The sequence below is a fragment of the Eschrichtius robustus genome, chromosome 15 (genome assembly GCF_028021215.1).
Source record: "Eschrichtius robustus isolate mEscRob2 chromosome 15, mEscRob2.pri, whole genome shotgun sequence".
In the NCBI taxonomy this organism is placed as follows: Eukaryota; Metazoa; Chordata; class Mammalia; order Artiodactyla; family Eschrichtiidae; genus Eschrichtius; species Eschrichtius robustus.
In genome coordinates this window covers 83,726,078-83,850,023 of record NC_090838.1, presented here as the reverse complement: position 1 = coordinate 83,850,023, position 123,946 = coordinate 83,726,078, and the positions used below count along the sequence as shown (strand labels likewise).

The 123,946-nt window shown below is 45.6% G+C and overlaps 2 protein-coding genes, 1 non-coding gene and 2 pseudogenes across 4 annotated transcripts; 3 read left to right on the top strand and 2 right to left on the bottom strand.

The window, feature by feature from the left end:
- The first annotated feature begins 15,132 nt into the window (after window positions 1-15,132).
- Window positions 15,133-20,007, top strand: CHCHD5 (coiled-coil-helix-coiled-coil-helix domain containing 5). Its single transcript, XM_068564969.1, has 4 exons — window positions 15,133-15,410; window positions 16,612-16,752; window positions 16,848-17,013; window positions 19,833-20,007. Coding segments are annotated over exons 1-4 (333 nt in total). The 5' UTR covers window positions 15,133-15,408; the 3' UTR covers window positions 19,857-20,007.
- A 3,586-nt stretch (window positions 20,008-23,593) lies between these two features.
- LOC137777714 (axin interactor, dorsalization-associated protein pseudogene) lies at window positions 23,594-24,560 on the top strand (annotated as a pseudogene).
- A 16,718-nt stretch (window positions 24,561-41,278) lies between these two features.
- Window positions 41,279-42,147, bottom strand: LOC137777732 (large ribosomal subunit protein eL21-like; annotated as a pseudogene).
- A 15,529-nt stretch (window positions 42,148-57,676) lies between these two features.
- On the bottom strand, window positions 57,677-57,748 carry TRNAA-CGC (transfer RNA alanine (anticodon CGC)). Its single transcript has one exon. It is a non-coding gene; the product is annotated as a tRNA-Ala (tRNA).
- A 13,336-nt stretch (window positions 57,749-71,084) lies between these two features.
- SLC20A1 (solute carrier family 20 member 1) lies at window positions 71,085-86,842 on the top strand. Of its 2 annotated transcripts, none has more exons than XM_068564291.1 (11): window positions 71,085-71,246; window positions 71,779-72,394; window positions 72,554-72,694; window positions 72,887-72,972; window positions 78,450-78,546; window positions 80,999-81,118; window positions 82,652-82,924; window positions 83,047-83,605; window positions 84,202-84,387; window positions 84,935-85,019; window positions 85,864-86,842. In XM_068564291.1, the coding sequence occupies exons 2-11, from the start codon at window positions 72,049-72,051 to the stop codon at window positions 86,023-86,025; spliced, it is 2,055 nt and encodes a 684-aa protein (XP_068420392.1). In that variant the 5' UTR covers window positions 71,085-71,246; window positions 71,779-72,048; the 3' UTR covers window positions 86,026-86,842. The 2 variants fall into 2 exon arrangements, with proteins under 2 accessions (XP_068420392.1, XP_068420391.1); XM_068564290.1 differs by having other exon boundaries at window positions 71,085-71,320.
- The last annotated feature ends 37,104 nt before the right edge of the window (window positions 86,843-123,946 follow it).

The following is a 123,946-nucleotide window of genomic DNA, read 5'->3' as shown; positions in this document are numbered from 1 at the left end:
CGTGAGCCACAGTTACTGAGCCTGCGCGTCTGGAGCCTGTGCTCCACAACAAGAGAGGCCGCAATAATGAGAGGCCCGCGCACCGCGATGAAGAGTGGCCCCTGCTCGCCGCAACTAGAGAAAGCCCGCGCACAGAAACGAAGACCCAACACAGCCATAAATAAATAAATAAATAAATATTTAAAAAAACAAAAAACTGAATGGTATGTGCAACATGTCTATGAGTGAATGGCTGCTAAAACAGAAAAATACAACTCAAGACTGAATTCTATATGTGACTAGAACAAAATGTATCTACAAAGAGCTATACTCAACACGGAATGATATTAAGTGTATCTATGAATGGACAGTTTGTATAAAAAATTATCTACTCAAAGGAAATACCTGAACATAAGAATGAATGGTATTTTTTAGAATAAACTATTGTAGAATGGGAAAAACTATACACGCAATTATATGCTGTGTACCTCTGAATGGAATGTCGGCAGAACAATAATATATTAACATAAGACATTTCCATATACATAATGGAATTATACTTTTATATCTCCCTGAATGAAGTTTATGAATCCAAATGAACGTAACTACTGAAAGGAAGGATTTATACACAAAAGAGAATGATGCAAAATATGTCTATACGTGGAATGTTTGTTGGTAGAAAACAGAAACCAAAGGTGTCTACAGAAAGAAAACACGTATATACGATGCATATTGTGAATCCCTGGAATAAAGTGTGGTTAGAATGGAAAGGAATATATCTACTCAAAGAAAAGTGGTGTACACAACACTGAATGATTGATAGGTTACTTATCTCTGAGTTGAATGTTGGTGTAACAACAACGAGTATCTAATGAGAATGAGTGATGTTTTTATCTATAAATGAAGTGTTTGTGAACACAAATGATGTATCTGGAGTATGAGAATATAAGCAATTGTACCTATTAAAAGGAAGGATTTAGAAGGATGTAGAAATGAGCCTGAAAGGTTTTCCCCTGTGAATGGATTGCTGGCAGAACAAATGGGTATCTGCTGAAACAAACTGCCATATGCAGCACTGAATGATGATTTGTATCTCTGTGAATGGAGTGTTGGTGAACCCAAATGAATGTATTTACTCAAGTAAGAATGGTATATACGAGATCTGTGTGTGTGTGTGTGTGTGAAATTCATATGTGTAAATATATATAGGTCTATAATCTCAATAAATGAAGAATAGGAGAACAAGCAAAAAATCTAAAAGGAAGAATATACTCAAAAGATTGAATTAATATGTTATGCAACTCTATGAAAAGCATAGAAAACTCTCTTCAGTGGGAAGATAGAGCTAAACGTAAAACTGAATCAGTTACTTATGACCATGAATAAAGTGCTGCATAATTACAGAATTTATTATGAGTACCTTAAATGAAAGAAGTAAATACACAATTGAATGACAGATTTTGGTGCCTGGCAGTACCCATCCCTGGGTCCTGCTAGAAGTCAGACCTCCAGGCTCAGCCCACTTGGAGACAAAGACAAATCTATGGGGTAGATTCACAGCACTCAATCCCTCTGGCAGTCAAGATACGAGCTTTCTTTTATCTACGTTCCTAATGAGAAGCCACTTGTGACTCCTTCCCATCTGTCTCGTGGTAAAAGAGGCCACATCACAGGATTGCAATGATGTGTCTACTAGCCGAGGAGGGCCAAGGACTGCCGGCAACCACCAGGAGCTGGAAACAGGCCTGGAACAGATTCTCCCAGTCTCCTGAAGGAATCAACCTGCCAGCACCTTGATTCTGGACTTCTGGCCTGAACTGTGAGAGAACACATTTCTGCCTACCTACTTTGTGGTAGACTGTTCCAACAACCTCAGGAAACTTACCCAGCCGAAGCGCAGTGCCTGGTGGAGCACACCGTTGAATAGCATGGGCTCTCAATGTGAAATTTAGGTACCTCCATTGGGATCAGTGAGGGGCAGGTGAAGGGGCCCAGACTGGCTGTCAGAGAACCAAACAACCTAATTAACCCTTCCCATGCTTCCTTCTTCCTTCCCACGAGGTGCCAAGTTCTGTTTGAAACATCAAATGCACTTTAAAGGCAAAGCAGAGGAAATTCCCTGGCGGTCCATGGTTAGGACTCTGCACTTTAACCAGCAAGGGCCCAGGTTCAATCCCTGGTTAGGGAACTAAGATCTTGCAAGCCTTGCAGCATGGCCAAAAAAAAAAAAAAGGGCGATGCCCTGCATCTGTGACCAGTTTCTGTGTGCCTCCTTTGGCCTCCTTTTGGCCCACAGCTCTGGAGGACCTGGAGAAAGGAGTTGGGCGCTGGGACCCATTCATCAGCTGCAGCTTGTGAAACTGCACCTCTTCTAAGCCTCGCACCCCGTGAACCTGCAGCGGGTAAGGAAGGCTCGGGCAGTGCTGAGGAGGGGGCCAGGCCCACGGGAGCCCCAGCAGCTCCCAGCCCAGTGCATGAGGAAAGGAGTTGCCCTGGGTGGGTGGCCAAGGTCTTGTCTAAGACTGGTCCCCAGAAGGGAGCTGCTCCCCTGCTCCCAGGGGGCAGAAGAGTCCGAGTCCGGCCTCACGAGGGCACCGCGTCCTCCTTTCACCTGCAGCGTGCCTGCCATCGCTCAGGAAGGCTGTTCCTGTAGCTTCTCTAGGACACAGCCACAGCTTCCACCTCTTCCCCAAATCCTCCCCTGCCCAGCACCTTAATACAGGCCTGAGAGCACGGCACAAACCTACAGGTATACCCTCCTCCAGGCCTCCCGGCCCTGCCTAGACTAGCAAACGGCTGGAATCCAGAAGCTGGAGTCGAGGATGGAATTTTTTTTTTTGTCTGCATCGGCTCTTCGTTGTGGCATGCGGGATCTTTCTGTTGCGGCGCTCGGGCTTCTCTCTTGTTGTGGCGTGCGGGTTTTTCTCTCTCTTGTTGTGGAGCACGGGCTCCAGGGTGCGTAGGCTCTATGGTTTGTGGCACACGGGCTCTAGTTGACGTGTGTGGGCTCAGTAGTTGCGGCGCGCAGGCTTAGTCGCCCCGCGGCATGTGGGATCTTAGTTCCCTGACCAGGAATCGAACCCACGTCCCCTGCATTGGAAGGTGGATTCTTTACGAATGGGCCACCAGGGAAGTCCCCACTGAGGATGGAATTTATCACAGCTCCGATTTTTAAACTAAAGGGCCTATGATGGAGAAAAGGGGGCAAGAGACCCCCTCAGAGTATGTGGTTTCCTCTAACAATTTCCTGTGCCACTATTTCCACAGGAGGGGAGGCCCTGAAGGTCTACGTCACTGAGAAAAGGTGGAAGGTGGCTGGCAGGGCATACCCACTCACCGCTGTCCTCACACCGGGAGACTTTACATGTGCTGGGCTCCTCAGGATTTGCCTCCCCTCCAACATGCCCTACAACCTCAGATCAGGAGTGGGGAGCTTCCAGAAAAGATAGAAGGAAGCCCAAGAGTTGAGGGTGGTGGGCGAAGCCACCCGAGAGGAGAGGAGCCCATGGGACCAAGAGACCCTCTCCTGGTCTACAGAGCCTTCTTGTAACACCCCGTCAGGAAACCACCTGTACACCCAGGCACCATCACAGGCTGCCTCGCAGCCCCTTCAAGGGATCGAGGGTCAGCACTCACTTTGCTGCCAGGTCGGAGATCATCTGGTCAAAGTCATGTCTGTGCTGCCATCCGTGACGGCCCTCAGTCTGGCCAGGGATCGAAGCCCTGAACTAAAACTCTCTCCGGGTCAGTCTACAAGTGCATCCTCCCATCCACCACCCTGCACCCACCCCATCACACAACCCTGCCCCTCACCAACTCTGACACGCCCTCCCTGGAGGGCGCTATGCTCCGTGAAATAAGCTAGACGCAGGAAGACAAACACTGCATGATCTACTTGATATGTGGAATCTAAACAAGTCAAACTTCCCTGGTGGCGCAGTGGTTAGGAATCCGCCTGCCAATGCAGGGGACGCGGGTTCAAGCCCTGGTCCTGGAGGATCCCACATGCCGTGGAGCAACTAAGCCCACGTGCCACAACTGCTGAAGCCCGTGTGCCCAGAGCCTATGCTCTGCAACAAGAGAGGCCACTGCAGTGAGAGGCCCGCGCACCACAATGAAGAGTGGCCCCCACTCGCTGCAACTAAAGAAAGCTGGCACGCAGCAACAAAGACCCAACGCAGCCAAAAATAAATGAATAAATAAATTAATAAAAACAAACAAGCTCTGTGGAGCTAAAACATAATTTAAATAAATAAATAAATAAAATTAAAAAGTCAAACTCATAGGAGCAGAGTAGCCAGGCCCAGGGAGTGGGGGAAATGGGGAGATGTTGGTCAAAGGGCACAAACTCGGTTATAGGATGAATAAGTCCTAGAGACCTAATGTACAGCATGGTGACCACAGTTAGCAATAATGTATGATGTACTTGAAATCTGCTAAGAGAGTGGATCTCAAATGTTCTCATCACACACACACAATGGTAACTATGTGAGGTTGATAGGGATAGAGAAGGATAATTAAATGGTTAACTTAGAAATCCCATTAGGGGATTAAAGATAGAAAGGGAACTTTAAGAGAGTCTGGGAGACTGTTGTAAGCTAATGATACTCAAGAAAAGGATCCAGTAATCTAGCAACAATCGACTCTACCTTGAAGGAACACCAGGCGCATTCAAGTGCCAGGCACACTCAAGCCACAAATCCTGATAGTTAAAACACAAGACAATAGGGAACTCCCTGGCGGTCCAGTGGTTAGGGCTCTGCACTTTCACTGCCGAGGGCCTGGGTTCAATGCCTGGTCAGAGAGCTAGGATCCCACAAGCCATGTGGCGTGGCCAAAAAAACAAAAAAAACCCCACAAGACTATAGATATGGGGTCTATGTCTTGTTACATGAAGTTGGGGAGTTAATGGTCCTCAAAAAGTATCATTTCTGCATGTAGCCAAGACAGGACTTTGTATAGGTGAAAGGGTGAAGAAACTAAGTTAAAGGGGACCTTATACCGAAACCTGAGATTAATTACCATATTTTAGTATATGTCACCCCCCTAATATACATAGGATTTAAATAGCACCATGACGGTCTCCGACCATATAGGGTTAACGGAGGAACTAATGATGTAAGCCTTGATGTCCACCCAAGAATGAGGAAAAAGGTGTTCTTCTCCCCTCCCCACTTTTTCTTTGATTATAAAAATGGAGCCCTCTTTGCTCTCGGGGCTGCGCTCCCTTGCCCGCCCGCTTGTCTCTCTCACAACTGTCCTATGCTAATAAACTCACTCTTTGAATGCCACTTTACCTCACGCTGAATCCTTTCTGCATCAAAACAAAAGAACCTGAGCTTCAGTAAGTCCTGACACCAGGTGAGCAGTTTCAATGAAAAGACAGTGGGCTCGAGTCCCCTCCTAAGTAAGGGGTCATGGGTTCAAGTCCCAATCTGAGTTCTGGCTGGGTTCAAGTTCCATCCGAGAATGAGTGCGGTTTCAAGGTGATGGATACGTTAATCAGCTTAACTGTGGTAATCATTTCACAATCTATACGTATATTGAAACATCACATTGCACACCGTGCAAATATAATTTTCATTTGTCATACATACCTCATTAAACCTGGGGGGAGAGGGGAACAATAAAACAAAACCCTGATGTACCCTGACCCCTTCCCTCTTTCCCTGGCCAGTCCCCTTCCAGACAACCTGCTCCCCTGTCCTGTTCCTTTCACCACACCCTTCTCCCTTCCTGCTGAAATGCGCAAATCTCACATAAAATCAAACAGCTGATTCTTCATCTCCCTCTCAATCTCCCCCAATTCTCAGTGCTATCCTCAGCTAAGCGTCAGGAAAAAAGCAATCATTAACCCTGCTCAGAGGGGCTTGCATTTTTGAATAGGTACTTTTTAACCTAAATGAATCTTTTTTAAAAATAAATTTATTTTTGGCTACGTTGGGTCCTCATTGCTGCGCGTGGGCTTTCTCTAATTGCGGCGAGCAGGGGCTACTCTTCGTTGCGGTGGCTTCTGTTGTTGTGGAGCACGGGCTCTAGGCGCGCAGGCTTCAGTAGTTGCATCACACGGGCTCAGTAGTTGTGGTGCACCAGCTTAGCTGCTCCACGGCATGTGGGATCTTCCCAGACCAGGGCTCGAACCCGTGTCCCCTGCATTGGCAGGCAGATTCCTACCCACTGCGCCACCAGGGAAGCCCAACCTAAATGAATCTTTAACTCAAGGGGGAGTTGTATTTTTGTATATCTGTTTTTGAGTGTTTCTGCTTCTAGGATACTCCTCGAGGGCAGCAATACTAGGACCTCCATTCTAGATGAACTGGCCTAAAGGAGGGGCTTCCTTTCTGCCTCTCTGGCTTCTCACTGAAACCTCAAACACTATTATGGGTAGACTTACCTTGGGAAGCTCACTAAAAACAGAATCCAGGGCCCCACTCACCATCTCACTCAGTGTATAAGCCAGAGTCCTTATAATTGCCTGTAAGGCCTCACCCATCCAGCCTCCTGCTGCTGCCCTATCTCCCTCATCATTCGCCACATGGCTTCCTCTACTCCAGCTAAACTGGCCTGTCCTCGTGTTCCTTGAATGTATCCTGCATGTTCCCACCTCAGGTAAGGGCCTTTGCATTGGCTGTTCTCTCTGCCTGGGACACTTGTCCCTGCGGCTCCCTCCCTCACCCTCTTAGGCCTTTGCTCAATGGTACCCTCTCAGGGAGGTCTTCTAAAGTTCTGCACCCAATTCCAAAGGGTGCAGTGTTCCCCACCACCAAGCAATTCTCCAGATACCAGCTGGGCGTCCTATAATTCAACTGAATTCTGATCCTATTGTTACCAAGCTCGGTTCATTTCCCCAACACGCAGCAAGCCAAGCACTGAGATGCCGAGGTTTGCAGCAAAGAGTTTACTCACAAGGCAGCCAAGCAAGGAGATGGCAGAACAAGTCTCAGATCTGCCTCCCCAAAGGGATACTTATGGGATAAAGAAGCAGGGTGGGACTCCCCTGGTGGCGCAGTGGTTAAGAATCCGCCTGCCAATGCAGGGGACACGGGTTCAATCCCTGGTCCGGGAAGATCCCACATGCCATGGAGCAACTAAGCCCATGTGCCACAACTACTGAACTTGTGCTCTAGAGCCTGCGAGCCACAACAACTGAGCCCATGTGCTGCAACTACTGAGGCCCGTGCACCTAGAGCCCGTGCTCTGCAACAAGAGAAGCCACCGCAATGAGAAGCCCGTGCACTGCAACAATGAGTAGCCCCCGCTCGCCACAACTAGAGAAAGCCCGCGTGCACAGCAAAGACCCAACGCAGCCAAAAATAAATAAAATAAAATAAATAAAATTTTTTTTTTAAAAAAGGGGTTTCCCTGGTGGTGCAGTGGTTGAGAATCCGCCTGCTAATGCAGGGGACACGGGTTCGAGCCCTGGTCCGGGAAGATCCCACACGCCACGGAGCAACTAAGCCCGTGCACCACAACTACTGAGCCTGCGCAACTGGAGCCCACGCTCTACAACGAGAGAAGCCACTACAGTGAGAAGCCTGCACACCGCAACAAAGAGTAGCCCCCGCTCGCTGCAACTAGAGAAAGCCCGTGCGCAGCAACAAAGACCCAACACAGCCAAAAATAACTAACTAACTAAATTAATTTAAAAAAAAGAAAAGAAGCAGGGTGGCCTTAGTTAGGCATGGGGAAGGGGTGGCTGCAGGTAGGGAAAAGTGAGGTGTTCTGCTCAGGCATATCTGAATTACATGCTTCTTCATGAGATGCGTGTTCAGAAGTTAGTTCAGATCATTAGCATGATCTGAGGGTAGAGTTTCCAGAGCTCTGATATCAAAAATTCATTCATCCGACACTTGTGCAGGCCCAATTTTAGGGTCAGTGGTCTCAACCAGTCTTAATGAAATTGAGCAGAGCCCTGCAGGGCCGTCCCAGTTGCAGGCCCCTCGATGTTCCCCCACCTCCGTCTTAGTTTCTCAAGTTTCAGAAAAGAGACTCAAGCAATTAATCATTTAAGAAAGGGCAAAAGCAGGGGAATTCCCCGGCAGTCCAGTGGTTGGGACTCGTGCCATGGCCTGGGTTTGATCCCTGGTCAGGGAACTAAGATCCCACAAGCCGCGCAGTGCAGCAAACAAACAAACAAACAAAAAAGAAGGGGCAAAAGCAGGAACTAAAAGTTCCATCAGAAGGAAGTCACACACCCTGCAGCCCTCAACCCAAATTTTGAATATAAAAACTTTCCCCCCCCAAACCATTGGGGAGTTAGGGGTTTTTGAGCACAAGGCACCGTGCTCCTTGCTTGGCCCTGCAATAAACCTTTCTTTGCTCCAAACTTCAATGTTTCGGTTCCTTTAGCCTCACTGTGCGTTGGGCACGCAAACTTTTTAAAATTTATTTATTTAATTTATTTTTGGCTATGTTGGGTCTCTTGCTGCACGCAGAATTTCTCTAGTTGTGGTGAGCGGGGGCTACTCTTCGTTGCGGTGCGCGGGCTTCTCGTTGCGGTGGCTTCTCTTGTTGAGGAGCACGGGCTCTAGGCACAGGGGCTTCAGTAGTTGTGGCGCACGGGCTTCAGCAGTTGTGGCTCGCGGGCTCCAGCAGTTGTGGCTCGCGGGCTCCAGCAGTTGTGGCTCACGGGCTCTAGAGCACAGGCTCAGTAGTTGTGGCACACGGGCTTAGTTGCTCTGCAGCATGTGGGATCTTCCCGGACCAGGGCTCGAACCTGTGTCCCCTGCATTGGCCGGCAGATTCTTAACCACTGCGCCACCAGGGAAGCCCCACGCAAACTTTTTTAACAAGCTGTTCCCTTACCTGCTGTTCTGTAAGACAAGCTCAAGAATTTCTGTTAGTCACCAGTTTCTGTTAACCCACTGGGGCAGAGTTTCCCTATCTACTGAGAGATGGCATCAGATTCCACAGCTTAAGGGCTCAGTCCTACAAGACTGCCTTCCCTTGCCCCCCGTACGCACACACACTTCAGAGGGCAATCCTGAGTCCAGGTCGTCACCTGTGCTTCTGACCAACTGGCTACAGATTGGAGGTTCCAACAGTCCCCTCCTTTTGATCAATTAAGTTGCTAGAGTGGCTCGCAGAACTCAGAAAAAAACATTTTACTTGCTATATGACCAAGGATATAACTGAGGATATAACTCAGAACAGCCAGATGGAAGAGGTGCACAGGGCAAGGTATGGGGAAAGGGCTTGAATGAAGCTTCCAAGTTCTGCAACAGGCCACTCTCCCGCATCTGCACGTGTTCATCAACCTGGAAGTTCTCCAAACCCCTTCCTTCTGGGTTTTTATGAAGGCTTCATTACATAGGCATGAGTAATTAAATCACTGGCCATATATAACTGATTAAACCTCTGGCCCCTTCCCTCTCCCCAGAAGTCAGGAGGATGAGACTGAAAGCTCCAACCATCTAATCACAGGGTTGTTTCTCCTAGCAACCAGCCCCCATCCTTAGGTGTGGCCCCAAAGTCACCTCATTAACATAACAAAAGACACCTTTGTTGCTCTCATTTCGTAGGAAATTCCAAGGATTTCAGGCGCTCTGTGCTGAACAGTGGATGAAGACCAAATATATGTTTATTATAATCATATCATCACACCTTCCCTGGACATTCTACCGAGAAAGTTGTCACCCTCTCAACACTTCCCACTCCCTTCCCAGTTTGATCATCCTCTTTAGCATTCATCACTCATTTCATATATGCTTTTCTTTTTATTTTTTTTTATAACTTTGGCAGCAGTGTGGTGGATTGAGTTATGCAGAGAGTGAGAGAGAGACAAGTTAATCAGTTATTTTGATTTCAAACTGAGAAATGATGTTTTTTATTTTATTTTATTTATTTATTTATGGCTGTGTTGGGTCTTCATTTCCGTGCGAGGGCTTTCTCTAGTTGTGGCAAGCGGGGGCCACTCTTCATCGCGGTGCGCGGGCCTCTCACTGTCGCGGCCTCTCTTGTTGCGGAGCACAGGCTCCAGATGCGCAGGCTCAGTAATTGTGGCTCACGGGCCCAGCCGCTCCACGGCATGTGGGATCTTCCCAGACCAGGGCTCGAACCCGTGTCCCCTGCATTGGCAGGCAGACTCTCAACCACTGCGCCACCAGGGAAGCCCAGTATATGCTTTTCTTATTTACTGTGATGACTGTTTCTCCCACTAGAATGTTAAGTTCCACTCTGGTACTGTTGAAATAAAACTTTACAGGCTCAAGATAGAGCCAATCCAGCCCTGGGTGCCAGGCCTGCAAACCGAAACTTAGGTAACTTTCATATCCCTGTAATGCTGCACTTGACCAGAAGCACAGTATGTCCAGTTAGCCAATCCCCAAATGCCAAGCCAACTCTGGGCTTATTTCCTTCTTCCTTCTCACCTCAAACAAGGTTGAATATGTGGCCCGAGCCTATCAGATATTTTCTGTTTCTCTCTTCCTTGTTCTTTATTCTTCATCCTATAAAAAGCCTCCTGCCTTCCACCCCATTTTGTGGTTCTCTGGAGACTGTCTGCTTCACGAAGTGTTAAAATTTGTATCACCTGAATTGTCTTCTTTAACTTTTTATCAGTATAAATTTTTGTCTGTTTTATTCACTGCTGTCTCCCCAGCTGGTAGAACAGTTCCTGGCACATATATGGCACTTAATAAGTATCATATTAGTGTGTGAAATAAAATTCATATTTATGACAAGAAAAAAAAATTTTTTTTTGGCTGTGTTGGGTCTTTGCTGCTGTGCACGGGCTTTCTCTAGTTGCGGTGAGTGGGGGCTACTCTTCATTGTGGTGCGCGGGCTTCTCATTGCGGTGGCTTCTCGTCACAGAGCACAGGCTCTAGGCATGCGGGCTTCAGTAGCTGCAGCATGTGGGCTCAGTAGTTGTGGCATGTGGGCCCTAGAGCATGCGGGCTTCAGTAGTTGTGGCCTGTGGGCTCAGTAGTTGTGGCTCATGGGCTTAGTTGCTCCGCGACATGTGGGATCTTCCTGGACCAGGAATAGAACCCAGGTCCCCTGCATTGGAAGGCGGATTCTAACCACTGCACCACCAGGGAAGCCCAAGAAAAATGTGAACATAAAAATTCTTCTCTGCCCTTTGGTCTTCCCTCTCCCCACCGCACTGTGCATTGTGTATCTGCATTATGCATTGACCAAACCTCCCCGCTCAGCAGAAATACCTACTCAACCATAAACAGCAACATTCTCCTAGCATAAATAGACAACTCCTTAAAAAATTACATTCCTTCTTGATCTTATAAAGGGTCACATGACCCACTGTGATGGTGCTCAAATCTGGAATCATGTAAACTGTCAATAATACATCATTTAATATACAGCCCTCTGTCTCAAAAAACTTATATAAACTGTGTCTTGACTTCTAAAGGGTGGAACAGTTCTCAGAACTTTCTGAGATGCTCCTCCCAGGTTATTATCCTCAAATTTGGCTCGAATAAAATTTTCCAGGGACTTCCCTGGTGGCACAGTGGGTAAGACTCCACGCTCCCAACGCAGGGGGCCCGGGTTTGATACCTGGTCAGGGAACTAGATCCCTCCTGCATGCCGCAACTAAGAGTTCACATGCCACAACTAAGGAGCCCGCCTGCTGCAACTAAGACCTGGCACAACCTAAATAAATAAATAAATATTTTTTAAGAATAAAATAAAAATTTCCAATTCTCTCTTAGATCAACTGATCAGTTTTTCGTCAACAGTGAATAACTGGATCTCATGTTACTGTCAACAAAAAATTAATCAGTGGTCAATCTAAGACATGGAAAATTTTACTCAAGCCAACCTGAGGCTTATAACCCAGGAGACAGTCTTTCAGGAAGTTCTGAGGATTGTTCTGCTTGTTAGAGGTCAAGGCACAGTTATATAAGTTTTTTGAGACAAAGGCTTATGCATCAAAGTAACATATTGACAGTTTACACAGTCCAACAAGGAGAGTAGCGGGTCATCGTGATTGCTTACAGGATTGAGAAACGAATGTTATCTCCTAGGAGTTACTCTGCTGGTGCCAGGAGGAAATCGCTTTTTTTTAATCTTTGTCAAGTAGGCATTTCTGTGTCTTCTTAGGGGATCTAGTTGATGTATAATGCAGAGGCCCAATGCACAATAAAAGGGAGGGGGTAGTGGCTCAAATGGGCAGAGAGAGAATTTTGTTTTCCTTTTTTTCTTTTGAGAATTTTATGTTTAAATATTTTCTTGTCCTGCCTTAAAAACAATGTTATTTCATCATTATCCTCATGCAATCCTATGAGCACGCTGTTTCATTCATTCCACTACTACTCTGCCAGGCCCCATGCTGTGGGGTAGCCAGCAGTGACCATGCTACAGATACAAAGCCCCTTCTCTCATGGGCTTCACAGGGCTTTGAAGTAGGCAGAAAATAAGCCAACGCATATATACAGTAATAATTGTAACAAGTAATAAACAGAACCAAAATTAAAACAGAGTCGGGAGGTCAGAAGGGGGCGCACTCACACCCTAACACATAACTGAACCCAACAGGAAGAGACTCTTCTTCCCTAGCAAGAACTCAGCCGACGAGACTGTCAGGACTTCGCCAATAAAAAGCCGCTAAACTTCAAACTCCCAATCCCTCCAATGGACTCTTTGTTTACTACAGTCCTCCCAATTTCCTTTTCCCCTCTTTAAAAGAGCTCTCCTCTCCTTGCTATGCTGGGACCTGCACCTGGATTGCTATGGTTGCAGACCTGTTAACTGTTATTTCTTTACTGATCTCGAATAAACCCACTTTTGCTGGAGAGACAACCGGCAGCCTATTTGTTTTAGGTCAACATGACAAACTCTGATAAGGCTAGAAAGAAAATACAAAGTGCTCCATACCAGGTGCTTTGCATATGTCATCTCAGTTTCTACTCACAAGGAAATCCTGAAACATCTGTTACAAAGAAACTGGAACACAGAGAGAAGTACTCTGTCCGAGCTCTCAGGTTCAAACCCAGATCTGCTTCACTCCAAACGCTAGGGTCACTTGGGTCTCCCTTACCTTTGATTCCTAGAGAGGAAGTTAGTTACACTCTTGAGCCACAGGCCAAAAGGCAACTAGAAGTTTGGAGGCATGAGTGTCAGACGTTTGAAACCCTTCCCTGGAGGAAGCATATTACCTGGATTTTGGGATAAGACTCAGGGGGAGGGCATAGGACAGGTTAAGATTTCACTCTCCCAGGAAGGGAAAACCTGAGAATTTAGTCTACATTTGAAGCCAAAGAGAAGAGACGCTGACGCTGTTCCCTTCCTCTCTTCCAGGCTCCATGCTAAAACGCTCACATACTCTATGTCTTATGTGGAGAATTTCACTGCTATCATCCCCATTTTACAGACGAGCACACTTGCAACCAAGCAGGACCCTTTGGGGCCCTCCCAGAACACACCTCCTCCCCATGTCCTCTGCCTACCTTCTGTCTGTAGAAAAACTTTAGCCTCCTGGGCCTTCCCCGAGTACCAAAGAGTAAATTTAATCAGAGAAGTGAGAAAATGCAGAAAGGAAAACACTCAAACAAGACAAAATAATAATAGTTTAGCCATTAAAGTCAAGGCCCTTTAGTTCCTCCTCAGGGGCTACAGATAGTATACTGAGCCGTGTTCTTCGAGCTGTTTTGCACATACGGAAACCCTCACCAGATGGAGGCACGTAGACCCCAGACTGGTTGGAACCAGAAAGCTGACGATGCTGACTCCCACCAACCAATGAGAAGAATGTCTGGAGCTGATCACACACCCCACAACCCTGCTCCCTCACCCTGTCTTTAAAAACCTTTCCCTGGGAACTCCCTGGTGGTCCAGTTGTTAGGACTTGGGCTTTCACTGCCCTGGGCCCAGGTTCAATCCCTGGTCAGGGAACTAAGACCCCTCAAGCTGTGTGTCGTGGCCAAAACAAATAAATAAAAAAATAAAAGAATGACATAGCCGTTGCAGGTATGACAAAAACTGGCTAGAACAGATTAGGCCCAAGATGGAGGAAGATTCAACTTGCAAGAGAACTTGAACCTCATTATACACAAGCATATGCAAACAACACGCCCACAGGTGCCAGGACAGTTCTGAGGCTGACCACAGGAGGCCAAAAAGTGGGCAGGGACCCAATTCCTGGAAATCCCCGCCCCTTCCCCTAAATAGTTAGGATGCTCCTCCCACTTGCCTAAGAAATTACCCAGCTGATAAAAACTAACCACCCCATATTTCCGGGCCACTCTCCCCTTTTGAGATGGATTGCATTCTGCTTATGGAGTGTATCTCTCTAAATAAATCCACTTCTTTCCTATCACTTTGAGTCTCACTGAATTCTTTCGGCAACCAGACAGAAAAAACCTGAGCTTCCTTAAGTCCTGAGACCAGGTGTGCGATCTCCATTAAAAGACAGTGGGTTCGAGTCCCAGCCCACGGGGTCCAGTCCCATCTGAGCTGTGCTGTTTCAGTTCGGTTAACATACGGAGACTCCAAGCAATTGTCACTTGCTCACAAATGGCTCTTGTTCCTCTAAGCCACTATGATTAACTACATTTTATGTTCATTTTGGCTCACCCTGGGTCTGGAAAAACCTCTGCACACAAGACAGCAGGACTGACGCTCAGTTCTCTGACCAAGGGATATCACACGGAGCCTCATACCTGAAGACAGCCGAGGAGGTGGAAACGTTGTCATATGATGAAGAATTACAGAGAACTAACTTCCCCAAGGTGGCAGGGAGCCAAGACTAAAACTCACGTCCGTCCTGGCTTCATAATTTATGCCAAGGGGTAGGGGACACGGTCTGGGTAACCCAGGCTGAGTAGACGAGAGGTCCAGGCCTCCTTCTCCTGCTCCCGGGGTGACCCCCTTCCCGCCCGCTCCGCCTCGCGTACAACCAGCGTCCCCAGAGGCTAGTGAGCGCACGCGCAGAGCAGAACGTGCAGAGGGGCATCAGGTGTCAGGTTCCGTGTCCGGGCGCCCAGCAGCCCGTAGCCACAGCGCCCAACCAAGCCGCGAACGGCAGCATGTCGAGGGGTCGCAGCAGCGGCGGCCGCTGGCCACCAGCTCCAGTAAGGCGGCTAAAGGCGCGTGCGGTTGCGGCCAAGTACAAGAGCGGCGCACACCGGCGCCGGACTCCCCTTAAAGCGGAGGTACCGCGATTCTTCCCAGTACTTCCGGTGAATTCCCGGGCCGCCAGGGCCAGCCGGAAATGGAAGGGGACAAAGTACCGAGCCGGCTGGGGCCGGAAAGTGGCTACGCAAGGCGCCACCATTAGAGGTCGGGGCCGGAAGGAGAGGCAGGGCGCCGCCATGACGGGTTGGGCCTAAAGGGAACGGGGCTGCCTGTCTGCTCTGCGACCGGGAAAATACGAGGCAACGAAGGCTGGGCTGGGCGCCGCCATGACAACCGGATACCGGAAAAGGCGGGGCTATCCTCCCTCATTGATCCTCCTCCGGCATCGGCCTCAAGATGTGAGTAGCGGGAGCCCCTACCCCGTACCTGCCCCCGTATTCTTTCTCTTCCCCAGTGATCTGGACTTAGGCCAGGACTCCGGGAAGAAGGATTGGCCTCTCTGTTCCCTGGAGATCCGAGCCTTAGGATTCAGCGCTGTCCTTCACGAGCCCCAGTTCTCCGCGTGTTCAGGCCCCGCCCTCTGAGCGTTTAGGCTCCGCCCCTCTTTCGGGTGATAAGGAAGGACTTTCAGGTCCAGTCTCTCAACACCCGAAGCCTTGCCCCCCAAAACCCCGGGTCTCGTCCCTGACCCTGCAACCCTACGACTCCAGACTTCTCCCAGGACCTCTAGGACTCCTAGAGCCGTCCTTTTAGAGCTCCAGGTTCCTCCCCCTGGATCATCTGACTTTACCTTTTGAAACTTCCGGGTCTGTCGAGTATCTCAGACCTCACCTATAGGGCCCACAGACTTGTTCTTAGACACCACTGATCTCACGTTGGGGTTCCAGACCTTGTTCCCAAGAACTTCAAGAGCTTATCTGTAGGACCCTCCAGATTTACCCCAGAGCCCCAACCTCACCCAGGGCTTCCAGATCATGCCCCTAGGACCCTGAGACCCACCCCAGGACCCCCAAACCTGCCCCAGGGCCTCAAGTCTCACTTTCAGTACCCCTGTCTTCAGGTCTCATCTCTAAGACCCTCTGGTCAAGAGACCCTTCCCCAGGACCCAAGACCTCACCCCTTGGACCTCTAACCCTCATTTTTAGGGCCTTCGAACTCATTTAGGGCTTCCAGGTTCTCTCGGAAAACTCTAGGTGTTACTTCTAAGGCCCTAAGCCTTCTCTGCATGATTCCCAAGCCTAAACTGGGGGATGCCCTGAGTCCCAGACCCTTCTTCCAGGACCTCCACAGCCTGCCTTGGAATAATCAGACCTTTTTTTCAGGACCTCCACTATCTCCCCAGAAGCTTCCAGCCTGCTCCACAACCCCCAAGGCTCATGCCTTACCTCTCTACCTCCCTGGCCTTATCCCAGGACCCTTCAGACTCTGAGATTTGCCCAAGACCCCATAGATATACTGTATATCTGTTTAGGTACTGTATACATTAAAAGTATATATACTGTATACTCACTCTGGGGTGAGTCTACACCCCAGACTCGGATCAGAACTCCCTTTCTTGCCTACTGCCTGGAATTATCCTCAGACTGTCACGTCCCACAGGCAGGCAGCCCTGGAGATCACTGCTCGCTACTGTGGCCGGGAGCTGGAGCAATATGGCCAGTGTGTGGCAGCCAAGCCTGAGTCATGGCAACAAGACTGTCACCACCTTAAGATGAGCATTGCTCAGTGCACGTCCGCCCAGTGAGTGTGGGCTACGGGGCAGGTTGCGGGGGGGGGGGGGGAGGTGGGCAGTGGGGTGGAAGTCTCCCTGGGCCTGAAATGCCCTGCCCCTGCAGCCCAGTCATCCGGCAGATCCGCCAGGCCTGTGCGGAGCCTTTTGAGGCCTTTGAGGAATGTCTTAGACAGAACGAGGCAGCCGTGGGCAACTGCGCAGAACATGTGCGCCGCTTCCTGCAGTGTGCTGAGCAGGTGCAGCTGACACACACACCCTCTACCGCAGAGGTAAGACAGCGGCTCAGCATCTCATCCCACCCCTTCATCTTTCTAGCTGCTCAGAGTAAAGACCTTGGGGTCAGCCTCAGCCCCACGCAGACCTTTACCATGCATCCCGCTTCCAGAACATCAGAACGTGTTCCCCTCTTACCCATTCCATAGTCCCTGCTTTAGTCCAGCCATCTCCTCCACCCCTCCACAGCCAAGATACCTGCCCCAGCCTTCTCCCTGGTCTCCCTGAATCCCCTCTTACCTTGCCTCCGTGCGGTGGCCAGAGAGAACATTTAGGAACTGAAAACTAGTCACATTACACCTTTGCTTAAAGCTCTTCAGTGACTTCTCATCCACACTGAGAACAAAATCCCAGGTTCCTGCTGGTTCTCTGTGTTCTTCCCCAGGCTGACCTGATCCACCTCCTCCCTTACCCACTCTCCCTTTCTCTTCCTCACTGCCTCTCAGCTGTATGGGCAATGGGGGTAAGGATGGGGCAAAAAAGTCTTAACTGTTTTTAATGTATACAGTACCTAAACAGATATACAGTATATCTATGGTATTAAAATGTCATGGATGGGTGCAATTTTTTAAAAATGTCTAAAAAGACTCCTTGTGGGGGCAAAAGGTTGAGAAACGCTGGTTTAGGTGTTTACTGTCTCCCCCACTGGCCTGCAAGCTCCAAAGGCAAAAGACACATCTTTCACCAGCTCCCTCTCAAGCCCCTCTCATTTGCCCCTCTCTCGGTTCCTGGGGCCCCATCTTCTCTATTCGCACCCAGAAGAGAAGCCTTCTCTTGGACCTCCATGCTGTCTGTCTTGGACCTCCATGCTGTCTGTCTTACCTCAGTCAGTCCATTCTCCGTGAAGGTCCCAGAGTGATCCCAAAGGAGCTCTTGACTGCGTACTGCTTCATGGCTCGCGTTGACCAGGCCAAGTCTGCACTCCGGCACAGCCTCTCGGGCCCTGCAGGATATGGCCTCTGGCCCTACCTCTACCCGACATCCACCTCAAGCTCTGTGTTTCGTGCCCCAGTGAACATGCAATTACTCGAATGCCGGTCTCTCCTGCTGCCAGGCTTTTATCTCACTGTTTCCCTCTGCCGGGACTGCCCTTCCTATTCCATCTGGCTAATTCTTATTCCAGCTTCGATGTCACCTCCCTCAGAAAATCCCGTCATGGCCCATCCCCATCCTCCAAGATGCCTGTGCTCCCTTCACTATGGCTTATATTTTACTGCCTTGTAACTGCTTCCCTCCCATCGCCTGTTTCAGAGGCGTTCTTGGCTAAAGACTGGGGAAATGCCCTTCTACCAGGCTCTGTAGACATTGGGTTTTTTTTTTTTTTAATAAGGCACAGATAAGTGAAAGGTTCAGGTTCCAAGAGCAGACACCAGTGAGATGGACTTTCAGAAAATATTCAGTAATGATTGCATACTGTTCACACTAGTTTATTAATTCTGTTTTGGTGATACTTCTTGCAAGTTTTTTGAGCATCTGAACAAAGACCCCACCTTCCTATCTTAGGGCCAGTTGCTCCCTCCCTCCTGGAATGAGCAACCAAGGCTCTCCCTGGTCTTCCTGGGGTCACCCCTGTCGTGCCCCCCGCTACTCTCTGTCTCCCCGCTGGTAGCCAAAGGAGCTTTTAAAAAGGGAAATTGGGTCACATCTGTCCCCTTCAAAGCCTGTGGTTTTCCAGTGCGCTCGGAGTCATTAAGCCCACACCCGGCTCCTCCTCACTGTGCGCTCCTTCCCGGTGACGGCATCCCAGCCGCAGCTTTCCCTCTCTGACTGGGGGCAGTGAGATTCAGGCCTCCTCTCTTCTCTAGTCTCCACGATAGCAAGCACACAGGCTCATCTCATAAAACATGGTATAAAGACGTCTCACGTTGACGCAGCTGACAGCGTGAAGTGCTGCTCGTACCTCCCTCTCCGCACACCTCTGCTCTGTACCCTGATGTAGTTTTCTTCATAGGATTCACCCGCTGACACATTTTTGTTCACTGGTTGTCTGTCCCTCCCTAGAGTCAGAGATGTGTGTCTGCTGCATCCACTGCCAGGAAATTCTAAGAATTTTTCACATGATCTGAATTTTTAAATTGTCATCAATTTGTTCTTAATATCCTCATATTATCTTAAGGTCGGTCAAACCTGTAACAAAGGCCCCTTTTTCATTTCTCTCTTTTTTTCTTTTGGCTGAGCCATGTGGCTTGTGGGATCTTAGTTCCCACCTGGGCCCTCGGGAGTGAGCGTGTGGAGTCCTAACCACTGGACCGCCAGGGAATTCCCCCCTTTTTCATTTCTTTTTTTAATTTATCTTATTTATTTATTTATTTTTGGCTGCGTTGGCTTTTTTTTTTTGCTGCGCCCGGGCTTTCTCTAGTTGTGGCGAGCGGGGGCTACTCTTCCTTGTGGTGGGCGGGCTTCTCATTGCGGTGGCTTCTCTTGTTGCGGAGCGCAGGCTCTAGGCACGTGAGCTTCAGTAGTTGTGTCACACAGGCTCAGTAGTTGTGGCACACGGGCTTAGTTGCTCCTTGGCAGGTGGGATCTTCCCGGACCAGGGCTCGAACCCGTGTGCCCTGCATTAGCAGGCGGATTCTTAACCACTGCGCCACCAGGGAAGCCCCCCTTTTTCATTTCTGACATGGGTTATTTGTGTCTTCTTCCTTTTTTCCTTGGTGAGTCTTGACAGGAGTTTATCAATATTATTAATCTTTTCACAGAATCTGCTTTTGGCTTTGTTGGTGCTCTTTATTTCATATATTTGTTTTTAATTTTTCTTGTGTGTGCCAGGCACACAAGAGGTGCTAGTAGATGTCGATGTGGCTTTTTTCTGCAGGCACAGCCACTTCCTGCCTCCTGAGGACCCTTCAGACCGTAGGAGAACTGGACATGAGTGACTGCACTTGATGCCTCCACCCCTGAAGAATGGCCAGGTGGCGTCCTGAGGGCTGTGGACATGGGCCTGGCTTCCCTGGACATCAAGACTCACAATAAATAAAGACTATACCAGGCTTTGGTTCCTGCCTTCAGCACCTGCGGGGCCCTGTTCCCCAGCTTCACCTAGTGTGCCAAGGAGGGGCCTGGGGCATGGGGCAAGCTGCTCTGTCTGTTCACCAGGGTTAAGGCGACCCCTCTTCCCCCCTCAGCTCTGCCAACATCAATCTCCTGTCTCCTGCCGCACGGATACGGAGAAGGGCTCCTTCTCACTTTAACTCTAGCATTTACAAGTCTTCATTGAGTGTTTCCTGGAGGCTTAGGGGGCAATAAGTAACACACCTCCTTCCCTCTTGAGTTCAGAACCAGTTGAGCAATAGACATGGGCATGAGGCAATGCAGGTGAAAACACTGGCTTTTGTGTGGAAAAGAGCTGCATTGACGGATGTGGCTTAGAGTTTGCTGCACTGGACTTCTCTTCTGTCTTGGTTTGCATCCTTCCAGAGTCCAACCCGGAGAATTTGAGTACAGGTAGTATCTGGGGGCATGATTCCAGGAACACTCGTAGGGAAGTGGAGAGGTGTGACAGAGAGGAAGGCAGCCAGTAAAAGGTGCATTACCAAGCCGGTCACTGCTGTGGGCAACTGAGGCTCAGTCCCACCTGGGACTTCTGGGAGACGGCACAGAACATACCTCAGTTCTCCCATCCCAGGGGCAAGGAAGTTGGGGTGTATGTACACCAACTCCCCATCTGACATTGAGGGATGTTTTCATGGGCATTGACTGCCCTATGCGTGGTCGAGTGCCCTTCTGCCACCAAGAGAGGGCCCTGAGCAGAGAGCAGTGGGAAGTCAAGTGAGCAGCCTTCAGCACACAGGAGAGAGTGCTGAGTGGATCGGGTAGGTACCAGCAGTGGCTGCTGCAGCTTCTTAATGTTTCTCTGCAGGATTACAGGCTCCGTGGGCATAGCTGGTAGATCTGTCTTCCTGCAGGGGCAGGTCCTAAAGGGCAGAGGGTAGACAGGCAAGTATGCAGAGAGAGAGAGCCCAGAGCCTGCACCCAGCTTCACCATTCAGATAAGTTGCTCTGCCCTGGAGCGTAATCCAGACTTACAGAAACTGGAAGTGACTGGTCAGCGCCGACCGGACTGGCCATTTGAAATCTAAGGCTTGTGCTCTGGCTTGGAAAAATGAGCTGGGAGTCTCTCCTGGGGATTTGACACCTAAAACAAAGGAAGTTGTTGGTTGGCCTAGCAGCCAGGGTGGGAGTCCTATGCAGTCAGGGTTGCAGGGGCCCTTGGATGCCATGTGGCCCAAACAAGAAAACCCAGGTTGTGGAGAGAGGATTGTCATCAGTTCTTGTGGTCCCTGGAAGGGCTGCTTGGGTCCTGGTGGCTTTCTGTTCCCAGCTCCAGTTTCCTTGGGCTGTGGATTGAGCCCTCAGACTTCTGTGTATGTTTTCAGCCAACCTGGCTTTGAGTAAGCTAGGGTGGGGTTCTCTCCATGTGACTGAAAGAAGTGATAAGAGCAGACAAAATGGAGGTGGAGACTACGTTTTAGAACATCTGTAACAGGCCTGTCTTCCACTAGGCTAGACTAGCTTCCTTATATGGTGGGTCTCAGGGGTCCACGAGAGCAAAAATGGAAACAACGTCACTGCATTTACCACATTCTACTAGTTGAAGTAAGTCATGAGGCCAACCCAGATTAAAGGCCCTGGAGACTCTGCCTCTTTTTTGGCAGGGAAGGGACTCCACCTCTTGATGGCGTTTGCCTGCAAAGAATTTTTGCCCATATTTGCCCATAAAAACTTCATAGTTTCTATTCTTGCGTCTGTTAGGGTAAAATGTATTTTTCTAAGAATTTTTCACATGATCTGAATTTTTAAATTGTCATCAATTTGTTCTTAATATCCTCATATTATCTCAAGGTCTGTCAAACCTGTAACAAAGGCCCATTTTTCATTTCTCTTTTTCTTTTGGCTGAGCCATGTGGCTTGTGGGATCTTAGTTCCCACCTGGGCCCTCGGCAGTGAGCGTGTGGAGTCCTAACCACTGGACTGCCAGGGAATTTCCCCCTTTTTCATTTCTGACATTGGTTATTTGTGTCTTCTTCCTTTTTTGCTTGATGAGTCTTGACAGGAGTTTATCAATATTACTAATCTTTTCACAGAATCTGCTTTTGGCTTTGTTGGTGCTATTTCCTATATTTGTTTTTAATTTAAATCTCTTCTTTATTATTACCTTCTTTTCTTGGATTTAATTTTCTGTTTTCTACCTTTTTGAATGTTTAGCTCACTGACTTTCAGCCTTTTCCCTTTTCTAATATATGCACTTTTTCCCCAAAGCATGGCTGTTTTGCTTTTTTCATTGATCTCAGATTATTTAGATGTTTAAAACTGTATTTTTAAATTTCTAAACATATGGGGATTTTTCTAGTTATCTTGCCTAATTGCAATTGGGTTGAGAACATATTTTATATGATTTCATTCTTTTGAAATCCGTTGAGACTTTCTGGCTTGGCATATGGTCAGTTTTTGTTAATGTGCCATATGTGCTTGAATCCTTGGCTCATGATGCATTATCTTAGCTTGGATTCCCCCAGAAACAGACTTTGAGACAAGGGTTTGGGAGATGATCCCAGAAAGCACTGGTAGAGCTGCGGGAAGTGAGGCAGGGAAGGGAAGGCAGCACATCAGAGGTGCATTTGCAAACAAGGTATCACTGTGGGCTACAGCTTCATTCTCTGGGCAACTCTGGGAAGCAGTGGAAATAGGCTTCCCACTCTCGTGGTGAGGGCATTTGTACACCCTTCATTTGGTTGAGGGCTACTTAAGGGGATGGGTTTTTTGTTTTTTGTGGGGTCTTTTGTTTTTTTTAGTTTGGCCTGTGGGAGTTTGGTTCCCTGACCAGGGATCGAACCCGTGCCCCCTGCAGTGGAAGCGCACAGTGTTAACCGCTGGACCGCCAGGGGAGTCCCAAGGGGATGGATTTTTAATTCCCTGCCACTTCCCGCTTGCCACACACTAGGCAGAGTGGGCTCTGGTGGAGAGGAAGCTCTCCAGCAAAGATCAGCTGCCTTGCCTGCTTCACCCACTGGGTTCACGTCTGTGGCCGCCGCCTGTGGCCACAGCTGCCATTGCTGCCCTCTGTCACGGCTGCCTCAGCAGCAGACAGCGTCATCCTGACCACCTTTGCTGCCTGTAGCTATTGATGGCCATCACCACATCCCACCGTAGCCACCATTGGTGGAGGTATTGAAATAACAAGAATGCCTTCAAAATGCTTGACTCCATTCGCAAAGAATGGCTACATTCAACCCAGGAGGCCGATGAGAAGTGGTGGGCATGAAGGCGGGGGAAGCATTGGGAAGAGTGTGGGGAGGGACAGACAGCAGTGTTGGGGGGACGTGTGTGGGTGCTGAAGGGGTTGAGTGAGCTGATGACGTCAGGATTCTGAGGAGGCAGAATTCCAGTCAAGGCTTCGGAGCCGCAAAGTTCGGCTCTGGCGGCAAAGGGGCTTGGGCGGCTCCTTGGCGGGTGGTAGCGGTGGCCTAGCGGTTCCTCCTGGCCCTGTGATTGTCGGGGCCAGGTCCGGGGAGGATGGCGCCCTAGAGCCCAGCCTCGCTGGGGTAGGGGCGGGAGGGGACGGGGTGGGGACCGGCCATGTCGGAGGTGACCCAAAGTCTGCTGCAGCGCTGGGGTGCCAGCTTTAGGAGAGGCTCCGACTTCGACTCTTGGGGCCAGCTGGTGGAGGCGATAGAGGAGTATCAGATATTAGCAAAACACCTACAAAAAGAGGCCCAAGCTCAGCACGGTAATTCTGAATTCACCGAAGAACAAAAGAGAACCATGGGCAAAATGGCAACATGTTTGGAATTACGAAGTGCAGCTTTACAATCCACACGGTCCCAAGAAGAATTTAAACTGGAGGGTCTGAAGAAGCTAGAACCAATCCTAAAGAATATTCTTACATATAATAAAGAATTCCCATTTGATGTTCAGCCTGTCCCCTTAAGAAGAATTTTAGCACCTGGTGAAGAAGAGAATTTGGAATTTGAAGAAGATGAAGAAGAGGGTGGTGCTAGAGCACGGTCTCCTGATGCCTTTCCTGCTAGAGTTCCCCATACTTTATTACCAAGGTTGCCATCAGAACCAGGAGTGACGTTACTCACTATCAGAATTGAGAAAATTGGCCTGAAAGATGCTGGGCAATGCATTGATCCCTATATTACAGTTAGTGTAAAAGATCTGAATGGCATAGATTTAACTCCTGTGCAAGATACTCTGGTGGCTTCAAGAGAAGAAGATATGTATGTTCATTTTAATGTGGACATGGAGCTCCAGAAGCATGTTGAAAAATTAACCAAAGGTGCAGCTATTTTCTTTGAATTCAAACACTACAAGCCTAAAAAAAGGTTTACCAGCACCAAGTGTTTTGCTTTCATGGAGATGGATGAAATTAAACCTGGGCCAATTGTAATAGAACTATACAAGAAACCCACTGACTTTAAAAGAAAGAAATTGCAATTGCTGACCAAGAAACCACTTTATCTTCATCTGCATCAAACTTTGCACAAGGAATGATCGTGACATGAATACCCTGGAACTTCAGTGAATCTTACCACTCAGTAGAAACCATCCTAGCTCTGTGTAGCCTGTTCACCCTTCAACAGGCAGGAAGCAAGCTGTACCCAGGCCAGCAGGCCAGACTGAGTCCATTACAAAGCTGTAGCACAGAATTCAAAGTCCAGCACGTCACTGATGTAAAAGACTCCTTTGGATACAGGCTTATTGTAGATCTTGAAACGTTTTCACTTTTCTATTAATTGTGCAATGAATAGCCTCTTTTCTAATGTGCCACTACTCCTGCCCTGCTTCCTGGAATGACACTGTTGTGGGTGGAATGTGCTCACCTTCACACTTAATTCAGCAATAAGAGTGCTAGGGTTTGCACACCTGTCCACTTCTGCTCCAACACGCTCTTCGGTTTTTCGAGTTAATGTCAAACTTTGGGTTGATGTGGGTAGGATAGTATGAAACTGCCTTTGAGAGGAATTGGACCAATTATGCTGCCCAAGGTCAGTCTGGAAATTTATAGGCTGCTCCTTGGAGACGGCCTTGATTCACCCTGATCTCATGGTTCTCCTGCTTAGAAATAGTGTGCCTTGGCCAAATCAGTATCCCATATGGGCGTGTTCGCAGGTTGTAGCTGTGATTTTTCCAGATGACCAGATTGTTTTTCTGAAAGTGAGCATATTTTTAGTCATGTTGATTAGCTTCTTTCTACATCACATCGTACGTACATCATTCTTTCTGATAGTGATTCTGGGGTTAATGATGGAACCATCTCAGAATAATTACGAATTCTTGGTGGGTTTATAATGTCTTCTAAATCATGTAATCTAAAAATAATTTGAGTCAGATGCTGACAAGATACCGCAGGGATAACTGCTGTTTTTCTGACAACTGATTGTGAAACCTTAAAACCCGCCTACCTCTTCTTATAGTGGTGAGTATGCAAATCTGGAGATATTCTATTTTTTTTTTTATATAGGTAGATAGGATTGCCATTTATTTCCTATGTAGATATACTGCCATTAATCCATATGGAAATATGCAGGTCATTAGCTTTTTTTAATTTGACTATTTACATTCTTTCGACTTAATAATGGGGCATAAGTAAAACTTTCATAGTACACACGAGGTGGATATTTGATACACAGAACATGAAGATTGGGGGGGGCATTCTGTGGGTTAGATGTGGGGCCCACATATTTAATATTCACTATTTTAAATGACCAATGCTAGCATGAGGGGAACGCAGTGCCAGTACTTGGCCTATTTTTAAACTAGTGTAATAAGCCTAGTCATACCGTCCAGTATGTTTGCTTTTTAAAGTAAGTAACCACAGTTAAGTTCTAGCCCTTGCACTTCAAGAGATCTAGTCTCCACTTTCAGTTGTCTGTTAGGTCAGTTCTGTTTACTACGATGGATGTTAAAAAACTATATGAGCCTGAAGAATTCTCAACCAAATTTAGTCTTGCCTCTCTCTTGATTAGTTTAATTCCAAAATGATTCCATCCACAGTAGCTTGAGGGGATGAAGAATTTGCCTTAATAAATTACTTTGTTGTTCACTCAACTCTTAGACTGTGAGTTGCCAGCCCACCTGCTGACCCCCGGACTGTAAGCTCCTCAGGGGGTAAGAACCATATGTTCGCCATGTCACGTACATTTTCTGAGGTGCTTGGCAGCGCTCTGTACCTTGTGGAGTACTTGGTACCTTCTGTTTGATGTTGCTGACAAGACCTAAAACTAATCCCTTAAAAAACCTACCATTAAAATGTAGCAAAACTGGAAGAAAAAAAAAAAAAAAAGCCAGTCAAAGGTGTGTGGAGGTGAGGAGGGGGGGTATGTGAACCAGAAAGCAGAGTCTTCGAGGGTCATCATTTTCACCTTTGATGGTTGAACTGAGGATTTTGTGCTTATCACTGAACATACTGACTTGGATGATAAAGATAATCACTATATTAATGGTAATAAATATTTCAGTCAGCACTTACCTTCAAAGGGTAAGCACCTCATTTATACCATCAGAAACTTTCAGGCAGAATGTGTGCAAATAGAAGCCAGATCTCTAAAGAAATTAATAATCTTGAAAGAAAGTAAGCTAGCTTTTACCATAAAGTGTGCTGCTTTTCAAAAGTCCTGCTGCCACACCCTAGACCAATTAAATCAGAATCTCCTGGGGTAAGACCCAGCATGGGTATTTTTTCTTAAATACCGATTTTAGGGGGCTTCCCTGGTGGTGCAGTGGTTGAGAATCTGCTTGCTAATGCAGGGGACACGGGTTCAAACCCTGGTCTGGGAAGATCCCACATGCCGCAGAGCAACTAGGCCCGTGAGCCACAACTACTGAGCCTGCGCGTCTGGAGCCTGTGCTCCGCAACAAGAGAGGCCACGATAGTGAGAGGCCTGCGCACCGCGATGAACAGCGGCCCCCGCTTGCCGCAACTAGAGAAAGCCCTCGCACAGAAACGAAGACCCAACACAGCCAAAAATAAATAAAAAAAATAAATAAATTTAAAATACTGATTTTTAATTTTATTTCAATATGCAACCAAGAACCACTGCCCTGGCGGAATTCCTCATTTTTGGTTGACTGCGATTTGTAATATTAACTTGTTTGGAAATAAAGTTCTGAAAGTTGTTGACCCTATTTCTGAAGCCCCTGATGATCTAGAATTTACAGAGTCTGGGAGCCTACGAGTGTCACAGTAGTATTTCTTTCTAACCCAATGAATATTTACCAGTGAGGTGGTGACATACGAAACAAGGTCAGATCCAAGTAATTTACATCCTTTCCTCCTTCTCTGATGGGCCAGAAATTATGGGATGCAAGGTGTGTCAGTTCAACTGGACAGAAGGAAAGGGTGTCACTCTAAAAAGCATTAAGCAGCAAAAATGTCAAGGACATGGACAAGTTTGTGCAATAAGGGGACCTGCCCTCCTGAGTCTTCCAAGGCCAGAGGCCTGGACACTGCTGCTGGGACTGTGCTGGCTGCGGAGCATGTCCAAAGTCAAATCTCTTACTTCCCAGGAGAAGACATTGAAGATAACACGGTGACCTCGATACAGCAGTGTGAGGTGCTGGCGAGAAAAAGGAGGGAAATGCAGATCGGAAAAATGGAGAAAGAGAACAACTCCAAAGATTCTGTACCCAGCAAATAAAATTTATTTTATTTAGTTATTTATTTTTTGGCTGCAGTGGGTCTTCGTTGCTGCCCACAGGCTTTCTCTAGTTGTGGTGAGCAGGGGCTACTCTTCATTGAGGTTCTGAGGCTTCTCATTGCAGTGGCTTCTCTTGTTGCGGAGCACGGGCTCTAGGCGTGTGGGCTTGTAGCACACGGGCTTCAGTAGTTGTGGCACATGGGCTTCAGTAGTTGTGGCACACGGGCTCAGTAGTTGTGGCTCGTGGGCTCTAGAGCGCAGGCTTAGTAGTTGTGGCACATGGGTTTAGTTGCTCCGTGGCACGTGGCATCTTCCCAGACCAGGGCTCGAACCCGTGTCCCCTGCATTGGCAGGTGGATTCTTAACCCCTGCGCCACCAGGGAAGTCCCAACATTTCTATTTTGATGTCTTGAAACATCTCAATATTACCGTGTTCAGAGCTGAGCTTCTGATTCTCCTCCTAAAACTGTTCCACCCCTGCCTTCCCTAACTCAGGCAGATCCCTTCTGCCCGCTGCTCAGGCCAAAGACCTTGGGAGCCTCCTTAACCCCGCTTTTCTTTCACACCCAATATCCAGTGCATTTGGAAATCCCATTGGCTCCTTCTTCAAAATATATCCACAATCCCTCTACCTCTCAGTACCTCCTGTTACCAAATCCAGCAGGAACCACCATCCCTCACACCTGGGTTTCTGCACAGCCTCGTCCCTGCTCTCCAAGCTTCTCCTTCCTCCCACCCTGAGTGTGTTCTCAATTCAAAAGCTAGAGGGATCCTTTTAAATATGTAAGTCAGAATATCTGTCACTCCTCCATCTGAAACTGTGCAAAGGTATATCATCTCAGAGCAAAAGCCAAAGTCCGTAGGGTAGCCTGTGACGCCCTGCGCCCTTTGGGCACCCTCCTCCTCATTCCTTCTGACCTCATTTCCTTCCAAGTTCCCAGCCACGTGGTCTCATTCCTGCTCTTCGAACACTCCAGGAGTGGCCCTGCCTCAGGGCCTCTGCTTAATTCTGCTGGGAACCTTCTTCTCCCAGAGAAACATGTGACTGTCACCTCTAAGTCTTTTCTCAAATGTCACCTTCCTGCCACCCTACTTAGCACAGATACCTACCTCTTGCCCTGGGCTTCGGATAACCTGCTCTTTTCCTTTTATCACCTCTTCGCCTACCTTATTTATTAGTATTATTGCTTCCGGTCTGTCTCTCCCACTCGAATAGGCAGGAATCTTTGTCTCATCTGTTCATTGGTATAACCAAAGCCTTGAGGATAGTGTCTGATAGGTGCTCAATAAATATTTTATTTTTTAATTTTATTTTATTTTTGGCCGTGCTGCGTGGCCTGCGGGATCCTAATTCCCCCACCAGGGATCGAACCAGTGCCCCCTGCAGTGGAAGCTCAGAGCCTTAACCACTGGACCAGCAGGATCTCCCTCCATATATATTTTAGAATGAACGAAGGAGGTGATCACCATTCTCTCTTCAGGTCACAGCCTGGGAAGTGTGGCTGGAGCTGTCGTGGTGAGGTCCGGGGCCCCGGAGTGGTGGTGAAATGGTGGGCTGAGGCCTCAGGGCCCAGGGGTTCACCGTTGCGCCCCCTCACCTCTGCCCTAAGTGGCTCTAGCCTGTTTATCAAGGTTGCATCATCATCTGGGGAAGAAGTTTCACTGGAAATGCAAGTATCATCTTATTTTGAAAGACAGCCAGATCCCTCCAAGTTGCTCAGATCTGTAGGCAGGCTGTGCTAAATCAGGTGGTAGGGAATGCCCTCTGAGAAGATGACATTTGAGCAAAGACTTGCTACCAGGTCCAGGGCATGGGATCGAATCTCAGTGCAGAGAGAGGGGAGGGGGCAGCAACGAGGTATGGTAAAAATTTGTTTCTCCGCTCAACCTAGTAATGCTCTAGGGCTCAGAGACCTCCACGTGACCTTCTGCACACGTCAAGCAGATGAAGGAAGAGAGAGAGCTTGAGGATCATGGAGAGGTTTTTTAGGGGCCAGTTCTGGAAGTGCTGGTGTACATCACTACTGCCACCACCCAGAACTCAGCCCCACCTCACGGCAAGGGATGCTGAGAGATGTAGCCTACTTGTGTGCTCCGGAGGCAAAGCAAGTAAGCTCTCAGCACTGTCTTTGCCACATAGGTACCCTGCATAATCCGGGGACAATACTCAGGGCTGTAGAATAAGTAGAGTACCAGGCACACACTGGTGTGGATGGGAGAGGTGTGTGGCCTGGAACAGCCTTTCTGGAAGGCAACGTGGAAGAATCTTGTTCCCTTTGTAGGAATTTATGCTACAGAATCATGAGTGTACAGATGTAAGTGTACAAGAATGCATCCAGCAATGCAGTTCACAGTAATAAAAATTGGAAACATTGAACAAAAAATGGGATGCAGATCATTTAAAAACAAAGACAGGGACTTCGTCGGCAGTCCAGTGGTTAAGACTCTGCACTTCCATTGCAGGGGGCATGGGTTTGATCCCTGGTTGGGGAACTCACATCCCACATGCCACGTGGCATGGCCAAAAACAAATAAACAAACAAAGACAGATCTTCTTATATTGTCATCTGAACAGATGTCCAACAAAATGCAAATTGTACTGTAATTATAGTGTGGTCTCAGGAAGAATATTTATACATTAATTTTTAAAATACATAGTATTTGCACATGGTACAAAGATTCGAAAGGTAGAAAAGGCTATCCACTGAAAAATCTCCCTGTCACCCCTGCCCCGGGTCATCAAGTTCATCTCCTTACAGGCAACCTATGCTACCAGTTTCTTGTATATCTTTCTAGGAGCATTTTATGTATACACCAGCAAAGGCATACATATGTGGGCACATTCCCACACATATGTATGTGTATCTTGATCCTCCTTTTTTATGCAAATGCTAACTTACGATACATATATTTTTTTCAAAACAATATTTTACTGAAGTATAGACTTACAATGTTGTATTAGTTTCAGGTGTACAGCAAAGTGATTCAGTTATATAAGAGTATTTCAGATTCTTTTCCATTTCAGGTATTACAAGATACTGAATATAGTTCCCAGTGCCACACAGTAGGTCCTTGTTGTTTATCCATTATATACATAGTAGTGTGTGTATGTTAATCCCAAACTCTTAGTTTATCCCTTCCCCCAACTTTCCCTTTGGTAACCATAAATTGGTTTTCTATGTCTGTGAGTCTATTTCTGTTTTGTAAATAAGTTCATTTGTATCATTTTTTTTAGATTCCACATATAAGTGATATGTGATATTTGTCTTTCTCTGTCTGAGTTACTTCACTTAGTATGATCATCTCTAGGTCTTTTTTCACCTAAAAATTTAACTTCGTGATCATTCCATTATGAGTACCTAAATAATTCTCTCGTTCTTTTTATGGCTACATAATATTTCCTTTTATGGATATAAAAAATGAGTTATATTTAAAATTAAGTGTTTCCAGCCCATATATACATAGAACTATATGCAAAATATCCTCAAACTCTTCACAGCTCTTGCTAAGGCCGCAGTGACCTCCACATGCAGTGAGCACTTTTCAGTCCTCCTCTTGGCCGCTCTTGACGGGTTGCCTTCTGACAAAGACTCTCTGCTTGATCAAACTTGAGTCAGTTTCCCCCAGGCCTTCTTTTTGATTAGGTCTCAACCTTGGCTGCCATCCTGTGTCTGGCCTGCCCAACCCAGTCTCAGCAAAGAATCCTGCTAAGTTGGTTTAGGAAGAATTCCCTCATCTTTGACATCTGATCAAGTTCCTCATGCCCCACCTTTGACGTCTAAGTCCTTCACCTGCCTTAGCAAGAATTCTGTTAGGTTAGTTTTGCAAGAATTCCTTGAAGTCACCTCTTAGTCAGTTTCCATCCACTGAGCCCTTCACGCTGCCCTTGGCTCTAAATCCCCCTTGTCCTTGTTGTATTCAGTGTTGAGTCAGATATCTCTGCCCTATTGCAGTACTCCTATGGCAACAGTCCTGAGGAAAGCCTTTTTGTTTACCATTTTAACAAGTGTCAGTATTAACCTTTAACCTTGCTCTTTTAACCATTCCCTGAAACTCGTCTTCCCTTGTCTTTCTGTACACACTTTGCAGGCCTCCTCCTGCCTCTCTGGCCATCCCTCCACCCACTCCCACCCCTGGCAGTATTCTTCAAGGCTTGAACCAGGCCTCTTCTATTCTCTACTCTCTGCAGTGATATAATTCCTTATAGAGAATTGCAAACAATTCGTTGGGTCACAGATGGTTTCCTTCAGCCCGGGCCTCTGCCACAGGCTTCCCCTGGCTACATGGATTTTTCTCAGATTTTCCAAGGGAACACTCACCATCCAGAACTAAAGGCATCATCTTCCCAAACTTGTCTGTCATTTCCTTTGGCCCCCTCGCTCCTTCTCACGGCCATGTCATTGCACCTGGGCCTGGAGGGCTCTTGCTCGCCACGGCCAGTGTGCTTAGTTAATTCCTTCTCATCATTCAGACCTGAGCTCAGCCCAGAGTCCCTTAGAGAGTCTGCTCTGTCCCTGCCCTCCTCAGAGGCCAGATTCCACTTCTGTATATTTTCACAGCAGTGCCATAAGCATCTCACTTATGGCCCCACTTGAAAGAGGGAACCTCAGGCCGATCCACATGGAGAGACAGTCTGCAGAATGAGTGTCTTGGACTCTTCAAAGACATCAGTGTCGGGCTTCCCTGGTGGCGCAGTGGTTGAGAATCCGCCTGCCAATGCAGGGGGCACGGGTTCGAGCCCTGGTCTGGGAAGATCCCACATGCCGCGGAGCAACTAAGCCCGTGAGCCACAACTACTGAGCCTGCGCGTCTGGAGCCTGTGCTCTGCAACGGGAGAGGCCGCCGCGACAGTGAGAGGCCCGCGCACCGCGATGAAGAGTGGCCCCCGCTCGCCGCAACTGGAGAAAGCCCTCGCACAGAAATGAAGACCCAACACAGCCAAAAATAAATTAATTAATTAATTAAAAAAAAAAATCAGTGTCATGAAAGACAGAAAAAGTCCAGGGACTGGTGCTAAAGAGACATTACTTGGGCCATCCATCTCTAAGCCATTATTGGGATAATTGGGGATATTTGAATATGTACTGTATATTAGACAATAAATGTTAAGTGCCTTGGGTTTGATAATGGTATTGAGTTAATATATGAGAATTATAGGGAATTCCCTGGCAGTCCAGCGGTTAGGACTCCGAGCTCTCACTGCCTTGGGCCCGGGTTTGATCCCTGGTTGGGGAACTAGGATCCCACAAGCCGTGTAGTGTGGCCAAAAAAAAAAAAAAAATTGCTTAATATATGAGAATTATATAATATACGAGAATTCTTTAGGAGATACACGTTAAAGTGTCTAGGGGTGAAGTCTCATAATAAATGAAACTTATTCTCAAACAGTTCAGAAAAGAAATGTGAGTGTATATATGTATATACCTATAACTATAGATATTACATATACATCTATACCTATCATTCACATATGTATATTTATACATATGTACACATATATATATAAACATATATCTATATCTATCTATCTAGAGAGAACAAATGTGTCAAAAGGTTAATAATTGATACATCAAGGTAAGGGATATACTGTATTATTTTTGCAACATTTTGTAGGTTTGACGTTTTCCAAAATAAAAAATTGGAGGAAAATCAGTGAACATGTAAAGTATAAAAAGCTTTAGGGAAGAACTTCTTGATAACAGTCATTCAGGCCATGTTGTCATCCTTTTGTTTTCATCTACAGTCCAAAAAGATTGACTTTTCTGGGCTTCCCTGGTGACGCAGTGGTTAAGAATCCGCCTGCCAATGCAGGGGACACAGGTTCGATCCCTGGTCCGGGAAGATCCCACATGCCGCGGAGCAACTAAGCCCATGCGCCACAACTACTGAGCCTGCGCTCTAGAGCCCGCAAGCCACAACTACTGAAGCCTGCGAGCCACAACTACTGAAGCCCATGCACCTAGAGCCCGTGCTCTGCAACAACAGAAGCCACCGCAATGAGAAGCCCACGCACGGCAATGAAGAGTAGCCCTCCTTGCTCGCTGCAACTAGAGAAATCCTGCGTGCAGCAACAAAGACCTAACGTGGCCAAAAATAAATAAATTTTAAAAAAAAGATTGACTTTTCTAAAAAAAAAAATCTGAGACACAACTTAATGATTTAAAGTACAATCCAGTTGATAACACCGTAACTTAAACAGCTCAAGATCATAGAGATATAGTTTATTCTTTCTAGTTCTGAAGTTGGACACAGACTGTGCATGGGTTTATTCTATTATATTTTAAATAACAAAATAAATAAAGCAGGCCATGCATAGAATAGTGATGACAGTATTATGGAAAAAAGATTTTGCTTGGTCCAAGTCTGAGCTCTTGAGGTACAAAAAGCAGAAAGGAGGAATAAATAAAATTAAAATCTGATGTTAATGAAACAGGAAATAAAAAAGCAAAAAAAAAAAAAAAGGCTTAAAAGGATGAATTCCAAGTTGCTTCTTCAGGAGCCTGACTAAGGAAAAAGAAAGTAAAAAGTTAAAAACGATGCATTAGAAATTAGAAAGGGGGGCTTCCCTGGTGGCACAGTGGTTGAGAGTCTGCCTGCCAATGCAGGGGACACGGGTTCGAGCCTTGGTCTGGGAGGATCCCACATGCCGCGGAGCAACTAGGCCCATGAGCCACAATTACTGAGCCTGCGCGTCTGGAGCCTGTGCTCCGCGACAAGAGAGGCCGCGATGATGAGAGGCCCGTGCACCGCGATGAAGAGTGGTCCCCACTTGCCGCAATTGGAGAAAGCCCTCGTGCAGAAATGAAGACCCAGCACAGCCATAAATAAATAAATAAATAAACCCAAAAAGTTAAAAAAAAAAAAAATTAGAAAGGAAATGTAACCAGAAATTGTCTGGAAACTACTGTGTGCCACTCTATTACAAAAATTTCCTGGGCTTCCCTGGTTGCACAGTGGTTAAGAATCCGCCTGCCAATGCAGGCGACATGGGTTCGAGCCCTGGTTGGGGAACTAAGATCCTGCATACCAAAAAGTAAAACAAAACAAAACAAACACCCGTATACCCTTTACTCAGATTTACTTATTGCTAACATTTTGCCTCATTTGCTTTATTGCTTGTTTTCTATCTCTCTCTCTCTCTCTCTATGTTCTTAACTTTTTTTTTCCCTGAACAATTTGAGAATAAGTTGCAAACATCATGGCCTTTAACTCCTGGTGTAATACAAAGCGCACTGGTGAGGGAGCTTCTGGTAGCAATGAGAAATTCAGTGGTGGGGTCCTCCATAGGCTGGGGTGATGGTAAGGCATGGTACCACTGAACTGGACTGTCTTGTGTTACTGGGAATAACAGGATTCTGAAAAAGCAGAGGCAGGTGGGGTTACTTAACTGTCAGAAATGTGGACATAATTACTGGAATGGGCAGCAAGCTTGAGGTAGCAACCAGGGATCTTGATACACAGAGATCTGTGGCAATGACTAATGATCCATAGTGTCTTTGGGAAAGAGATATGACGGCATCTGAATAGAGTATTGTTTGGTTGTATAACCAGAAAACATGGAGAGCTGGGGAGCTGAAGCCTGATGGCCTTCACTACAGTGGAAAATCACAAGTTCTCACCCAGTTTCTAGATCTGAGTCAGTTCTCAGACTGACAGATGGGCAGTCCAGTTCCCTGTGGGGAAGGACTTGGAAAGGCCACTGCAAATATGCACAATATTCCTCTAGTTCCTCCTTAAAGGGACTCATGGCCATTTTCTAGAGAAACTGTCCACTACAGAAAAGGGAATTCCTAGATTTCTCGAGGGCTGTGAAATACTGGGTTCTGAGGTGACACCAATACCAGGGGATCTGAAATGCCATTGTGGTTCCCCTGGCTGGAATGAGGCTGAGAGATGAAAGGTAATAAACGAAATCCTGACTCATGTTTGTCTCACTGTGGGTCTAGTGGGCCCACAGATCCATCCTGCTGTTACATCTCCTAACTGTAATGGATTAAGAGCTAGCAGAACTCACATACTGGTTCCCTCACCAATTATGTTAGGGAAAGCCTAGGGTGTAGTGACAAGACAGTACATAAAGAATAATATCCTATCAGGGGTGGAATTGCAGAGATTAGCACCTATATCAGACTAAAAGATGCAGGACTCCCTATCATATACCTATTTGGTTCTCATGAATATAAAAAAACAGATAGATTATGGTGGATGGCTGTGGATTTCCATCCACTTAACCAAGTGATAGTGCCAATTGTAGTTGCTGAGCTGGATCTTTTCTTTTTTTATTTATTTATTTGGCTGCGCTGGGTCTTAGCTGCGGCAATGCGGGGTCTTTAGTTGTGTCATGTGAACTCTTAGTTGCAGCATGTGGGATCTAGTTCCCTGACTAGGGATCGAACCCAGGCCACCTGCATTGGGAGCGCAGAGTCTTAGCCACTGGACCACCAGGGAAGTCCCACTGAGCTGGATCTTTACCTGAACAGATCCATACAGGTTTTGGCACTTGGTATGAAGCTATTGATCTGGTAAATGCATTCTTTTCAATCTCCATCATTAAAAAGGCTCAAAGACATTTTGTTTATATGTGGGAAGGCCAGCAGAATACATTGACTGTCTTGCCCCAGTGCTATATTAACTCTCCTGCTTTCTGTTACAATATTATCCACAGAGACCTTGATCATCTTGATATTCTACAGAACATGATACTAACTGAACTTTGTTGAACAAAATATGGTTAAGTATTCTGGATGCCCAGATGCCAACTAGTGGGAAAAAAAAGACTCCCTCAGAATTCAAAGTCTTTGTCACGTTGGTGAAATCTTTAGAGGTCCACTGGTTTGGGACAAGATGCTGCACCTTCTGTACCCCCTATCACTATGAAAGGGGCAAATAGTATAAAACAGAAAATAGTATTTTTTGGAGCTCTTTGGATTTGAGGCATTATACACCACGTTGGCAATACGGCACTGATTCATTTATTGCCTAGTTCAAATAATGTCCAGAGCAAGAGGAGATTTGCAGTAGAGCCAGAACATTGGGCAAATTGCCTGCTCCTTGGCCACTGCAACTTAGCAGGACCTGTGGTGCCCAGGTATCCTTGATAGGTAAAGATGCCATGCAGAGTCTCAGGAAGGTCCAGTAGGAAGTCTACAGCACAGACCTCTAGGGATCTGGAATGAGGTTCTACCCTCTGTAACAAAGAACTATTTGCCATTCATTTGAGAAGCAGCTCCTGTAATGCCGCTGAGCCCTAAAAGGGACTTTGAAATCGATCATGGGGCATCCGATGACTTTGCACCTGGAGCTGCCTTTCAAGTTGCAGCAACAGTTCATCATATAAGGGAAATGAACAGGTCCAGAGAACACAAGTAAGTTAAATGGATAAATGGTCCAGATCCCTATGTCATCCACCTCTGTTGCACTGACACCATTCTCTCAGCTCATGCATATAACCTCAGGGGATCTGTATGATCCACTGACGAAAGAAAATCTTGGGCCTTCTTAGTGTGAGCTGAAATGGACAGCTACCACATTACAGCTCTACTCAAGGTGGCCTTAAAAATAGCAAAGAGGGGCTTCCCTCGTGGCGCAGTGGTTGAGAATCTGCCTGCTGATGCAGGGGACATGGGTTCGAGCCCTGGTCTGGGAGGATCCCACATGCCGCGAAGCAACTAGGCCCGTGAGCCACAATTACTGAGCCTGCGCGTCTGGAGCCTGTGCTCTGCAACAAGAGAGGCCGCGATAATGAGAGGCCCGCGCATCGCGATGAAGAGTGGCCCCCACTTGCCGCAACTAGAGAAAGCCCTCGCACAGAAACGAAGACCCAACACAGCCATAAATAAATAAATAAATAAATAAATAAATAAATCCAAAGTTTAAAAAAAAAAGATAACTTCCATCTCGCTTACACCTTTGAACTTCTTTAAAAAAAAAAAAAAAAGGGCTTCCCTGGTGGCGCAGTGGCTGAGAGTCTGCCTGCCAATGCGGGGGACACGGGTTCGAGCCCTGGTCTGGGAAGATCCCACATGCCGCGGAGCAACTGGGCCCGTGAGCCACAATTACTGAGCCTGCGCGTCTGGAGCCTGAGCTCCGCAACAAGAGAGGCCGCGATAGTGAGAGGCCCGCCGCGCACCGCAATGAAGAGTGGCCCCCGCTTGCCACAACTGGAGAAAGTCCTCGCACAGAAACAGAGACCCAACACAGCCATAAATAAAATTAATTAATTAATTTAAAAAAAAAAAAAAAAAAAAGCAATGAGGAGAAATCTTCCTAGCAATCAGAGCTGTGAGTAGTGTATATTGACTGAAAAACAACAAAAACCAAAACATACAACCTGAAATTATGTTTTATTCGGGGGCCATACTGAGGACTATAACACAGGAGACAGCCTCTCAGATAGCTCTGAGCAACTGTTCCAATGAGGTAAGAGAGGAGCCAGGATATTTAGGAGTTTTTGTTGGAGAAAAAAAAAAAGAAAACCAAACCCATGTAGCTGAACATCAAAAAATTACTGCTAATCACAAAAAAACAGACAACTTAATGAATTTAGTGCTTTTCTATGTATGGGAAGATGCAAGAGTCTGCATCATTGAAATCATTCGTTTGATATGCATCTTAACTATCTAAAGCCAGTGTCTATTCTTCTCCATCCTGAAGAATTCCCCTCAGGGAGCACTGTGCAGAGGGTGATGGCCTGATGGCAGGCAACGTTCTTAGTTTACTGGAATGGAAGGAAACAAGTTTTGTCCACATATACTTTGTATTTCAAGAGAAGAGGTCTGAAGTAGGTATGTGTATGGACTCCTGAGCTGTGATGAGTAGTTTGTCTAGTAGGTCAGGGACCTAGAAGGAGTAAGATGGGAAGATTAGAGACAAAGGGGTCTGAGGAGGAGGATGAACCTGTGTGCATGAGCACAAGATGTGTGTATCTTTGTGTTTCAAGTCAGGGCCCACCAAAAGCATCCACATCAGAAGATGCACTCAGCAGCCGTGTGGACAGGATGACATATCTGGTGGATATCAGCTAGGCTCTGTCTCTTATAACTCCATTGCTTGTGTGATGGACGGCATGGGCTCCGTCTGTCCAAGGCTGATCTAACTTAACATTTACCATGTCACCAACTGTGCCACGTGGTACCATCCCTTGGAGGAAAACAGCCAGCCTCTTGGTGGCAAATTGATTACATCTGATCTCTTCTATTCTGGAGGGGACAGTGATTCATTCTTACTAAAGTTTATGCCTAACTCCACACGTGGTTGTAATTCACTGCCTGAAGTGTCTCTGCCAGCACCACTGTGAAGGCTCACTGAATGCCTGATTTTCCTTGAGTTTGAATGACACATAACCATGGGTACCTAATAACGGAATCCACTAGTTCTACCATATACCAGACCATCCAAAAGTAGTCAGCCAGGTAAATGTTTGGAATGCCCCATTGAAACCTCAGCCCTGGCACCATCTTGGGAACAACATTCAGGGATAGGACATTCTTCTTCCTCCGGGGATGCAGTCTATGCATTGTACCAATAACCAGAATATACAGGTTCTGGAATCAAGGGGTAGAATGAAGAGTGCCTTTTCTCACATTGACTCGCAATGAGTAGGTTGCCAACTTGCAACTTGAGGCTCTACTGGATCCAAGGGCCTGGTTCACGGAAAATGAATGCTTGTTCCAGCGGATGAAGTAAGGTTTCAGCTTCTTTGGATTTCTTTTGTCCTTTTTGCAACTTCTTAAGTAGGATACTTACATGGATCTTTAATCTTCAGCCTTTATTTCTCTCTAACACGAGCATTTAAGGCTATAAATATCTAAAGAGTGTTTGTGATATGGTAGTATATTGTCATTATTTTTCATTTCTGCATACTAAGTGATTTCCACAAGAGTTTCTTCTTTAACACATCAGTTATTTAGAAGTTATTTCATGAGTTTCCAAATATGGTATTTTTCTGATTTTCTTTTGGTTAATTCTTTTCTTTTCTCTTCTTTATTAAGAAAGAAGTCTACTTTCTTTAATGTTGTACAGAAAGTATGTGTAGAACCAAAAATAAACATTATCACATTTGTTTACACCACAATCTAGTTTTTCATATTAACTTTACTATTCAAACAACAGAAAGTAGGTGGTAATTTAGGGATTGGGAAAGAGATAAAACCAAAAAGACTTTTCTAGCATGTTTATTCTACACTGTGTATAGCTGTGCTCACAAAGACAGCATCTCCTTTTTTTTTAATTTTTTTTTTTATTGGAGTATAGTTGATTTACAATGTTGTGTTAGTTTCTGCTGTACAGCAAAGTGAATCAGTTATACATATACATATATCTACTCTTCTTTAGATTCTTTTCCCATATAGGTTATTACAGAGTATTGAGAAGAGTGCCCTAAGGAGCCCACCTGCCACAACTAAGACCCAGTGCAAACAAACAAACAAACAAATAAATAAATAAATATATAAGTTCCCTGTGCTATACAGTAGGTCCTTATTAGTTATCTTTTTTTGTTTTGGCTGCTTTGGGTCTTCGTTGTGGTGTGTAGGCTTCTCATTGTGGTGGCTTGTCCTGTTGCAGAGCACAGGCTCTAGGTGTGTGGGTTTCAGTAGTTGTGGCGCACGGGCTCAGTAGTTGTGGCACACAGGCTTAGTTGCTCTGCGGCATGTGGGATCTTCCCGGACCAGGGATCAAACCCGTGTCCCCTGCGTTGGCAGGTGGATTCTTAACCACTGCGCCACCAGGGAAACCCAGTTATCTATTTTATATATAATAATGTGTATATGTCAATCTCAATCTCCCAGTTTATCCCTCCCCACCAAGACGGCTTCTCTTACTTTTCTGCTGCGCAGGAATTCAGTTGTGTATAAAATTGAACCTGCTCAAAAGCTGGGGGAGGCTAGATATGATGGGTCCATATCTGGGTGTATCGTTATACAGGTCAAACAGTGGTGCAGCTACCAGCTCGTAATTTTTAGGGACTGCAAACAAGGCTTTCTCTTGAAGTTGAACCAAAATCAACTTCTTATGTTCCTTAGGTTTTGTAATATGTGCAGGAATCTATGGATACTGAGGAGGCTCAGAATTTGGTCTCCACCAGTTACTAGTGCGGTCATCAATGTCCCCGTCTTGCAGGGCTTCGTCTTGACGACCCAATAGCTCTGTCATTAAGCATTTTTGTCCGTCGACTTCATCTTCTCCTGGGTTAAGCTACCACCAGGTAATTTGAAGAAAGTTGTTCCCAGCTGTAGCAGCAACACACAGGGGTAGCTGGTGCTCAGGGACAGTCAAAACCCCTTCTACAGTCCTCCTCTTGCCAATTTTATCAAGTTCCTCCCTCATGCGCTGAAATCTGGCTGCAACAGAGCTGTACTTCTTCTTTTTTAATTATTATTATTTTATTTTATAAGTAATATCTGGCTGTTTATTAACCAATGGAGTATATTGCACAACAAACTACCTCACATCTTTCAGGAAGCAAAACCACTACATTTGAAAAGTAAAGAAGTCACCCACTGAATTTGAATACAATTAAAATGTGCTTGAAATATTTCTTTGGGGGAGGGGACACGACATTTCCAGTCAATTAAGAGAAGCATTGTAGAGTCCAAGTCTTTTACTTTCTTTACACCCATCATGCCATGAATTCATAGGGAATGGGCTCCAACAGTTCAGACTCATTTTCATTGGTTCTCACGAAGTGTGCTTCTCTGGGCGGAGCAGGCTGGCGCTTCAGGTGACCCCAAGTACTCTTCTCTTTGGCTTCCTTCTTTTTTCTGATCATTTTCCTTCACACATTTCAGGAAGCAATCTCGGCTCTTAGCGTGCTTAATATGCTTGATAGGCACATTACTTCTCTTGGCAAGAATCTTGCCCTTGTTCGTGTACAACGATGCCAACAGCATGCTGGTTAACACTGTAGACTCTTCCAGTTTTGCCATGGTAACACTTGTGGGATATTCCTTTTTGAACAGTGCCCAGTCCCTTGATGTCGACATCACCTTTCTTTTTTTTTTTTTAATTTATTTTATTTAATTATTTTTGGCTGCGTTGGGTCTTCGTTGCTGCACAGGGGCTTTCTCTAGTTGCGGTGAGTGGGGGCTACTCTTCGTTGCACTGCATGGGCTTCTCATTGTGGTGGCTTCCTTTGTTGCGGACCGCGGGCTCTAGGCACGCGGGCTTTAGCAGTTGTGGCGCACGGGCTCAGTAGTTGTGGCTCGCGGGATCTAGAGCGCAGGCTCAGTAGTTGTGGCGCACGGGCTTAGTTGCTCCGCGGCATGTGGGATCTTCCCAGACCAGGGCTCGAACCTGTGTCCCCTGCATTGGCAGGCGGATTCTTAACCACTGCACCACCAGGGAAGTCCCGACATCACCTTTCTTGTAGATTTGCATGTATGTGGCCAAAGGAACAACTAACTCCATGTTTTCTAAAAGGCCTAGAGAACATGTAGCGGGTGCTCCTCCTCTTTCCCTTTGTGTTGGTCATTTTGGCGAATTACTGGAAGATGGTGGTTCCGACCAAAAGGCCTGAGCTATCCTTCTCATAAAGGGGCTCTTTTGTACCAAAATGTAATTGGTGAGAGGGTACAGGTTGATGGTGTGCTCTAGGGTGAGGGGCTTGGTCTGCTGGATGTACTTGTTGCTGACCTGGTTGACCCCCCCTCCGCCCCCCCCGCCCCCCCGGGGCCAGCGGGTCTGCGAGTGATTTGTGGCACCACGGAAATGCTGGTGAGCTCGGGCACTGGAGGCAAGGGGAAAGGGAGAGGCTGGGAGATGTTCCCTGTGCTGGCAGAGGTTATCTGCATTCCACTGAACAGCCGCCGCCCTTCACTAACAGGAGAGCGCAAGAGCTGGTTAATACTTTCTAATTTAATTGAATCAGAGAGTGAATCAGTCTTTTGAGATCTCAAAAGATCTGATGGGGCTTCCCTGGTGGCGCAGTGGTTGAGAGTCTGCCTGCCAATGCAGGGGACATGGGTTCGAGCCCTGGTCTGGGAAGATCCCACATGCCGCGGAGCAACTGGGCCCGTGAGCCACAACTACTGAGCCTGCGCGTCTGGAGCCTGTGCTCTGCAACAAGAGAGGCCACGATAGTGAGTGGCCCGCGCACCGCGATGAAGAGTGGCCCCCGCTTGCCGCAACTAGAGAAAGGCCTCGCACAGAAACGAAGACCCAACACAGCCAAAAATAAATAAATTAATAAAAAAAAAATAAACAAAAGAAAAAAAAAAAAAAGATCTGATGAAAATAACCTTGTGGGATCTTTTTTCATAAAAGTTCCCTATGAGATTCACTGTTGTTCTATTTTTGCCCAAAAGTTAAGCTTCTTGGTTGCAGAGATTAGTCAATAGAGTAACGTCTTGATCTGAATATTGCAGAAAGTAATGTGTAAAATACCCCATAGAGGGAATTCCCTGGAAGTCCAATGGTTAGGACTCCCGCTTTCACTGCCCAGGGCATGGGTTCAATCCCTGGTCGGGGAACTAAGATCTCACAAGCCACGCAGGGCAGCCAAATTAAAAAAAAAAAAAAATCCATGGAGAGTAGCATTGTGAATTTCTCTTTGTAGTTCCGTCCATTTTCATTTATATACAGTATTTTGACTATTTAGTTAGGTTCACACAAGCTTGTATTTGTTTTATGTTCCTGGCGTAATAAACCTTTTATCATAATGGAGTGATCCTCTTTATCTCTAGTAATGCTTTTTGCATTAAATTCTATTTTGCCTGATAATAACATGGCTACATCTGCTTTCTTTCCCTTAGCTTGTCTAAATACAAGTATATCCTTTTGCATTCCTCTACTTTAGATCTTTCTGAAAATTAAACCTTTAGATATTTCTTGTCGGCAATATAACGCTGTATTTTCTATAATCCATTCTGACAATCTGTTTTTTGTTTGTTTGTTTTTTGGCCGAGTGGCTTGTGGGATCTTAGTTGCCTAACCAGGGATCGAACCCGGTCCCTGCAGTGACAGCACTGAGCCCTAACCACTGGACCGCCAGGGAGTTCCCTCTTTGTCCTTTTTAAATTAATATTTTTAGTTATTTGTATTTTATATACTCTTTTACAATTTATATGGTAATCAGCGCTCTCTTTGGATTATTTTGTCCATCTTATTTTGGGCTTTATATTGCTTTCTTTTCTATTTTTATTCCTCTCTGGCTTTTTTGGGATCAATTAAATATTTTTTCTAATTACTTTCTTAATTTTTACAAGTATGGGACATATTTTTAGCTTAATAATTTTTACCCTGATATTTTGACATTCATATTTAACTTAGTAAAATCTAAAATGAATAGCTTTACGGTCCTCCAAACCACACAAGGATATTTGAATATATGAACCTCACTTCCTCTCCCTCTTATGTGTTCATCTTGCTGTTTTAAGCCCAGCGGGCAGTATTTTTGTTTTACACTGTCAGTGTTCTTCATTCTTTCCTGCATCTCCGATCTTTTTTCTGGATTGCTTTCCTTCTGTCCAAAGTACATTCTTTAGACTTTCCTGAAGTTCTGTTGGGGGCACACCCTCTGCAGTCCTTCCTCCGTGTCCTTGGGGGACTGGTTCTAGGAGCCCCTGGGGATGCTCAAGTCCCTTATATAAAATGGTGTAGTACAGTGAATACAGTTGACTCCGTATGGGCAGACTTAACTGCCGATCAAAGTACTTGTGCACAAACGACAGAGAAAGAGAATACACAGTAAGGGGAGACCTTAGGTTGTTAAATAACCAGAGACTTTCCTGCTTATTATAACTCATGACCCGACTGCCTGAAAGATTACTCACGCCTGAAAATGAGCAAGAAGCTGCCTCCAGGAAGAAAGGTTAAAATATTCTTTAGAGGAAATTGGACAGCTCTGAAGCATCTGCCTGTGTCTGCTGGACTCACAGTAATGCCTCAGGGCAGGTTAAATGTGGGAGGCACAGGCTGAGCCTCAGAGGCTGAGGGTCAAGGACGCCTGGAATGCTGGCGGTGGTGGGAGGGGAGCTTAAGGGCTAACAGGTGGGGAGACAGGAAAAGGCTGGAGGTCCCAGCTTAATTTTAGGCTGGAAGGAACAGGTTCCCTGTTTAGAAAGGCTGGGGAGGAAGTTTTACATTATAAATGCAAATATCTACAGGATGTGATCAGGCCCCAGGGCAGGAGAGAAAGCTGGGTCTTGGGAGATAGACTGAAAGGCCTGCAGAATTAACCCCTTTCATTGTTGTCACGGTCTCTTGCCCAGTCCGTCCTGAGGGAGGAGAAGGGGTACCAGAAGTGAACACAAATCCCCAGAGTTTGCGTTCCAAAAGGGTTGCATGTGAATGCAGTTCCTTGTAAACACTTTTGGTTGTTCTACCCTTCCTCGTGACAATGCATGATATTTTTTTTTAACCAACCTAACCCTGATGTGCTCTCAGGGACCCTAATTCCACCCCAAGCCCTCTTTGACCAGAACCAGAAGGTGGGAGATTTATGCCTTGGGGCAAGACTACCAATGGCTCTGATAAGGATGCAAATAGAGCAATTTGCCAGGTCACTGACCCATACTGCATACCTGATATGCTGTTCATCTGCCTAAGGAAGACACCTGGGTACCTCTTCGTGCGAGGCAGCTGTAAACACTGGGGCTGTTCTTTGGCTGCCTTTGCGGTTGTCCACCGTCTTCTGCTAGGATACATCTGGTTTGTGCTTGAAGTGGATGTGATTAAAGAGGGGTCTGAGAGGCACCTCCACTTCTGCATTCCTTCATCTTTATGGGTGGCACAACTCCCTTCCCCCCCAGGATGTGGGATTATTTGTGAGTTATGATTTTGGTCAGGGGAAGCAGGTTCAGAGATTTCCACTTGACCTTGCCCACTGCCATAGCTCTTCCCCACAGGCTAAGGACCGTGTAGGGGTTCTTCCAACTGTCAAGCATGTCCATTGCAATTCTGTATTTGTGGATTGGGGAAATGACCATCAGGTGGATCCATGGACATTGTAGACTCACTAAGGAGGCCTGGTCCAGGACTCCATTATTACCTGGCCCCTGTAATGATGACGTTTCAAGCCTCGGGATTTTTTTTTTTTTTTGGCTGCAACTCGAGGCTTGTGGGATCTTAGTTCCCCAACCAGGGATTGAACCTGGGCCCATGGCAGTGAAAGCGCCAAGTCCTAATGATTGGACCACCAGGGAACTCCTAAACCTCGGGATTTCTTTCTTTCTTTCTTTCTTTTATAGTTTAGTGTTTTATTTTGAAATTTTTTTAAGTACAAAAAAACCAGAATAAGGCAATGAATACCTATATATGTTTCATCTAGATTCAATAATTGTTAACATTTTACGCATATAATTTTCCATAAATATGCACATATTAATGTAATCATGACTTTTTCAGAACCATTTGAGAGTGAGTGGATGATATCGTGAATCATCACTCCTGAATACTTCAGTATATGTATAGTAAGAACAAAGACATTCTCCTAGATAACCACAATACAATCGTAAAATCCCAAACCTCAGGATTTCAGTGTTAACTTAGATCCTGTATCCAACGGTCCTTGAAATAGCTGGTTATGCCCCTATCCTCAGCTTCTAGTGACTTAAGCACATGACCCCCAGGTCCCTTTGGAGAAGGACCAGGGGATCAGTACTAGATGTATTTGCCATGATACTGTAGGATCCTTCCATAAGCAGTCCGGCCTCCTTTTCAATCAAAGATCTGAAAACTGGGCAGGAGATCACATTTTCTTATTGGGACAGCTGCTTTGAGCCTTTATCATCTACCCTGATTCCCTTTAGTTGTGCAAAGTAGGCTCTATCCTGCCCTGTGGGAATACTATGCTCTATTACCATCTCTGCAATTCTCTCTGGGAAGAGACTCCTCTGGCTGCCATGTATTATGTCTGTTCTTGTCATGTGTTTCAGTCACCTCACCACCTTGCTTCTGGCAGTGGAGTGTTGTCACCTGGCCTCTATTTCAGGATTCCATCATCCCCACTAGCAGAGAAGCGCAGTTCCGTCTATAACAGCATCTCCCACTACCAGCCCCCGCCTAGAGAAGGCAGCCACTTCTGAGCTACTCCCCGATGCTGGTGGCCCTTCTCACTAGCGCATCCTTTTCGCTTGGGTAAATAGGATGTTCTCCAGGTCCTCCTGTGGGTTTTCTGTCCTCAGTAGTATATCTACTCCAGTATGCCCACTTCTCTGAGCCTTTGAGCCCTTCACCTGTTATTTGCCATGGGGGTTCTGGCAGTTCTATTTCACTTACTGGGAGCCATGGCTTTTCTAAGCTTCCACGAACCAATGAAATAGAGTGTCAGCACCCTCTCCAGCTCCTTGCTAGGGTGGTAAGTTCTGTACCATACGGCAGTGCTCCCAAATCAATGAGCTCTTCTTTATCCAGCTTTATGTTTTGTCACACCTGATGCAGCACAAGACGAATCCAGTCCCGTGTCTGTTTCCCAGCTCCTGCTGGACACTTTGGCCATGACCTGCAGTTCCTTTGGTGGGTAATTCCTTCCCCCCTCTGCAGGCCCAGTATTTTCTTGTCAAGTGGCAAGCCGTCCCTAAGCAGCTGTGAAGTATCAGGCCTGGCTTAAAGAACAAGCCACTAATAAGGGCCTACGGTATAGCACAGGGAAGTCTACTCAAGACTCTGTAATAACCTATACGGGAAAAGAATCTAAAAAAGGGGGGATATATGTATATGCATAACTGATTCACTTTGCTGTGCAGCAGAAACTAACACAACATTGTAAACGTTAGCCACAAGGTGTATCTGGGATCCCACTTGACCCTCTGTGAGATGGCCTCTGGCCAATAAGAATTTAAAAAAAGAAAGAACGAGCCCATTTTCAGATTAGGCAGCTTATTACTCACACAGAGAGTGAAAGTGAAAAGTCAGAGGTGCCAGATCCTTGTGATCCTGGTGCAGGGCGACACCAAGACACAAGGGGTCCAGCATGGTACCACGGATGATGTCTGGTGCCCAGGCTGTGACGCAGCTAAACAGCTTAGAGCTGGCAGCCGCGCTCTAAGCGGGAGGAGGGGTGGCAGGCAGAATTCCAAGGTGGCGCCCAAGAGTCCACCCCCTGCTGTACATGCCTTCCCTGTGTAACTCCCTCCCCTTGAGTGTGGGTGCCCTCTCTCCTGGCAGAAGCGCTGTGGGCGGAGTAGGCAATTCCATAGGATGTCTGTGTTGACTTCCCTTAATTCCCCACCACCGCTGGCCTGGGACACTGACCAGACAGGTAAGGTAAATGCAGATGCTGTAGAAATCACTAGCCCTGCATCTTTCAAATCTTTACGGAACTAATTTCTGCAATGTCCTCCGGGGCACAGAATTGTTCTTAGGTTATTATCTTGGCTGTAGGAGGCCCTTTCCAGGACTCCAACTGGCCATTCCTGCCATAATAGACATTATTCCTCTGGTAAGGGAAGCAAGACTGGCAAAATAGCCACAAGGTGTGATTGGGATCTCACTTGACCTTCTGTGAGATGGACTCTGGCCAAGACTTATCTTCCTCCTGACCTCCCTAAGCCTCTCTGTCCAAAGAATCCTAGTACTCCAGGGATTAGGCTCAGATAAGCACCATTATCTACAAATGTAGCTTTCAGTAAAATGAGCACAGACTGAGATTAAAGAATCCAATTCCAGATCCTCTCACTTGCTAGGTGTATACCAGGCAAGATCCTTAAGCCTCCTGAGCCTGTTTGCTCATCTGTAAATTAAATCCAAAAATATTCTTCTGATAGTTTCTTGTTTGTGCTGCTGTGATAAAATTACCTACCAAGTGCTTTCCACACTGCCTAGAATACAGCCTAACGACCATCAATACCATTCGATTCTTCTTCTGGAAAGTGTAAAGAGGAATAGAAATGTATATTACATTTATTTGTATTTTAACAACCCACATTGTCAGTTTTTAATTATTCCTCATTTATTTCCAACTTCTGTTGTTTTTTAATAACATAGAATTTAGGGATAGGAATTTAGGACTAGGTCACCCATCAAGTTGAAGGAATATTCTTACATGACAGATTGGATAGATTAAGTCCTCGAGAATCACATGAATTGATCCTTATTTTCAAATAATTGAGCTATAAGATTTATCTTTTACTTCTATGTTTATGATTCAAAACTTTTATAGATTATACTCCATTTAAAGTAGATTTATCTTTTACTTGTTAATATATAATCTCTATCCCTAGCCTAGGATTTAATTTGGAAAAGATTTTTTAAAAAATGCAGAACTCTAGAAAATGTGTGCTTATGACCATAGCTGTTAGGAATGTGAATTGGTAAAGCATTTCTGTAGAGCAGATGTTATGGCTATTTAAAACAGATTTCAGAGGGAATTCCCTGGTGGTCCGGTGGTTAGGACTCCGGGCTCTCACTGCTGAGGACCTGGGTTCAGTCCCTGGACGGGTAACTAAGATCCCACAAGCCGTGTGATGTGGCCAAAAAACAAAACAAAACAACAACAACAAAAACCCCACAGATTTCGGGACTGCAACTTTAGAGTAAATGATCCAGTGGGACTGGGGGAGGGGGCTGAAGAATCTGCATTCCTGACAAGTTCCCAGATGATGCTGGTCCTGAAGCTGCTGGACCATAGACCACACTTTGAGAACTACTGATGTAGAGAATTCTGGTAACATTTACTTAAAGCCAGAAAAATATTCATAAACTGTGACCCAGGATAAATGAAGATGAGCAGCCCCCAGCCTGCTTTGGAGGCTCTCCAGCTGACCCCCCAAGACCTGCTACAGCCCCACCTGGTCATGCAGGGCACACCCCCCAGCACCGAGGAGTGTGGCGAAGGCATGACCCGCCCAGGGCAGCCCCAGGTTCTCAGGGTGTGGCCGGGGCAGCAGAGGGGAAGGGCAGTCAGGACCACATCCCAGCTCTCTGACCCTGCTTACGTTTTTTCTATTGCACTTATCAACATATAACATATCATAGATTTGACTGGTTTATTGCATTTGTTGCCTGATCCCTTCACCTCTCATCAGAATGCAAGTTCCCTACAGCAAGAATTTTTGTATACTTTGGGCAACAACAGTGTTTGGATCATACCAGGTACTCAGTAAATGTTGACTGACTATACCCATATGTCTGTATGTTCATAGTACTATTTCTATAAGGGTGCACAAGAAAATGGCAGCAGGCTTTCTGTGGGCAAGGGACATGGGGAAAGGAGTGGCAGTGAGCACAACTTTCTACTGACTCTGTTCAGTCCTTTGAATTTTTCCTACCAATTGTTAAAAACAAGATGACAGGGGCTTCCCTGGCGGCACAGTGGTTAAGAATCTGCCTGCCAATGCAGGGGACACGGGTTCAAGCCCTGGTCCGGGAAGATCCCACATGCCGCGGAGCAACTAAGCCCGTGCGCCACAACTACTGAGCCTGCGAGCCACAACTACTGAGCCCACATGCCACAACTACTGAAGCCCACGTGCCTAGAGCCCGTGCTCCCCAACAAGAGAAGCCACTGCAATGAGAAGCCCACACACCACAATGAAGACCCAACGCAGCCAAAAATAAATAAATAAAATAAATTAAAAACAAACAAACAAGATGACATGCCCAAGATGGAGTTGCTCATGCTAAACCCTACGTCACCATACTGAAACTTATACTTTTGGCTCTCCCTGAAGTGGAATCTTAGCCCAGCCAATCAGGAATTGCCTGCCCAGCACTAGGGAGGTCAGCTGCCTAGTAGACCTCTGCCAACCCCTAAAGGGAAGTAACCTTGCAATAACCAATCTACTTTTTTGCCCGATATAACTTCTTGTTCCTGCTCCTTTGTGCCTATACAAGTTTTTCATTTTGTACAGCTACTTGGGGCTCCTTTCTATCTGCCAGATTGGGTGCTGCCTGATTTGAATCGATTTTTGCTCAAATAAATTCTTAAAAATTGTAATACGCCTCAGTTTATTTTTTAACACCACATGTCACCTAGCTTAGAAAAAAGTTAGATCCCTATTATTGATTAGGAAGAACAAGTTGTAAGAGAAATAGGCATAATAGGAAAAAACTTAAGAAACACACTCACACACACACTCACACACACACACACACACACACACACACACTCTTAAGTATGGTTTGGTTAGTTAACACCTGAGACAGGCTTGAAGAAAAGTTCAGTGTTCACTGATCATACTCTTCAGTGGCCTGGACCTGAGGCCCTACCCCAGGCCCTCTCCCAGGTTCACTCCAGGGGGTCCCACAGGTCCTTTCCAGCCCTTTCTCCAGGCCCACATTATTTGCAAGTGTCAAGTAACAACAGTTAATAATTAATGAGGGAAAGAGAACCCGGCCTGGGGCTGCTTCGGGAAAAAGAGAAAATCTCTAAGTCCAAGGAACTATAGGCCAGATGAGAACCCCGGTGTCCAAAAGAGACACAGAAGGAAACATTTAAAGAGAGAGAGAAAGGGGAGAAGCTGTGAACGAGATCCGACGTGATTTGTAAGCATCTCCGCTGGGAACCGGGAGCTGGGTTGAGGGGTTAGAAGAGACAAGCCTCCAGGATCCCGAAGGAAGAAGGCCAGGTTGGATCTCCAGTAGAAGCAGTTGGAACTGGGAGAGCCAGGGAGAAGGACCTACTAGAGACAGGAATTTCCAAAAAGAGGGACAATAAACTGGAACTGTTCTCCCGAACAAAGCCAGGAGCGGTTTCTACCTTGGGTAACTGCTGAGCTAGTTATTTATTCCATTAATATTTATTGGGCACATCATTGGGTCAGACCCTAGGTCAGAAAAATCATTCTCATTAAATGCAGAAGACTTAAGAGACCTGAGACTGTCTACTGGAGACTTTGTAGGAGGCACTGATACTTTCCCCAGCCTTCCTGGGAAGGTGGCAGAAAAGCGGAAGACCTTTCCCACCTCCCAGAGGCGGGGACTCCAGGAGAGGGGTGCCTCCTTCCCTTGGGAAGCAGCTTCTGTGCTTGCCCAGCAGAGGGCAGCCGGAGCCTGGGCACCAGGATCCCAGCCACCTGCTCAGGAAACCGGACAGATGGGTACCTATCCCTCACTGCCCACTGCAGTTTGGGCGTGATGCCCACTTGCTGGCGGCGGTGGCAGCCCTAGAGAAACAGGATGCACCAGGAGGCTGTAAAAAAATGCTGTTTTGAATTCTCTCTAAGCTGTGTCGCTTCTGCCTGGCGTATGCTCAGCCCTGGCGCCCTGCCATGCTCGCCCTCTCTAGCATGCTGGGGCGAAGGATCATTTCCTTCTCATCCCAGGGCAGCCTGCTTGCCCCGTTTCTACTCACTATTCAAAAATCTGTTTTTTCCAGGGCATAGAATCCTAGAGCCCCAGAGCTGGAAAAAAAAAACAAACCTCGGGGGGCTGCTTGTCCAGGAGTTGCCATTTCAAATAACTTCAGAGGCAGGCGGTGAGCCTCAATTTGTGATGCCGATTTAGGGCGAGAGACGGTGGGGAATTACAGTGGCGATGGTGAACCGGAAGCCCAGCCTTGTGTAAAAGCACCTCCGTTCACTTGTTTTTCTAATTGGGAAAAAATAAAACACGGCCCTGGGCTGAGTTGGGGTCCTGACTGCCAGGTCTACCCCTTCATCTTACAGTGAGAAACTAAGGGGCGCAAAGGGCGGGGGGAACTACTTGCCCGGGATAGGGCCCGATTCCCTTTCTCACCCGAATCCCGTCTCTTTCGTGTTGTTTGTCCCTTGGAGGCACAGGGTCAATATCAAGCTCCAGTAGTTGGGGATGACTTGGGCTTCCAGCTTGCCCTGCCCCGCGGCTGCTGATTAGTCTTGGATTGCTTCATTTCCTTCCTTGGCCAACGATCCCCTGTTTGGAGCAAGCAGTCTCGCCGGGAATACAGGGCACTCCTTTTCCTCGCGGTGAGTCACAGCCTCGGAGCTGACTTGCAGACAGCCTGACTCCGAGTGAGGATCCTCTCCTCCTACTGCTTTTTCCAATGAAAACCTCCAGCTGTGGCGTTCGCTTCCTCTGGCCATCTCCCCCTGGCTGTGCACTTTTATTTACTCCGGTTTTACTCCTTGACATGAGGTCCTACGGTTTTCTAAAAATCCAATCTTATATTTTTTTATTCAGGCAACCTGGCATTGCTGCCCTCTCAGGAGAATCGGCAGGCCACGGTGGGCTCGGTGGGGATGCTTCATTAGGGCACAAAACTTTCGCTTCAGCCTCCGAGTAGCAGGAACTCCCAAGTAGCAGGAATGGGGCTGTGGCCCCATTATCAGCCGTAGAGATACCTTTGGGAGCTGGGGCAAGGATTTACGCCAGCTCTTTCTCACCATGACTAATCCCTTGAGGATTAGCACCAACTGACCCCATTGTCATGGAGCTCCTGCTTGCAACATCTCCCAAACTGAAGTGCAAAGATGACTAGGGTCCTGAGAATCTGGTCTCAAAAGAACATGGTCTTAAGAATATCATTTGAGTGGAGGAAATAACCTTCACTCAAATAACTTTCAATAACCTATTTATTCAAGGAAAAAGAACCAGAAAAAGGAACAAACAAACAAAAAAACCCTAATGAGATTAGTTACCTGCACAGTGGGAACAGGATTGAAAGAATAAAGGAAATGAGGGGAATGACACTTCTCTGAAATAGCTTTTTGTTCTGACTTGCCTTTGGAACCATTGTAACATTTCAAATTTCAAAAATAAATAAAAATATAATAAAACTCCCAAAGATGGGGAAAACCCTAAAATTAGATATAGAAATAAGCAAATAAAAAAGAATGTCCTTCGACTTCTGTCTTACCAATTTCTAGTAAATAATAGATCCCTGTGCTGTGTGTTAAACATTTTCCTATAGTTTCATTTAACTTCTGCGACATCTCTAAATTGTAGGTACTATTACTATCCTAGTTTTACAAGAGAGGAAGTTATAGCCCAGCGGCATTAAGGCAGCTCCCAAGGTCCCAGAGACTTGAACTCATATTTTGTATCATATTTGCGTTAGATCAATCCTGAGATCCTATTATGTACTCAGCTCCGTGCCAGGCACAGAAGTATGAGTTAGTGTCTCTGGGTTCCAGGAATCTACAGTCTCAGTGATAAACACTTAACACGATGAGGCTATAAAAATAGGGAAATGAATGAGTCCCTTATTCATAACAATTTAAAAGGATAAAGATTTTAGGAATTCTAAGTCCTCCCTGTGGGTTGGCAACCTGGAGGCGATGAGATTTGAACCACATCTTGTAGGTAGGATTCAGGTAGGTGTAGTACATGGGCAAAGGAATTCCAGGCAGCAGAGCACACTGGTAGCAGAGGTGTAGAGAGGGGCTTGGTGTGTGGAGAGCCAAGGAGACGAGCCTTTGCAGAAGAATGGACAACACAGAAGGACACATTATAACTCTCTTGGGTACATCTTAAAAAGAGTTCAGGGACTTCCCTGGCCATCTAGTGGTTAAGACTCCGTGCTTCCACTGCAGGGGCCGCGGGTTCAATGCCTGGTCAGGGAACTAAGATCCTGCATGCCAAGCGGTGCAGCCAAAAAATAAATAAATAAATAAATAAAAGAGTTCAAAGTCAAGGTGAATATCATGGAAAGAAAGCAGATTCCCAGCCTCTAAAAGTTAGCCCTCTGCATTGTTAATCAACTATACTCCAAGGGAAAAAAAAAAAAGTTAGCCCTTTGGTTAGCTGCATGTCGATATTTGCCTAGTTGCTTTCCAATTACTGGGCTCAGAGAGATTACTAGGAAAAGGCAGACACTATATTCAGACAAAAACTGTTTTTGCATAAAGGGGAAATAAAATCTTAGCTCTTTTGGTTGCTTTTGCTTTTCTCTTCCATTTCTACTTTTACAAGCAGAAAGAGAGGTCACTCCCTGTTTGCTGAGCTGCAAATCAGACCGTCAGCCCTGCTGTGTCTTTCTCAGCCAGCTTGCAGGCAGCCCTCGAGGTGTGTAAGGAGAGGTATCAGGGGAAGGCACTGGTGCTCAGCAGGGATAATGAGAGGAAAGCAGGCTGGTAATGAGCCTGGTGGGCAGACACCAACACTGGGTCTAGCTGGACAGCAAGGCAGAAACGTGAAGAAAAGCAAAATATGGATATTCCTATCAGACTTATGAACAGTTCACTGTATTTCTAAGTTTGCATCAGGACCAACGTTCAAACCTGAAGAATCCTTGAACCAGGGACAAACGCAACATCTGGTTCTCAAGTTGCTGCCTGCCCTCCCCCAACCCCGCCCCGGCCCCTGCCCCATGTCATCCCCTTTTTGAAACAATAGGAATAATCCCACATCTCCCCCAGGGGAACATCCTCAGCTGGCCGCTTCTGATCTTTCCATTCCTGCCTGGCACCATTGCCCCTGCGTCCTTCCCCAGCACCTGCTGAGAAGCCCCTGGCCCCGGGGTGGCCACACCAACCCCTGCAGCTCTGTATTCACACCCTAACGCCCAGTTGGGAGCACTGGGACCCTGGGCAAGGCGGTGGCTCGCCAGGCGCTGGGCACACCCCTCTGTCAGTGTGGTTTTTCACATCCTGTCCTAGTGGTGTGTTTGTCTTTTCACCCCCGTATCCAGAGCTTAAGTGCAGGAACCAAGACTTGCTTTTTTCTCTACCCTAGAACAAGATACAGTTTTTGAGAGTATTTGTTTAATAGCTGATGGATGTTTTCCCTTAAAGCAATGTTTCTTAAAACCACAACCTCAGTAAGAAATATTTTTTACATTATGATCCAATTTACACACTCATCCACACATGTATATAACTGAAACAAGAGTTTCAAGAAATAATACTTACTATGTTAGATGCGTTCTGTTATTTTCTCTTTTATTTCGTTTTATTCCTAAATGCTTTGTTGGGACTTGGCAGGTGGAAAGCCACTGTCCGAAAGCATGAAAGGAGAAGAGCTTCCCTTCCAGCCAGGATCAGATTAGGATTAAAGTGTAAACAAATGAGGGCCTCAGCCAGCTCTGATGTGCAGACAAGGGTCTTGGCCTCATTATGAAGCAGAGGCCCAGGTAGGGTTAGTGGATACATGCTGGACGTCACACTCTGGGCAGTACCTAAGCCTGGGCGTGCCCTTTGCAGCTTTCTCCTTCAGTCTTTTCTATCTTTCCTTCATTCCTTTAACAGGGCCACCTCCACCTCACAAAGACTTCCTCTCATGCGGCTTGGGGCATCACCTATATTTTGTGCATACCTTTGTGATTGGTCTTATCACACTGGCCTGTGATGCAATTCCTCTTCAGGCGGCTGGCTGCTCACCTGAGTGCCTGGAGGGCTCCTGGCCTGGGAAAGCCACCCAACAGGACTGCCTTGTGTGAATGAGGAGAGATGAAGGACTGCTCTCAGGGAGTCCGCAGGTGTCACCTCTTCCTCATGGTTGCTGGGTCGGGAGTGGCCGAAGGCTCCGAGCTGCCGCAGGAACGGCAGGCCAGGGCAGGCTGCTATGAGCAGGGTGGCAGGAGCTGCCCAGGGGCAGTGGCTGGAGTTCAACAGTGAATTTCCAAAACTCGGTTATCTCTTCACTTTGTCCAGAGACCTCACGACTGAAGAAATCAAGACGATAAATCTGGGCTTAGGGTGAACTTTGGTGCTGAGGCAGGCTCTGAGGACTGGGGTTCCTGGAGCCCTGATTACAATGGCGGGTGACCACCGACTCAGGGCCTGGCACTGAGAGTCTGAATGTGACCCAGGTCACTCGCTGCTGGTAAAGTCAACCCCGGGGCCTTGGAGCTTCCTCTGCTCTCTTGCTGTGCCTCGCTCTGAGCAGATGATGAGTATAAAACTGTGTGGGAGGGCAGTCAGTGCAGTGTCTCCACCTCCCATGCCAATGTACCAATATTCCGGGTAGAAAGTGTTTTTGGAACGGTCAGGAATGACCCAGATCATGAAACATAAATAGTACATACATCACATTATGTCGGAAAATGTAAGTCACGGTTCTGCTGGTCCTGTGCTGGTGGTAACCACACATCTTCCGCGCAGAAAGAAACAACAAACACAGAGCTCCGCTCCGTAGAGGGTTCGCCACCTCAGGAAGGAACCGGGGTGAGAACATCCCAGAACATTCCAGCTGGCTGCTGCCTGTGTCTGGGCCCCAATCGCTTTGTGTCTCTGCTCTTTCAGTGCCTTTTAGGAGGAGAGCATCGCGCCGTCTGCCAAGGGGGATGAAGTTCAGTTTTTTTTAAAATGAATTTCAGCAACAGGATAGATTAAAAACAGACACAGAACTAATGACTGTTCCTCTTAACTGTTTACCTGGCTCCGTCCTCTCGTTGTTGCCTTGTTTGTCACACAAAAAAGAGGCCCTGGCCCTTGTTCCTCAGGAGCTCATGGCATTCGTTTAAGACAGGTAAAGTGGGAAGGCCTCCAGGGGAGGAGCACAGAGGGGTCTCAGCCCTGCGGTTTCCGGAAGTGACTGACACCTTCTGAGCCCCAGTTTCTTCTCGTCCTTGGAATTAGGATGACTGTCCTGCACCCAGGCCTGCTGGGAGGAGGGAAACGAGGGGATATAGGTGGCAGCAGCTGAGGTTTGTGAGAAGTCGGTAACTTTCTCGGGTGACGTTGGAGCCCGTTGCCTTCCGAGCGCGGAAGGAAGGTGGTAGTGAAGAGCCACACTGGGCCGACTGGATTTTTCCCATGGTGAATCAGTGGAAAAGAGAGCTGGATGGACAGAGAAGGGCCTCGGCCAGCCAGAACCGTCCGGAGTGTGTCCTGGCATTGGTCGTGCGGGGAGCCTTCGTGAAAGTCATGGCCTAACAGATTAGTCTGGGCACCTGTGTAGCTCGGTTGGAAGTGGGGTGAGGCTGCGGGCTGGGGAGTAGGGGCGGGTGGCTGCACTGAGGGAGGAGAGAGTGAGGGGAGGGGCAGGTGTGAGAGGGTGGCCACGGGAGGACTCAAAACTGGGCTTCCCTGTGCTCTTTGTCAGCCCCCTCCCCCCTCCCACCCCCAAGTCTTGCTCTCTGTGTTTGCCTTTCTCCTCCAGGTCCTTCTTTTTTTAACTATTCATTTATTTATTTATTTGGCTGCACCGGGTCTTAGTTGCGGCATGCAGGATCTTTAGTTGCGGCATGCAGGATCTTTTAGTTGCGGCATGCGGGATCTAGTTCCCTGCCCAGGGATCGAACCCAGCCCCCTGCATTGCGAGCGCAGAGTCTTAACCACTGGACCACCAGGGAAGTCCTCCTCCGGGTCCTTCTGTCTCCACGCCACCCCTACTCCCCACATCCGCCCTGTGTGTCCTTCTGCCGCCCAGGTCAGTGCGTACGTGAGGCTCAGCCAATGCTTCAGACAACGCAGCTGCTGCCCAGTGGGTGCTCCCTGGGTGCAGGGGGGTCAGGCTGGCTCTGACTGGGTCATGAGCGGGAGGGGCATGCCACCCTTTCTTTAGTCTGTGAGTGAGAAAAGCTCGTGCTGGTTACACCTCACAGGAAGCTCGAGCCAAAGGGTAGCACCTGACATCAGGTGCGGCACAGCTGGGTGGGTGAGAAGGGGAGGTGACACCTCTGGGGTGCTGAGGCCGGTGGCTCCTTCCACTCAGGGCCAAGGAAATCAGGTCACCCTGCCCCTCTTCCCTCTGCTAGATGCTGAGGCACCGACTGCTGCCTCTGGGGCATCAAAGACATACTCACGGACTAGCTGGCCAGGGCAAGGCACCTGGGTGAGGGTCTCAAACTGGTGGCCCACAGGGCCATCCCCCCTGCAGATGGCTTCTGTTTGGCCCACACAGGCCCTCTCACTCTATTACACATCTCCCTTGTCCCCTCTCTGCCTCCTGTATTTGCCTTCCTTGTCTCGCCCCTGAGCTTATGAATTTACCAACCCCACCCTAAGAAACACAAAGATGCTCCAGGAGCTTCTGACATGGCTGGGAAAATAAGACAAACATACAGGCCAAGAGGACTGAGCGTGCCAGACCCAGTGTGTGGGACAGACATCCTATTTTTGGAGTTTAGACGAGAGATCTCCCACGGAGGTCATGATAGAGGAATGTACAGAGGTGAGTTGCACACTGAGCCTCCCCGGAAGAGGAATGTTGGGATGGAGGCTAGGGAGGAATGTTCCAGGAAGGGGAAGGCCAGGAGGGGACCGCCTGGAGAAGTTTCACCTGGCTGGGCTTCATTCCACACGCAGCAGGGGGCACCTCTGAGGTGTTTGCATAAGGGAGCAATGAGGAAGGCACAGAACAATCCAGGGAAGGTAGCAGGGGCACGGATGGGGGTGGGAGCCGGAAAGAGGTACCAATTTGGGAGGAAGTTTGAAGGATGTAAAGACTGGGCAGTGTGGAAGCTGAAGGATCCAAGGACACTAAGCTTGAAGCTTCAGAGCAGCACAGAGACAAAGCTCTTGAATCATGGAGATGGGGAAGTCGTGAGAAGGCAGCTGCCTGGGGTGGGGCGAGAAGTTGAGAAATTTTGGTTGAAATGTGTTACATTTGATGGATGAAATAGGTAGCAGGCATTTAGAACTGTGGACCCAGAGATGGAGGTGGTGATTTAGGGCGGCAGTGGATTAGAGCAAGAATCCCAAGGGAGATGTGGAGGTGGGGGGTGGGGGGAGGAAAAAAAAGGGAAGAGAGAGAGAGAGGCATTGGGGAAGAAGACGGGCGTGGAATCGGAAAGGGAGAGCACACAGATGTCAGCAGAGAGGACAACCTTAAGAAAGAGGTCCACTGACATCATCAAGTGCAGAGGATTCAGGAAAATCAGAGCAGAGCAAAGGCTGGGGTTTGGAGCCAGGGAGTGGCAGAGGTTTTGGCAGGTGTGGAGAAGACGGCCATGTATTTCAGAGAGAGACAGCCACGGGTGGAGAAGAGGCTCCTCATCTCAAGGAGCGCGTGGTAGATACAAGTGATGTCACCGATACCGACACCAGGTTGTGGTGAAGGAAGGTACAGCATTCATCTGCAGGGCGCCAGTACCCGGGTGGCAGGGGGAGCGGGGTGGGGGGTGGGGTTGTGGCGGTGGAGGTCTTAGTTGGGGCAGAAAACTTTAAGATAGTGTCACATTGTGATGTATATCCCTTGAAGACTCTGGGATGTAGGGCTAGGACTGGGATATAGAACCAGGACTCTGTTTTTTCGCTGAACTATTGTCATTACTTTTCTTGTTTAACTGCTTTTCCTTTGTTTCTGCATTCCCTCACTTCCCTGCTGAGTAACTCCTTGTTCCTGCTCTGGAACTCAGGGAAGTTCTAGGAGACTAAAGCCTTTTTCTACAAACAAGAAAGGGGGGACACGGAGGGGCTTTTGTATCTGGGAGGGCCCCGTAGGGTCCTGCTTGGTTTCAGTGACAGTAAGAACAAAAGGAGATTCCTGGAAGTTTGAAGGCAGAAGGAGATAGTGGTGAGAAAAGTACTGAATCTGCTACGGAGAGATGATAAAATGAAGAAAGGGCTCAGACGTGGTGGAGGCGGTGGATGGAGATGCTAAGCTTGGATTTCACAACAGGCTGCACGCCCTCACCCCTCATCTCGGGCCCGCTCCTGGGTCCCCCCACTGTCTGTGCTCCTCACTTTTGGGCTAGGGCAGCAGAGGGAAGTCGGGTGGCTGGCCAGGGGAGGCACTTTTGGGGACAGGCGAGGGTGTTCTCAGCTCAGCATTGGGACCCAGAGCACCAGCATCAATTCCTTTTCCCTCTTGCCCTGGATTCCACTCTCCTTTCTCTAGCAGAGGCCCCCATTAGAACTGGTAGCTGTTGTCCAGAGGGTTGGAAACGTCCGTGAAGCCCTCTGATTGGCCCCCGTTTTAGGCTCCCCAGGCACAAGCAGACAGACAGGAAGTAGAAGTGGGTAACCACGAGGAAGTGGGGGCGGGGTGAGGCCGGGGTTAATCATCAGAGTTCTTGGCAGCAAGTTCTCAGCCAGCCTTTGCTGAGGTGGCGAGTAACTACAGATTTAAAGTCCTCTCAGTGGCAGAGCGTGTCTCTTCAGGATCTGGTTACCCACGCTGGCCCCCTAACGAGCACCAGGCCAACAGGCCCTGTGGATATAGGAACATCAACAAGCAAGGAGGTGACTTCCAGGATGACCTCACTGGAAAAGCAAACATACACCCCCAGGGGGGAAGGAGGTGCATGACCACAGCTGGGCTGGGAAGGCTGCTCTAGAGAGTGCAGGGCAGGAAGGGAAGACGGACGGAGGAAGGAGAGTGGTCTTGGTCTACACTGCGAGGCACTGTGTGAAGGGGAAGACAGATTTGTGCAGGAAGGACAAGTAAAGAGCTGGAAGGAGAAAAAAAAAAAGCCTACTGCTGGGGATGAGGGTCCAAAGGTCTCATTCTGAAAGAAGTTCTGACTGTGGGTAAAATGTTATCGAACAGTACGGCACGCTACAGAGAAACTGTTCTTGAACAGAAGAGTTGATTGATGAGGCCAACTTCATTGTCTTCTTATTTTAAGAAACTGCCACGGCGACCCCAACCTTCAGTAGCCACCACGCTGATCAGTCAGCAGCCCCCAACATCAAGGCAAGGCCCTCTACCAGCAAAAAGATTATGACTTGCTGAAGGGTCAGATGATGGTTAGAATTTTTTAGCAATAAAGTATTTTTTAAATTAAAGTATGTACATTGTTTTTTAGACACAGTGCTATGGCACACTTAATGGACTACAGTATAGCGTAAATATAACTTCTATGTGCACTGGGAACCGCCCCCCCCAATCCCCCCAAAAAAGGTCTCATTCTGACAGAGAGTTCAGAGATGCTAAAGAGGGAGGTTGATATTGATGAAGGAGACGTAGGTGGGCCATTAGGCCACTGACCACGTGTGACCTGAAGGAGATCTAAAACATCCTGAGCCTTGAAACTGGCATTTTCTCTTATAGGCTTACAGGTGGGCACCTAACTCGTCATTTGGCAATACCCTATAAATGAGAACATTCACATAGCCTATGATCCAGCTACGCCACTCATGCTAGGACACACATGCACGGACACATACACCTTATGATGGACTATTATGCAGATTTTAAGAGAAAAGAATCAGGGAGCTCTACATGCAAAGGTATCTAAAAATGTTAAGTGAAAACAACCAGTTGTATAACTGCGTGGTAGGATTTCACTTGATTAAAAAAAGAAACATGGTATGTATTTTTTTTTTTTAAATGGGTTTGTTTTTTTTTTTTAAATTAATTTATTTATTTTATTTATTTTTTATTTTTGGCTGTGTTGGGTCTTTGTTTCTGTGCGAGGGCTTTCTCTAGTTGTGGCGAGCGGGGGCCACTCTTCATCGCCGTGCGCGGGCCTCTCATTATCACGGCCTCTCTTGTTGCGGAGCACAGGCTCCAGACACGCAGGCTCAGTAGCTGTGGCTCACGGGCCTAGTCGCTCGGCGGCACGTGGGATCTTCCCAGACCAGGGCTCGAACCCGTATCCCCTGCTTTGGCAGGCAGACTCTCAACCACTGCGCCACCAGGGAAGCCCGGTATGTATTTTGTATTATAGAAAAACATAAATACTTTCTATGTGTGTATCACAGGAATTTTTTAAGAAACCACTTTGTTGAAGTATGATTGACATACAAAAATCTGTACATATTTAATTATATTAAATGATGTCATGAGTTCACAAGGAACTGTTAATAGCAGTTATTTTGGGGGTTAGATTAGAAAATTGGGGTTCTAAGTAGGGGCACTTTTAACTTGAAACTTCTGTATGGTGTATATTTTTTTAATTTAATTTTTAAAAATTAAAAAAAATTTATTTTATATTGAAATATAGTCTATTAACAATGTTGTATTGGTACAGCAAAGTGATTCAGTTATACATATATGTGTATCTATTCTTTTTCAAGTTCTTTTCCCATTTAGGTTATTACAGAATATTGAGTAGAGTTCCCTGTGCTATACAGTAGGTCCTTGTTGGTTATCTATTTTAAATATAGCAATGTGTGTATGTCAATCCCAACCTCCCAATCTATCCCTTCACCCCATCCTTCCCCCTTGGTAACCATAAGTTCATCTCTAAGTCTGTGAGTCTGTTTCTGTTTTGTAAATAAGTTTATTTGTACCACTTTTTCTTTTTTAGATTCCGAATATAAGTGAAATCATATATCTGTCTTTCTCTGTCTGACTTCTCTTAGTATGATAATCTCAGGTATCCATGTTGCTGCAAATGGCATTATTTCATTCTTTTTAGTGGCTGAGTAATATCCTATTGTATACATGTACCACATCTTCTTTATCTATTCATCTGTCATGGACATTTAAGCTGCTTCCATGTCTTGGCTGTTGTAAACAGTGCTTCAATGAACATTGGGGTGCATGTATCCTTTCGAACCATGGTTTTCTCTGGATATATGCCTAGGAGTGGGATTGCTGGATCATACGGTAGCTCTATTTTTAGTTTGTTAAGGAACCTCCATACTGTTCTCCATAGTGGCTGCACCAATTTACACTCCCACCATGTATGGTGTATGGTGTAGTTTTTAACATCTGCCCGTATTATTTAGCTTGATCGTTTTTTTAGTGACCACAGTTTGTGAACTAAATAGTCAGAATGCAAATCTGATAAATACGAATATGAATTCTTTTTTTTTAGCTGCGTTGGGTCTTCATTGCTACGTGGGGGCTTTCTCTAGTTGCGGCGAGCTGGGGCTACTCTTCGTTGTGGTGCGCGGGCTTCTCACTGCGGTGGCTTCTCTTGTTGCGGAGCACGGGCTCTAGGCACGCGGGCTTCAGTAGTTGTGGCACATGGGCTTCAGTAGTTGTGGCGTGCAGGCTTCAGTAGTTGTGGTGCACGGGGTTACTTGCTCCGCGGCATGTGGGATCTTCCTGGACCAGGGATAGAACCCGTGTCCCCTGCATTGGCAGGTGGATTCTTAACCACTGCACCACCAGGGAAGTCCAAATATGAATTCTTATGGGGACAATGGAACAGAGTATTTGAAATTGAGGTCTCTCCTTTTGCTCTCTCTCCCTTATCTGGCCTGAAAGCCTCACCCTTGAAAGTCGCTCCTCTGGTTTACATTGGAGGCAACCCTGGGTGGTGGGAAGAACACTGGGTTTTGAGTCATTCATCCAAGGCCTGCCAGGGCATCCTGTACCAGACAGCATTCCAGGCCCTGCTCCGCCACTTACCGTGTGGCCATGGGCTCTCAGATTCTCATTTCCCTGTACAGCAGGGTAATAATACTTGTTCTGCCTACATCACACAGTTGTGAAGATGAAACAACGCTTTTGAAGGTACCTGGAGGGTAAGAGCCCTACACAAATATTCAAGGTTTTCAGAAATCATCGTCAGAGGCATTATCCAAGGTCACAGTGAAAAAGTTCAATTCCCTGCAGATGGCGGGTATGGAATAAATTAAATGGACAGTCCTGAAATGAATCTATTCGGGGGTAACAGTAGGTTGCCCCCAGGAATAAAGTCACTTTTAGAAAAGAAAACTGGGAAGCAGGGACTTTCCTGGTGGTCCAATGGGTAAGACTCCGTGCTCCTGATGCAGGGGTACCAGGTTCGATCCCTGGTCGGGGAACTAGATTCCACATGCATGCCGCAACTGAGTCCGCAGGCTGCAACTAAAAGATCCTGCAGGCTGCAATGAAGATCCCGCGAGCCGCGACGAAGACCCAGTGCAGCCAAAATAAATAAATAAATAAATAAATAAATAAATTTTAAAAAAAAAAAAGAAAACTGGGAAGCATCTGTGCATAGTGGATGAGACCACCAACTCCAGAAGCATTTCATCTTAACAGATGGTAAGTGCAGTATATAGAAAATTGGGGGACACCCAAATCCAATTAGTATCCAAGTGTATTGAGTGCTCGCTAAATGCCAGGTATGAGCCAAGCACTTTACTTATTTAATCCTTATAACAACCCTATTATCTCCACTTTACAAAGGAGGAATGTGAGGCACAGGGAAGTGAGGTAATTTGCCTAAGGTCATAGCAGGGAAATGGTAGAGCAGGATTCTCATCGTAGATAGTCAGCCTAGGTGCTGAACTACCCCTTAGCTAAAATGCTCGGACTGCTTGCTCAGGAAGATCAGATTTAAAACAGAAAATAGTGGTGGCTTTTCAACATCCGACTGAAAAAGAAGATATTAACGTATTGTTTCTAAACTTTCCAGATAACAAGAATCATTATTCTTCTTGTAATTGCTTCTCAAACTGTAACGTGCCTATGAGTCCCATGTGGACCTTGTTAAAAATGCAGATTCGGGCTTCTCTGGTGGCGCAGTAGTTGAGAATCTGCCTGCCAATGCAGGGGACACGGGTTCGAGCCCTGGTCTGGGAAGATCCCACATGCCGCGGAGCAACTAGGCCCGTGCGCCACAACTACTGAGCCTGCGCGTCTGGAGCCTGTGCTCTGCAACGAGAGGCCGCGACAGTGAGAGGCCCGTGCACCACGATGAAGAGTGGCCCCCGCTTGCCGCAACTAGAGAAAGCCCTCGCACAGAAACGAAGACCCAACACAGCCAAAAATAAATAAATTAAAAAAAAAAAAAAGTGCAGATTCTACATAGAGAACAGACTTGTGGTTGCCAAGCGGGGTGGGAGGAGGATTGGGAGTTTGGGATTAATAGATGCAATCTATTATATAGGATGGATAAACAACAGGGTCCTTCTGTATAGCACAGGGAACTATATTCAATAACTTGTGATAAACCATAATAGAAAAGAATATGAAAAATGTATGTGTATGTATAAATGAATCACTTTGCTGTTCAGCAGCAGAAATCAACACAATGTTGTAAATCAACTATACTTCAATAACACATTTTTTAAAATGCAGATTCTGATTCTGCAGGTCTAGGGTGGGCCTGGGGTTCTGCCAGCTCCCTTGTTGCTGCTCTGCAGACCACACTTGCAGGAGCAAGGCTCTAGGCAGAGGGCAAGAGGGAAATTGGAAATGGATTTCCCCACTGAAAATGAAGAAACTGGGCTCTGTTAGAACCTCAGTCTCCCGTGAGGCAGTTCCCAACAGCTGAAGCCCCTCCGAGCCCCCAGACATCTGAATTTCTGGGCCTGCGGGGGCCGGTCGCTCCCCTAACAGACAGCTTTTTCTCCAGCTTTACCCACTGAGCCCTGGAGGGCTCTTCTTGGAGAGCTTTCTCTTGCTGAGGGGATCAGATGAGTGAGGGACCCTGAGCCAGCTGGGGGGACGCCCATGGAGAGCAGGGGGCAGCCTCCTGTGCTCTGGAAATGTTTGCTGAGAGAAGAACGATGAATCAGAGTGACCTGGATGATGAACTGTGTGGGCCGGAACAGGAGTGGCAGGTCTGAGGAGGGTGGAAGGTTGACTTTGCCTTCTTGGCTGTTGTGCTCAGGGCTGGTCCTCGGTGTGAAATTCTGGGTGTAAGGAGTTGGTGTTTTGTGAGGGCGAGGGCTGGTCAATCTTGTTGCTCTGCCAGATCCATACCAGACTTTCGTTCAACGAGTGAAAGAATGAAGAGCTGGGAAAGCAATGGAGTGCCTGAGGCCATTACCCTCTACCCAGCCCGTGGGAGGGCCGTGTGGATGACTCACATCCTGCTGCCCACTCACTTTCTCGGCCTAAAGCCAAGTGTCCAGGGGCACGGGGACGGCGAGCTGACCCCTTGTCCCTTCTGCCACAGGAGTGTCATCACACACGGTTCCTGAGTTGCCAGCGAGCTGCCTTTCTTCCGTGCTTCCCTGGTAAGAGCTGAGAAAGTTGGGCCTTGGGGAAAATGGAGTCCTGGTTGAGGTCTCCGGAGAGGCCTTTCTGAAGAAGTGCCCAGGAACAACGGGCTTGATCGTTTTTTTAGTGACCACAGTTTGTGAACTAAATAGTCAGAATGCAAATCTGATAAATATGAATTCTTTCTTTTTTTGTTTCGTTTTGGTTTTTTTTTTTTGGCTGCGTTGGGTCTTCGGTGCTGCCCCCTCTGTCTGGGTCCTACGCCACATCACGCCCAAGTGTGTGAACTCAAAACCAAAGGGAAGAGACCAGGGATGAGCAGTCGGAAGGAGGCACATAAAGTCTAGAGTGGGTGGGCTAGTCCCCCACCCCTTGTGTTGGCAGAAGAACAGACTGACCCGTTTGTCTGGCACAAACAAAATCCAGCTCTTTATGGCTGTGGGATGCTGGCCTGAGGCAGCTCTCCACATCAGAGCTTGGCTGTGTGGGTGCTTGAAAGCGTCCCTCCCCTACATTCCCTCTCTCTCCGGAACTGTCCCTGGACCTTGTGGGGGCAGAGCCACGGATACTGGGTGGCCAGTCCTGTTTGATGGGGAGTGAGGAAATATTTGATGATGGAAGCCAGCCACATCCAGAGCAGGTGGGAGTGTGGTGGTGGGATGGTGATGTGTGGTCCTTACTTGAATCGTTATTTTGAACCTATTTCTGTAGGCATTGACTACAGCTGGGTACAAGACAGGTTCCCTTTCTTTCTTTTCTCTCCTTTCTTTTTTTTGGCTGCGCCACGCAGCTTGCATGAGATCTCAGTTACCCGATCAGGGATTGCACCCAGGCCACAGCAGTGAAAGCCCAGAATCCGAACAACTAGGCCACCAGGGAACTCCCCCACGTTTCCTTTCTTGAGAAGTCTGAAGAGAACAGAGTTTTCAGCAACTCTAAGACATGGTCAGGCCATTGCATCAACTTTCTTTTTGGGAAGAACATGTGCTCTGACTTCCTGCCTCTTCTTACTCTGGAGAAAGGGAGGGTAATCTTGAAGTCAGGTCTCCTAGAAATGCCCTTTTCTATTCTGACAGGGTTGGAAGAGGCTTAAAATACAGGCTGTAAAAGCAACAGAGTTAACAAAAATAAAGAGGAAAGAAGGGGGAAGTAAACGGGTTAAGTGCAAAGAAGAGTTACCACCTAAGGGCATCCTATTTGCCTCTGCACTTACTGACAGCCAGGGAAAAAGCACTTACAGACTCGAAGTTTGTGGGGTTCTTCACTGGTTTAACTGTTGCTTCATTCTCTGTGCCTCAGTTTCTTCGTCTGTAAAATAAGGTAAAAGTACGTCAAGAGAGGTTTATTAGAGCATCACGTGAGCTAATGCATGTAGAGCATCTGAAACAGTGTCTGGCGCAGAGTAAACATGGTAGATATTACCACTACTTCATTCATTTGTGACTGCAGTCAAGCGGAGGGGAGTGGTGGGTAGAGAAGAGGTGGTTTTCCTTTACTCAAAGGCTCCCACCTTCTTCTCCCTGAATGTTCCTCTCCCATCTCCCATCCAAGTCCGAATGGATGGCCTCTGAAACTGCCTTGGATCCCGGTCTGGCTCCACAACGTTTCCGTTCCCCACTGCAGTGCCCCCTCCTCCAAGCAGACCCTTTCCAGGATGCTTCCTTCCTGCTCAGTGAATGGTGACCTCAGATGCATTTCTCTGACTGCAAGGGTCTCCGAGCTCAGAAAGTGCAGAAGTGGTACTGCCTCTTCCTTTTGTCCATGCTTCTGCAGGTCTGGAGGGGCTGGTGGGTCAGCTTTCCCAGCTCTCTACAATTTAACTCCACCCATGGAGTCAGTGAGAGATGGAAGCATCTCCAAGAAAACTCCAAACCCACAGTGCCCAGGTTGGTGTTCAGCGGCACACGGCAGGCTGTCTTGTTCAATTCTTTTTTAATTTTTTGGCTGCACTGCCTGGCTTGTGGGATCTTAGCTCCCCGACCAGGGATCGAACCTGGGTCCTCGGCAGTGAGAGCACAGAATCCTAACTACTGGACTGCCAGGGAATTCCCTGTTCGATTCTCTTTGAGGTGAGGGTGGGTAAGGGACCCTTAAGCTCCCGGGCTCTGTGGCAGGGACTCACCAAAGATCCTGGGGGCAGTCAGGGTCTGAGCCAGGCCAGGCCTCTCACTCCTAGGTCAGCAAGCCCACTCATGTGCCCTGAGGCACACACTATACCCCATCCCACCCCGCCAGGGCCCCGGCAGTGGGCCCCAGTTTCTCGTGGCCCCCTATTCTTTATCAGCAATGGGAGAAGTCTGAAAGAGCTTGGCCTGGATGGCAACTCTGACATGTGACACACAGTTCCTTTTAAACATGAGCTCTGCACAGTAGGCCTTCAGCTAGATACTGAATTCAGTAAGAGCGCCGAGATCACACCAGCCGCGGAGTAGACATCCTTTCAAAGGACTTTACGTACATTGATTGAGTCCTCACAACAGCCCTAGGAAGTAGCAACTCTTAACCTCTCCCCTTTACAGATAAGAGGAAACTGAGGCATAGAAGGTACTTGCCCATGGTCATGTGACTAGTGAGTAGCAGAGCAGGCAGTTCAGCTTTATTGTCCATACGTTTAACCACTAGACCAACTGGCTTCGCTAGGGTCCAAGAGAGTGTGTCCAACACCTTAATTCTAACAGAGAAACAGCATCTTTGGGATCTCTGCCTTCTTTCCTGTGTTCAGCCGTAAGGTCAGAACCAGCGCCATTTGTGTGTGAATTGGTGGTCCTCATTTTTTCCATCTTTTTCCATTTCCAAGGCACTGTAACTTCTCTCCATAGGCAGAGCCCTAGCTCTCCTCCCCAATGGGAGGATGAGGCGTCCCAACCATGGTAAGTCCAGGTCTCTAAGGGCTGTACCCCACTGATCCTCTCTCCCCAGGTGAGGCGGCCAGGACGCAACGCAACCCCCCACGTCCCTTTACAGCCCAGTTCACTCTGAGTGTCGTCCTAAGGAGAAAGGGTAGAACCCTTCTAGAGCCTGAAGATGTTCACAGCATTCATGTGTGTCGCAAGGGGAATTTCCTGAATCTCTGCCCCAGCACTCTCCTCAAACCCACCCCAGGAGGCCTGGACTGTGCCCTTGCCTTGACAGATATGCACCATGGCTGCCCCACGGCCTTCGACAGACACTGTCCAGCAAGTGTTTGCCAACTTAAAGAGCTAGTACCACAGACCAGCAAAAGTAGACAGAACAGACAGAATGAAAAAAAACACGTACTGGGAAAAGTTCCAGGCAATTGCCTTAATAACTGCTTTGAAAATTATTGTTTTCAATGGCAGAACACTAAGGACCTTTAACAGACCAGTCCTTTATTTTTTTTTCATAACCTGGAAATGAAGTAAAGGTGGAGGGAGGAGTACAATTTAAGATGTCAGAATTACATCAGATTTGCACCCCAGGGTCAGTGCTCCCGGACATGCATTTTCTTTTTTTTGGACATGACCTTGGGACTTAGAGCTTTGTAAGTTACTCATATAACTCCACCAGATTTTCTAGGCAGGTCAGAGGATACTCCGGTAGAGTTTAACCCTCTATAGATGACCCGGACATAGCAATGATTTACAACGTCTTCGTTCCTGCTATTCAGTGCCCAGCTGCTAGAGATGGCAAACGGCGGGGAGGGCTCCAGAACATTCTAAGCCTGGTAAATATTTCTGTTGGGAATTCTTTAATCTCACTACAACCCTGACAAGAGACGATGACCTTAATCTCCCTTGGCATGATTGGTTCGTCTTGAACTTAAGCCAAAGAGTGAAATGCCCCTAAATGTGCAGAGCAAATCTTACTAATGTCAAAACTACATTATATACCGTGTAGGGGGGCCAGAAATCAATCTATCCCAAAATAGGAAAGCTTCCGGGATGCAAAGAGAACACCCTTACAACCTTTTCTACATTCTAAAACAGGAATATTCACGGAAAGAGCAAGATGGAAATTGGCATTCACTGAACTACTGAGTTCTAGTCACATTCACACACGTTAACTCACTTAATCCCCGCTACCAGGTAGGTAGGGATTGTTAACAATTTACATTCCTGAGAACGCAGTCAGAGAGATCTGGAAGTCGCTCAAGGTGACACACTGCAGCAAGCAGGACTCAGGATTTGAATCCAGAGCAGCGTCGTTCCCCACGCGCCACAGCTGCGGCGCAGAAAACGCAGGTCTGCCGCGGGGAAACTGATGACTCGCAGCCGTCCTGGGGCTCTGCGCCATAACTGGGAGACAACCTGGTTCTCGTGACTGCTCAGTCTGTTTTCACCCAAGTGCATGACTGCGGGAGTAAAGCGACCACGTGAGCCCTTTCCCTCCCCCGGCGAGGGACAGTGCCTGTCTGGCCAAGGGCAAGTCACAGGTGCGACAACGTGCCGGGACTGGATTGGGAGCCCCGGGGCGCGAGCTCTCCTGCAGCGTCACCGGGAGGACGGGAGGGAGGGAACTCGGCCAGGTGTGGCCTCCGGATGCGGCAGGTCACAAGTGCGCTGAAAGTGCGGCTTGAGGCGCGGCCAGCTCCTTAAAACTGGGCTCGCGCGGGAGGAACTATGACCTTGGTCGCGGCCTCTACAATCCCCGCTTGACGACCTCCAGCGGCAGGGTGAGGGCGCCCCGCGGCCTCGGCCGCTAACCAGCAGGCGCGGCCAGAAGGTGCCAGGACGCCAGGGCAAGGCCGCAGAGAGGGGGCTGGCCCTCCCCACGTGGACAGGCTCCCCGCTGGGGGCGTGGCCGCCGGCGCTGGGCGGGCCAATGATCGCCGCGGTCGGGCTCATCCGGCCGGCCCTCCGGGTTGGCTGGGGCTGCGTCAGCCCGGGGGCGGGGCTCCTGGGCGGTGCGAGGCGCGGCCGGTCACGCGGTGCGCGGCGCCGGCTATAAGTAGAGGCCGGTGGGGTGCGCTGCTGGAGTGATGGCTGCCGGCGCGCGCTGAGTGCTTTTTCCTTCTCGGCTGCTGAGGCGTCCGCGGCTGCTTCCTGGGTGGGTCGCCAGCCCCGCCGAGCCATCCCTAGAGCCTCCGCCCCAGGCCGTGTGCTCGCCGACAGCAGGTGCGTGCGTCCGTGGCCCTAGCCCGCCGCCGCAGCCTGGACCTCGTCTCCCACTCGGCCCCTCGTTTTCTTTGGTGAGTGGCGGCGCCACCTTGGAAAGGCTCTTTCTTCTCCTCGGGGCCCGGCGCGGACGCGGCGGCGTGGGGGCTGGCCGGCTGGGCCGGGGCCGGCGGCGCGGTGGGGTTCTGCTTTCGGTTCTCCCCGCCTCCCTCCCCCACCCCGCCCCATGCCACCCCGTCCGCCCGCCCGCGGGCCTTTTTGGCGGTCCCCGGGAGGCGCGCGCGGGAACGGCCCTTTTCCGGTTTTCGCGGGGAGGGCGCGCGCGGGCCGGCGGCGCGGGGGCCGGGCTGGGCGCGCGCGGGCCGAGGTGGTCCCCGGCGCCACGTGCCCGCCGCCCGGCGCGTCCTGCTTGGGGCGCGGGACAGCGGATCGCGGGCGGCGGGCAAGGCCGGGGCCCCGAGTCCCGGTGGGCCGTCGCGGGGTGGCGGGACCGCAAGAGCGCGCTGCTATTGTTATCCACTCCCCGTTCCAGGATGAACTTGCGTCCTTTCTCTTCTCCGCCATGGAATTCTGCTCCGTGCTTCTAGCCCTCCAGAGCCAAAGAAACCCCAGACAACAGATGCCCATACGCAGCGTATAGCAGTAACTCCCCAGCTCGGTTTCTGTGCCGTAGTTTACAGTATTTAATTTTATATAATATATATTATTTATTATAGCATTTTTGATACCTCATATTCTGTTTACACATCTCGAAAACCGCTCAGTAATTCTCTGATTAATTAAAGAACCACTACTCTAGAGAATGGCATCTACCATGGCAACGCTGATTGCCACTACTATTGCTGCTACTGCCGCTTCTGGTCCGTTGGTGGACTACCTATGGATGCTCATCCTGGGCTTCATTATTGCATTTGTCCTGGCGTTCTCCGTGGGAGCCAATGATGTAGCAAATTCATTTGGTACAGCCGTGGGATCAGGTGTAGTGACCCTGAAGCAAGCCTGCATCCTAGCTAGTATCTTTGAGACAGTGGGCTCCGTCCTGCTGGGGGCCAAAGTGAGCGAAACCATCAGGAAGGGCTTGATTGACGTGGAGATGTACAACTCGACCCAAGAGCTGCTGATGGCCGGCTCTGTCAGTGCGATGTTTGGTAAGTTTTTTATTCGTATCGTCCTAATAGTGGTGGGTGAGGAGATTCTTATCATGGGTAGTCCCATTCTTGTGCTCTGCCTTGATTCAGATTCAGTAATATGCACTTCGTACATAATGGAATTTTGTCACGTACTTAATAAAACTTGATGTGTTTCAGGTTCTGCCGTGTGGCAACTAGTGGCTTCGTTTTTGAAGCTTCCCATTTCTGGAACCCATTGTATCGTTGGTGCAACCATTGGTTTCTCCCTGGTGGCGAAGGGGCAGGAGGGGGTCAAGTGGTCAGAACTGATAAAAATTGGTATGTTTAATTCTAAATGGCTTTTTATTCTTTTCTTCTTGTCGTGTTACCATGGTGTTGTGTATGGGAGAATATGGTGTAAAATTGGAGGGACGGACTAAAGTTTTGAGAAGAGAGGACTAAAATTTAAAGTGTGTTTTGGTTCCTGATTTCCATTAGTTGACATTTTTTTCTTAATGTGTTCTATTCCAGTGATGTCTTGGTTCGTCTCACCGCTGCTTTCTGGTATTATGTCTGGAATTTTATTCTTCCTTGTTCGTGCATTCATCCTTCGTAAGGTAATCTTTCTCTCCCCCCATGACCTGTAATAAGTCACACCCAATGGTATTCAAACCGATAGCATTTTTGCAAATGTGATCGGTGTGTAGGAGTGTGGCCTTGGAAAGTTAGAAAAATTCTTTGTTTTGTATACCTCTTGTCGTATGTTGAATTTTCTGAAAGAAGCAATTTTCAATACCCAAGAAGGCATTTGGGAAGGAAAAATTGAACACTATAGTGTGCCAAGAAATTGGAGAGACTGAAAGAAAAAATTAAGGAAATGTATTTGGAGTGGCTTTGTTTAGCTGCATGCGGATTACTACTTTAAATCACCATCATATGCAGGCCAGTCTGAATTGTAAGCTTAGGGTTCAACAAATCACAATGTCCTGGGTGACTTTTTCGTAGCTGCCAGTTAAAGTGGAATAGTTTGGGTCCCTACATAGTTATTTCTAGAGTGTTGATTATTGAAACCAGCTTGTAAGCTTCATGGTGGACACCCTACCTCTCACAGTGACTTGACTCTAATAGCTCAGAATAGGTAAAAAGGAACCAGTAAAGGTAATTTTGTTTTGTTTCTCTTGGCAAAAAAAAAAAAAAAAAAAAAATTCCAGACAGCCATTTAATTTCCTGTCCATTTGAAAATCCCTTTTGAGGGACCTGATAGCATTTTTTTTTATCAAGAAGTCTGATGCTGGCTCCAAAATAAATGTAGACAACAAGGGATGTTGTCGTTGGACTGAGTTACAGTAAGAATAAATGCATTTTTCTCAGGAAACAAAGTTGTCCTTTTCCTGAGGTGAATGGCTCTTAACGGTCCATTGTAAGTTCTTAAAAATTTTTCTAAACTGAAGAAATCTGAGTGAAGGGAGATAGGTAGCTTAATCCCAAGGGGTAAGAATGTATTCAGAGCCATTTGTTTGGTCTAGTTCTAAGCTTCTCTAGGGAAGGATATGTACTTTTCTATAGAAATTCAATAACTGGTAAAGTGACTCACTAATCACTATTTACCATGGCCTGAGTCTGGCAAAAGATAGCAGTGTAATACTTTGAAAACTTGAAACCTCTATAGCTTGGTATAATTTGAGAGTAAACAGTTCGTTGATATTAACGGACTCAAAGTTTGGCATTGTCTTATTTAGCAAGCAGGTAATGAATAGCACCTACCCTCCTACTCCCCACAGCTGTAGAATATGATAATGTGATGCTTCCATTTGAAGCTTAGTAGTAGTCAGGGATCAGAGCTCTTCGTATTTTTAGAGCCGTATAGCTTGCTCCTTACCAGAGAAGCAGGAGAATTGCTAGGATCCCCTGTTACGGATTTGTGCTCATAAGGGTTTACACTGGGTCTTTGTGGATTATTGAGAGACAGATTGTTCGGATTCTGGAGAGGCTTTGTGTGTCTCAAGCCAAAATAAACTTCTTTTCTGGAGGAGGAATGGTCATGCTTTCAGGTGCAAAGTGGGATTTTCAGGTGCCCAGACCTCTCATTTGGGGAATGCATGCCAGGCATTTTTATCCTCAGTTAGAGACCTTTAGTTAGATATATTAACTTCTTAATTATATATTCTTCATGGGGTATGAGGATGGACATGATCAAGAATGATTGGAATAGGCCTTCCCTGGTGGTCCAGTGGGTAAGACTCTCTGCTCCCAATGCAGGGGGCCCGGGTTCAATCCCTGGTCAGGGAACTAGATCACGCATGCGTGCTGCAACTAAAGAGTTCGCGTGTCGCAACTAAGAAGTCCGCATGCCACAACTAAAAGATCCTGTGTGCTGCAACTAAGATCCGGCACAGCCAAAATAAATAAATAAATATTTAAAAAAAATGATTGGAATGATTGGAATAGTGTTTAAAACTATTCAATATGGACTTTGAGAATCTATCCGCACACACACACAGGCAGGCACATACTCTTGTGTTTAATCTACCAATAACAGATGAATTTTTAGGTGATGAGGCTGAATATTTCTGGTTACTGTTAGATTTTATTTTATTTTTTAAAAATTTTTTTAAATTTATTTTTTAAAAAAAATTTATTTTGTTATTTTATTTTATTTTGGCTGTGTTGGGTCCTCCCTGTTGCGCGCGGGCTCTTCTCCGGCTGCGGTGAGCAGGGGCCACACCTCACTGCCCTGCGCGGGCCTCTCACCGCGGGGGCCCCTCCCGCCGCGGAGCACGGGCTCCAGGCACGCTGGCCTCAGCTGTTGTGGCACACAGGCTCAGTAGTTGTGTTTAGTTGCTCCGCGGCATGTGGGATCCCCCCGGACCAGGGCCCGAACCCGTGCTCCCCGCACCAGCAGGCGGACTCCCAACCGCTGCGCCACCAGGGAAGCTCTACTGTTACATTTTAAATCTCAAAAAAACATTTTTACACTAGTAACCTTTGGTGGTCTTGGCTGTTAAAATCTAAATATTTGACCATTAAGATACTTTCCAACTAAAGATTCTGTTTTGGAAATTAACATTAAAAGTGCTTTTAAAAGTGTTCAACTTTCTGAATGTTCCAAGGGTGTTGGGTAGTCTAGTAGGAAAAAGCAGAGTGGAGGTTAAGGATTGGGAACAGTAAACAAGGAATAGGGGAAAGGGAGCTTTCCTGTTGAGTGTGTAAATTCTAGTCAAAGAAAGTGGGCCTTTCAGCATTCTCCCTTCTGTCAGGAATCTCATTAAATATATCTAGGGCATCTTTTCAAACTCAGGAACTTTTTTCTTTAGTTTACTGGAACGTCCGATATATAAAAAATGAACTATTATGGTTGAAAGTGGGTTATGAAGACCCCCTTTCCCATCCCATATAACTGGATGATGAGATATTTACTTCTAAGTTTTAAGTGTTAGGTGAGTCATATGGTGGTAAACACTCCATAAAATGTTAGCCCTGGTTACCTCCTGGGGGAGTGGCTAAGAGGAGTTCGGAGGTAGCAAAAGGGAGAAAGAGAAGCCCCTGCAAATGTCTAGAACCCTTATGGATTTTGATTTCGGGGGGTGGTCTTAGGTTCCTTGGAGAATTTCTTAAAAGCACAGATAGTGCTTAGAAGAAAAATGTATATACACCTCAGGTTCATAACCTTACCGACTACCCTTGGGGTGGGACCTACGTGGTTGAGTTACTCAGAGATGATGAGGTTTTTTTTTTTTTTTTTTAAATTAATTAATTAATTAATTTTTGGCTGCGTTGGGTCTTCGTTGCTGCACGTGGGCTTTCTCTACTTGTGGTGAGCGGGGGCTACTCTTCGTTGCAGTGTGCGGGCTTCTCATTGCAGTGGCTTCTCTTGTTGCGGAGCACAGACTCTAGGCGTGCAGGCTTCAGTAGTTATGGCATGCGGGCTCAGTAGTTGTGGCTCGTGAGCTCTAGAGCGCAGGCTCAGTAGTTGTGGCTCACGGGCTTAGTTGCTCTGTGGCATGTGGGATCTTCCCGGACCAGGGATCGAACCCGCGTCCCCTGCATTGGCAGGTGGATTCTTAACCACTGCGCCACCAGGGAAGCCCTGATGCTTAGGTTTTATTGGCTATTTTTGTTTTGACCAATTCCCTACCTGTAGCATTCTTTTAAACTACGGATAGGGAAGGTAATATTCAGAGTGGTTTTCGTTGAGGGCCCATCTCTGCTGATTTGGAATGGCACCTCTACTTTCCGTTTCCTTGATCTTAAGCCATTACCTCACTCTTCTGATGTATTTATGATTCTTCTCCTTGTCTATTCCTCCCCAAGATTTTCCATTGGATTGTGATTCAAGATAGCATTAAACCTTTGGCCTCACAATATCTTTAAAGTTTAGTCTTCCCATGTATTCAGATCTGTGCTCTTGTTTTTAACTCTTGTTTCCAATCACACTGGCCTCCTTTGCTGTTCCTCAGACAATTCAAGTGTTTGCCTCAGGGTCTTTGTACTTGCTGATGTCTCTGGGATATTCTGCCCTCCAGATAGCCTGCTCTCTGGCTGCTCTTTTTCTACCCCTGCGTGTGTACCTGGCTTATGGCTTGTTGACCTAACACATTTGTGTCTTTGCCCCACTGATGGTCTTTGGACTATCTCCCGCCCCACCCCCCCAAGAATTAAAAGTGTGCACCTCCTTCCATCCCTGCCTCCTTCCCCTTCTTTTTTCTTCATAGCGTGATTCTGTACTAGAATGTAAATGTCAGTTCTGTGAGAGCAGGAACTTTGTCTCATTCACTCCCATATTTTTTTTTTTTTTAAAGAAATTCACGTTTGTTTGTTTGTTTATTTATTTATTTATTTATTTATTTATTTATTTATTTATGACTGTGTTGAGTCTTCGTTTCTGTGCGAGGGCTTTCTCCAGCTGTGGCAAGCGGGGACCACTCTTCATCGCGGTGCGCGGGCCTCTCACCATCGCAGCCTCTCGTTGCGGAGCACAGGCTCCAGACGCGCAGGCTCAGCAATTGTGGCTCACGGGCCCAGTTGCTCCGTGGCATGTGGGATCTTCCCAGACCAGGGCTCGAACCCGTGTCCCCTGCATTGGCAGGCAGATTCTCAACCACTGCGCCACCAGGGAAGCCCCACTCCCATATTTTAGTGCTTGGCACAGTCTGTTAAATGAGGAGGTGACCTAGTGTACGACTGATTTTTATCTTAGCACTTTGGTAAATCATTAGTTGTGGCATATTTATCAAATGTCTAGATAAGATGGTTGTTGCTGGTATATTCTACTACATGTTTTGTTTTTAAGAAGTCACTGCAGGTATAAAGTCAGGTAAGAAATTAATATCTCATAGTCTGTTTCTTGATCTCTCCTATATAGTACATTTTCAGGTGTGTGCTCAGATTTATATCTGGACATGAGGTACCTTAGAGCCCTGGGGGTTGAAGCTGATTATTCAGGACATCACCAGTCACTAGTAATAGGTAGCCTTGTTAAGAATAACAGCAACAGGGACTTCCCTGGTGGCGCAGTGGTTAAGAATCCACCTGCCAATGCAGGGGACACGGGTTTGAGCCCTGGTCCGGGAAGATCCCACATGCCACGGAGCAGCTAAGCCTGTGCGCCACAACTACTGAGACTGCGCTCTAGAGCCCGTGAGCCACAACTACTGAGCCCGCATGCCACAACTCCTGAAACCCTCATGTCTAGAGCCCATGCTCTGCAACAAGAGAAGCCACCTCAATGAGAAGCCCGCACACCGCAACAAAGAGTAGCCCCCGCTCGACACAACTGGAGAAAACCCAAGCGAAGCAACAAAGATGCAACGAAGCCAAAAAAAAAAAGAATAACAGCAACAAAAACCTAACCAACCCCCAAACATTAAACCAAACACATACTTAAATTCAGATAGATGTAGAAAATGAGATCAGCCTTGGTAGGGGAACTTCCAGGAGCAAATGTAGGAGAAGACCATTTGGCCTTGGAAACTACTCTGGAGAGATAGTTATTGGAACTAATTCCTGAAGCTGCCCTTTGATAAGGTTCTATGGAAATGGGTTAAGTTTTTACAGCTTTTAAGATCTTGATCTTAGTGATAATGATATTTTACAGGCAGATCCAGTTCCTAATGGGTTGCGAGCTTTGCCAGTGTTCTATGCCTGCACAATTGGAATCAACCTCTTTTCCATCATGTACACTGGAGCACCTTGTAAGTACATATCAGAATATTTAAATGTGAATTTAAAGTTGTTTCTAAAACTTGCATTAAATGCCCAATTTACCCCTTTTTGTTTACAGGGCTGAAATCTCCTAGAAGGTGGCTGGCCTGCGCCCATTTCAGAAGGCTGCAGGCTAGTGTATGCTGAGTTAACCTAGATAGTTTTTCAACCAAAGAGACCTGCTCAGATTCTAAATCACTACAGACCTTTACTCTTTAGTCTTCACAGGATCCACCGATAATTTGATCTTCTCCCTCCCTCTTTCCTATCTATGCTAAAAATACCGGAATTGATGTTACCTCGACTACTGAAGAGTCATTAGTTATATTTGGTCTTCGATAATCAGTCATTTAGGACTGGTTTGCTGGATATTCTCATTTTTCTCTCCCAAGTGGAGCTCCTTTTTGTTTCTAAATTTACTCCCCTGAATCTGCTTGAATGAGAAGAGTTGGGATGTTTAACACCTGCCCTAAGTGCACTTGGAAGAAGAATTCATGCAGCTAAGAGGAAAAATATTTGTGAGAATATAAAGATTGAAATGTTGATTACTTTTATGTTGGAACGAAGGCAAAACATGGATTAAATTGTGATACGTGTTTCATTTAGCAATTGAAAAAGATTGATAACCTGTAACTTGTTAGACAGGACAGTACATGTCTTGATCAGTCAGTTTTCCTGTCTAGGTTCATTTGGCTTGATGGCCTTTGACCCGTCAGGTCAGTGGCTTTCAATCTTTTGACTGTTGTGACACACTGGAAGAAAGACATTGTACATTGCTGCTCGGCACACACATACTTAGAGAGGGAGGGGGAGAGAGGGAAGGATAACTGGAATAGTATCTTGAAGCTACTTAACCTTGCTATGTGCTATGCACTCATATTTGCAAGTATTCTTTTTAGCTTTTTAAAATGCTCATTGTGGCCCACCAAATTGATTTCATTTCTGACTAATGGATTGTAACTTGCTTTGTAAACCTCACTGAAGTAATAAGTCACTGACAAAAAATGGAGTTAGCTAAGTATTTTTAACCATGTCTTTATTAGAATAATCAGGAAAGAAATTGGACAACTTTATGAGGATATTGATCTTATTTAGGGGATACCAGACTCCTTACCAAATGCTACAGGCAAAGGAAAGCTTGCCTGCTGCCTTTCCATTCTGTTTTAAATTGGCTTCTTCATGTTAAACTAAAAAAGTCTCTATGAGGCTCTAAGCACTGATGTTTTATGTGGTAGCAGCAAAGCTCATAGTTCAGTGAAATTGAAATTAGAAACTTGCATTTTCAATCGTCTTTGAAAAGGGAATGTGGATATTTTTGTCCTGTCCTTTGGTCGATCATTTACAAGAAAAACCAGTCTCATTTCCCTTTTTTGACTTGGAACGTAGGCAAATTTAAATTGTGATACAGAGATTGATTAAATTTCATGTATATTTTAGTTTGTGTGACTAACTCCATGATTAGAATTGATAGCAGGAATTAAAATGGAAAGATTTAGTCATTACAGAACTTTAGTTTTGAAGGGGCCTCAATTTATATCTGATTTTTATATACTAATCATTTTGAAGAACAATAGAATTTCCATTTTATAAGTAATTCCTAATGAGCAAAACAACCACAAGTAACTAAGCTGTTCTTGGATAAACCACAGATCATTATAACATCTTTTAGTCTTAAATAGTGTTGTCTAGTGCTTTGCTTCTGTCGTTAAATATAGACGAGTGGCTTGGAGGCTGTTGGGGTTTAAGTGATAACCAGATAACTAGTTAATGATCCCTTAGCCATGTGAGAAGTAGGCATGTCTCTGTTTAAGATGTGGCTTGTTAGTATGATTACCACTCTGTTTTCTTTTTGTGAAAGACAGCCCTTTGAACTATTCTTATTCCTTGATAGATAAATGTATCTTAGTTTGATAATGTGTTCTAAGAGATAATCTTGCTCTAAAGGATTTTGCTAGTGTAATGGATGTGATAACTTCCACAGAGAACTAATTATATCAGTATGAGAAATGTGAGGACTGGGGCACTTTCCTTTTTTAACGTTAAAATCTTATGTGCAAATGTAACGTGTGGCCGCTCCCATCTGGAGGCTGGGCAGTGGAATGCTTCCATTTTTTTTCATAGCTAGTTGCAGATCCTCAGTGTAGTAATCTGTCTTCTAAAGCAAAGAAAGGAAAAAGCCTAACGTGAAGGAGCTTGGGAGATGTCAGTCTAGCAGGTGATTAAAGTGGGCCAGACCGGTGTGGATTTCAGATGCCATGGGATTTTTCTCCCAAATTTGTATAGCCACTAACACAGTAAATCCTGTGGACCTAAGGCTGGCAACAGCTGTAAAGGGTGATGGGCTGGCTTGGGGAACCCCAGAGTCCCCAGAGGAGGGTTTACACGTTATTACAGGGGGGCAGTTGCCCTGGGGTTTTCAAGATGCACCATTTTATCTCCTAGTGCTGGGCTTTGACAAACTTCCTCTGTGGGGTACCATCCTCATCTCGGTGGGATGTGCAGTTTTCTGTGCCCTTATCGTCTGGTTCTTTGTATGTCCCAGGATGAAGAGAAAAATTGAACGTAAGTAACAAATTGTAGCAGAAAATTTTAACTAGTAATGTTGTGCTTGCTTCTTTTTGTTTAGCCATCTGTAAAAATCCGCTACTTGGATAGATTGGTAAAGCCAGAAAATTTACATGGAAATTTGCGGATATAGGTTTATTGTCCAAACTATGTTCTTATTAACTTAAAATGACCTGAGACCTAGTCATAAGGCATACTTGTCCTTATTTGGGCCGCCAGACAAGCTAGGCACTTAATCTATTTTTTCTTTTTTTTACTGTACCTTGATCACTTGCCAGTGACATGCTAGATAAATACAGAGAAGTTGTAGTCCACATTAATTGAGAGGGATGAGGATACCTTAATGAAAAATAAAAGGTAGGTATGAAATATTTTCACAGGAAAGAAACATTTACCAAAACTAATGCCTTCAGATTCAGATATTCAGAGCTATGCTAATATATTATCTGACTTTAGATTTGGTTAATTCTCAGAATTGGAGCACAGATTCCAGAGGTAGACGTTTTCAAGTGTCATGAAGGGATCATTTAGACCATTACTGTATGTAGTATTTCAGTATAATCAAATATGGCATACCGTTTTGGTTAGTATAGGTCTTAATTAAATCTTGTATTCCTTTCCTTACTACTTGAACTCTCTTGAAATGATCTTTTTCTGCCCTTTTCATCTGCAACTGCTCGGGTAGTGATTTAAGTTTGTTCTTTGAAGAAGCGGAGGGCCGCGCAGACTGCAGTGGCACCAGAAGAGCGCTGCGTCATGCAGCTGCGCTCCGGAGCCTCCGAGAGGCCCTGCGCTAGTCTGGCGGCCTTCAGGCCTTCGTGACCTTGATTCTCCCTCAGTCTGGGAGAAGATGAGACAGGTCTCGCTAATGTTCTATATCCTGGTTTGTAGCTTGACTGGGATGCCTGAATGAACACGGAAACAGACTGGGCATTGGTACAAAGGCAGAAAGCGTTCCTACCTGGTCATGGGACCTAGAACCATAAGGCACATGTCTTTGTTTTCTAGAGGTGGACATTCAAGTCACCTTTAGTTGCCTGCGTTGAGCCGTGTCATTTTGCTTGAACTCACAGACTGAAATTTGGGGCCAGTTTTTAAAAAGAACGTGCGCTAGATGAAGTCAGAATTTTCAGTTTTCTCTCAGCCCCATGCTTGAGCTGCTTTCCCCTCAGAAGGGGTCAGCAGGAGGCTCAGAATGGTTTCCACATTTGTGAAGGGTTCTGTAAAGAACAAGAATTTATAGCAGAGTCCACAGGGCCTAAAAGATTTTACCGTCTGGCCCTTCACTGAAAAGCTTTGCAGCCCCTAGTAATAGGGTGTTCTGCATTTGTATTGCTGGTTTCTTCCCAAGTGAGAGATTAAGCGATACGGCAGATGAAGCAGACAGGAAAATTATCCTGAATTTTCACTGAAGTTTACATGTGGTCTTATTTCGAGAAGGATTTTTGTATCTTTTTGAGGTGAGGGAAAGGGGAAGTGTAGAGCAAGTTAGTTTGGTCAGAACCAAACAAAAACATCCTTCTTTTCTAGGAGAAATCAAGTGTAGTCCTTCTGAAAGCCCCTTAATGGACAAAAAGAATAGCTTGAAAGAAGACCACGAAGAAACAAAGTTGTCGCTCAGTGATACTGAAACCAGGAATCCCGTTTCGGAGGTGGGGTCGGCAGCCACCGGGCCCCTCCGGGCTGCAGTGGAGGAGAGAACGGTCTCGTTCAAACTTGGAGACTTGGAGGAAGCTCCCGAGCGAGCGAGGCTTGCCAGCGTGGACCTGAAAGAGGAAACCAGCATAGACGGCACCATGAACGGTGAGTGGACTCTCCCTCGGGCGGGGCAAGGCGAGTTTCCCGTTGTTAGCAGTACTGCTGCGGGGCTCTGCGTTCGGACGTCACGCTCCTGGCATTGAGTGTCGCCTTTTGGTCTTGGCCAGGTGCAGTGCAGTTACCTAACGGGAACCTAGTTCAGTTCAGTCGAGCTGTCAGTAACCAGATAAGCTCCAGCGGCCACTACCAGTATCACACCGTGCATAAGGATTCCGGCTTGTACAAAGAGTTGCTCCATAAGTTACATCTTGCCAAGGTGGGCGACTGCATGGGAGACTCCGGCGACAAACCCTTGAGGCGCAATAATAGCTACACTTCCTATACCATGGCAATCTGTGGCATGCCCCTGGATTCGTTCCGTGCCAAAGAAGGTGAACAGAAGGGTGAAGAGATGGAGAAGCTGACGTGGCCTAACGGAGACAGCAAGAAGCGAATTCGAATGGACAGTTACACCAGCTACTGCAACGCCGTGTCTGAAACTCACTCAGCATCCGAGATCGACATGAGTGTCAAGGCCGAGATGGGTCTGGGCGACAGGAAGGGAAGCACCAGCTCCCTAGAAGAGTGGTGTGACCAGGACAGACCACAAGTGTCTCTCCTCTTCCAGTTCCTGCAGATCCTCACGGCCTGCTTTGGGTCATTCGCCCACGGTGGCAATGACGTCAGGTCAGTCGATCATGATTCTTGGCCCTGCTCGTGCTATTTTTATGCCGCCTGATCCTTTTATGAGGCTCTGCTTGTGGCCTTGGTACTTATTACCACCCGTGGGACACTGAATAATGTGGAAAGGGTGAGGTAATAGCAATTAATTGACCTAAAAAAACAGGAAGAAAAATTTCTTCTTCAGAGAGATTGCAAAGAATATGTTTGTCTCTGTAGGTGATAAACACACACATCTTTCACAGAGAAGCCTTTTATCGAGATGGGAGCCAGTTCTTTGATAGAATCGCTGCCCCCTAGAATGAATTTGTAGGCGGCTAATCCTAGTTCTGTGGTTTCTCAGCTGTTCGTTGGAACCCAAAATTTGCTTTAGGTGGGCCGGTAGGAAGACAGGCCGCCAGATGCGTGGCGTTTCCCCTCTGAGAAGAGCTCTCATTTTCTTCTGTGTGTATGTTGGGGTTCCGTTTATTTCCTTTGAAAGAAAGACCAGCTTCTAATGAAAGCTTTGCTTTAGAAAACTTAGTAAGTCAGTTAACAAATAGATTCTTGCCAAGTTTTAGTTTTGCCAGAAAAATCATCCCTGCCCTCTTTTTTTCTTTCAGCAATGCCATCGGTCCTCTGGTTGCTTTGTATCTGGTTTATGACACGGGAGATGTTTCCTCGAAAGTAGCAACACCAATATGGCTTCTGCTCTATGGTGGTGTTGGTATCTGTATTGGTCTATGGGTTTGGGGAAGGAGAGTTATCCAGACCATGGGGAAAGATCTGACACCAATCACACCCTCTAGGTAAGTTGGTAAAGCAGGTCTTACTAGGTTAATGCTCATTTTCTTAAGATACGTAATACTGTACAGTGCTACTACATACAGTAACCAAGTTTGTATAAGTTCCCGATGTTACTCTCTTTGGTGTGAACCTTTTAGATTTTCCTTATCGTCTGGCCCTCAAACATAATTTATCTGTTCAACTCCAGTGGACTCTTTTTAACAAAATAACTTCTGAGAAAGATGTGTGTGCTAAGACTTACTAGCTATGTGCACTTGGCTTTTATCTCTGTCTTTATGGAGCCAACACCGATGCTTACTAAATTCAAAGGGAAAGTGCAAGCTTTAAGAATGGGCTTCCAGAAAACCTTAAAACCTCAAACGCTGGAAAAGAGAAGAGGAATCTCATGGCCTGATTTCAAGCAGATTTCAGGAGTTAGAGCAAACTAAAGATGCTGGTGGCGTTTTTGTCACCGGGTAGAGCACAGCAAGATTGCGTGAACTTTGGGATAGTGCTAACTTACCAAAATTTAAGTTCCATTCTTGACAGGTGATCTATTTGTGTCCACAGCGGCTTCAGTATCGAACTGGCATCTGCCCTCACTGTAGTAATTGCATCGAATATTGGCCTTCCCATCAGTACAACACATTGTAAAGTAAGTGTAATGTAGAGGTACTGTGTCTTTTGAGTGGTTTTAGTAGATATGTTGAGAGGGATTTTTTTGTTCTTTTTGTTTTTTGTTTTTTTTCCTTTGATAGTTTGGTGTTATACCGTGCGAGTCTCGAAGAGTTCACAAGTTTAGGACAAGTTGACTATAAGGATGTAAATACACATTGTGCAGTTTCTTGTGTCTATTACTTTTATTTAAGCAGATAGTATATTTTCTCCCCAAACGATGCAAAAGCCCCTTTTTATAGAGGTAGCAAGTCTGTGAGGCTTGTTGGACTGTTGAAGGGCAGTTTATTTGAAGCAAGCGTATATTCAGAGCATCTCAGGATTGAAGTCCTGAGAAACTTATTGAATCCTAAGGTTGCTTGATGAGCATCTAATAACCATAGGATAACTATAGGGAAAGGAAGAAACTGGCTTCCTTAAGGGAATTTAAGTTGGTTCATCATGGAGCCTTTGAGTCATTCTTTTTCTTCCAGAGAGATCTGTGGGTGATTGGCTATTAGGTCTAATAGCAGCCTCCCCTCTAGAATCTTTGGGAAACCGAAAACTTAAAGGAATCTACTATTAAAGCAGTCTTTGTTATTATTAATGTAGTTCATTAAATTCCAGCAGCTCAGAAGGGAAAAGGGAGTTTTCTTTCCCTCTTTTACCCCAATTAGCACAGATTCCGTGATTGCATTTTATATTGCCTTCATCTTGTTACAAACCAGCTTTCATGGATCGGTCCAGCGGTCTGGGGCTCCTTACCTACATAAAGTCACGGGTCTATTTAACAAAATGCCATTGGCACTTCAGTAACCAGTTTCCTCGATTGTTTTCTCCCGTAGGTGGGCTCTGTCGTGTCCGTTGGCTGGCTCCGATCCAAAAAGGCTGTTGATTGGCGGCTCTTCCGCAACATTTTTATGGCCTGGTTTGTCACAGTCCCCATTTCTGGCGTTATCAGTGCTGCCATCATGGCAGTCTTCAAATACGTCATCCTCCGAGTGTGAAGCTGTTTGAGATGAAAATTCGGGTCAGTGTTTGGGACCACCTTACACATTCCTGTTCCTTTGAAGAATGATTACAGTGTTATAGAAGACTGACAGGAGTCTCTTTTAAAGTTTGGGAGCTGTGGGAGGGAAGCGTTACTTGTGCTATAATTGCTCTTGTGCTAAATATGACTTGTCTCAAAATTAGCTATGTAAAGTAGCCAGGTTTCCACTGGTTCCTGTTGAGGTCCCTTTTCCTTCTGGGCTGTGAATTCCTGTATATATTTCTCTACTTTTTGTATCAGGCTTCAATTCCATTATGTTTTAATGTTGTCTCTGAAGATAACTTGTGATTTTTTTTGTTTGTTTTGTTTCGTTTTAAAACAACCATTCAGAGCCATTTGACAGAGCGTGCTCTGCTTTGTTGGTTTCACCAGCTTCTGCCCTAACACGCACAGGGACTTGACAGCAAACACCGTAACCGAAGCTTCCCTTGTAGTCTCTTAGAAAAATAGTCATTTGTACCCTGCCCTCCTGTCGGTAGTGGCAGGTTCTATTGGCATACGTGAACTTCTTATAAGGACAAGGTTCTTTGGACACGGTGAAAATTTAAGTTAGTAGTAACTTCTTTGCAAGCAGTTCACTGACTATTATTGCTAAGAAGAAGTAGGAAGAAAAATCCTTCTGGCAGTCTTGGTTATTTCTCTTTAAGATTTCTGGCCGTGTGGGATGGATGAATGCAGTGGAATATGAACTTTGGGTGAGTTAAATGGGCCAGCCTTCCATGTTCATCTGTCTACCTCTTAACTGAATAAAAAAGCCTACCGTTTTTAGAAAACACGTCTCATTGGTTTTGTTCATATATTTGAAGCCTCTGAGCTCCCGAATCGGTCAGCCTTATGCAATTCTTAGGAGAGTGTGGTATCTTAACAAGTGAGAACTGCCCTCTAGCTTAAAGTTCCCCACTCCTCCCTGGTACGTTTCTTGTGATCCCAGAATATACGTGACATTCCTCCATGGGGCATTTCTAACTGTTTGGCATTTTCTACCAGCACATCCTAGACATTTCCGTGTTAGCACTTATCTACTCATTGTCTTTAACAGCCACAAAGTTTTTCTGTTTGAATGGATTATTTTGTTTTACTAGACCCTTGTTTAGATTATTTGTAGCTTTGCTATTACAGCGAATGCTAAAATGAGTGTTCGTGTTTCACGAGTGTAGCTCAGCTTCATTTAAAAATTCTCAGTGTTGGATTCTTCAGTCTTGACCCATTATCTCTTTTACGCTTGATCAGGACGGCACTTTTGGTGCATGGCTTTGCGAACTAGATTGATGGGTCCTGTCCTTAGACTTTTAGCAAGATGCTTTTTAGAAGCCAGACTGCAACAAGGATAAGGTTATGCTTGCCTGACCTGTGCCTGAGAAATTGGACCCCTGGTTGCGTACCTGCCATGGATTCACTTAGTAAATGTTCACCATTTCATGTCAGGCACTGCACTAAGCTTTTTATGTACATTGAATTCTCAAGACCTTTTGCAGTAGTTCTTAGCATTATTTTGTAGATGATGAAAGATACTGAACTGTATCTTTCCTGATCTTAAGAGAATGGACAGGGAGTTCCCTGGTGGTGCAGTGGGTTAAGACACCGTGCTCCCAATGCAGGGGGCCCGGGTTCGATCCCTGGTTGGGGAACTAGATCCCACGTGCCACAGCTGAAGATCCCGTGTGCCGTGCAACTAAGACCCGGAGCAGCCAAAATAAAGAGAATGGACAGCCCCAGGCTAGCTGAAGGTAGCCATGTGACTATTTGAGGAAGAAGAAGGGGGCCTGGGGTAAAGAGGAACCTAACAGTAAGCCCAGAACTGAGGGTTCTGCAGGAGACCCTCTGAGTTTTTGTGCTGGCTTCCTTTCCTGGTGCTATATGACCTCACACAAACCCATATCCTGTCTTTGCCCGGTGATTAAATGGAGAGTAGTAACTCTCCCCAAGATTTTCCCCTTGGCCCAGGAGAGGACAGCTGAGGAAGCACTTGAACCAAGGATGTGTTTCTCTAGGAAGAGCAGCTAGATCTGGCGAAGAGGAACCCCACGAGCTAGTAAGAGGCCAGAGGGGATCTGTATTTCCATGTATGGTAATAGCTGCTGTGGGCCAGGGACACAGGCTGGTGGGAACTGTGGCCTGTTTCTCTTGGGCATTAGATGTTGCCTTTTTTTTTTTTTTTTTTTTACTCTTACTCTCCCCCCATCCAAGCTATTTTCATCAAGGTTGCATGTGTGCCTAATAAAGTAGTCAAGTGATTCAGCAAGGCTTCTATGGAAAAGGGACCTCCCACCACCATTTCCTTCTTTCCTGAGGCAACCACTTTCTTTTCTTTTGGTATTTGTATTACTATTTGGCCCTTTCAGTTTTTAGCTCTTGATGCCCCATAGTGAAAAAAGGTGTTTAGTTCTAGTCTTCCACTGTTACCATACACAGACCCTAACCTCCCACCTTTGCTGTATAATTGGGTCTTAATTTTGGTAAGATCAAAATTGAGAGTATTTTAAAAATATCACTGAGCTGCTGAGTCTTATAATGCTTATACTGTGATCATTTTGTTTTCCCTGGAATAAGCTCTACCGCCCCACCCACCCCCTTTTTTTTTTTTCCCCCCCTTTTTTTTTTATTAAGTGCTTGTCACCCTTTTGGGACTATCAGAAGCAACAGGAAAGTTCCCGATATTTTAGGGAAGCTTCACTCACAGCTTCTGATCTGTTCCAATCTAGACAAGTTTCACATCTGCATCCTAAAATTTCCCTCTGCCATTCTGGGAATCTCTTTTACCTCCTTTGTTGGATTTCCTATTTCCTATAGCCCATGTTTTTGTTTTTTCTTGGTTTATTCCCCTGTTTTGGGGGAGAACACCCTGTAGCAGCTTCCTGAGAAAGAATCTCGGGTGGTAAAGGCCTAATTGTTCGGAGTTCTGGGGCTCACTGGGGCAAAGGTCACTGTGTATTTTAGTCTCCCTGTTTTCAGTACCTTGTGTTTTTGCGTGGTTCCGAATGCACGCGCTCATTACTACGGCTTTTAGGTAAGTAACACCAGTCCCCCAATAACACGGTTCAGATTTCAGTTGCCATGGTATATTTTAACTGAGGACTCGCGTACAGTACAAACTTTAATGCTAGCTCTTTGGTCCACAAATCCCATTTCCAAAGGAACAGATGCACGTAGGCCCAACGAATGACCTCTCAGGTCGCTTCTTTCAAAGTCTTCTTGGTGTCTGGTTGCCGTGCAGCTATTACTCAGTTCACTCACTGACAACAGAGCTTTTTAGTAGTGATCCCAGCGGTAGAGATGCTGTAGGCTTTTAGCGCTGCTGTTGGATTATGTTCCAGGTTCTCTTGGGGGCTTGAATGAAAGTGTGAAAACTTGCCTTTTACCATCAAATGCAGCTTTCATTGATCCAGCCAACAAAGAGTTTATTTCCAATTTTAACAGATTTGGAGAGGCTACTGATGCTCTAACTGGAGATTGTATGATTGCTTCAGCTGAGGCTTGGAAGAAATTGAAAGCATCATGGCAAAAAGCAGCAGTAATTTGCAGTGTGGCAGAAACTGACTACACTGGAAATAACTTTGCAGGATTCAAAGCGGATGTGAATTGAGTTGTATTCGAACACGGGAGGGTTGACGCTGCTACTGTTGGAGAGATTCTAGATAGGCAGCCAGAGGCACTTCAGTGAAGGTGAGCGTGTCAGCATAAATGAGGAAGGTGATTGTGATGAAAAGGATGCCGATGTCCCAGAGGAAGTGATGCTGGCCTGGCCCGAAGTTCACATGAAGGGACTTCCCAGAGCTATTTCTCAACAGTGAAGAAAAGGTAAAATGTTGGAAGCTGAGCCTCAAACACTTTAATTAATTAATTAATTAGTGTTCTGCCGATGAAATTTAGATACTTTTTAATTGAAATATATTGTGCACATAATTGTGTAACTTGCTGACTTTTTGCACACTGGACTGACCCATGAAACCAGCAACCAGAACAGGAAAGGAACAGTATCATTCACAGGATTAAAGGGTCAATGTCGAGTCACCTGGTTAAACTACAGTATAGTAACTGAGAACTAGATAAATGTTACACAATCATGTTTACTTGCAAGCTGCCATCACTTCAGCAAGCTGGGCTAAGCTCTAGGCTACTAGTGCTTTCAACAGTTCATTTCCTGACTGGCAGGAAATAAAAGGATTTGTTCTCACCCTACCTCACCCTTTCACCTTTAGGCAACAAAAAGTTGCCTAGAGACCAAAGGTGACAAAATTAAAACGCTTGGCTCATAAAAAGCTTTGTTGCGGTGTTCCCTCTACAACATAGTGGTATAGGGATGCCTGGTCTATTAGACACGTCCTCCACTGTGTTTGTGCAGTGTGTACGATTTGCAAATATTTTAATTGCCATGGTTTTCTCTTGCTTCACAGGAAAATCTTGTTTAGTGCTCCAAAATTTCAGTAAGGTTACAGAACTCATACCCCATGGTGTGAAAGTCCTTTCTCTTTAACTCCTTTGTTCTCTGCCTTTGTCTTTTGCCTCTACTTGAGAGATTTAAATTCTTTAACCACCCCATTGTTTACACCCAGGACACAGTGAGATCTTTGAAGTCTGAGAAAGATCAGCTAACTGGAGATTGCTGGGGTGCTTCTACCAAACTGTTACTTTTGTGAAAGTTGGAGACTTTCGAGACTTTAGTAATAGTTTTTTTTAATACTAAAATATTAGAGCTGCTCATTGGCAGTAATGCTTGCCTTTGTAATGACTGGGCTCTTGTGGAAACCCCTTTTGTTATATTCAGAGATGAAGCAGGGTTTCATCTCAGCTGAACACACTGTGATGCAGTGCAGATTGCTACTTACGAAAAGCAGCAAGATGTTTATTTTTCTGGGGACTGCTGACATTAGTGCAAGGTCTCCCCTCCCAGAGGATTATTGCTGCAGACCTAGATAGCAGGTTTCTACTTCCCATTCATTCTATTTCTAGAAGCAAGCAAATGTTCTCTAATTGCAGGCTTGGGCTGAATGCCTCCGTAGTGTTTCCCACTGTGCTAATTGGAAAAATATAATTTTCAACTAACTGTGACCTGCTTTGCAAAATAATCGTTGACAGCTGAGTTGCCAGTTTGGTTTCTAAAGTGAAATAGTACTTTTTAGTTTAGCACTAAGGATAATGGAGCTTTGGAAGTCCCAGGGCAAGCCTATGCTGTGTACAAGGACCATTAGAGATCAAATTTCAGCCTGTAAGAACCAAGAGCCTATTGATTTGATGTCTTTTTCTAGGAGCTCTTATTAAATTGAATTTCAATTAAAAATTTTGAGGGGGCCACATTCTGGGAATGTTAGTCAGTGTTGCCCATTAGTTGAATAGTCATACAATGGGCCTTGTGTGTACCTTATTGATTTGGAAGGGAGGTAATCTTTTAGCTAAGGTCTTGGCTTCTGGCAAGCTCTCCTTCAGTCTAAATGTGGTTGGCCTTGCCAGCTTTTTGGAATTACTGTTGGCTTGTGAGTATAGAGTTGTTGTGACTCTTCTGTTTAGGATCTTTGGTTTTTCTTAGAGTGATTCTGTCGTCACTGTCTACCACAGAAAAGGGCTTTAAATTCAAAGTTGCCATTGGAATCGGAGATCTTTTTTTTTTTTTTAATTTTTAAAAATTTATTTATTTGGTTGCACCGGGTCTTAGTTGCGTCAGGCGGGCTCCTTAGTTGCGGCATGTGAACTCTTAGTTGCAGCATGCATGTGGGATCTAGTTCCCCGACCAGGGATGGAACCCAGGTTCCCTGCTTTGGGAGCGTGGAGTCTTATCCGCTGCGCCACCAGGGAAGTCCCAGAATCAGAGATCTTAAAGACAGTGATTACTTCCTGTGTGTGGTGGAGTGTAGTGGTTACAAACATAAGCTTTGGAGCTAGACCTATCTAGGTTCAAATTCCAGCTCTACCACTTGTGTATCCTTGAGGTCATTTAATCTTTCTAAGCCTCAGGTCCCTGTCTGAATATTGGTGATAATAATGGTACTTATGTCACAGGATTTTAATGAGGATTAATTAAAATAATGCATGTAAAGTGTGCCGTGCCTGACACTTCTTAAGCACTTCTTAAATAGCGTTTATTAACTGCTCTCATCCTCCACATAAACATATGTAACTTTTCTTGACACGGTAATGTTTAACTTGACACTGATCCCCTAGATACCCTTCCTTGACTATGGAGTGACTTTAAAGTAATTTTCCTTAACTGTACCTTTATGTATTTCTTAAATCTGAAATGAAGGATTTAATTTTGGTGGCTTGCCTTTGAAGAAAAGTGTATTCAGACCCTGTATAAATTAGGATTCGGTTAAACTGTGAGTGATGGAAAATCCCGAGAACACAGAAGAAAGTTTATTCCTTCCCCTAGTTACTGATGGGCTGGTACTGGTGTCTCAGTTTGGAAGGAGTCCCATGGGCCTGGGACCCAAACCCCTGAGGAGGGCACGCCAGCGGCTAGTGACTTTAGTAAGAGGTGTGTGAAGAGGCTGATGCTGTGAGGGCTGAAAAACTACCAACAGGATTCAGCTGGTTGGGGTGGGGGAACTGCTGCTGTGGGAATGAAGAAATGTGAAGAAATGGAAGGAACAGGAAGCTAACCAGTAGTTTCTCTTCCTGGCCGTCTCCTCACAGCTCCCCCTACTGAACAAGAGTGAACAAGTGGAACGAGACTCCACGCTCCCAATGCAGGGGACCCGGGTTCCATCCCTGGTCAGGGAACTAAGATCCCACATGCATGCTGTGAACAAAGCCGGTGAACACGTGTGGTTGGGAGAGTTCCAGCCCCAGCGGCACCACAAAGTAGGGAGGGCTGGGTTTGCAGCTGAGATGTGGTATAGCTTAGCAACCAACACAGGGGCGTCTGCCGGATTTCTTCATCTTCAGAGCATGTTTGGAACTAATACCTTATCTGTGGGGTGAAATTTTGAGATTGTGTGACTGTCCTGTGCCTCACAGCCGTCTTGCACTCAGTGGCCTCAGTATCCACTGATGAATCTTGCCTGAATGCATTATTGCCAAACTGGTTGTAAAATGGGTGATTTTCTGTTTTTCTTACACCTTGAACATTTATTAGTTGGCATTCTTCGTTTGGTAAAGGGAAGCTCTCTTATCTCCCTCGTACTTTGCTCTGGGAAATGGCGGTTTTCAGTTGGGTGACCACATCTTGGCTAAAAGTTGGAGTTGTATTATTAAGAACTGGGTAGAACAGACACGGTGTAGGCAGCTGTCACTTTGACACAGTCCAAAGCCTAAGCAGTCTTATTTCTGTCATTGGATCCATAATTGTCTTGAATTATAAAAGCTTTAGAAGGAATAAGAGTTAATGATTAATTAATACTCATTAAGTACTCATAATGATTAATTAATACTCTAATTGCTCATAAATATTAATTAATTAATGAGTATTTTACATATGAAAGGATGAGGGAAAACAACCTGAATTCACAGGTGGTGTCTGATGTGTCAGGGTGTTATTCTCTTGAGAGGACCAAATAGGCCAGTGATTCTCAACTGTGCCTGCCCCATTGGACTCATCTGGAGACGTGAGGCCTGGGTTCTTTCCAGGGGCATTGGGATTTGATTGGTATAGGTGGGATCTGGGCACAGGATTTTTAAAAGCTCCCTTGGGGATTCCAGTATGCTTCCACGGTTCAGAACTTGGAAACAGGCAGCCGACAGTGGTCCCGTGGGGTAAATGAGTGCTGTCTGTTAAATTCTGTTGAATGGGAATGAAGGAACTGAACTAGGTTTACTGGCATGCCTGGTTTTCCAGTCAGCACTTTTAAAAATCTTCCCACTGTTAGTGTTTGACCACATGTCATACTTGTAAATTTATTGGTTTGTTAACTTTATATTGGAGTATACTTGATTAACAATGTTGTGATAGTTTCAGGTGTACAGCAAAGTGATTCAGTTATACATATACATGTATCTATTCTTTTTCAAATTCTTTTCCCAGTTAGGTTGCTACATAATATTGAGCAGAGTTCCCTGTGCTATACAGTAGGTCCTTGTTGGTTATCCATTTTAAGTATAGCCATGTGTACATGTCAATCCCAAACTCCCTAGCTATCCGTTCCCCCCACCCGTCCACCCTGCTAACCGTAAGTTTGTTCTCTAAGTCTGTGAGTCTGTTTTGTAAGTAAGTTCATTTGTATCATTTCTTTTTAGATTCCGCTTATAAGGGATATCATATGATATGTCTTTTTCTCTGTCTGACTTCACTCAGTATGACAATCTCTAGGTCCACCATGTTGCTGCAAATGGCATTATTTTGTTCGTTTTTATGGCTGAGCAATATTCCATTGTATATATGTGCAACTGTAAATTTGATTTCTTTCCCTTGGGGAAAAAAAAAGTTACTGTTCTCAAAATCCAGTCTGACTCAGTTGGTCCAGAACCAGGCAACCTGATAAATGTGGCTTCTCATGACCTTAGTCACACACTCATTTGAACTCCTGTAAAAATGGAAACACCTTTTTCTAGCTTAAGGGTGGAGTGAAGGAGAGGGTCCCAAGGGTGAGTAAATAACAAGGGGTGGAATGTTGGAGTGAAAATGAAGGCAGTTCCTACTGGACATTGAGCCTTTGTCTCATCCCCAGCGTTGTACACATACTCACTATAAATAGGTCTTTATTCATTTGTTTATTTTGGCCACGCCACGGGCATGGGGGATCTTAGTTCCACAACCAGGGAGTGAACCCGTGGAAGTGTGGAGTCTTAACCACTGGACCGCCAGGGAAGTCCCTATAAATAGGTCTTTAAGAGTTTCAGAGTTTGATGTGAAATATTTCAGACATAGAGAAGGTTATAAAAAGAATAAAACAATGAACACTCTTGTACCCACCGTGTAGTTTAAGATTCCAGGGCCTGGACTGTTTTACTCTTGTTCCATTCAGGACTACTGACAACTGACCGAATTTAGTGTTTACTGTTTCTTTTTACTTTCACTACCCATGCTTGTTTCCCTAAATGAGACATAACATTGTTTTGCATGTTTCAAGCTATATGTAAATGATCTCACACCATATGCATTTTCATTCTAGTTACTTTTTATGCATTGTAGTAGTGAGATTCCTCCGTGTTAGTATGCGTAGCTCTGGCCCATACATGACCACGTCACAGTTTATTATCTCTTCCTGGTCAACATTTAGGTGGTTTCCAATTTTTGGCAATTAAAAATAGTAGTGCTACCCTTAGTATTCTTGCTTTTTTCTTTTTTTTTTTTTTGGCCCTGCTGCCAGGCATGCAGGATCTTCCCTGACCAGGGATCGAACACGTGGAAGTGGAAGTGCAGTGGAAGTGGAGTCTTAACCACTGGACCACCAGGGAAGTCCATCCATTAGTATTCTTATATGGATTTCCTTGGGCATCTGTGCAGGAGTTTCTCAGGGTCTAAATCTAGGCATAGAATCACTGCATTGTAGTATATGTTCATCTTTAATCTTATCATATATTGCCAAGTTGGTCTCCAAAACTTGAAGCAGTATATGCTCTCACGAGCAGTGTATAAAGTTCCAGTTCTATGCCTTTGTCAACACTTGGCATTGTCGGACGTTACAATTTTTGCCAAATACGTTATTTATTAATCCTCCCAGCAATCTTATGAGTAGGCTTCTTATTTCAGGTGAGGAAATTTGAGTGTCAGATATTAAGTAATTTGTTCAGGGTCACAGCAAGTCACTGATAGAGTTGATTCTAACCCAGGTCTACCAGATGCCAAAGCTCTTGATTAACAGTACGTCATTGCAATGTAGTGTAGCTTCTGAATCTGTAACTAGAGATGAGCGTCAGCAGGTGTGAGAGATGACAGATGGGCAAAGGACCAGGATTTAGGAAGGAATAAGAGAGGCTGAGGTGAGAGAGGAAGTGTATGAGGTATGAAACGGTAGTGCCTTGTCTGTCGCTTTGGCATGCAAGCTGGCATAAGAAAAGGGTAACTGTGGCAGTTTAAGAATGGCCACAAATTCTTTGACCCTCTCCCCATAGAGGTGGAGTCTATGTCCCCTCTCCTTAAATCTCAGGGTGGGCTGTCTCTGCTTTGAGTCATAGACTTTGGCAGAAGTGACTGCCAATTTCCAGACCTGGCCCCTTAGAGGCTGGCAGCTTCCACCTCCTGTCTCTTAGAACGCTTGGTCTGGGGAAGAGACTTGGCTGCAGTGTTGTGATGTAGCCCAGGCAGATTCATGGAGAGGAACCAAGGTTCCCGGTCGACAGCCAGTCCCAGCTTGCCAGCCGTGTGAGTGAGCCATGTTGGAAGTTGATTCTCCAGCCTCACCTGCTGCCGTGTGGAGCAGAGAAGAGCTCCGTTTGGAGCCCTCCCCAAATTCCTGATCCTCCAAATCATGAGCAAAATAAAATGCTTCTTTGGAGCCGCTAAGTTTTGGGATAGTTTGTTATGTGACAGTAGGTAACCAGAGCTATAGTGAAGGCGGAAACTGAAGGGAAGATATATATATGTATATATGGCTGTCACAAAATATATGTATTACATGCATTTCAAAATTTTAAATCCACGCAATACGACTATTTTGGGTTGACTTTTCCCATGTTATACAAACAGTACATTATAAAATCACCTACCTGGGGCTTCCCTGGTGGCGCAGTGGTTAAGAATCCGCCTGCCAATGCAGGGGACACGGGTTCGAGCCCTGGTCCGGGAAGATCCCACATGCCACAGAGCAACTAAGCCCGTGCACCACAACTACTGAGCCTGCACTCTAGAGCCCGTGAGCCACAACTGCCGAGCCTGCGTGCCACAACTACTGAAGCCCGTGTGCCTAGAGCCTGTGCTCTGCAACAAGAGAAGCCACCGCAGTGAGAAGCCTGCGCACCGCAACGAAGAGTAGCCCCCGCTTGCGGCAACTAGAGAAAGCCCGCACGCAGCAGCGAAGACCCAACGCGGCCAAAAATAAATAAATAAAATAATTAAAAAATAATAATAAATAAATAAAATCACCTACCTGGACCTAGAGAGTCCAGAGTGAAGTAAGTCAGAAAGAGAAAAGCAAATATCTTATAATGACGCATATATGCGGAATCTAGAAAAATGGTATAGATGATCTTATCTGCAAAGCAGAAATAGAGACACAGACGTAGGGAACAAATGTATGGATACCAAGGGGGAAAGTGGTGGGGTTGGAGGAATTGGGAGACTGGGATTGACACATATACATTATTGATACTATGTATAAAATAGACAACTGATGGGAACATACTGTGTAGCCCAGGGAACTCTACCTAACGCACTGTGGTAACCTAAATGGGAGGGACGTCCAAAAGGGAGGGGATATCTGTAAGTGTATGGCTGATTCATTTTGTTGTGTAGTGGAGGCTAACACAACATTGTAAAGCAACCATCCTCCAATAAAAATTAATAAAAAATAATAATAAAGTCACCTACCATGACTCCCAATCTACTATTTTCATTTGTCCATGTTCTGCTCTAGTTTTTGCTTTAACTGCATATTTAATTTCTAGGTAAATATGTAATTATGAAATAGGTACAGTTTAGGTCTTCTGTGTCATAATTTTTAGATGGATTTGGTCAAAGGGAAATCAACAATTAGGTTGGTGCAAAATTAGTCATAGTTCACGTTAATTTAGCACTGACTTTGCTTTAATTCATTTAATATTCATAATAATCAGGAAGTTATGTCTTACAGATGAGAAGACTAAGGGATTCTTGAGGTTAGGGAATAATCCAAGGTCACACAGCCAGCACACTAGGGAATGTGTCGTTACTGCAATGGAGAAGGTGAAAAGCAACGGAGGACAGTTTATCTGGTGCCCATACAGAGAGAAAACATTCAACAGGTAAGGCAGGAGCATCTCCAAATCTGAGATAAATGAGATTGCTGGATGCCAATTGGACTGCTCCTCTTAAAGTAAGTGAGTGCTGGGAAAATTATTTAAGGAGCATTGAAACAACATTTGCTGTGTGCTTTGGCAATAGCTCCTTCAGAAAAATCTGCAGCCAGCAGAAGATCTGGATACCACAGAGACGACACCATTGAGACTTCCTCATGTGCTTGGAGAAAAGAGTCCTTACCATCAAATCTGTGACCTGTGCTTTTGGGGTCTTCAAAGCCAATAAAGATAACTGGCAATTGAAGGAGAAGGAAAATAAAGGACAGGGAGGTTATGGTTGGCTTTGTACATAGTAGAGATGCCTCTGTTACCCATTTCTGGGGTTTTATTGCTGGGGTCTTGTACTCTTGGGAAGAGCGCCTCTACCAATGAACAAAGGAGCAGTGTTGGACTAAACATAGTCTGATTTGCAGGCATAACTATAAGGATATTGACAATGCTGCCATTTTCTGAATGCCTGGCATGCACCTCTGGCATTCCCAGTGCAACCCCATGGTCTGTGGCGGCTTGGTTGAGCCTGACCACAGGAGGAACCTTGAGGCATCATGTTGCCAGAACAGGCTAAGCTTTGATTTGCCCCCCACCTCCCCATCCACTGCCATCTTGCAGAAGTTTCTGTTAAACAGAGCAGAGTTTGTGGGTAGGAGCAACGGATCTACTTGATGACGCAAAACTGCTGGAACCAGCAGATGAGAAACATGTTTCGAGAAGATAGAGGGACTGTTCTGGGCACTGCTTTCCCAAAGCTGCTGGGCTAACAGCAGGCTGGGGCTTGTTGCTTTCTTGCTTCCTCCTGAGTAGCCCTCCTCCTGGCATCAAGGAACAGATGAGCAACTCAGGAAGGACAGTGGCTATGACAGACCAGCCTGCATCACCAGGGCACTTATTTTTCTTTTTTGGCTGCACTGCCAGGCATGCGGAACTTCCCGACCAGGGAGCGAAACTGCGCCCCCTGCAGTGGAAGCACAGAATCTTGACCACTGGACCGCCAGGGAAGCCCACCAGGGCGCTTTTTGCTATGATAGTTGCAAATTGTTTTCCAGACAAAACACTGTGATATGGCCCCTGTCACTTAGAGCTTGTGTGTGCCCTTTATGGAGGGGCTGGACAGATCAGGCAGCGAGAATCTGGCTTTGTCTGGTATTGGAGGTCTCGTTCCTGCTTTAGGTCACATGCATTTTCAGGGTCTTCATTTCTGCATTTCTGGTTGACAGAGTTTTTGAATCCTGAGCTCGGGAAGAAATGATAAAGATGTTATAAAGAAAAATGATGTTATGAATCTATCTAAGATGTAAGGGGCAAAGTTTCTCCAATGATACAAGTATTTCTTTTCAGATTTCAGGCTTCAGGCTGCTTCCCTCCCGGCTTCTTCAGGAAGCCTGGTGCAGTGGACACGTCGGGGTATCTCAGCATCCATCCCGTTTTCCCTCTTCCCTTTCCCCCGCAGGCCCAGATTTCTGGTGGGGATTTAAGTGGTCCCAGCTCTAAGCTGATCAAGACAAGCCAGTTCTACCCTTCTCCCAGATGGACATGTGAACAAGTATGGTCCAATCAAAGTGAACCTCAGGACTTTCGCTGGGAATTCTGGGGCAAAGAGTTTTCTGCTGCGTGATTATCAGCACAATGCAAAGGGAACCGGGCAGCGTCCATCTGGGAGTCCCAAGCCTTTCCCAAGGACGCTGCTAACGATGAGGAAGACAGTGCAGAGCCCAGGAAAGAAGCAAGTCCTTGTAATGTCACTGAGCTACTGGAGGAAGGCTCCCTGTGGACTTTCTGTCACCTGGGCCTAGAAACTTCTTTTATGGCTTAAGCCAGTTTGAGTCAGGTTTCCTGTTTCTTGCAACTGAAGCCATCCTAACTGGTACCCTTGGGATGCCTGTCACTAGAGTCTTTGATCTGAGCTGTTGTCTCTGATGCAGAGGGGGACAGAATTCTAGAACCCCTGGGTTGTGGGCTCCATGGAGGAGGCAGCACTGCCCTATTTATCCCAATAGTTGTCCTGGCAGAGGTGGGCCCTCCTTCCCAGAGGGGAGGGGGAGCTAAGGTCCTGGTCCTGAGGGAATTTACCAGCATCCATGTGACTGTGATCTATTTACTGGGCTTAAAGGACTAATTCCTTTTTTTAAAAAAAATAAATTTATTTATTTATTTTTGGCTGCATTGGGTCTTCGTTTCTGCGCGTGGGCTTTCTCTAGTTGCGGCGAGCGGGGCTACTCTTCGTTGCGGTGCACGGGCTTCTCATTGCAGTGGCTTCTCTTGTTGCGGAGCACGGGCTCTAGGCGCGCAGGCTTCAGTAGTTGTGGCGCACGGGCTTAGTTGCTCCGTGGCATGTGGGATCTTCCCGGACCAGGGTTCGAGCCCATGTCCGGGCGGATTGGTAACCACTGCGCCACCAGGGAAGCCCGGACTAATTCCTTATAGGGCTGTACTCAGCTCCTCTGGAACAACAGAAGTCTATAGATACCGTGTAAATAAACATCCTGTTCCCCAGCTTCCTTCCCCCAGACCCGCTTAGTAATACCAGCAGTTCAAAGCACTGCTTCCTCTTCCTGTTTTTATTTTCTGTAGCTCCTTCCCTTGCGGTCGCACCAGATGATCCTGGGGATGTGGCTTCCAGATCCTATGAGGCGCCTTTTTCTCTTATCAGCCTCAGGCAGCCTTGTGCCTGTTCCACCCAGTGTGGGCCTCCTTGACATGAAGGTGGGGCCTCCCATGCCCCAGATTCCGTTTGGGTCTCTTTTGTTCCTTCCCCCACCCCCCCAACTGATCAATAAGATTAAGTATCCTCCGTGAGGGATTAAAAGAGACTGGGAAAGCAAGAGTGTAAACTGATTAAAGGTTAATATAAAACTACAATAAGAAAAATAGTTTGGTGCTATTTTCTATATAGTCCAAGAATAGACATCAAATAATTGGAACTGAATAGAAAGTCCTGAAATGGACCCGGGTGTATATGATATATTAGAATATACTTCGTTGTCGAGATGGTATTTCAAATCATTTCCAGGGAAGGATAAATCAGTGGTTCTCAATTGGGGATGATTTTGTTTCCCAGGGGACACTGGGCAATGTCTAAAGGCATTTTTGGTTGTCACAACTGGGGTAATGCTATTAGCATTTGATAGATATCAGGAATGCTGCTAAACATCCTACAATGTGCAGGACAACCCCAAAACAAAGAATTACCTGGCCCCAAATACCAATAGTGCTACTAGTGAGAAACCCTGGGATAAATGAGATATTTGGGAGAACCATTCAGGGGGAAAAGAAAAATGAAATTAGATTCTGAAATTAGATTTTGAGTCATACCACAACAAAAATAATTTTATTTTATTTTATTTATTTTTGGCTGTGTTGGGTGTTCATCGCGGTGTGAGGGCTTCTCACTGCGGTGGCTTCTCTTGTTGCAGAGCACAGGCTCTAGGCACGCGGGCTCAGTAGTTGTGGCGCACGGGCTTAGTTGCTCCATGGCATGTGGGATCTTCCCGGACCAGGGCTCGAACCCGTCCGTGTCCCCTGCATTGGCAAGCAGATTCTTAACCACTGCGCCACCAGGGAAGTCCCAGAAAACACCATTTCTTAAGTTTCTGTTTCTCTAAGTTCAACTTTTAAAAATTCTACATATAACTGATATCATGCAATATTTGTCTTTCTGTGTCTGGTTTATTTCACTTTGCATATTATCCTCCCAGTTCATCCATGTGATTGCAAATGACAGGACTTTCCTCTTTTTTTAAAAAAAATTAATTCTTATTGGAGTATACTTGATTTACAATGTTGTGTTAGTTTCAGGTGTACAACAAAATTAATCAGTTATACACATACATATATCCACTCTTTTTTAGATTTCCTTCCCATTTAGGTCACCACACAGCATTGAGCAGAGTTCCCTGTGCTATACAGTAGGTTCTTATTAGTTATCTATTTTATACATAGTAGTGTGTATATGTCAATCCCAGTCTCCCAATGTATCCCTCCCCAGCCCCCTGCCCTGCTTTCCCCCTCGGTAACCATAAGTTTGTTTTCTATATTTGTGACTCTATTTCTGTGTTGTAAATAAGTTCATTTTTACCATTTTTTTAGATTCCACATATAAGCAATATCATATGATATTTATCTTTCTTTGCCTGACTTACTGCACTCAGTAGGACAAGGATTTCCTCTTTTTTAAGGCTGAAAATATTCCATCATATATATATATATATATATATTTCCCCATTTTATTAGCATTGATAAAATATCTCACAATTTCTTTATCTATTCATCCATCAACAGACACTTTGGTTGTTTCCATATCTTGGCTATTTTGAATAATATTGCAATGAACATGGGAGTGCAGATATTGCTTTAAGATCCTGATTTCAGGGACTTCCCTGGTGGCGCAGTGGTTAAGAATCTGCCTGCCAATGCAGGGGACACGGGTTCGAGCTCTGGTCCGGGAAGATCCCACATGCCACGGAGCAACTAAGCCCGTGTGCCGCAACTACTGAACCTGTGCTCTAGAGCCTGCGAGCCACAACTACTGAGCCATGTGCTGCAACTACTGAGGCCCACACGCCTAGAGCCTGGGCTCCGCAACGAGAGAAGCCGCTGCCATGAGAACCCCGTGCACCGCAACGAAGCGTAGCCCCGCTCGCTGCAACTAGAGAAAGCCTGTGTGCAGCAACGAAGACCCAAAGCAGCCAAAAAAACAAAACAAAACAAAAAAAAGATTCTGATTTCATTTCCTCTGGATATATACTAGGAAGTGAGATTACTGGATTATATGGTAGTTCTATTTTTAAGTTTTTGAGGAACTTCCATACTGTTTTCCATAGTGGCTTTACCAATTTACATTCCCACCAACAGTGTAGAAATGTTCTCTTTTCTTCAAAACCTCATCAACACTTGTTATCTCTTGTCTTTTTGATAATAGCCATTCTAAGAGATATGAGATGGTATCTCACTGTGGTTTTGATTTGCACTTCCCTGATGATTAGGGATATTGAACACCTTTTCATATACATGTTGCCCATTTGTATATCTTCTTTAGAGAAACATCTATTCAGTTCCTTTGCCCATTTTTAAATTGGACTACTGTTGTTTGCAATTGAGTTGTATAACTTCCTTATACATTTTGGATATTAACCCCTTATCTGATATATGTTTTGCAAAGATTTTCTCCCATTCTGGAGGTTGATTTTCATTTTGTTAATTTTTTCCTTGCTGTGCAGAAGCTTTTTGTCTGACATAATCTCTCTTGTTTATTTTTGCTTTTATTGCCTGTGCTTTTGATGTCATCAAAAAAATCATTGCCAAGACCCATGTCAGGGAGCTCATTCCATATATTTTCTATTAGAATGCTCATCGTAGCATTGTTATAATTGGGAAAAACTGGAGAAAACCTCAATGCCCAGTAATCAGGAATCGGTTAAGCATTCATTCAATGGAATATCGTGTCATCATTAATGATAACGTAATAATAGTGTGAAAGGATATTTCACTTGGAAAAATGTTTACTATTTATTCAGAGGGAAAAAAATACAAACTGTTGTAGTAGTATCACATTTTTGTAAAAGACAAAGTACATATATGTTCACACGAGTAGAAAAAACACTATTTATTTTAAAAAGATACTAAACAGTTGATGGGATTATCTCTGGTTGGTGGGGCAGGGGGTGGGTGGGAATTGGGTGATGGGATTTTTTTCTGTGTATTTTCAAAAAATTCTAAAAGAATCTGCTTTGTCGTAAGAAAAGAATGTTATTTCAAAACTTCCAAGCAAAGTGGTTGTAGAACACTAATCAGGGACGGCGTGAGTGCTCTCCCAGTTGTCTGCAAACTTGGCCTCTGGTCTTTGGGCAGCCCCTTCCCCTCCTTCTCTGTGACCTCTGTCTTCTCACCTCCTGAATGTGGGTTGGAAGAGTTTAGACTCTCAGATGCCTATAGTTTGCAGCTGCTGCTGTCTGCTGACAAGCCCTGTGAGGATTTGTGCCAAAACATTCCCTCATTCTTCTTATCCATTAATAGCATGCGGGACTCACAAGTTTCTGACAGATAATTTACTTACAAAAGACTTGCATGTGTGTCTCATCCCTCACTGGGCCTTTGCTCCAAGGTAAACACAAGGTAAAGCGGGATCAAGGGTCCATTTTAGAGCCCAGCAAGCTGAAGTCCAGGGAGAAGGACATCACGTGGGTTTGGTGTTTTCCCGTCCAGGGCCATTTGAACTGGACTCTGTTAACCCCAGGGCTTTTAGATGTACAGGGAACCCAGAGCTAATTAATTAACTAATTATTTTTTCAATGAAGTTAACAGTTTTTTTCTTTTCTTTTACTGAACCATAGTTGATTTACAATGTTGTGTTAATTTCTGCTGTACAGCAAAGTGATTCAGTTAGACATACATTCTTTTTCATTATGGTTTATCATAGGATATTGAATATAATTCCCTGTGCTCTACAGTAGGACCTTGTTGCGTATCCATTCTCTATACACTAGTTTGCATCTGTTAACCTCAAGCTCCCACTCCGTCCCTCCGCCACCTCCTCTCCCCCTTGGCAACCACAAGTCCGTTCCCAGAGCTCCTTTATTATTAGGTTGCTGAGGAACACCGGGCAGAGACTGACAGGGAGAAAGAATCTATGAGTGACACAAATGAAAGCCTTTTTATTAAAGTAAAAGCTAATTTTAAAAAGATATTTGAAAGTGGCTTCTGGGACAGAAAAGTCCCCAAACTCCTGGGGAAAAGGTTATCTTCCTGACTGATCACCAGGGGCTATCTAATAATTTGCTCCAAGTCTCAATTTCTTTATCTACATTGGGTGGGGTGGGGAGGTTTGGATTCCCTGACCTTTTCAGTTGAAAAATTCCAAGATTTTTATGTTTGATGGGGATTTTTCAAACCCACATTCTGCGAGGTGCAGGGAGAAGAGGGCAACATAGGAAAGAGAGTTGTAATGACTCTGTCCATCCAAATAGCTGTCTGCTGTGTCTTGGTTTTCTCAGCTAGCGCTGTCCAATAGAAGCATAACGCGAGCCTGTATGTAATTGTAATTTTTCTAGTAGCCACATTTTGAAAAGTAAAAAGAAACAGGTGAAATTAATTTTGATAATATATTAGATTTAACCCAATATATCGAAAATATTGTGTAATGACTATAAAAATTATTGAGAGATTTTATATTTATTTTTTGGTACTAAGTCTTTGCTATCTGGTGTGTATTTTACACTTAGAGCACATCTCCATTCGGACTAGCCACACTTCAGGTTCTCAATAGCCACACGTGGCTAGTGGCTACCATAGTGGACAGTGCAGCTTTAAGCCCTACGAGGTAGGTAGGGTTTATTTCTCCCCTTATACAGATGGGAAAAGAGAGGCTTAGAGGGTCTACAGTGCACCTGGCAGAGCAGAGACAGGGCCCCAAGCCTTCCCTCTCCCCCTCAGCCGATCCTCCCATTACACCCCACCCTTCTCCACAGCCCGAGGTACAGTCTGTTCTCCTTGGAACTCAAAGGCAGGTGGGGAGACAGAACCAATTCAGTTCTAGTGCAGTGACACACCAGATAGTGCGATGAGGTTCACAGGAGGGAGGGGGCTGTGAGGCCTGGAGGAGGAGACAGGTCAGGTTATCTCTCAGCAGCAGCACGGCCTGGGCTGTGGCTCTTGGCCGGGTAGGTGTCCCTGATAAGCCGCCCAGACAACAGATTCCTGGAGACCATCTCGAGGACCCATGGACCAGTCTTCCATGACCTGTGGTTTCATCTGTGCCCAGTATTTCGGTGAGGCTTGGCCCTTCCAGAGAGGCTTAACATGCCCAGGAGAAAGAGGAGACGCCATCCATGGGACTTCCCTGGTGGTGCAGTGGTTAAGAATCCACCTGCCAATGCAGGGGACACGGGTTCGAGCCCTGGTCTGGGAAGATCCCACGTGCCATGGAGCAACTAAGCCCGTGTGCCGCAACTACTGAGCCTGCACTCTAGAGCCCGTGAGCCACAACTACTGAGCCCACGTGCCACAACTACTGAAGCCCACGTGCCTAGAGCCCATGCTCTGCAACAAGAGAAGCCACCGCAATGAGAAGCCTGCTCACTGCAAGGAAGAGTAGCCCCCGCTCGCTGCAACTAGAGAAATCCCGCACGCAGCAACAAAGACCCAACGCGGCCATAAATAAGTAAGTAAGTAAATAAATAAATAAATAAATAAATAAATAAATAAATAAAAAAAATTTAAAAAAAAGAGACGCCATCCATAAAAATAGCAATGGTAATATGAATACTAATAGTGATAGCGGTGTGCGTCCACCCAGGGTAAAGTGGTTTTGTCCCTGGTAGTGCGGTATTTGCCCAGCATCCCTGGGAGGCAGGTTGGATGCACATTGTTCCCCATCCTGGAGGCCTTGCCCCACGGTTCCCAGGCCCAGTGCTGACCTTCAGGGCGACCACCCCCATGCCAGGGTCCTGCTGTCCTGCTGGGGTCTCAGGCTGTCTTTCCCTGAGTGTAGCCAACCAAGAGACTACTCCACGTGATCCATGAATTTAGGTGATTTTTCTACTGAAGACTTAATTATAATAAAAGCAACTACCCATCAAACACGAACTCCTGGCTTTACAGACAAAAATGTAAAGGGACAGAGTAGGGCGTGCGTTACACAGGAAGGGACTGTACAGCCGAGCCCAGGAGGGGCAGGATTGAGAACAGATCACGTCTCAGCCTGGCCCTGCTACTCATCATATGGCCCTTCAAAGGTGTCTCCAAGGACATTGCAGAGATCCAAATATGCTTTAGGTGATTTTAATAACATAGCTCTACCTAACCACGTCAAGCAGTATTTGTCAATGAATTAAATCTTCAAAGGGCTTTTCTGAATTGATATGAAATTTTACAGCATGAACTTGAGCCTGGATAATAATGCATGTCCTGTCTTTAAAACTGCTGTGAAGATCAAGTGTAACAGGGACTTCCCTGGCGGTCCAGTGGTTAAGACTCTGCGCTTCCAATGCAGGGTGCACGGGTTCCATCCCTGATCGGAGATCCTGCATGCTGCACTGTGTGGCCAAAAAAAAAAAAAAAAAAAAAAAAAAAGACCAAGTATAATAGTTTAAACGAAAGCACTCTGTAAGCCAGGCAGCTACAAATACATGTAGCGTGTTTTTGTGATTAATTATCACTATTAATTTTCTTTTAACCTAACTGCAGCTGATATTAATCTTTGGAGCCTCTGAGAATCTTCTCATCAAGAAGCCCTTTCAGCCTTAAATTCCCTGGATAAATATATGAATTGGTCCTCAGCCCAGAGCCCACCCTCTCATTATTTTTTTCACCAATTTCTTTTTACTTTATTTTTATTGAAACAATTTTTCCAGTTGTATTGAGGTATTATTGATATATAACATTGTATTAATAGTATATAACATAATGATTTGATACATATATGTATTGAGAAATGATCACCACAATAAGTCTAGTTAATATCCATCACCTCACATAGTTACATTTTTTTCCACTTGTGATGAGAATTTTTTTTCTTCCAGTTTCATTGAGATATAACTGACATACAGCACTGTATAAGTTTAAGGTGTACAACATAATGATGTGACTTATATACATCATGAAATGATTATCACAGTAAGTTTAGTGACCATCCGTCATCTCATATAGATACAAAATTAAAGAAATAGAAAAAAATTGTTTTTCTCTCTTAACAACTTTCATATATAAAATCAGCAGTGTTAGTTCTATTTATCCTGTGGTACATTACATCCCTAGTACTTATTTATCTTGGAAGTTTGTACCTTTTGACTACCTTCATCCCCTCCCCCTCCCACCCCCAACCTCTGATAACAACAAATCTGATCTCTTTTTCTGTGAGTTTGTTTGTTTTTGAAGTATAATTGACCTGTAACACTATGTTAGTTCCTGTTACACAACATAGTGATTTGATTTTTCTAGACATATCAGAATGATCACCATGATAATTCTAGTCATGTCACCATACAAAGATATTACACAGCTATTGACTGTACATAGCAATCTATATGTATATGTGTGATTATTTTAAGTTGCTGATCACTTAAGTTCAAATGCATTTTAACAACCCTGTATTTTTACTCCTATCCACTACACTTACTGTTTTTGACATCATAATTTATATCTTTTTGTTTTGTGTATCCCTTAACCACTAATTGTGGATATAGATGATTTTACTACTTTTGTCTTTTAACTTTCCTACTAGCTTTATACATGGCTGATTACTACCTTTACTGTATATTTGCCTTTACCAATGAAATTTTTCCTTTTGTAATCTTCATGTTTCTAGTTGTGGTCTTTTCTTTTTAGCTTAGAGAAGTCCCTTTAACATTTCTTATAAAGCTGGTTCGGTGGTGCTGAACTCTTTTAGCTTTTGCTTGTCTGTAAAACTTTTGATCTCTCCATCAAATCTGACTGAGAGCCTTGCTTGGTAGAGTATTCCTGATTGTAGGTTTTCCCCTTTCATCACATTAAATATACCATGCCACTCCCTTCTGGCCTGCAGAGTTTCTGCTCAAAAGTCAGCTGACAGTCTTATGGGAGTTCCCTTATATGTAACTAGATGCTTTTCCCTTGTTGCTTTTAATATTTTCTCTTTAGCTTTAATTTTTGTCATTTTAATTACAGTGTGTCTCGGCATGTTCCTCTTTGGGCTCATCCTGTATGGGACTCTCTGAGCCTCCTGGACTTGGGTGACATTCAGTCTATTCAGGTTAGGGAAATTTTCAGTTATTATGTCTTCAAATATGTTCTCAGCCCCTTTGTCTCTCTCTTCTCCTTCTGGGACCCCTATAACGTGAATATTAGCACTTTGGATATTGTCCCAGAAGTCTCCTAAATTGTCCTCAGTTCTTTTCATTCTTTTTTCTTTTTTTCTGTTCAGTGTCAGTGATTTTCACTACTTTGCTTTCCAGTTCCTTGATCTGTTCCTCTGTATCATTTAAGCTATTGTTGATTCCTTCTAGAGTATTTTTCATTTCAGTTATTGTATTCTTCATCTCTGTTTGGTTCTTCTTTGTATTTTCTAACTCTGTTAAAGACTCCTAACTTCTCATTTTGGTCATCCAATCTTCTGTGTTCTTGAACATCTTTATGATCATTACCTTGAACCTTCTATAGGGTAGATTGTCAATCTCCACTTCACTTAGTTCTTCTTCTGGGGTTTAGCCTATTCCTTTGTTTGGAGGATATTCCTCTGTTGCCTTACTTTGCCTAATTTGCTGTTTTTATTTGTATGTATCTGGTAGGTTGGTTACATTTCCTGATCTTGGAGAAGTGGCCTTTTGTATGAGACATCCTATGTGTCCCAGCAGCACACTCCCCTCTGGTCACCAGAGGTATGTGCTCTAGGGATGCCCCCTATTTGGGCTGTGTTGGTCCTTCTGTTGTGGCAGGCTGACTATGTGGGGGGAGGGGGTCTGGTAGGTGTGGCAGGCCCCCAGTCTCTGCCTTGTGCAGAGGCTGCCTGTCACTGGTTGGTGGGACCTGGTCATGAGACTGCTGGCTGCAGGGCCCTGGGAGGGGGGACTGGGGCTAGTGCTGGGCCACTCGCGGGCAGAGCGGTGTTCTGGAGTGGGTGGGTGTGGTGCTGGCGGTCCCAGATCTAGTGTTGACCTGCTGGTGGGATGTGAAGTGACTGCGGCCGTCATGGTCATTACCTTCTTGAGTCTGCTTTTCCCATGAGGTTGCTCATCTATTTTCCCATAGGGATAAATGCCAATTCTTTTTTTTAAAAAATTAATTAATTAATTAATTTGGCTGTGCTGGGTCTTCGTTTCTGCGCGAGGGCTTTCTCTAGTTGCGGCAAGCGGGGGCCACTCTTCATCGCGGTGCACGGGCCTCTCAGTGTCGCGGCCTCTCTTGTTGCGGAGCACAGGCTCCAGACGCGCAGGCTCAGTAGTTGTGGCTCACGGGCCCAGTTGCTCCGCGGCATGTGGGATCTTCCCAGACCAGGGCTCGAACCCGTGTCCCCTGCATCGGCAGGCGGATTCTCAACCACTGCGCCACCAGGGAAGCCCCCTAAATGCCAATTCTTGAAAAAAAATGGAGGCTGCAGCCAACTCACACACATGGTGCTTTCCTGATGAAGATGTCCCGAGCTCGGGGTTGGCCAAAGGCAGTTGGCCCTGCTCAGAGCGATGATGCAGGGAATGTCTCACCCTCCTTTCCTGCAGGGGGGGCAGGGAGAGGAGAGTTACTCCAACTGCTCACCTTTGCCTGGTATCCCTTGGTGCCTGGGCCAAGGATGGGGAGGGATGGCTAGAGGCCCGGTGACTCTTCTCTGACTCTTGAAAACTTGGCCTCCATCTAGTCATGGCCTGCAACAGCGGGCTCACACTCTTCCATCATTCATTCATAAATACCATCAAGCACACACACCAGAGTAAATGTAACCCAGCATATCAAGTTCTCACTCAAAACCCCCTCCTCTATTTTTAAAAAATCAACTTTATCGAACCCTAACCCAAACTCTAACCCTAACTTTGCATACAATAAAATGCACCCATTTTAAGTATACAGTGGGATGAGTTTTGACAAATGTATACACCTACTCCTGTTTTCTGTCACTGTAGTTTTGCCTTTTTTAGAATTTCAGATAAATTTCATCAAGCAGTGTGTATTCTTTTGTGCCTGACTTTTGCACTAAAATAATGTCTGTGAGATTCTTGTACATTGCTGTGGGTATCAGTAGTATTTTCATTTTTGTTGCTGAGAAATATTTCATTGTATGGGTATACCACAATTTTTAATCTCCCTCTTATTTTTGACTTTGCAACAGATGGTCTATTCAGTGCCCCCTCCTAATGGGGGTGAACTTCTGGGCCACTTCTACATATGTACTGGATTTTTTTAAAGTGTATTTTTAAAAAATTTTTATTTATTTATTTATTTTGGCTGTGCCGGGCCTTAGTTGCGGCATGCGGGACCTTTAGTTGTGGTGTGTGGACTCTTAGTTGCAGCATGCATACGGGATCTAGTTCCCCGACCAGGGATCGAACCTGGGCCCCCTGCATTGGGAGCGTGGAGTCTTACCCACTGGACCACTAGGGAAGTCCCTATACTGAATTTTTATCTCCTACTCCCTTCTGCTAATCTGAGCCCTTTCTTCCCATCCCTGCCCCCTCCTTTGCCTTAGGTCTGCTGCAGAGCGGAGCAACTATTCTGATGCTTAAGATTGTGTAAAAAATAACCATTTCTTGCACAAGTAATATAAAGTAACATCAAGAGATGCCAAATTAAAAACTAAAAAAAATGTGTGCAGTTTTGACAGCCCACCAAATAAGATTCTCAACGCCTTTAGCAGACTACCAAGCCCTCACCACCTGCTTCTTTAAAAGGCTATGCTTTTTGCCAGAATGCATATTTTAATTTAGCATTTCTCTTATGTAGACACTCTGATATATCTGTAGATGTATCACATTTCTTTCTTTCTTAATTATTTTAAACGTTAAAAACATTTAAAAATAATATATGAATATGGTTAAAAAAAGATTCAAACAGTACAGAAGAATGTAAAAGGAGAAGAAAAAGTCTTCCTCCCCACATCATTTTCATTTCTCAGGGCAGCCACTGGGAGCAGGTTGGGGAGAATCTCTGCTAACATTTACAATGTCCGATACACATGCTGTATGTAATCCAAACAAAACCAGGCCTCCATGTTCTTGCCTTAGCACAGTGATACGTACACAAGAAACGCAAATCTGGCTTCACTTTTGAAAACAGTCTAGGTCTTTGCTAGGTCTTTATTGAAGCTCTCTTGAGAGCACTATGGAAAGTCATTCACAGCACACACACATGTGCCTCAGTCAGGATTCTTTATTTAATTTAATTTAATTAATTTTTTTATACAGCAGGTTCTTATTAGTCATCTGTTTAATACACATCAGTGTATACATGTCAATCCCAATCTCCCAACTCATCACACCACCCCCCCACCTGCCACTGCTTTCCCCCCTTGGTGTCCATACGTTTGTTCTCTACATCTGTGTCTCAATTTCTGCCCTGCAAACTGGTTCATCTGTACCATTTTTCTAGGTTCCACATATATGCGTTAATATGTGATATTTGTTTTTCCCTTTCTGACTTACTTCACTCTGTATGACAGTCTCTAGATTCATCCACGTCTCTACAAATGACCCAATTTTGTTCCTTTTTATGACTGAGTAATACTCCATTGTATATATGTACCACAACTTCTTTATCCATTCGTCTGTCGATGGGCATTTAGGTTGCTTCCATGACCTGGCTATTGTAAATAGTGCTGCAATGAACATTGGGGTGCATGTCTCCTTTTGAATTATGGTTTTCTCTGCGTATATGCCCAGTAATGGGATTGCTGGGTCATGTGGTAATTCTGTTTTTAGTTTTTTAAGGAACCTCCATACTGTTCTCCATAGTGGCTGTATCAATTTACATTCCCAAAAACAGTGCAAGAGGGTTCCCTTTTCTCCACACCCTCTCCAGCATTTGTTGTTTGTAGATTTTCTGATGATGCCCATTCTAACCGGTGTGAGGTGATACCTCACTGTAGTTTTGATTTGCATTTCTCTAGTAATTAGTGATGTTGAGCAGCTTTTCATGTGCTTCGTGGCCATTTGTATGTCCTCTTTGGAGAAATGTCTATTTAGGTCTTCTGCCCATTTTTGGATTGGGTTGTTTGTTTTTTTAATATTGAGCTGCATGAGCTGTTCATTTATTTTGGAGATTAATCCTTTGCCTGTTGATTCGTTTGCAAATATTTTTCCCCTTCTGAGGGTCGTCTTTTCATCTTGTTTGTAGTTTCCTTTGCTTTGCAAAAGTTTTTAAGTTTCATTAGGTCCCATTTGTTTTTTTTTTTTGTTTTTATTTCCATTACTCTAGGAGGTGGATCAAAAAAGATCTGGCTGTGACTTATGTCAAAGAGTGCTCTGCGTATGTTTTCCTCTAAGAGTTTTATGGTGTCTGGTCTTACATTTAGGTCTCTAATCCATTTTGAGTTTATTTTTGTGTATGGTGTTAGGGAGTGTTCTAATTTCATTCTTTTACATGCAGCTGTCCAGTTTTCCCAGCACCACTTCTTGAAGAGACTGTCTTTTCTCCATTGTATATCTTTGCCTCCTTTGTCATAGATTAGTTGACCATAGGTGCGTGGGTTTATCTCTGGGCTTTCTTTCCTGTTCCATTGATCTATATTTCTGTTTTTGTGCCAGTACCATATTGTCTTGATTACTGTAGCTTTGCAGTATAGTCTGAAGTCAGGGAGTCTGATTCTTCCAGCTCCGTTTTTTTCCCTCAAGACTGCTTTGGCTATTCGGGGTCTTTTGTGTCTCCATACAAATTTTAAGATTTTTTTGTTCTAGTTCCGTAAAAAATGCCATTGGTAATTTGATAGGGATTGCATTGAATCTGTAGATTGCTTTGGGTAGTATAGTCATTTTCACAATATTGATTCTTCCAATCCAAGAACATGGTATATCTCTCCATCTGTTTGTGTCATCTTTGATTTCTTTCATCAGTATCTTACAGTTTTCTGCACACAGGTCTTTTGTCTTCCTATGTAGGTTTATTCCTAGGTATTTTATTGTTTTTGTTGTAGTGGTAAATAGGAGTGTTTCCTTAATTTCTCTTTCAGATTTTTCATCATTAGTGTATAGGAATGCAAGAGATTTCTGTGCATTAATTTTGTATCCTGCAACTTTACCAAATTCATTGATTAAATCTAGTAGTTTTCTGGTGGCATCACTAGGATTTTCTATATATAGTATCATGTCATCTGCAAACAGTGATAGTTTTACTTCTTCTTTTCCAATTTGTATTCCTTTTACTTCTTTTTCTTCTCTGATTGCCGTGGCTAGGACTTCCAAAACTATGTTGAATAATAGTGGCAAGAGTGGACATCCTTGTCTTGTTCCTGATCTTAGAGGAAATGCTTTCAGTTTTTCACCATTGAGAATGATGTTAGCTGTGGGTTTGTCGTATATGGCCTTTATTATGTTGAGGTAGGTTCCCTCTATGCCCACTTTCTGGAGAGTTTTCATCATAAATGGGTGTTGAATTTTGTCAAAAGCTTTTTCTGCATCTACTGAGATGATCATATGGTTTTTCTTCCTCAATTTGTTAATATGGTGTATCACATTGATTGATTTGCATATATTGAAGAATCCTTGCATCCCTGGGATGAATCCCACTTGATCATGATGTATGATCCTTTTAATGTGTGTTGGATTCTGTTTGCTAGGATTTTGTTGAGGATTTTTGCATCTATATTCATCAGTGATATTGGTCTGTAATTTTCTTTTTTTGTAGTGTCTTTGTCTGGTTTTGGTATCAGGGTGATGGTGGCCTCATAGAATGAGTTTGGGAGTGTTCCTTCCTCTGCAATTTTTTGGAAGAGTTTGAGAAAGATGGGTGTTAGCTCTTCTCTAAATGTTTGATAGAATTCACCTGTGAAGCCATCTGGTCCTGGACTTCTGTTTGTTGGAAGATTTTTAATCACAGTTTCAATTTCATTACTTGTGATTGGTCTGTTCATTTGTTCTATTTCTTCCTGGTTCAGTCTTGGAAGGTTATACCTTTCTAAGAATTTGTCCATTTCTTCCGGGTTGTCCATTTTATTGGCATAGAGTTGTTTGTAGTAGTCTCTTAGGATGCTTTGTATTTCTGCAGTGTCTCTTGTAACTTCTCTTTTTTCATTTCTAATTTTATTGGTTTGAGTCCTCTCCCTCTTTTTCTTGATGAGTCTGGCTAAAGTTTTATCAATTTTGTTTATCTTCTCAAAGAACCAGCTTTTAGTTTTATTGATCTCTGCTATTGTTTTCTTTGTTTCTATTTCATTTATTTCTGCTCTGATCTTTATGATTTCTTTCCTTCTGCTAACTTTGGGTTTTGTTTGTTCTTCTTTCTCTAGTTCCTTTAGGTGTAAGGTTAGATTGTTTATTTGAGATTTTTCTTGTTTCTTGAGGTAGGCTTGTATAGCTATAAACTTCCCTCTTAGACCTGCTTTCGCTGCATCCCATAGGTTTTGGGTCGTCGTGTTTTCATTGTCATTTGTCTCTAGGTATTTTTTGGTTTCCTCTTTGATTTCTTCAGTGATCTCTTGGTTATTTAGTAACGTATTGTTTAGCCTCCATGTGTTTGTGTTTTTTACGTTTTTTCCCCTGTAATTGATTTCTAATCTCATAGTGTTGTGGTCAGAAAAGATGCTTGATATGATTTCAATTTTCTTAAATTTACTGAGGCTTGATTTGTGACCCAAGATGTGATCTATCCTGGAGAATGGTCCGTGTGCACTTGAGAAGAACGTGTAATCTGCTGTTTTTGGATGGAATATCCTATGAATATCAATTAAATCTCTCTGGTCTATTGTGTCATTTAAAGCTTGTGTTTCCTTATTAATTTTCAGTTTGAATGATCTGTCCATTGGTGTTAGTGAGGTGTTAAAGTCCCCCACTATTATTGTGTTACTGTCGATTCTTCTTTTATAGCTGTTAGCAGTTGCCTTATGTATTGAGGTGCTCCTATGTTGGGTGCATATATATTTATAATTGTTATTTCTTCTTCTTGGATTGATCCCTTGATCATTATGTAGTGTCCTTCCTTGTCTCTTGTAACATTCTTTATTTTCAAGTCTATTTTATCTGATATGAGTATTGCTACTCCAGCTTTCTTTTGATTTCCATTTGCATGGAATATCTTTTTCCATCCCCTCACTTTCAGTCTGAATGTGTCCCTAGGTCTGAAGTGGGTCTCTTGTAGACAACATATATATGGGTCTTGTTTTTCTATCCATTCAGCGAGCCTGTGTCTTTTGGTTGGAGCATTTAATCCATTCACGTTTAAGGTAATTATCGATATGTGTGTTCCTATTACCATTTTCTTAATTGTTTTGGGTTTGTTTTTGTAAGTCCTTTTCTTCTCTTGTGTTTCCCACTTAGAGAAGTTCCTTTAGCATTTGTTGTAGAGCTGGTTTGGTGGTGCTGCATTCTCTTAGCTTTTGCTTGTCTGTAAAGCTTTTGATGTCTCCATCGAATCTGAATGAGATCCTTGCTGGGTAGAGTAATCTTGGTTGTAGGTTCTTCCCTTTCTTTCATCACTTTCAGTATATCATGCCACTCTCTTCTGGCTTGCAGAGTTTCTGCTGAGAAATCAGCTGTTAACCTTATGGGAGTTCCCTTGTATGTTATTTGTCATTTTTCCCTTGCTGCTTTCAAAAATTTCTCTTTGCCTTTAATTTTTGCCAGTTTGATTACTATGTGTCTCGGCGTTTTTCTCCTTGGGTTTATCCTGTATGGGACTCTCTGCACTTCCTGGACTTAGGTGGCTATTTCCTTTCCCATGTTAGGGAAGTTTTCGACTATAATCTCTTCAAATATTTTCTCTGGTCCTTTCTCTCTCTCTTCTCCTTCTGGGACCCCTATAATGCGAATGTTGTTGTGTTTAATGTTATCCCAGAGGTCTCTTAGGCTGTCTTCGTTTCTTTTCATTCTTTTTTCTTTATTCTGTTCCGCAGCAGTGAATTCCACCATGCTGTCTTCCAGGTCACTTATCCGTTCTTCTGCCTCAGTTATTCTGCTATTGATTCCTTCTAGTGTATTTTTCATTTCAGTTATTGTGTTGTTCATCTCTGTTTGTTTGTTCTTTTATTCTTCTAGATCTTTGTTAAACATTTCTTGCATCTTCTCGATCTTTGCCTCCTTTTGTTTCTCGAGGTCCTGGATCATCTTCACTATCATTATTCTGAATTCTTTTTCTGGAAGGTTTCCTATCTCCACTTCATTTAGTTGTTTTTCTGGGGTTTTATGTTGTTCCTTCATCTGGTACATAGCCCTTTGCCTTTTCATCTTGTCTAACTTTCTGTGAATGTGGTTTTTGTTCCACCTCAGTCAGGATTCTTGATTGGAAGCAACAGAAATCACTGTTTTTGGGTTTTCCTGGTGGTGCAGTGGTTAAGAATCCACCTGCCAATGCAGGGGACACAGGTTCAAGCCCTGGTGCAGGAAGATCCCACATGCCATGGAGCAACTAAGCCCGTGCGCCACAACTTCTGAGCCTGCACGCCACAACTACTGAAGCCCATGTGCCTAGAGCCCAAGCTCCACGACAAGAGAAACCACTACAATGAGAAGCCACCACAATGAGAAGCCCATGCACCACAATGAAGAGTAGCCCCCACTGGCCGCAACTAGGGAAAGCCCGCATGCAGCAACGAAGACCCAACGCAGCCAAAAAAAAATCACTGTTTTCTATGAGACAGTATTGGGTGCTCATGTAATCTCTGGATAGCTCACAGCTGGGAGGCTCTGCAGATGAGACCAACCCCCAAATCATGTCCCAGAGTTGGTCTGGTTAAAGTACAATGACCACTGACAAGGGTGCTGGTGACTACAGCTGGCAACACCACCAATGCCCACTCTGGACCCTGGTTGCAGCTGCCTCCCTGGAGAGTGAATGTCCTGCCATCACGGCTACTTTATGTTCCTAATTTCTGATTCGAACACTGGGTGAGTCTGTCTGATTGGTGGAGCCATGCATGGGTCCACACCCTACCTGCAAGGTGAATTGGGAAAGTGAGCTTCTGGCATCTTCTGCTTCTATTGTGAAGGGGATTCTGTGCCTTATATTTTTTAAATGTTTATTTATTTGGTTGTGCCGCGCATCTTGTAGGATCTTAGTTCCCCAACCAGGGATTGAACCTGGGTCCTTGGCAGTGAGAGCACGGAGTCCTAACCACTGGACCGCCAGGGGATTCCCGGGATTCTGCCTTCTAAACAGGAGGTTTTCTTATCATAGACAGAAGTTCAGATGCTGAATGGCCCAAAGAAATGGAAATTGCCTTCTATGGTACCACCCTGCAAAACTCCTTAAAAATGCGGTACAGCATTATTGCAGGTAAGCCAGACTGTCTCCTTGATTCTTCATCTCGCTCATCCGTCTTCTACTGCTTTGTGGGGCTCCCTTCTTCCTTAGGGGGTGCTGGGGAAACTCCGAATGCTTATACTTTTATAATTTTGTTCCTGCTACACACACATATGCGAGGAACAAAAGTTGTGTGCATTTTTTACAAAAAGTGGTGTCGTACTCTGTATATCTGGCACCTTGCTTCTGATAGCACAGCTTGAGATCATTCCATTTCAATACAAATAGAGAACTGCTTGTTGCTTTTTGGTGGCTGAATAGTGAATGAACCATGATTAATTTCATACGTTGTCTCCTGATGGGCATTAAGTTGTCAGTCTTTCGGAATTCAAACAATGCTGTGTCCTTGTGCTTGTATATTACTCCCCTGTGTAAGTAGGGGCATTGCTTAGTCCAGCTGGGGAAGAATTTTAGCCCTTCACACCCCCGGGGTGTGAAGTTATGGTGGGCTGGGTGGGCCTCCCAGGGGCTGCTTCCAGCGAGGGCTCCATATGCCTTGTGGGTGGATGTAGAAACCTGAGTGAGGCTTGGCAGGAAATCTAGTGAGAAATGTCACAACCCAAACAGTAACTATATGCACAGTGCTTTACATTTCTTGTTCCACTGTGACCAGCTGCCATTACCCGGAGCTAAAAGACTGAGTGAAATGGCTAGAGGAAGTGGTTGGAACTTGTTGGCAATTTGGCAAAATATCATTTGAACATTTGGATAGCCACTGAGCAATTCAAATTCTTAATTTTAGGGGCAGATTCAGAGGTTCGTCCTTCCACTATCAGACTGGGATGAAGATTTTTGGTTGCCTGACCTCTTGGCATTCACTCTTTATTTTGGATACAGCAGCCCCATTTCCTTCTGGGGAAATACATGTCCAAGGTCAGGTGCCTTTAGGAAAGCAATCATCGCTAGCCAAGGTGTGAGGCCATATGACTCCATCTGGGCCAACGAGACCATCTCTCCTGGACTTTGACTCCTGCGTGGGGTGACGTGAGAACCGGAGAAACATGGCTGGTGCTGGCCCATGCCAGAGGCACCCTATTCTGGCTCCCTGAGCTGGCCCCTGCAGCTGCCCTTACCCCTGCCTTTCTGACTTTAGTTTCTGCTGCTTCATTCTGTGAGCCTTCCTTCTCATCAATGCTTTTTTTTTTTTTTTTTTTTTTTGCTGAGGTTGTCCCTGTTCGCTCTGTTGCTACGACCCCGGCAAGTCTGAACTTGACCTCTGGCTTCTGCAGGGAGGCAGCAACAGTGACCACAGGCACCCTTCCCCCAACTCCCCACAGTCTGTATCCGCCCAGCTTCTCCCGCTTTGGTCCAGCCTGGTCCACACTCTACCTCTGCTGCCTGCCCCGCCCCTCCATCATACCAGCTTCTCCCTCCTCGCAGCAGGCCCTCCTTTACCCGTCCCATGCCTCCCTCACTCCTGCACCCAACCTGGGGACTGCGGTCAGAGCCAGCCTTGACCTTTTTCTTGAGACCCCCTGTGCCCGCCTTTGCTCTCCCTCCAGAGCCTCAGTCTCTTGGCCCTCCCCCAGATTAGATGCTGGGACCATCTAACCCCCCCGAGATCGGGCTCAGTTTCTCCCCGACGCTATGGCTTTTCCTCTGGGCACCCTGAGGCTACTGTGGTCAGGCTACTTGGGGAGCAGAGGGCAGAACTGTGGAGAGGGAAGGTGGAGGGAGAGTGAGTCATGGAGAGAGGGGCGGAGCCCCTAAGGAAGGAAATGAGTGTATACACGTTGGTGAACACCAGGATTCTGTGATTTGAGGGTCCCAGAAATCTCTCCTTACTTAGCACTCTTTTTTTTTTTAAACAACTTTATTGGAGTAGAATTGCTTTACGATGGTGTGTTAGTTTCTGCTGTATAACAAAGTGAATCAGCTATACATATACATATATCCCCCTATCTCCTCCCTCTTGCGTCTCCCTCCCACCCTCCCTATCCCATCCCTCTAGGTGGTCACAAAGCACCGAGCTGATCTCCCTGACTTTTAGCACTCTTTTACTAGCCTGGATTAATACAGGATCTTCATGCCAATGAAAATAGTGAAATGGCGAACCCATTAAACTCCAGACACTGTCATTTGCATTTGTTTATCATTAAGACCTAGCAAAGAGCCAGCACAAAGAGGATGAGACACAGGTGTTTTGAAAAAAAAAAGAAAAATCAGAAAATCTGCATTTGAGACCCAGCTCCCCACTTACTACTGAGCCCCCTTAACAAGGTATTTAAACCTTCTGGATACCACTCTTCCCTGCCATACCAGGGCTATGATAATTATGTGTGCTCTTTATCTTACTGGATACTTGGGGAGGTGGTGGAGGGGATCAAATGGCACAGGAGCTTTGAGCAGCTTAAAACCGCACAGCGAGGTTAGTCATCGCTGCTATTTTTCTCCTGGGAAGAGACACAAACTCTCTGTCATCCCCGCAGGAGTGGGTGCGTGTCAGCCCTTTACTGCCTGCCCTGGTCCTTGGGCTTGTGGCTGGGGGTAGGGGGACAGAAGGGTGGAGGAGGGGGATTTCTGGGCAGGATTTTCCGACAGGGTTGAGGAAGAAGAACTGGGGTGTGTATTCAGACTGGAAGCCTGTGAGGAGACTCGGGGCTCACAGAAACCAGTGTTTTGTGTGGGTCGGAGGCTCTCCAGACTGTCTCTGGTTGTTCTGTTTCCAAACGTAAGTCCATTCTGAGGCCGAAGGGTTGTGAACGGGCCCTCAGGTCCAAAAGGTGAGCGCCCACAGTGTTGAGATTGGAAGGGACTAGAAGGGCCTAGAAGGGCCCCCTCTGCTCCGAATTTGGTCTGGACCACAGAGCAACCCTGCCTGTCCCGAGGCAGAGCGCGGGCGAAGATCTGGGAGGGCTGGCGAGATCCCTGCCTGGAGCAGGAAGGAGTAGGTGGTTTTAATAAGCAGGAGGCCTGAGTGGCTGGAGCAACGCGAGCAAGGGGAGGTGGGGTGATGAGAGGGGAGACGAGGTGGGAGAGGGGTCAGGGGCCCGGCTGGAAAGGGCTGAGGCCGGCTACGGAGGTGAGGCTCTAACAAGTTCTTCCCTGGGCTTTGGCAGCCTCTGCGGCTCCATCTGCAAAATGGGTCGAGGCAACAAGTGAAGGGAGCAATGGCTGTGCGGGGTGACTTGGAAGTGAAGCTGGGAGGAAAGGCGGGAGAGGCAGCCCCTCATCCACCGCCCATCCCCGAAGGGCCCAGCCTCCAAGCCCCAGCTGGGTCTCCAGGGAAATGAGGCAGCGACCCCTGCGCAGGCGCTCTGGGTTTTCCTTCCTCTGCCTCTGTCATCGTTGATTAGACGGAGAGTAAAGACCCAGCAAACTCGCAAAGCGTCTCCTGAAGTTCAGCCTGGCGGTAAAGTAGGGGGTAGGTAAATAGGTCAAATGCGGTAGCCTCAGGAGAGAGCTGCTCATCCCCTCATACGACCCAAAAGGGCCGAAAAGATGCCCCACTTCATAAGAAATCTGGCCGCTGGCTTGGGAAATCCACTCGGCTCTTGGTGCCCCAAGCGGAGTCCCTTTTTGAACCCATCGGACCCCAGGCTGCTCAGGCAGATCCCAGCGGGGCCCTGGCAGCCGGCTGGGTTTTGTGCGCCCTGAGTTTCCAAATCAGAGAGTGTCCTGGGCTCTGGAGCACCCGCTGGGCCCCCGTGAGACCCGGATGCACAGGATCGCTGGGGGTGTTGGCTCCAGGGTGGGGGGTCGCCGTCCCGAGGTGCCCATGCTTTGCAGGTTTACTGAGGCTTTTTTTGCTTCTGCCTCCACTGACTGCAGTTTTTTTAAACAAATGGTTAATGCATTAAAAAAAACGTTGATCCCTGATCTCCAGGAATTTGTAACCTAACAATATTTTTAGTGAGAGGAAAAAATTAGAGACTTTCTTATTGAAGTAAAATGGTGGGATTCTAAAAATTCAATACATTTTTAGCTATAAACGTAAGACATGCAATGTGAAGAAGTTGGAATCCTTGTGTGTTGCTGGTGGGAATGTATCAATAAAATGGTGCAGCCACTTTGGGACTCAGTATGGAGGTTTCTCAAAAATTAAACATAGAATTACCATACGATCCAGCAATTTCACTTCTAGGTAGATAGCCAAGAGATTTGAAAGCAGGGACTCAAATAGACGGGTATATACCCATGTTCATAGCAGTATCATTCATAATAGCCAAAAGGTGGAAACATCCAAATGTCCATCCACAGATGAATCGATAAATAAAATGTGACATATCCCTATAACGGAATACTATTCATTCATAAAAAGGGGTGAAATTCTGGAATCTAAAAAATAAAAATGAATTAATATAACAAAACAGAAACTGATTCACAGATATAGAGAGCAGACTAACGGATACCAGTGGGTAGAAGGGTGCTGCAGGGGCAAAATAAGGGTAGGGAATTAAGAGGTACAAACTATTATGTATAACATAAATAAGATACAAGGTAGTAATGTATAGCACAAGGAATATAGCCAATGTTTTAAAATAACTTTAAATGGAGTATAATCTATAAAAATATTGACTCACTGTACTGTACACCTGAAACTAATATAATATTCTAGATCTACTATACTTTAGTAAAAAAAAGTGTTATGACAATGTCCTCAGGCATAGTCATATGAATAAAGTTTTACAGTATAAAAAAAAAGGGATAGGGAATTCCCTGGCAGTCCAGTGGTTAGGGTTTGCTCTTCCACTGCAGGGGGCATGGGTTCGATCCCTGGTCCGGGAAACAAGATCCTGCATGCCACACAGCGTGGCCAAAAAAAAAAAAAAAAAAAGAGGTAAAATTCTGACACACGCTACAACATGGATGAACCTTGAAACAATTTTGAATGAAACAAGCCAGACACAAAAGGACAAATATTGTATGTTTCCATTTTCATGTGGTACCTAGAATAGACACATTTATAAAGACAGAAAATTGAATAGTGGTTACCAAGGGCTGGGGGACAGAGGAGATGAGGAATTATTGTTTAATGGGTACAGAGTTTCACTTTGGGAAGATGAAACGTTCTGGAGATGGATGGTCATGATAATTGCACAGCACTGTGAATGTACTTTATGCCATCGAACAGTACACTGAAAAATGGTTAAAGTGGAAATTTTATATTATGTATATTTTACCATAATGAAAACAAAGTAATACGTGCACATGGTAAACATAATCTGTTCAAAAGACTAATGTTTTCCAGTCGATCTTCCCCATCTCTTCCCCTTTTCCCCGTTCTCGGTCTCACTCCTCTGAGTGACCCATTATTGGCAGATGTCAGTGGATCCTTCCAGACAATTTTTTTTTTTTAACGTCTTTATTGGAGTATAATTGCTTTACAATGGTGTTTTAGTTTCTCTTTATAACAAAGTGAATCTGTTATACATATATATATATCCCCATATCTCCTCCCTCTTGCGTCTCCCTCCCTCCCACCCTCCCTATCCCACCCCTCCAGGTGGTCACAAAGCACCGAGCTGATCTCCCCGTGCTATGCGGCTGCTTCCCACGAGCTGTCTGTTTTACATTTGGTAGTGTATTTATGTCCATGCCACTCTCTCACTTTGTCCCAGCTTACCCTTCCCCCTCCCCGTATCCTCAAGTCCATTCTCTAGTAGGTCTATGTCTTTATTCCCGCCAGACAATTTTTATTGACATGCTTGTCCTTAATCATTTTTATCTTTACACAAATAGAATTATGGTGTTTACTATGCTGCAACTTGTTTTTTCACTTGCTAATATCACAGCCATCTTTTTGTTTTGGTATAGACACACCTACTTCATTCTGTAGAGGGTTGCATTTTAGGGCACCTCATAATTTAACCAGTTTTCTCTTGGTGAACATTTTTTTTTTGCTCTATAAACTATGCTGCATTAAAAATCTTTATATGCCGCATTAATTATCTTTTACATAGCTGTGGGAATATATCTGTTGGGTAAATTCCCAGAAAAGGGAATTCTGGGTCAAAGGGCATGTGTGTTAAAAGTGTTTATAGGTATTGCAAAATTGCCCTGCAAAAAGGGTGCACCAAATTACATTCCTATCCGTAGACTCATTGGCCCTCCATTTGTCCTTCCTCATTTCCTTCCCTTCTCTTTCTCCCTCCCCGTCCCCCTTCCTT

What these genes read in the sequence shown, in the direction of transcription:
- CHCHD5 (XM_068564969.1), top strand. An exon ending in GCTCAGTGCACGTCCGCCCA is followed by an intron (nt 16,753 to 16,847) that starts GTGAGTGTGGGC and finishes CTGCCCCTGCAG; the next exon opens with CCCAGTCATCCGGCAGATCC. An exon ending in ACACACCCTCTACCGCAGAG is followed by an intron (nt 17,014 to 19,832) that starts GTAAGACAGCGG and finishes TTTTTTCTGCAG; the next exon opens with GCACAGCCACTTCCTGCCTC.
- SLC20A1 (XM_068564291.1), top strand. Translation starts at nt 72,049, where the DNA reads ATGGCATCTACCATGGCAACGCTGATTGCCACTACTATTGCTGCTACT. An exon ending in CTCTGTCAGTGCGATGTTTG is followed by an intron (nt 72,395 to 72,553) that starts GTAAGTTTTTTA and finishes GATGTGTTTCAG; the next exon opens with GTTCTGCCGTGTGGCAACTA. An exon ending in TCAGTACAACACATTGTAAA is followed by an intron (nt 85,020 to 85,863) that starts GTAAGTGTAATG and finishes TTTCTCCCGTAG; the next exon opens with GTGGGCTCTGTCGTGTCCGT.